The sequence below is a fragment of the Brassica napus genome, chromosome C2 (assembly GCF_020379485.1).
Source record: "Brassica napus cultivar Da-Ae chromosome C2, Da-Ae, whole genome shotgun sequence".
In the NCBI taxonomy this organism is placed as follows: Eukaryota; Viridiplantae; Streptophyta; class Magnoliopsida; order Brassicales; family Brassicaceae; genus Brassica; species Brassica napus.
In genome coordinates, this window is record NC_063445.1 from 47,997,925 (window position 1) to 48,135,363 (window position 137,439).

Here is a 137,439-nt window from a genome sequence, read left to right on the forward strand (position 1 = left end):
TTGTCATTGAATGTGTCCTCAAGGGAACTACCAACCAAACCGGCTGTAGTTAAACAAAGTAGCAAACAAATTGAAGAAAAAAGGATGCCAGTAGGCACCATAAAACCCAACAAAGGGACTAGGAAATAAAGCAGAATTTATCAAAACTCGAAGATTCTAATGCTGCTTCGAGATAACTGATAGAGGAGTCCTCAGACAGCGCCTGCTGCTTCCATTTTGATGCGAGTGTCAAGCCAGTCTGGACCATTCCTAGCCAAGTACTATTGCTGCCATTGAAAACATTTGATAATTTAAACAAGAAAGTGATATAAAGCCAGTAAAACGTAGAGTAAGGTTCCGCAAACCCCACTCTTCTTTCGTAGAAGCCCCACTACCACCTCCCTAAGCTCCCTTTTGACTTGCTATTTTTCATTAGTTTTTCCATACTGAACTTAACCATAACAATTTCTAAACCAATAATTAATATGAAACAACTTAGAAATGGTATAAGCCAGTATATAATTAAAAAATGGTAGGGCAGTGATGGTTATTTTCATAGATATGCTATACAAAAAAGTTTTGAAGAATATGTAGGCTTCTAAAGTTCAGCTTCTTACTGACTTTTGGAAAATTATAAGGGAGTGTTAGCAACAAAAAAAAAGCCACATGGAAAGTTTGTTTCGCATTCATATTTGTAAAAACAAGAATTTATAATGAAGATATGGTGGGCCAAAAATTCATTTAAAATTTAAAATGAAAACAATTAAAGAACGTTCACGAAGCAAATGAAAAACACGTAAATGTATTTATGACGAGTGAAATAGTGAGAATTCATAATACATATTATTATATTAGTGTTATAGGCCACCAATCAGAATTCTTTGGTCGGTTTAATGAATAATTTAACAAGAATATTCCAAAACTTAGTAGGAGTATTATTTTATTTTAATTTTCGAGACCTGACAACAGTGACATATTATCGTTTCTTATGACCCTAAGCACAAATCCACTTAGAAAAAAGTTAACAAAAGCTTAGATTCGGAGGAGAAAATGTATGGCGTTTGAACCAGAACTCCTCACAAATTAACTTTAGAAACAATGTTATTATGCATCTTTACGGTTATACCACTACGCACAATGAGAAGGCTTTGTTAATGTCTCTGCGTTTTAGATTCAATTGGATCAAAAACAATTAATAGGCTATTGCGTATAACTGGAATCTAACTACATAATCTTATGAATTTTATAGGGTCTTAATACTTACGTAAACGGAGCTAGTCAAGATTATATGATCTACCAAAAATGAATCATATACGTGCGTTTGTGTGGGATTAATTTCTTAAACACATCATTATACAAGACTTGATAAACTAATATTTGTGTTTTATGACAACAAAGAACTAGATATGGAGAGTGAGAGAAAGGTCAAAACTCCAAAGGCACGGCTAAGAAAACAAAACCGTGTACACCATGTCCTCAACTTGACAAGTCTTTGTCTCCTCCTTAACTCACTCTGTCTTATTCTAGTTAGGTCTCAACTTCCAGAAACGACGACGTTTCATTCCGATATAATCTTTTATCCTCCTCTTATCTCTACCCAACACCACTCAGTTTCATCTCTCTTATTTCCCTTCCCTTGTTTAGTATAAAAACCAGCAAACCCTTAATCTTTTTTTCATCTTCATCTTAATACATATGCATACACATATACATATAGTGTCTTTTTAGTTTTTACATATGGCAATTGTACCATCCACAACAAGCATCATCACCATGATGAGTAACCAAGTCAACAACAACAATGAAAAAGGTATAGAAGAAGATGATCACAGAGGCGGCCACGAGAGTCGTCTTCAAAATGATGATGAAGCTGATGATCATGATCAAGACATGGTTATGCCTGGATTCCGATTCCATCCCACCGAAGAAGAACTCATAGAGTTTTATCTTCGCCGTAAAGTTGAAGGCAAACGCTTCAATGTAGAGCTCATCACGTTCCTAGATCTTTATCGCTATGATCCTTGGGAACTTCCGGGTAAATATAACATTCCACATGTATATTATACACAGAAATACCGCTACTTGAAACTTTTATTGTATACACTAATACATACACATGATATACAATTTATTAAGATCTCTTAAACCTATATAGCCTTCTTATTAATATTATATATGTTGATCTGCGATATTGTCATTTTCTTTCAACACTTCCTTCTTTATATTTTCACTTTTCGGAATAACTGATCTGCTTTTTCTTTAACCCAAAAATGGTAGTGTGTTTATATATAACAATGAAATTCAGAAGAATCTACCATTTATTCATTTCTTAAGCCTATGAAAATCTTTATCTCAATCACAACTTCATAAGATATATATATATATATATATACTTTTTTTTCTTGACAACTTCATAAAATATTTATAATGGATGTCTTATTTTTGGTGTTATCATAAGATTATATATGTATATTTGATGATACATATGTGTAATAATATGCAGCTATGGCGGCTATAGGAGAGAAAGAGTGGTACTTCTATGTGCCAAGAGATCGGAAGTATAGAAATGGAGATAGACCAAACCGAGTAACGACTTCGGGGTATTGGAAAGCTACTGGAGCTGATCGGATGATCAGATCAGAGACTTATCGGCCGATCGGATTAAAGAAAACCCTAGTTTTCTACTCCGGTAAAGCTCCTAAAGGCACTCGTAGCAGTTGGATTATGAATGAGTATCGCCTCCCTCACCACGAAACTGAGAAATATCAAAAGGTATAAATTCATCAATCAATTCTTGGTAAACACATATATAGAACCCTAGCTAGGTATCAGCCTTACAAATTTGAAATGAAATCGATCACTAGATGGTTTGAATTTCATATCTTGATTTAATGAACTTTTATTGATTTTAGTGTCGAAATTGACTCATAAGATCCAAAACGCTCGTCACGGAACTAATTAAATGTAAGGCGGCGTTTGCGCTTAAATCCAGAAAAATGTTCATGCCATACGCATGAAGTCTTTAAATTACTAGTCATGGCCCATATGTATAGTAGAAGGCATTAATAAGATAGCTACATGCGTATACATACACACAAATATCACATTCAAAATTCATATATCTATCTAGATTTATTTATATATACCTTAATTCTTGCAGCGGCTTAGTTAGTGATCTTTAATTCATCACATTGTTCCTGCTTCTACATTCATGACTTCTATTTAAGTTGCCAGACAGTTTTTTGAAAAATCTAATGGCAGATATATAAACCTTTATATAAACTTATGAGTGATTACTTCTAAATAGTAATGTGTTTACTGGCGAATTGATAGATACATTATTTATTCGGTTTTGTTGCTATTAAATTTGTGTGTTCATTTAGTTCTTATAGATAGCTAAAACACCAAGCTTGATATAAGTTTACAAATCTAAATGAGTTTACGGAAAGCATGACTAAGGAACTAAACATATATAATCAATTATATTTGTCTTAAATCCCAGAATTGAAAAATGCGATCTGATTTATGTATCACAATCTGACATATGTATATATGTATACGTCAAATGAGAGTGCTCTACCAATGAATCTATAGTTGAAATCATATTCTCTAATATTCATATATAAACTTATAACTGATATGTATCTCAAGTCTCTGATCAATGTTTTCATGTATATATATAGGCTGAAACATCATTGTGCCGAGTGTACAAAAGGCCAGGAGTGGAAGATCATCCATCCTTGCCACGTTCTACATCCACAAGACATCATAACCATAACTCATCATCATCATCCCGCTTGGCCGTAAGACAACAACAACAACAACACCTTCCTTCCTCTTCTAATCATTCCGACAACAATCTTAACAACAACAATCTCGACAAGCTCTCAACCGAATATTCCGGCGACGGTAGCACCATAACCACTACAAACAGTAATTCTGACGTCACCATAGCTTTAGCCAACCAGAACATCTATCGTCCAATGCCTTTTGGTGCAAGCAACACACCAATAATATCTAATCAAGAAGATGATGAAACCGCAATAGTTGATGATCTTCAAAGACTCGTTAACTACGGCCAAATATCTGGTGGAGGTAACATCAATCACCAATACTATCAAATTGCTCAACAGTTTCATAATCAACAACTACTAAACGCAAATGCGTTGCAATCGGTGACGGCAGCGACTACAGCAGCGTTAACGCCTCAAACGCAGGCGACGTTAGCGATGAACATGATCCCTGCAGGGACGATTCCAAACAATGCTTTGTGGGAGATGTGGAATCCACTAGTACCTGATGGAAACAAAGATCATTATACTAATATTCCTTTTAGATAAATTAATCAGATTTTGAATATTACCAATTCCTTAAATAATGCTTCTTCATTATATATCTATATTATGTATACTCGTTATGTATTTTAAACAAGTTAGTAATAGCTAGACTACGATTGCTTACTGGCTGCAATTATGTAATGGAACTGATTTTTCTACGTGTATCCAATTTATGAGTTATTTAAATATGAACTACAATTTATTCTATCCGTTTTAACAACGTATGTAACCGAACGGAGGTAACGATAAACATTTTGATCCAAGAATCGAACAAAGCAAATAATAATGAAAGTTTATATACTCGATTATATTTTTTATATACGAAACAAATCAAACAACACAAAGTAGACTAATTTAAATCACAAATTTCTAGCTGTGTTTTGGCAATATATATGTGTCTATAGTTTTAGACTATATCCAAGTTGTCAAAGCGATTCTGCAGATAAATAATCTATTAACTCTTGCTAATTCAGTAACATGGTGACGAAAATATATGGAGACGCTGGCTAGTTTTGTCTGTACGTGTGTGTAAGAATTAGGGTATGTTTAGCAGAAAAAAAAACAAGAATTAGGGTTTGACGAAAATAAACCTCTAGGAAATGCAATGTGAAAAAACGTACGTTTTAAATAACATCTATGTTTAAATTTTCCACAAAGTTTGGATATCAACACGAATGTCAGTCCAAAATTTATAGTTAAACTTTTTTAGTTTGGTTAGCCCTTGTTCAAATATGTCATGTGTATTTTAATTAAGAAAAACGTTGATACAGTGGTTTTGTTCAAATAGTTGTGTTTAACAAATGTTTTAAAGTATATAATTAGATTTTTTTTTTGACATTTAAAGTATATATATATATATATATATATAGCAGGTAATTCATCCAAAAGCAGATAATACTAAATTTTAACTCCATCAAATAGCATTGAAACAAGGTTTTTTTTTTGTAACGCGAAACAAGATTAAGATTTCTTAATAAACGAAATACTGCTTGTCTGGTCGGGTGGTATAAAGAGAAAGTAAGAAACTCATCAACGCGCCTTCGCGGATGTTAATTTTTACTTTTTTTATAAATTGAAATTTGCTTTTATATTATATGTTTTGCATGTGTCCATATATAACTAATTGTATATTAATTACTTAAATATTTTCGAGGTTCATATAATCGAATCGGTAATATGGTTATTTTTGGTTATTTGGTTGTAGGTATTTTCAGTTTGGATTAAAAAAAATACCCGAATCGAGTATATGGGTTATTTTTGGTACAAATATCTAAATCCGTTTTAAATATATTGGTTATTTGGATATTTTTAGGCTCCTATATATAAAAACTTAATCCACCCGGAATTGGGAGGACCTGACTCGGAACCCACCTAAAAATTTATAATATTCGAGTGGAGCCTAATTTCAAACCCTAGAAAATCTCGATATCCGAAAGAAATGACTTGTAGTCGAACGGATACCCGAATACCCATGCCTCAATGATTTTGTAAACAAATAAAAAAACTCTTTGTTAACCATTTTAAATTTTTGTTACAGATGAAACAATTTCATTCAAACATGTCGAATTATTATGGTTAACATGTAAAATAAATATTATTGAATTATTATAGTAAAGACAATTAATGAAATATTTAAGAAGAGTGAAAAAAATGTAAAAATTTCATAAATTACTTAAAATAGGTAAGTTTTTGTAATGCCCCGACCGTCCATGACTGATGGATTTTCCACGTCCGCTCACCCGGCTCGTGGGACTCATTTCGTGCGAGGGGAGGTGAGTTAATTCATCAGATATTTGAAAGTCTTGTTTACCTTTTCAATCACCACATGACCTCTCTCCGTGCTTGGGCCTCACTCGCACGATATCGCGAATCACTTACTGATAGGTCACTCATCCTTCCACTACTCCAGTCCAAACACGCTTAATTCTAGAGTTCTAAATAGATATGTACCCGAAAAAGTAAGTGAAAATGACATAAATAATCAAATCAATTCTTTTAAACTTTTCTGCACATACTAGAAATCATGATGTTGCAGAAAGGCTCAGTCACAAGACTTCCATTGACACACTTGAACAAAGGTTCACCAAATCCGATGAAAGAATTAAAAATCCACATCAAAATCGGCTAAGTCTTGCAACCGCACACCAAAAAAAAAAATTCATATCGGGTCAAGTTCACCAAGCTAGGCTAGAAGGCGACGACGAACCCAGAGCACAACACATCGTCTTACACAACCATTAAGGTTCCTCTGCTCAGCTGATTAAGACAACAAAACAAGATAAAGACAGGGAAATCTCGGGAGAAATTATTCTTTTCTTTCTCTCTCCTCTTAAATTCTCTCCAACCTCTCTCTAGAGTTTTCGAAAAGAGATTGTTTCTCCGGTGCCGCCGCGTCTTTTTGGCGGTAGCCGGAGCCCCTTTGTTGTCTCTTTTACCTTTCCGCCTCTCATTGTCCATCTATGTTCTCTTTGCTCTTGTTTCACGGTTGAGGCGGTGCTCTATCGTAGATCTCCGGTTCAGATCTGGCGAGTTCCAGAGCAGATCTGGGTCGCGCATGGCGTCGTTGGTGAAGTTCGAGGACGGCTTTCCACTCGTCGTGCTCTTCTCCGGCTTTTGTTCTGGGCTTTCTGTCCGGAGGTTTTTCCCTCTTCTACGGTGGAGTTTTCGCGAGTCTGGTGGCGCGTGACGCGTCGGTTTGTGCTTCTTCGGCGGTGCTAGGTTTGGGGTTCGTGAATCTCAGATTTCCCTCTTTGCTTTGAGTTCGCCGGTGGTCTCCGGTGGTTGCGGGTGGAGTGTCTCCGTGAGTGGGTCTTGCGCCTGCTCTTGCGGTGGTCTCCAAAGGTGGCGCGTAGAAGATAGTCTTCAACGCGTGTTATTGTTGGCTTCTCCTCAAAGTTGTTGAGGTCCGACGTTGTGGCCCTCCTTTTCACCGTCTCTCTCTCCTTGTGAATCTACAAGCGACTTTGGCTTTTGTTGGAAGAGGGTTGGGTCTATGATGATGATTAAGCGTTAGTTTAGCAATCAGCTTTCTTGTTTGCTTGGTGGTTTCTCTCCGGAGGTGGTGTTCTAAATTGGTCTCATTGCTCTATATGAGCTCTCGGGTTAAAGGGGTGTACACGGTCACGGGTTGGATGGATGGAGGCAGCAATCTTCATCTCGCCTCTCCGAACGACGGCATCGTCGATTTTGGGATACTCCTCGTGCTGTCGGTTTGAGCTTCTTGGGTAAGTAAGCGAGTTCGTGGTTGTGATTCTTTGGACAGGTGGGGGCTTGTGGGTATTAAGGAAGCTGTAGGAACTTGCTGCATCAGGGTTTGAGCCGCCCATCTCTCCGGTCTCTCGCGGCAACCGGACGCTTGTTCTGCTCTCGCCTTTACTTTTGGTTCTTCCTCGCTGCGTCGGCGTTAGGATCAAAATCCGGTCCTCAGCTTTTTCAATTTGGTTATTGTTCGTTTCTAGGTCCTTTGTTTAGTTTCATTTTGCAATCTGCTACTACTCTCTGTGTATCTTCTGTAACAAATTCAAAAATTCTGGTATAATATTAACATTTTAACAAAAAAAAAAAACAAAACAAGATAAACACATTACTCATTCTTTCTTTCTTTCTTTCTTTTTTTATTTTTTCTCTCTCTGCGGCTATTATAGCATCCGCATTAGCGGTTGTAAAGGGGTTCATGGGCTCGGGTTCTTAGGCTCGAAACGAAAAAAAGAAAAGAGAAAATGGGTTAATTTCGGTGAACCGGCTCTTACAAGTGAACCCGTATGATACGGGTTCAAGCCACGTGTCAATCACCCATTGGCCACGCCTTTTCGGATAGACGAGGAAGAAACAAGGGTTGAGCGTGTTTCACTTCATTTTCTCTCCTCTCCGAAAAAGCTAGGGTTTCTCGCAGAGAGAGGCGATTTCTCTAGCGACGCCGACTGCCAGAGATTTTCTCCATCTAATCGACGACGGACTGTCTCCTCCACGAGCTCAGGTCAGTATAGAGTAGATTCACGGTTTAGGGAATTCGAAATCGAGTAGATTCACGTTCTCGGGGATTCGATTCGAAATCGATTTGGGGGTTTCGAGGTAGGGTTCTAAATCGATTTGGCGGTTTTGATTTTTGGTTGTAATTCGTCATGCGGGTTCGATTTAGGGTTCGTATATGGGGGTTTCTAAATCGATTTGGGGGTTTCGAGTAAGGTTTCTAAATCATTTTGGGGGTTTCGTTTTATGGTTGTAAATCGTCATGATGGTTCGATTTAGGGTTCGTTGCATGTTATTTGTTTCGTCCTTATGTTCTAATCATGTCGATTTCTGGTACAGATGGATCCCGCAGAAGAGAGAAGTGAGAGAAAGAGGCATAAGGAGTACATCAACATGCTACGATATGTGGCCGATTCACAATACGGGATTCCGACGAGGTGTCCGTGTGGTGGGAGAATCATTGACGAGGTTCGGGGGAAGGAGGACTACGACACTCTTCCTGGGAAGCGCTTCTTCACCTGCAAAAACTACGAGGTAAGTCTGAAGTGGCATACTTGTATAAGTTATGTTGCAACGCAATTCTGAGTTGTGTTTTTTTTGTAAACAAGGATGATGGGTTACATTATCGTCAGCCTTGGGTGATTGGTGTCCTGGAGGAGATCGAATGCCTGACTAAGCGGGTCGAGGAGGCTGAGAAGGTGATCAAGGGGGTGCCGAATCTCAATAAAAAGATTGAGATACTGGAGGTTAGTTAAGTATACTCAGCTAGTGTATCAATTATGTTCTTTAACATAGTTAAATATTTGCATAGTTAGTGTATCAATAGTTAAGTCACTAACACGGTTTCATTGTTGTTTCCATATCCAGGTACATGTTTAAAACCTCACTGTCCAGGTCGCTGACCTGGAGAGGCTCTGCTTCGAATGAAAACCAAAGGTAAACTCAACTGAACTAAATTGATGAACTACACCTGAATTGCTTGTGGTTGTTATGTTAAACGGTGCATGCTGTAGAACTAGACTGAACTAAACTGAACTAGAATGATGAACTAGAAGTAGAACACGTGTGAATGATGAACTAGAAGTAGAACTAGACTGAACAAAACTAAACTAAACTGAACTGAACTAGCTGAACTGAACTTAAAATGAAAACATATACGTTTTGAGGAAATATACTTAAAATGAACTAACGGAACTAATAGAACAGAACTAGAACAAGTAAATTGAACTTTAAATTTTCATTAACTCTGTGTTGGTTGGTTGTTGTGATGAATGTTCGAGTTTTTCAACTGATTTGATGTGTAATGAATGCTCTCTGTGAACTAGTTGTTGTGTAATTAAGTATAATCGTACTAAGTATAATGAATGTTTGGTAGTTAGAGTATGTTTAATTTTTCTCTCCTATCAACGCAAAAACTAGTTTAAAAACATAGGAAATTCACTTCTGAAAACACAAACCAACTTAAAAACACCAACCAAAACCAAAATGGATCATTTTTCCCTAAACTCTCCTAGGTTTGTTAACCTATTAACTTCCCAGAGCAGTCAAACAATAGACGTAGAGTCTTCTGAGGTTCCTAGGTTTAGTAGCCAGAGCTCTGAATCTCCCAAACCAGTGGAAAGGAGAAAGTGGACACAAAAAGAAGACATTGTGCTCATCAGTGCTTGGTTGAACACCAGCAAGGATCCCATAGTGAGTAATGAGCAGAAGGCAGTTGCTTTTTGGAAGAGAATAGAGGAGTATTTAAACTCAAGCCCTCAGCTCAGTGGCTTCCCTCCGAGAGAGGCAAGTCACTGTAAGCAGAGGTGGGGAAGAGTGAATGAGCAGGTGTGCAAGTTTGTCGGAAGCTATGAGGCCGCTTTGAAGGCGCAAGCTAGTGGCGAAAATGATAATGATGTCATGAAGACTGTCCATGACATCTTCGTCAATGACTACCAGGTCAAGTTCACCCTTGAACATGCGTGGAGGGAACTTAGGTTTGATCAAAAATGGAGATCAAACTGTGCTTGCAAAGATGGTGCAAAGGACAAAAGGAAGGAACCTGCGGAGATGGTGCCTGACTTGGAAGACGTTAGGCCTCCTGGTGTTAAGGCTTGCAAAGCAGCGAAACGCAAGAAGCATGGGAAAGAAGCAGTTTATGATTAATTACAGAGCATGCTAGCTGTGAAAGAGAACATATCCAAACAGAAACTCCTTGATCGTCTCCTTGCCAAAAAAGATACTCTATCTGATATAGAAGTGCCACTGAAAAACAAACTAGTTTCTCAAATGCTTTGATCTGGTCAGTGGCTTTATTTTTTTGAATTTACAACTTGTTTAACTTGTGCGAGACAATGTTTAGTTGCTTGTTAACTTGTTTTCTTGCTTCTTTTGGTTGTTAACTTGTTTAGTTGCTTCTTTACTTGTTTACTTGAGTACTTGTCTACTTGTTTACTGGTTTACTTGTGTTTGTTTCTACACTTTTTTACTAACATGAAATGCTTTGATTTGTTTTGTTTTGCAGGTCACGGGTTGTACTTGTCTACTGGTTGATTCTGCAGGTCACGGGTTCTACCTAGCTACTGTCTTTATGTTTCTGTCTACTTGTGTAATTGTTCATGGGTTGTTCTGTCCTCTTGTATTGTTCTGAACTTATGTTTCTGTATCTTTGTTTCACGGGCAAAGTGTAGAATTTTGTTTGTTTCTACACTTTGTTTTTTTTCATTCACGGCTATGTAATGGGATGCTCTATATAAACTATGTCTTTCTTTTATTGCCAAATGTGCAACAAACTCAACTTCTTCTCTTAAAAATTGCCTCTCTACTTCTTCAAATTGTCTCTCTACCTCTTCAAATTGTCTCTCTTGAGTCTACAAACTTGTTCTATCTCTACCTTTCTTTCCAAAACACTTAACCAAATTTCCAAACACTTTACCTTTTACACTTAACCAAATTTCCAAAACACTTAACCAAATTTCCAAATTGTGTCTCTATATATATAATTTTTTTTTCGTGAACAACATTCATTTCTCTTCTAAAAAAAAAATGTCTTCCTCATCGTCTGATGCCATAGATGAAATATTAAACGAAGCTTTAGAAGAAATGTTCGACCAACAATTTGATCATACCTTCAACTCAATAATTGATGGTCAAGCCAACAAACCGAAGAGACGATCTTATATCGAAAGACAGCGGGAACAAGGACACAATCTACTATGGAACGAGTATTTCGGAGAACATCCTACATATCCACCGCCAATGTTTAGGCGGCGTTTTTGAATGAACAAGCCATTGTTCCTTCGCATTGTCGATCGCCTAAGTAATGAAGTTTCATACTTTGAGCAAAGAAAAAATGCTCACGGAAGGTTAGGGCTATCTGCACTTCAAAAGTGTACAGCAGTTATACGTATTCTAGCATATGGTCAATCGGGAGATACGTATGACGAATATCTCCGACTTGGAGAAAGTACTGCACTTTTATGTTTAGAAAATTTCACTAATTGGATAATACAATTGTTTGGAGATGAATATCTAAGAAGACCTACACAGGAAGATCTTCAACGATTACTCGATGTTGGAGAGGTACGCGGGTTTCCAGGAATGATAGGCAGCATCGACTGTATGCATTGGGAGTGAAAAAACTGCCCAACGGCTTGGAGATGGTAGTACACACGTGGTTCAAGAAAGTCGACAATTGTCTTAGAGGCTGTGGCGTCACATGATCTTTGGATATGGCACGCATTTTTCGGAGCTCCAGGTATCCTCAACGATATTAAAGTTCTTGATCGGTCACCAGTTTTTTATGACATTTTACAAGGTTGAGCTCCTAAAGTTAAATTCAAGGTCAACGGCCACAATTATCGTATGGCGTACTACCTTACCGACAGAATTTATCCGAAATGGTCAACATTTATCCAATCCATCCCACTTCCTCAAGGTCCTAAAGCAGAGCTATTTGCTGAACGTCAAGAATCCGCCAGAAAAGATGTCGAACGTGCTTTTGGAGTATTGCAATCGAGGTTTGCAATAGTTAAAAACCCAGCGAAACTATGGGATAAGGAAAAGATATGAAGGATTATGAGAACTTGTGTCATAGTGCACAATATGGTAGTAGAGAACGAACGCGACGGATACACTCAGTATGATACATCTGACTTCGAAGCAGGAGAGTCAAGCAGAAGTTCGAAGGTGAAAATGAGAGAAAGTGTGAATATCCCTAATATGCTTGGGATTCAGAATCAAATTCGGGATCCACAAATACATGATCGTTTGAAAGCTGATTTAGTTGAAAATGTATGGGAAAAACATGGTAATCATGATGAATAATCTTTGTATGTTATTTGTTCAAAAAAAAAAAACTTTTTATGTTTTAATTTGTTCTAAAAAAAAATTCTAATTGTATGTTTGTATTTTTTAACTCTGAATATGTTATTTGCTCAAAAAATCAAAAAACATCTTTGTATGTTTTAACTCTGAATATGTTATTTGTTCCAAAAAAAATATAAAACTTTGTATGTTCATGAATTTTAATCGTATTGAATAAAAACTTTTTAAAAAATATATTTTATTTTGTTCCTATGAACTTTATCTTTAGGTTCACCAATGGAAAATGAAAATATATACAGATTTATCACTATTTATTGTCCCACCAAAAATATATTAAAAAATTTCTAACAACCCCAAGAGGGGATGCTCTCACGGACTAGTTTCTTAAACTAATTTAAGGTTTATTTATGAAATAACCAAAAATAAAATTAGTTTTGCAAAGAGAAGATAAGAATAGAAAAGAGGAGAGACTGTATGGTTTTGGTTAGATAGTGAATTATGGTTTGTTTTTGTTAGCCAGTGAGTGCAATTTCCAATTAACTAAACTCTCCGAGAAATTTATGAAATTCATCTCTTCGTATCCGAAACCCACAAGTAAAATGTGGTCCTTTTCGTTTCCTCTGCTTCTAAGCTTCGTTGAAGCATTTGACCCAGATTTTTATTTTCACCGGAAAAGTAGTCATCTTCGCCGGCGATTGTGAGGCTAATTCATTCTCCGGGGATCGAATGTTATGGAGGGATTCACTAATCCTACTCCTCGTACTGTTGAAGAGGTCTTTAGGGACTTCAGAGGTCGACAAGCTGGTCTCATTAAGGCTCTCACCTCTCTCTGTCTCTGTTCTTTCCTGTTTTGTCTGATTGTCCGAAAAAATTTACTATCTTTATGGGTTTTTTTGTCATTTCGTGAAATTTGACGTTTCTGGGTTTGGTTTACTTGTTCATGCAGATATGGTGAAGCTTTACCAAACGTGTGATCCTGGTGAGTTATGTCTTCCTCAGTGTTTCATTCATTTGTTGACAGGTCAATTGTTTCAGAGTGATATTGTTTATGATGAGTAAAAGTTTTCAGGAGCTTCATCTTGTTTAATTGTTTGGTAAATATGTAACTTTTTCTCATAGTGACTGTGTTTGTTTAGTTTATAGTTTTCTATCTTTCTCAGCCTTATGGAAGAGTTGATTTGTTGATTTTGAGTGTCTACATGTTAGTCCTCTCCTCTTTGTGGTTTCTGTTAAGGTGTGTTTGCTTTTTTTTGTTTATTTAGAGAAGGATAACTTGTGTGTCTCTTTGGACTTCCAAATGATTCTCTTGTGTTATCCCTGTGCCTGGTTTTAACAATATCTGTGAGAATTTATATTAACTCACTTGCTGCTGTTCAGTGCATCACTCTTTTTTATAATTTCGGTTTTCTACTTTCCATCTCTTGATTCATGAGACATAGTTGAAGCCCACAAGTCTTATGAATCCCACCAAAGTGAACCAATGTTAGTTGAGTAACATACATGATTCATGTCATTAGAGTTGATACGCCTAGGTAGTTTGCACTGGAATGTAGCTATTGTTGGCAGCTGGGAAACAATATATGTATCTGTAGTAACCACTTGCCTTCTTGATTCTTTTTGCAGGAAGAGGCTCTTTCAGATGATAAACGACCTCCCAACAATTTTTGAGGTTGTGAGGACGATGATGAGCATGGTGGCCCTTGTGGCGCTTGCGGAGACAACTTCGGTACAGATGAGTTTTGGATTTGCTGCGACGAGTGTGAGAAATGGTTCCATGGAAGATGTGTGAAGATAACACCTGAAAAAGCAGAACGTATCGTAGTACATTACAAATGCCCTAGTCCCTAGATGCAGTTACAAGAGAGCCAAACCTTGTTGATGTTAAAATAAAACAACCAAAAGAAGAAGAGAAAATAGTTAAAGGAGGAAACTGTGAAAGAAGGAGAAGAGGTTCCCCAGTTTATTGAACAAAAAGGTTTTAGAAATCGTAAGAGCATCTCCAAAAGATACTCTATAACTTCAAATATGAAGTTTTTTGCTCTCCAAAAAGAAACGTCGAAACTTCAAATTTGAAGTTTTGAAGAGTGAAACTCTATATTTGAAGTTTTGCTATTCAAAATTTCAAATTTGAAGTTTTATATTTTTATTTACATTTTGGTCTTTACAATCACACATCATATTTATGATTCATAAATATTTTTTCGTTTATTGTTTTAATTCTTTAAAAAATGATATCTCATAAATATTTTAAATTTTGTTTACAGATTTTAAATTTTACACATAAAATTAAATAAAACCTTAAAACAAGATTTAAAATATTTTAAGCTAGATTTAGACAACAATAATATACAAAAAAACTTAACAAAAAAATTAAAAAAAATTACAGGAAGACATAACTATTACACAAATTTAAATATTACAACAACACTAATAGTCAGGTAAGTTTGATCTGGAACCTTCAAAATTTTCAAATATTGTTCAAATTTTTTTGTGTAACTGAAAATGGTTTTGTTGTTGTTTTTGATGTCCTTTTCGTACAATTTTTTTTTGTTGATATCAAATATATTCACAAGTATTAATATCATCAAAAAGAAATTAGTCTTTTAGCAATATTTTATGTTTCTCTTTTACTTTCTTGTTCCGATCTCTTGTATTTACAAGTATCAATATTACCCGATTTCAACAACTTTTAGCTCGTAATCTACAAAGTAAAAATGAGGAGAGCCATTTTTATTTCGAAATGCACTAATAGATCATATATGCATTACAAAAATCATTTTATGAAATAATATGGTAATTTGTTTGAAGTTTAATATTAATTAAGTTATTTTTATTTAAATTTTTATATTTTAATAGAATATTTTATTAATTAATATTGTTGTAATATGTTTATTTATGTGCTAGTTATTTACAAAAGTTTTATGAATTCAAATTAGTTATGACAAAATATAATTACCATATTATAAAATATAAATAGTTTTGAAGTTGAGTTTGAAGTTTCACTTTTGGATGAAGTTTTACTTTTGGAGAAGACCATCTTTAAACTTCAAATATAGATTTTTGAAAACTTTAAAATAGAGTTTTTTTTTGGAGATTCTCCGAGAAAGATAAAAAATACGCTATTTTCAATTGGGTGATGTCTTTTCTCTTTTGGGATTTTTTCTTGTAGTTAATGTCAATGCTACTTACTAATTTGTCTGCCTATTTTTTTTTTAGTTGGAAATATGCTGGAGTATATATTATTTAGAGAAATTATGATCAATATACACGAAGAATCCAGTTATTAGGAAACTAACTAAAACATTTCAAAATTAAGCGAACGGACAACTGAGACATGTGAAATGTCGATCTTCTCCTGAGCGTCTGTAGAATAGGCAATTGGAGGCGCGTGAAATGACAGAAATTACAGGAATTTTACGGGGCAGAGTGAGACAGATTCGGCTTGTCTGCTTACGTCTGGCATCATGATATCTACAATTGCAAGTCGTAGCCGGCTAAACATTAATGGCGATGAGACATATAGTTTTTGCATATTTATACATTTAGTTCGGAAATATATTTTGCACACCAAGACATTTTGCTATATATAGAAGCATCCGGCGAGACAGATGACACGAGAACAATATCGGATCTATCCGGTTTGTACCAAACATCACGGAAAAGGTTCGTCTTTACTTTTCAATCTATTAGGGCTACAAAACACCGACAAACGGTCGGTAGGACAACATTTATGGATCGTTTTATTATTTTCTATATATAACTACATCTATGATTCCTTAAAAAAAAATTCGAAGTCGTTTATTTAACGGATCAAAATTCATTTGTCGTTAATATGGGTTATTGTTTTAGGGTTTGATCGTTTACCAATGTTCTCTTTAATTTGTTCTGCAGATGAACTCTAGACAAGTTCTGAGGGTCATTCATGGGGATTGGAATCTTCATCAAAATGGAGAGTGGAGCTTTGAAAGGAAGACAAACGATCTTGGTTTTCCAGCTATCGTGCGAACGTCTGAAACCTTCGATTCGCTTGAACGAATTGTCTGAAGCCTATACAACCTCGCAATCGAAACACCAATTTCGATGACTTATAGGCTTCCCGAGTGGATGCTTATTCCCGATGGCAACAACACTCCTCCGATAACAATACTCGAAACACCTGATGTTCAAGTTATGATGGCTGTGAGAGCTTGGTTCGCCGATCTCACTCTTTGCATAACAATCGGAGCCGAAGATGTTGCGAGTTATCAGTTCTTTTGCCGATCTGACTTTAATATTGGGTCCTCTTCTTATAAATTCGGAAACGGAAGCGAGGATCCGTCTTTTGAAGGTAAACCGTAGTTTCGCAATATTTCTCTTTTTGTTTCTTCTAAATTTGGTGTTGTGTTATAATAATAAGAGAATCTAATTTGTATATCACATTTAATTTTATCAATTATTTTGTTAAAATATTTAAATTATTTGCAATTGTTTTAGGCTTTTTAGGAGAGGCAGTGGTTGCAAGCCAAGCGGTGCTAGAGGAATACTTCAATGACCAAGAGATGATGGTTATTCATAGGGTTCACCTCGAAATGGAAAAAGCTAAACTGGATTTGGAGGATCAACAATGTTACCAACTTGTTCATGGCAACGAAATAATTGTCATAGATGATACTGACTCCGACAGCGACGGAACCGAACCATTAGGATCAAACAAACTCTCTATAACCGTGTTTAACACAGGTAATAAAAATACATGTTTATATATCACTATAAACATTCTAATTATGGAGTTTCTTATATAGGTTCATCGTCAAATCAAGAATCTCCTTTCCCAACAAACAGACTCATCATTTCGGACGAGATAAACAGTTAGTATAAAATATAATTTATTACTTCAAGATATAAATATACAAAACTATAGCAAGATGTCGAAATGTTAATTAGTTTGTCATCTCACATATTATTATAATAAATGTTGATTACATTTAATAACTATGATCTAACCATATCTTTCATTGATTTAAATCACCAGATGTTGCATTAGACTCCGAGTACATTCCTCAAACCAACGTGTCTAACGGTAAGATATAATTTATGTTTTCTATTTCCGGTTTTCCTTTATATTTTCCGGCTATAGATAACATATTTTAAATTGTTTGGTAGATTCACCAATGAAATACTATGAAGGGATTCCCGTCCAATTTGCTGTGGATGAAGATTTGGTTGTTCTCGAGCTAAGTTACCGTCTAGTTGATGATGGCATTAGTTTTTGGGAAGGAGTTATTGCATCAGAAAATGAAAACGATGTAAAGGACGAAGAACATTCCGACGAGATGGATCTCGATATTCCCATTTCTCAAAATATTACGCAGTTCCAGTAAAATAGCACTACCAACGTTGATCATGCCAACTCGTCGACCGACTCGACTCCTGATCTAAACGAAGTAAACAATGTCGTTCCTAGTTGGGAAAATGTTTCAGACAATCTTTCGAACACCCAACCCATATATGATAATCCAGTTGTTTCAGAAGGTATGTATTATTGTTATATGTATTTATTCAAATAAGAAATAATATTTCGATGTATCATAAAACCTATTTTATGATATAGGCGTTCTTGACGATGGTCTCGTTACCTCCGATGGCCAAACTATGCCTCAGAACTCCGCAAGCGTCGACCTTATTCCCGCAACTAATAATTCCCCGTCCATCTCAGCAACCGTGGGGCTTATTCCAAATCCGGCTAATGCAGATGACAATCTGGTGATCAATCTTGATGATTCTTCATTAGAGGACTCCATGGACAGTGGTGTGTTCTAGGTTACCTATTGCTATGTTTTAAGTTTTCTCATGGTTTCGGGGAAGGAGGTATGGTTTTGACTAAGTTTATCGTGTGTCGGGGATGTTTATTTTGTTTTGGTTTGTAAAAGGATGATCGGGTTTAATCTTTGGTAATGTGTAAACGTCAACTGATATGTTTAATAATTTTTGTTAATGTTTAATATCAACAGGTATGTTTAATCTAATCCTCAATGTAACATATATTAGTTTACATTCTGAGCTTTGCAATATTAATTCCCTAATATCTGAACGTGCTAATTAATGTAGGAGTCACAACAAACCAGCACAACGAACTCTATGTTGGAATGGTATTTACAAACCGGAATGAATTTAAATTGCATATGGCATTATATGCAATTAATAAGAAGTTCCGGTTTCGTAACATCAGATCAGCACCAAATGGAATGGTTTTAAGATGTTTTAGCTCCAACTGTCAGTGGAGGGTATACGCCACAAAGTTAAAAGACTCGGACGTCTACAAGATAAGAAAACTCGATCCCATACACACCTGCTCTGTGGACGATAGATCCAGTTATCAGTCTCAAGTTACACATCATGTTGTTGGAGAGATAATGAAAGCTCGTTTCAATGGTAGTGCCAGTGGTCCAAAGCCTGGAGAGATACGTCAAGTCATGCAAGGAGACCACGATGTCCGTATATCCTACTGGAAGGCTTGGCGTTCAAGGTAAATTGCTTTGGAATATGCCAAAGGAAACTCAAGAGGCTCTTACAATCTACTTCCTGATTACCTCCGTAAACTAGCACAAGCAAACCCTGGAACCTTAGATGAGATAGAAACTGAATACAAGGACAATATAGGAAACATGTTTAAATACTTGTTTCTAGCTATGGGTGCTTCTATTATGGGATTTGAGTACATGAAAAAAGTTGTAGTTGTCGATGGAACCCATTTGAGAGGAAAATATGCTGGGTTTCTTCTAACTACTTCTGCCCAAGACGACAATTACCAAGTGTTTCCACTAGCCATTGCTATCGTCGACGGAGAAAACGATAACTCGTGGGAGTGGTTCTTCAAGAAGTTACAAGCATTCGTTCAAAATTCAAACGATATAGTGTTTGTATCTGATAGACATGCATCCATCTATTACGGATTGGCCAAGGTAAGTAAAGGCTTAACAATATTGCGTAATTGTTGTTATATCCAGAATGTGTCAATGATTAAGGATAATATCTTTATATCCGGCAACCTAATGTTAATCCGGATAATTGTAACAGGTTTATCCTGAAGCGAGACACTGTGCATGCATTCTTCATTTAAAGAGACATATCATGACTTATTACAAGGATAAGAATCTAGGATTCTTGGTTGCAAAGGCTGGAAGGGCATATAGGTTGGCTGACTTCTACAAGATTTTCAATGAGATAAAACGTGTCAATGCCTCTTGTGTAGATTATCTAATTGGAATTGGATTTGAGCATTGGGCGCGTTCCCATTTCCCCGGACGTCGTTACAATATTATGACGAGTAACGTTGCGGAATCATGGAATGCAGTGCTTCGTGAAGCCAGAGAATACCCTATATTTGCTCTTGTAGAATTTATCAGAGCAAAGCTAATGTCTTGGTTTTCTGCTAGGGGTTCAACAATCTCAGCAAATTTGGACAAATTCACACCGAAAGTAATGGAAATTCTCGCTGTTAATTTCGAGTCTTCGGCAGGTTTTGAAGTGAAGAAGATAAAACACTTGGAGTGTGAAGTACGGAACAAGGAAGGTTATTCATTCCACGTCGACATTTCCAAACGTTTTTGTAGTTGTTTTTGAGTTTCAACTCCTCGAAATTACTTGTCAACATGCAATAGCAGCAGTCATCGTAGCCAAGATAAAAGTCGATTCATTGGTAGCTGAAGAGTACACGAAGAATGCAACGTTTGCTGCGGATGTGGGTAGTGTCGCTCCAGTGATTGATACCGATGATATCATAGAACTCAGTGGTCAATTGTCCGAATTAGATATGCTTCCTCCATCTACCAAGCGTCCCCCTGGCCGTCCACGCAAGAAACGTTTTCTATTTCGCGGGGAAGTTCGTGTAAGTACTTTATAATTATTTATAATGTCTAATGATATTATGGTTAATATGTTTTCATTGAATTAGTTATTTATTTTGTATTGTTCAATAGATGAAGACACCACGAAGACGAACTGTATGTAGTCGTTGCAAAGGTTGTGGTCACAATCGTGCTACGTGCAAAACTCCTATCAGTTAAGATATCTTACTACTAAGAAAGGGATATTCCCGGTGATGGAGTTGTACGGAAAGAGGATGGATAAAGAATCAAGTTTGTTAAAACAAACAACTACTATCTGTTTAATATCTAATATGTGATTACTTATATGGCGTGAGAGCTGAAGTTGTGATGGAACACCGGTTGTTAAATAAATTAATGAAATCCCTTTCTTTATAGGCTTGCAATTCATATATCCATAACGAGTGAATGTTATATATATCCGGTTATGCATAGTAACATATTATGCATGGTTTTGTGGGTTGTTTGGGCCTCCATACGTCTAATACGTTTGGAATTCATATTTCGTATATCCTAACTAAAACCTCTCTTAGATTTTATGCAATTTTGTTCGTGTATGCTGTCAACATTATCAGATAATTGCAACATTTAGTATATGATCCGAGGATATCTATCTAACCATACATATATAAAACAATTATAGGGACTTCAATTGGTGATGACACCCGTTAATAATAAATTAACTATAGTGTAGGAAATAATAATTTGTATTTGGAACTAAACGTGATTAAAGGTTCTTTAATGTCTAACCTAATATGACAATATGACAAAACGTAGATCATATAATTAGACTACTCAATAGAGGTCTTTCCAAGTCAGGCGTGTGTATGACTAATAACATATGCTTTTGTTTCGTTTGCATGTGATGGAATAGTTTTGTCATATGGGTTAAAATTCAAATCTCATCATGATATCTATACTAGAGTAGCCAGCTAAGATGTTTATTATATTTGCACATATGGAAAATTTTGATCTTATCTGCATACTTGTTTACTTTCCTTGCCTATATATCCAGGATAACACAAAAATATTTCCTCACACACCTCACCAACTAAAATCTCTCTTTTAAGATGTCAACACCTCTGCGTGTAAGCTTATATCACGGAGCATGGCAGCGTAACGACGAAGGTTATTGGATTTTCCAGAGAAAGCCGAGCGATCTCGGGTATACGGTGTTGGTCAAACCAAAGGAGAGTTTCGAGAAGTTGGAAACTATTATCCGAGATCTTTATAAACTAAAGCCTGAAACACCCTTGGCGATGGCTTACCACCCCCCCAGAATGGATGCATGAACCAGATGGGACTCGGAGGCCACCGATTACTGTGAGTACAACCTCCGAGGTAGAAGCTATGATGCATCTTCGCTCATGGTTCACAGATCTCAAACTTTGCATTTCATCTGGATACGAAGATGTTGCCCATTTCCAGTTTCTTAACAAGACCACGTTTACCGTCGGCGGTGCAACATTTGTGTTCAATGGTTAGTAACCAAATTTTTAAAAAATTTCCTAGGGTTTAGTTTAAAAAAATAATTTAATGCGTACAATGTTTTTGTAGGTTACAATGATCGCGAACTCGTCGCCTCCAAGGATGTTCTTGAAGAGATATTTACCGAACATGAGATGGTTTCAATCTACAGTGCCCATCTGGAAATTATAAACGCTAGGCAAAACCAACAAGAAAACGCTGCTGAACCAAGTGTATCATCAAGCCAATTAACCAAAGAAGGTTAGTTAAAAATAATCATACAGTTTTGTAGAATGATTAATCTAGATTATTAATTAATTATTATTATTTTAGAAGCATCTGGATCATCTCCGTCACTCCCTAGAGACTTCCTGGAGAGTAAAGCAATCGATGGCCACGTTTGTGGGCAGAAGCAGTAAAAAATAACATCAGTCGAAGTTGTTTTCTTAAATCGTATTGTCTAATGTTCCGTTTTAATTTCTGAATAATGAAAGGCTGTGAGATCTTTATCTAAGGTTTCCTCTGTTCCGTTTGCTATGTTTGTTTTCCTGTTTTGTGTCGTGTATGTATGTCCCAAACTTATCTTTTCATATGTAATATAACCGTTTCGAACTAGTTACAATTGTCGGTGAATGTGGTTTTTGCCAAGATATCAAACCACTACATCTTACTTTGGGATTTAAAATACAATACTCTATTACCTTTATGTTTAAAAATGTCCCAAATCTAGTTATATTGCTCGAGAAATATATAGAGAATGGTCACCACTCTATTATCTGATAATCGATTCAGTAGATGGATTTCGTGGTTTATTATACAAGGTGCAAAATACCTATTCTCATTAACATAGATCGTATCATATTGTGTAAATTCCAATCACTCAAATTTAAGCCAAATAATTGTCAATTATTGACACTTATGGCGATAACAATTCTTCTAGTACACAAATCAGTACAACAGCAAAATAAAGGGGAAATTTGTTGTTTGATTTTCACCATACATGAAACCACCAAAATTGACTTTTGTAAGAAGAAATAAGTTAACAATTGGTTAAATTAAAGAGAAATTATATCCAAATAAACATCAATCATATCAACGAAGATGTCCGTTATCATTATACATGACCCCTTAGTTTGCTCCAATTATCCTATTTTGATTTCGATTAAATATCCGGATAACAATCATAATACCGGAACCAGCGATAATATCCAGCTTAATCAACAGAAAAAACTCAATGTGTTTCATTCGTAAATTGTTTCACTTTTCATACCTATAATTTGCATAGGCGGAACACGATTAATTAATTATATTAGACTGATGCATATACGGCATACAATCTTAAATCCTTACGATAGGAAAACAAAATAGTCAGCTTTCAAACATCACATTCGTCTAAAATCTTTGCTTGGACAACAGAGTCTAATGTTAAAATTCTACAAATTCAATGCATAAACAGCAAACTAGAGTTTCATGTGGTACTCATAGAGCAGAACAGCAACCCTTTGCGCCTCAGAAGCTAAGATATGGGGTGTGATACAACGACATGCTTCAATCCCAGAGAGAGCATATGTCTGCATAAGCAAAACCGACGTCAACGAAGAATCTGCTGATATGATGTTCTGCGGAATGATTTTTGCTGTTTCAACGACCATTGGCACCAGTTGAGAGTTTGAAATTCGCCACCCAGCTTGTTTCATCAGGTAAGGAAATATCTCTGAAATTGGTTTAAGTTCTGAACTCATCGAAGCTTCGCTCCTTAGCGAGGTGTTGCAATCAAAAACTGTAATGATCCAAGAGGAAGCATCCACACACAAACCGACCATGTGTTTTTTATCCAGATTAAAAGGGACATAGAAAACATAGTGATCAGAACAATGGTCCACCATCTCTCCAAACACTTCTACCAGACCCTTTGTGAACACATGTGTTTCCTTAGCCTGTATTTTGGACAATTTGGAGTAGTTCCTAGACAAAGAGGCAACGAAATTGGAATCCAAAAATACCGACTTCTTGCTCTCTTCACTAAGAGACTGATTAGCATATGACAAGCTAAGATGCTTCATGAGTACATCCATCACCTATATTGAAATATATTAATAGGTGGAGTAATTTTAAACGATAACAAAGAAGATCCTACTACCTTTGAAGAGTATGGCTTGGCCCTTTCGACAATGTCAATAATGTCTTTGTTTGAAACTTGACACCCTCCAAGATGAATAACACTAGTATAGATATTAATAGATTAATAGACGAAAAATAGATCTTCTTAATATATCAGGATAGACATAAAATAATCGAATAACTTACAAATGTGATTTCAGCTTCTGGGCCAGTTTGGTATACTTTTGAGTATATTCCCAAGAATCAGCTTTGCCATACACAGCCAATTGGGATTCCCTTGCTCTATTTAATATATCTGGACTATACTGGAAAACATCAACGAGGCCATGGGTAACTGTTTTTTGTCTTTTGCCTCTCCTGCATTCTTGTAAATCAAAAGGATTATCCTTTTCTACTGCGACTTGTTCAGCAGCCAACCCGTTCACCAGGTCATCATTATTATCTTCATGGGACAAACTAAGGGAGAACGACGGAATCTCAATAACAGGGAACAATTCCATCTCAGAAATCTAAAACGATAAGTCCTAGTGTTATAATTTATCCACCAAACTAACAACGTTTAATAGTACTATGGATTTCATATTTTGTACCTGTTCGACCGAAGTCGACTGAGGCAAAGTTGAATTCAGAAAATTTCGTAGCCGCAAACTCTTTCTACGTTGTGGGAGCTTATCATGACTGTCTTCTTCGACACTTTCTGGCTCTTGGGAGGATCTACCGTCAGTGTGATCCTGTTTTTCTTCCTGAGACAAACCAAGCGCGAATGATGGATTCTCAATAAATGAGAACGGATCTCTCAGTGACATCTAAATAATAAAAGTTTTAATGTGAAGAAATACTATTCGTTCTAGGATAAAGTTAAGTTTAACAATAGAGAATTCAGATATTTTACCTCTAACCTTTCGGTTCGGAGACATTGGGGAGCTACCTGGAAAATAGGCACTATATTAATATCCAAAGCTATATTACCATAACCTTTATGAAACGGCTATTATCATTAACTGGGGCAAGAAACTTTACTGTTTTTGATGGTGGAGGATGTTCCATTTGATTTTCCAAAGATGTGACATTGGGAGATGGAGTTAATCCAGATATATGTGGGGACAAACCTCTGGTTGGAGAATCCTGTTACTCAAACATATTGCATTAATATAGAAATTGGTCTCAAATTTTGAACATATGAATACTCATACGATTAAATATATAGTAAATTTAAAGAGTGGATTGTATCATTCATGCAAAAAGGTTTGCTTACATTTATATCACCCTCTGGAATATGTGATGGTTCATCCTCAACATATGTGTTCTCAGTTGGTTGAACCTATATATTACAAGATATTTAGTAGGGAAATAATGGCATTAATAAAAATAAGCTGTGTATACCCGGATAACTACGTTATTAACTACTATATCAAACATTTTAGGGATATGAATCAAAAATTTGGAAACAATGCCAATGTTTGTATTTATTTGGGTACCAAATGTTGTAACGTCGACTATTACTGCTGAAATATATATATCTCTAACACAATGCATGAGCATTAATCATTTGCTATGAAATTATTTTTTGGATGGTTTTAGAGAACTTACATTTTCGGTATCGTTAGACGTCGGATCAGAGTTGTAATGGTCCTGCACCGATGATGGTTGTGACTTTGAATTGATAATGGGATCCTGATGTTGATTCGTAATCATGGTTTCAATACTTTGGATGATATCTCCTTTCATCTGAAACAGTTCCTGTTCTATCATTGGAACCATGACTGACTCTATCATCGATTTGATCTTACTCTCTACAAGCGTTCCAACTAGAGACTCCATGGAGGCGAATTCCTCAGTAGCAGCCTTGACAGTTGCATCTAGATTCTTTGTTGTTTCATGAAATCGTGAAATTTCAGGTTTCATTTTGTCATACAGAAGCGTAGCAACCTTCGAGTCCGAGATAGTTTCAGGAGACGCTGATTTCTTACCAGTCTTTTTATCTTTCTTCTTACCCTTTCTCTTACCACCCAGCCATGGTTAAACCTCCCTTGAACATCGAATTGTTGAAATCATGTTTTTCAGAGTGTAAACGCAAAACATTTTCAATCTTTTGGTCGGTTTTCTCGTCGGAGTAATCCTCATATTCATTATCCACAGGATGGATAGAATCATCTCCGATGATACATTTCACAGGTACCTAAGTCCATTATTAACATCAACGTTTCAAAACACATTTCTTAAAATTGTATAAACTGATATATATATAAAGAATTATCCGGATAGTTTTTATTGTACCTCGCATTTATGATCAACATCTCTAGCATGTCCTGGACTCAGTTTCAGTCGCTTATTACGCTTTTCATGAAGATCACCGTCTTCCCTATCTGAGTCTGACTCGGAAGAAGAAGAACCAGCTTCTTGCACAACCTCGGTTAGAGCCGGCACCGCCTCCACCATTACTAATTGCATAGCGTGTACAAAACCTTTAAGGGCAAAGGTGTTCTGACAAAGCGTTACCTCATCTCTTTCTTTGATGCTAGTCATTAGCATATCAAACGCAAGTCGTCCCCAAGGAAACGATAAGAATTGGTTCAAATCTTTTATCATCTCTACATACTCTTTTGGAATCTTAGACTTCAAATTTGTAGGCATCAAAACAGAAGAAACCAGAGCAAGAAGAGCATACTTAATCCTAATCTCTTTGTCGACGACTGTTTTCTTTCGTAACATCCTAATCACCGACAAAACAGTAACAACGTCAGTACCACCAAACAGAGTAGGCTAATATGGAGTTTCTGCCATTCGCTCTTTCTTGTTTTTCCGTGATTTTTTTGGGAATTTCCTACATGGTAAGCCAGTGACAATAGCAAATTCTCTTAAAGAAAATCTTATCGGATTTCCGGCAAAACGAAACCAAACTTGGTACTTCTTGTTTACCTTTAGTTGTCTTGAAAGAATATATCTAGCAAACCTCCCGGAGAGTGCAGGTTTATCCGCGAGATCGATAAATTTCCCAAAGGTAGAATTTTTGATGAAATGGATTTCCTTGTCGGACAAAACTCTTAGGATTGACCGGATTCCACTTGAACGATGATAAGCAAGAACTCGTACGCCAACTGGTTCTTCACCATCGGCAAACATGCGGTCAGGAACTTCGATCATCTCGACCATATCGTCTGACTCGGAAGAAACAGGTGAGTCGACCAGGCAAACTCGAACCATGATGATTTGAGTGGAGGAAACTGAATATTGTCCGGTTAATTGAGAATTCGGAAACTTAGAAATATGTTTCTAAAAGCTGCAATTAATCCGGTCGATTGGTGAGGAGAACAGTTACAATAATTCAGACACGCAAATTCTTTGCTTCGATGGAATATATTTTCGAAAATATAGTTATTTGTAATATTGTTTATCTTTAATCTAGGCATGCAGGAGACATCAAATCTCTATATGTATCAAGTTGTCAGATACAAAACAGGTAATAGGCTTAGGGATCGATATGGCAATACGATATATAAATATTAATGAACAATACATATAGTTATTTTCCTAAATAGATGAAAGATGGTGTATATGGGAACCAAATTCTCTATTATTTATCAACTATTACTATGTCTTCCATAAGGCCTACATATATCAGCCTATGTGATTTTGCGTGGTTTTTTTATCATCACGTAAACTATATCCTCCAATTTGACCCCAAAAAAAATTAAAAGATTGTAATCAGTATTAGTAATCTTTTTAATTTATGTCATATATTTCTCTAATCAAAATTTTACCGAAAAGGTTGTTTTCTCAATGATTTTTCCATCAGTTCAACCTACTTTTTCAGTTTTTTTTTTATCAAACAACCTACTTTTTCAAGTAATTTACGACTCTTACTCCACATGATAATGATAGGTTTGTGACAGATTCAGACAGACTAGTTTAATCTATGAGTGGTAATTCAGTTTTAGTTTGAAAGTTATCTGAATATACGTTTATACAAAAAAACAATAGGTTGCATATTTTAATTTCCTAAATACCTTTTGTAAAACCAAATGCAATTCAAATAGTGATACAATGATAATGACATAAATGACTAAGAGCATGTTCATTGGTAAAACCAAATGTCTCTTAATGATTTTTTAACTATTAAAATTAAGATAAGGGACTTTGTTAAGAGACACTTAATTATGGTGGTTTCTTAATTAAGGTTCTTAACAATAAAAAAAGATTAAACTTTTTTTAAACATAAAATTTTAAACAAAGATTAAATTTATTTATTAAATAAAACAAAGTCAAACATAACATTTTAAACATAGATTTTAAAATAGAAACATGAAAACATAAAAACAAATAGTAGTAAAATAAACGATAATAATTTCAAAGAGGCATCGAAGCTCAGTTGTTGTCTTGATCACATCTAAATTTACGCCATATATGTTCAACCAAATTGTCTTTCAGTTGTTGATGCGCTTGTCTATCACGAATTCTTGTTCGAACACCCATCTGATTGGCGATATTATTTGGGATATCTGTATAATAGATGGGATCGACATGTGAACTTCCGCTCCCTTCTCCTTGTTGGAAATCTGAGATATCATATTGAGTGTATTCATCTCTTTCGTCTTTTACTATCATATTATGGAGTATGATACATGCTCTCATAATCTTTCCAATCTTGACTTTATCCCAAGAAATGGCGGGATTTTTGACAATGGCAAATCGAGCTTGCAAAACTCCGAAAGCACGCTCGACATCTTTTCGGACAGCTTTTTGACGTTGCGCAAATAAAACTGCTTTCGGCCCTTGGGAAATTGGAATAGATTGGATAAAAGTTGCCCATTTTGAATAAATACCATCGGTGAGATAGTAAGCCAAATGGTACTCTCTTCCGTTGACCGAGAAATTCACTTGCGGGGCTCGATCATTTATTATGTCATCAAAAACAGGTGAGCGATCAAGAACACTAATATCATTTAAGGTACCTGGAGGTCCAAAAAAACGCATGCCATATCCAGAGATCATATGAAGCAACCGCCTCTAAAACGATGGTGGGTTTTCCCGAACCACGAGAATATTGGCCTTTCCAAGCGGTGGGACAATTCTTCCACTCCCAATGCATACAATCGATGCTTCCTATCATTCCGGGAAATCCACAAAGCTCTCCAATATGAAGTAGACGTTGAAGATCAGCCGGTGTTGGTCTTCTTAGGTACTCATCGCCGAACAAATTTATTATTGCTTCCACAAAATTTTCCACACATAACCGAGCAGTGGTTGCACCGAGCCGGAGGTATTCGTCGACCGCATCAAGCGCAGAACCATATGCCAACACACAAATAGCTGCTGTACACTTTTGAAGTGCAGAGAGACCAAGTCTTCCGGTAACGTCTTGCTTTTTGACGAAAGAATTGAACTTCATTGGAGAGGCGATCAACAATACGCATGAACAATGGTTTGTTCATTCTAAATCGTCGTCTGAATAGATTTTCAGGATATGTGGGAGTGTCACTGAAATAGTCGTTCCATAACCGGAGATGTCCTTCTTCACGGTTTCGTTCTATAAAAACTCGTTTTTTTCTTGTCCTTCTTTCATCTTCTTGATCACCTTGAGCATTTAACAGATTCTGAAATGTTTGATCAAAATGTTGATCAAAATATTGATCGAAAGCTTCATCAATTGACTCTTCAAAAGTGTTTTGAGAAGAAGATGCCATGAGATGATAATATATAATTTTTTTTTTGTGAAAGAAGCGATGGAAATTTTTTGATAAGATGGAAAACTTGGGTAACAAGAGATGGAAGGTTGGGTTACAAGATTGGGTTGGGTTGGGTAACAAGAGATGGAAGGTTGGGTTACAAGATTCAATCCGGGAAAGAAGAGATGGAAGGTTGGGTTACAAGATTGATTTTTTCTTACGAAAGATGAGATTGTTGGTTACAAGATAGAATTCGTTTTGAATGAGAATGGTGAGAATGAAAATGGAGAGAAGAACATGAGATTATAGTGAACTCGTATTGAATGAGAATGGTGAGAATGCAAACCAATTTATAAGTGTTCTTTACACACTCTTGTGACCTCTAAAGACATCAAAACCATGAAACAAGAATACAAAACAATAAAGACAACAACTCAGTGTACTTTACAAACTCTCGTGACCACCCATGAACTCTTTACAACAACTCTCACCTGTGACCACAACGACAACAAACAACAAACACCAACAACTCTCACCTGTGACCTCTGTCTCCTATGCTCTCATCTCACATGGTCTCATCTCACATGGCCTCACAACGTCAACTCTCAGCTGTGACCTGAAAGATGAAGAAGAACATTTAACCATGAGAAAACAGATCAAACATAACAGATCAAACATAACAAGATTAACCAAGAAAAACATTTTACTTAAAGTCTTAAACAAGCACATTGTACCATGAACATAATACCATAACCACGAACATTTAAAGTACATTAACACCATGCATTTTCATCTCAAACATAACAAGAGGAACTTCAGACAGAACAAGATACTAATAAAAAGAGAACAAAAGATGAAACTTCAAGAACACAGATCAAAGGAACTTAAGACAACAACAACTCATCATCCAGCTTCTTCTTGAAGGCTTCTTCGTACTCGGCAAGGGGATATTTTTTGGCTATCAGACTTTCCAGTAGCCTCATCTTAGACAAGCGGTCTTTCATGGCGAGATCATGTTGTTTTATTGACCACATGGTGTGAGACTCCTTCATCGCATTCTCCTCAGCCACTGTCTTCTTGCCACTGGCCTTGGCGGCTTTAACACCCGGTGGACGCTTCATTTCAGTTGCTTGAGAGCTTGAAGAATTAGCACCATCCTCACACTTTCTTTTTTTGAAGCTTCCTTCGGTTTTAGCAGACGCTTGCTCACACCACATCTGGTCCAACCTCAGCTCTTTCCAATCATGTTCAAGGAGGAATTTCTTCTTATGGTTGGTGTAGAATATTTGATGTGCTTGTTTCAGCACATCATTCTCATTTTGCCCGCTCGTCTTCTCCCTGCTTGCAGCTTCGTTGGCTCCACAGAACTTGCACACGAGATCATTGATCATGTGCCAACGTTGCTTGCAATGCCTAGCTTCTCTCTGTTCGTAGCCACTATCCTGACGACTTGCCACAAAGTAAGCCGCTATTCTTGTCCAGAAAGCGTCTGACCGTTGTTCATTGCTCACCACTGGATTTTTACTTGTGTTAAGCCATGAGCTAATGAGCACAATGTCATCCTTAGGCGTCCACTTCCGCCGTTCTCTATGCTCTGTACCAGTCTCTCCACCATCTTCGGTTCCAAGATTGCCTAGATACGGAGATTGTGATGAAGACAGTGAGACACTGTTGTCATTGTTGCCAAAGAAGATGCTTTCTTGACTATTTAATAGCTCAACAAATTTAGAGATCTGTGAAGATGGATAAGAATCCATTTCGGAAGCAACCTAAAGGAAGAGAGAAAGAAAATAACAGAGATGAGAAAGTGGGAAGAGAAGAAAGAAGAGAAGGAAAGATTTCTATGCATTCAAGAAAGAGGAGAAGACAGCTTTTTATAGAGAAAACGGAAGCTAGAATCGCATTGATCACACCCAACCAAACCGAGAAGACGTTTATCCAACCCATTCATCACACAAGACTTTTCATATCTATCTAACCATAAGCATGTATTTATTACCCAAGACAACCATAATCTCATTTCTACCTAACCAAACACTAACCCACGATTCAATTCATTTCAAACAAGGATAATCACCAACAACAAACGCAACATTAATCACAAACCACCAGAAATATAAACAATGCTATGCTTTATCCAATTCAACAGAGTAAAGGTTTTATCCAATTCAACAGAGTAAAGGTTTTACCTGTACGAAGAATCTCGGGGGTTTTATCCGACGAACCTGGATCATGCTTCTTCTTCTTCTATCCATCTCATTCTCCTCAGACATCTCAAGACAAAAACACAGAAAAAAATCAACACAAATCAAAGGATTCAACTTCTTAATTACCGATGACGAAACACAATGAAAGACAAGCATAATTGAAATATTGAAACTTGATTCTACTTCTTCAGATTAACGTTGAAGGAACACAATCAAAGACATGCATCATGGTTCTTATTATCGATCAAGAAACGCAATGAAAGACAAGCTTAATTGAAATATTCAAACATGATTCTACTTCTTAAGATAAACGATCAAGGAACACAATCAAAGACATGCATCATGCTTCTTTACCTTCCGATTCGCCGGCGAAGCAACATTAATCGTTTTCCTTCGTTTCCGACAGCCACCACGACAGAGAGATCTCGCAGTTTTCCTATCCTGACGAGAGCAACAGATAGAGAGGACACCGTCTTCCTGCGTCAATAGGACCCACCCGCACACACACCGTTTCGTTGAGGAGATCCACCGAAGAGGAGAAAAATCGCCATATCGCCGAAGAGGAGGAGAGAACACGGGAGAATAAAAGAGAAGGAGATAGAGGAAACGCAATCGACACCCAAACCTCTCTCCTTCTGTCTGTTATTTAAGCTACGCGTCTTGTATTAATCCCAATTAATCCTTTTTTTTTAAACCTAATTTCCCTAAGCTACGATGTTAAGATACACCAATGTACATGCTCTAAGATAGTGTTTTTAAGTCTGTTGGTTTTTCTTTAATACTCCCATGTTTTTAAAAAAAAAATCATTTACAAACTTAGTTTTTTAATGTTTTCTATAAAAACTATATTAGTTGATAATAAAAATTAGAAATTTTTAAAATAATTGATTTTATTGAATTTTTATTAGTCTAAAATTATTGAAAGTTTGTAATCGTAAAAATGATTCATTTAGGATACATTAAATGTCTTTTTAATATTGTATGTGAAAACATTGAAAACATATCTTAAAGGAATGGATGTAGCATTATTTGTTTTGTTTCTTTTGCATATAGTTTAACATTATTTTTATAAGTTGGGACCCTTCAAAAGACATGAAGTCAATGAACTACAACTAAAACTCATTCGAATTAATTATAAGAAACTAGCTTATCGAGGAACCAAACAAAAAAATCACTATCAAATATATGGGGCATACCATATTGATAGGGGCCTGCCGACGCTGCCGATATCTAACAAAACAGTTGCATGTGTTTTTTTGGCCTTTTGTGTTTTATGCAACAATAAGCTTTGATTTGATGCAATTCAGAAATAACTCAAATATGTCATCTTCCTAAATACTTCTACAGCGCTGTTTTTTTCTTTTGAAAAAGGGTTACGGTGGAACCAAGAGTTTCGACTAGTTTCCACCATATCCAACCTTATATCTAAATATCTTAAGGTTAATTTATGTTTCGGATAATTCGAATACCCGTTTGGTTTTCGGTTCGGTTCGGATTCGGTTTTTCGGTTTTAGATGTTTAGAACCCATTCGGGTATTTTAGAAAATCTGGTTCGGTACGGTTCGGGTAATTTTGAGTCGGGTTCGGATCGGTTGTTCGGTTTCGGATATTTTGCCCACCCTTATTTTTAACTAAAACACACGTAAAATAAAAAATCATCTTTTGAAAAAAGCTCGACTAGCTTCCACCATATCCAATAAATAAAGTCATCTACAAATATATATAAACATTCATTAACTCGACCCAAAACAAAACATTCATTAAAATTAAACTTTGGTGTTTTGATTTTTAAGATAATATGTTCACTTCAACAGGGAATGCATTAAAACCATAGTACATTCAGATGTTTGGACTTCTCCATGCATGTCCAGAGATAGAAACAAGTACTTTGTGACGTTTATAGACGAAAAATCCAACTAAATTATTATTTTTAGATCAAATTATTAATAATAATTTAGATTGAAAAAGGCTCCGTGATATAGTCCTGTGATATAGTCGACTATATGTCTCAACTACACTGTGATGTAGTCGACTACACGCCTCAACTACACTGTGATATAGTCAATACTCCTGAAGTCTGGCTGCATAATTTCTGAAGTCTGGCAGCCATATTCTGAAGTCTTGCCATTAGATAATCTTGATCAATATTTAGAATCAGAGTAGTTGAAGACAAGAGCCGATTCGGCTGTGGCGGAGGAAGTTTCTATTGTTATGTCGTTTATAAATAAAAAAAAAATATATATATATATATATATATAAATATATATATATATATATATATCATGAAAATTTTATAGTATTTTGTAAACATAATCAAAATAAATCATGAAAGTTTCACTGTTCAATTGCATTTTTATAAGCTTATCATGGCGCAAAAAATGTACTGTTTTTGTTTTAAAAATTTTAATTAAATACTTAATTAATTAACCATTTAAAAGCAATGCATAACTGTTGAGAACCCCCTCTTGATATACGGCGATGTGATGGGTGATAATAAAACGGTAAAAATGTGGGTGTTATAGTGTTGTTTATAAGTATCTAATGAATAAACCACATTTTTTGAACACCCAAATTCTCTTCTTTGAGCTCTCTTCAAGATCTATCCATGGAGGATACTGTTCACACAAACACATGCCTAAAACAACGGTGATTAGTGTCACTCTTGAGGGAAGCAACTATACTCTTTAGTCAAGAACAACTAAAGCTTCGATTTGTGGAAGGGGTCTTTGGGCTCACATCTTGGAAGAAAGGGAGTTTCAAGAGGATGCAAAGGGAAAGAAGGATCAAGCTACCATTGAAGCAGAAGCCAAGTGGTTCCAAGAAGACAAATTAGTGCTTGGGTTTCTATTCAACTCATTGTAGCCATCCATCCTTGAAGCATATTCGTATTGTGAGAGTGCTATGCAACTTTGGGATACTCTCAAGAGGGTGTATGGTAATGTCTCTAACCTTACACGTGTGTTTGAGTTGAAGAAAGCCATCAATGACCTCAATCAAGAGGATTTAGAGTTCAAGCAATATCTCGGGAAGTTTCAATCTTTGTGGAGTGAACTTGATGCTCTTAGGCCAAGTACTTTGGACCCAATCTTGATTAGCCTTTCCCGGATGATAGGCAATGTCTATATGTAATCCGCGACTAACTCCATCCACCTTCTTTGTCTTAGGTTCAATTCCGGCTGGGTGGGACTGAGAAATTTTATTAATTTTTAGAGAGGTATTAATTAATCATTATAAATTAATAAATATTAATTTATAATGATAAATTAACAAATTATCAATTTATAGAGATAAATTAATAAATTATTAATTTATAGAGATAAATTAATAATTTTATAATTTATAAAGATAAAAATTTCAGTGTGTAATTTTTAAATTTAATTAAATTTTTAATCTTTATTGTTTTTCCTTTATGTATATTATTAATATTCCATTTTTCAAAGTATTTTATTTATTACTTTGCCTATTTTATTTGAAGTAATTCTACTTCCAGGAATTCTATCCTTTAAAAGCGATTCTAACTTATAGAAGTCTATAAATCATGTAGTATTTGTAAACAATGTTCCTCAAGCTTGGCTTGGCTAAGTTCCTATAATATTAAGCTGTTGACAAAAAAAAAATTATAGAAGTCTATAAAATTTTGAATACAAGATAATAGATATAAATATGTATACATAAGATTTATAATTATTAATTTATAATTTTATTGGGACCGTATATTTACATAGAAATTTCAAAAAAACTATTATCTTATTAATTTATTGAATTCTATCATTTTTTAAACCGGCCCGACTCAGGATCGGAAAAATTTATTAATTTATAGAGATTATTAATTTATAGAGGTTTTAGTGTATATGCATATATGGTTGTTTGTATTATATGCGAGTACAAAATCTATAGAATCATAAAAAAAAATACTAAAAAAAACCTATTAAACATACTATCAAAAAAAGAAATAGACAAGGATACCAGTAATTCATATTGTTTGTTTATTCACTGTTATTCATCTAAGTAATATAATTTATTGTAATTCATATTGTTTGTTTATTCACTTATTCATTTAATTAATATAAATTTTAAAAGTAATAAAAAAAGCTTTTAGAACTGAAGGTGCGCTAATTAAATTACTCTTTTAGAACTGAATGGTCATTTACAGAAGAGGATTACCGATTACCGTCGTCTTAGGATTACCGATTTCCGTCGTGAGAATTAGTTTACTTCGCCAAATATAATCCCCCATCGTCTTAGGATTACCGATTACCGTCGTGAGAATTAGTTTTGTTCGCCGAATATAATCCTTTCCCCATTCCAGATTTTCTTCTGTCCTTTTCCTGGGTTACTAATCGGCTAATCGCAGTCGCAGCGATAGCACAAAGAACAGGCCCTTGATACGATCCGAGATCAAGGAAATGGGCCTAGTTGGGCTTATGATATTATTATCTTTAGATACGTATTAGGCCCTTTAGCATTTATATATATGTAACCGAGACTTCATTGTAGAAAGGAATCATTTAACAATTAATCAAAATTAAAGTTCTTCTTCTTCCTTCGTCTTCTCCTTCTTCCTCTATTATCTTCTCTTCTCATCTCCATTTCTTCTGTTTCTCATCTTTTAATTCTTCTGCTTCTCTTCCCTTTCTGTTATTTCCTTGATAGGCCTATCCAGGATCTATCAGCCCTTTATATCATAACCATGTCGAATCTCCCTCTACCTCAGAGGATGTTCTGTAAGGGTGGTGAACCCGACCAAAGGAAGAAACTAAACTTCTATTTCGTCTTGAAATATCTGGGCACGGTGAAGAAAGCGTTGGAGAAGCACAAGAAAGAATGGTCACAGCTTTGGAATTCTCAGTTCTGGTATCTGCTTGAGCACGGTGGTGACGTAGCTTTTTCGGTCCAGTTCGCTCATTTTATGCTATCGCGCCAGTTAGTGACGGAGAAGAAGCACGAAATCTGGATGCAATTCGGTGGAGCGCCTATCAGATTCTCAATTCAGGAGTTCTCGGCTGCTACGGGCCTAAATTGTTCCAGACTTCCTGAGATTCCTCAGAAACTTACGGATGTGGAGAATTTTGACGAGCATGAGAGTATTTATTGGGACGACTTGATCGGAAATGATTTAGGGGAGATAGATGATGAATGGTAGGAAAGAAGCTGAATTCGAAGAATTTCAAAGACCCTCGGAAAAAACTGCAGCTTTGTTGCTTGCTCCTTGTCGATGCTCTTCTGTGTCCCAGGTCACACGTAGCATCCTATATAACTCATTTATATAGTTTCTATATTACTCAATCACATAGTCACTATGTAGTTGGTTTTTATTGTTTGCGTATGCAATTATATATAGGAATCTAGACAGAAAGATTTCTGAAGTCCATGTTGAACTCGTTCGTGATGTCGAGAAATTCCTCAATTATCCGTGGGGAAGAGAGGCATTCTCACTGGCCATGAAAAGTATTAAAACAAGAGGGGCTGAGGGTTTGTGCCAGAAGACGCTTGCTATACAGGGGTTCCTTCATGGAATGCAACTAGCAATGCTGAAATACATTCCACATATCAAAACTCGTGCCACTTATACGCCCGGAGCAAAGAAGAAGAAGAAAGGTTCCACATATGCAACCACCTCGGGCGAGGAGGTTGAGGTTGATGATAACACCAGTCTGAAGCCATTAACCATAAAAATGTCTAAAATCCACGACATGGACAGCAAAGGGAAGGTAATCCGGCTTTGAACACCATATATATGATAGATATAGTTGTCTGTATAGATAAGAAATATATATACTATATCAAACAACTATTTTTGTTTATGTCAGTCCTCTGTGACCGTGACACTGCCTGTAGTGGAAGGGAGTTAGGATGATTTTAAGTTTGATGATGAAGTAGTTGATACAAAGGTGAATAATCTGCTGGAACGCATTGTCAATGGCCCCGCTTTCACAATCCGATGCTGGTCAGGAGGCAAGCATTTCAATGATGTACCTCCTTCTGTTCGACAGGCTAAACGGAAGAGTGCCACTGCTTCTGGTACGGGAACTACTGATGAAACGCATGTAGTTGCTGAAGAAATAGCGGGTACACATAGTCATTTATATCTGCAGTTTATACTATTAGTTTTTAGCATTACTAATAATCTACCACACACAGGTTCTTACCACAAGCAGGCAATGGAGGCCTTGCAACAGGTGGAACTTAGGTTTTTGAAACAGATCGAAGATCTTAAAGCTGAGCTTGCTAAAAGTAAGTCCACTGCCACCGAAAAGGTACTACTCTCCACATCATGTACATAGTTTACTTACATAGTTGACTATGCGTATGATTTATAATATTAAACATATGCAGGCACATGTGATGGATGTTGATAAGGATGCACACCCAAACACCGAAAAAGGAGAGAATGATAAGGAAAGAGATCTTTCTTCTAATGATAAAGAGGGTGAAGAAGACCAAGCCTCTCCAACAGATAAGGTACTAGTATCGAACTCATTACACATAGTTTTCAAACATAGTTGACTATGCGTCTGATTTATAGGATTAAACCTTTGCAGAACATAGAAAAAGGAGAGAATGATAAGAAAAGAGATTTATCTTCTAATGATAAAGAGGGTGAAGAATACCAAGCCTCTCCAACAGATAAGGTACTAGTATCGAACTCATTACACATAGTTTTCATACATAGTTGACTATGCGTCTGATTTATAGGATTAAACCTTTGCACACCAGAGCTTGAGGATGTTGAAACTTTAAAGTCATCTTTTTCAAGCCATATACATCATTTCAATGATAAACTTAAAGAAGCTAAGAAGTTTGTCCATCACACTGTAAGTTTATATATATGGGCTAACCCTTTCTTATGTAAACAATATTTTTGTTGACATTTTTTATTTTGGCAGAGAAAAAAGAGAGAGGAGCTAAAAGCCATGATAAATTGTGTCCACATGTTGCAATATACATTTCATTATGCCTTACATAATAACTGTGGCCATGGCAAAGCAAAAGCAGAAGCAAATGCTCATGACTCGAAGGATTATTGCAAGACTAGGCTTCGTGCAGATGCTTTAACGCTCTTGAAGGTGTTAGAGACTGGGGTTTATAAGAAGTTTCTGAATGAATTTTGTTTCCAATGCTTCTTCCTCTACAGATTGGGAATTTCTCGCTGATGTTGATGGAATTTTGCGAAAAAATACTGATATACTACATGCAGTCATGTATGACGGGTTTGACTGTAGGCGAGAGTTATCTGATGATGATCATTCGATGTAATCCTTTAGGTTGTTGTCACTCTTCTAGAGTTAAAAACTTAAAATGTCAATGTCGTCAACTTCTTTTTCTTATTTTGGAAGTTTCTATTTATTTCGCAACATTCGTCATCCAATGTCTTTTTCTTATTTTGGAAGTTTCTATTTGTTTCGCAACATTCGTCATCCAATTTTTTCTTATCTTCCCCTTTGTTTTATTCATCGATAGCTTGAGAGTTTATCAGGATTATTGAATAGTATTAATCAGGCATTGTAACACTGGTAATACTATGAAATACTAGAATTGTAATACTGAAAATACTTATCATTGTAACGCTGGAAATAGAAGGAATACGAAACAATTATAGAGTATAAAAATAAATGGATGAATGTTAAATTTTTAAGTTGAAGAGAAAGAAAATGATGTGAAAAAACAAAAACATATAACAAAACAAAAATATGAAAATAAAATAGTAGGTAAACGTGTTAAATTTTATACTCTATAACAGTAAAATACAAAGAATACAAAACCATATTTTCTTGGACTGTTCACTCCTTAGCATCTCACTCTTTTTCACTGTTTTTTCAAGCATAGACGCTCCTCATCTAGATCGCTTGGCCCTGTTCACGTCTCCATCTCGATTCCTCGCACCCAGTTTCTCGCTATCTATTCTACAAGGGAATCACATCAGCTCTGAGCTTTTAAAGGTTTTTTTTCCAACGCTTTTAAGTTGTTTTCATATATTTCTTTAGCAGTGTAGTAGTTTGTGCGATTCGATGAAGAGTTTTATGAAAGAGAGAGAAAATGATGTGAAAAAAAGAGAAGACGATGTGAAAAAAACAAAAACATATAACAAAATAAAAATATGAAAATAAAATAGTAGGTAAGCGTGTTAAATTTTATTAAACAAACTATTGTAGAGTATAATAATGAATGTGTGTTGAATTATTATGTGTAAGAGAGAGAAAATGATGTGGAAGAAAAAGAAGCTTGTGAAGGGTGTTGTGTGCTGAATTTTATTAAACAAACAATTATAGAGTATAAAAATAAATGGATGGATGAATAAATAAATGGATAAACAAACCATAATAATAAAAAATTATTAAACAATCTATTTTATTAAAAAAATAATTAAATGGAAATATTTTGACATGTCCAATTCACAATGAATGTAACTTTTCTGCTCTTTCAGAAGCTGTCTGGTTCCCCATGCGGTGGTATAGAGTTCATGTGACCCAAACCAGAACATATTAATTTCTGTAATCTTTTATTTACCCCATAAATATTATAATTTAAGTTTAACCAATGATTAATATTAATATGTAATCACAAATACAAAAACATATAACAAAATAAAAATATAAAAATAAAATAGTAGGCAAAGATGTTAAATTTTATTAAACAAACCATTGTAGAGTATAAAAAATGAAAGAGTGTTAAATTATTGAGTGAAAGAGAGAGAGAGAAAATGATGTGGAAGAAAGAGAAGATAATATGGAGGGTGTTGTATGTTAAATTTTATAAAACAAGAGTATAAAAATGAATAGATGTTGAATTATTAAATTGAAGAGAGAGAAAATGATGTTAAAGAAAGAGAAGATGATGTGGAGTCTTTTGTGTGTTGAAACCATTTTACATAGTCTAATAGAACTCATGAATGCATAGATAAAATTCTTCATCGAGCCGCACGATTCAAGTAGTAACAAGTCGTATCATTATTGATTTGATGTGTCATAATCATAATTTTTGTTTCTCAATTCAACTACTGCACCGCTAACCTCTTCCACTAATGGATGACATTAAATTTGTTTTCTCTAAATACACATATTACATTACAAAAAGTATATCTAATATATAAAAATATCTAAAACTTATGTGATGTGCTGATATGTTCCATCAAACTGATGTGGAGGTATTTGTTGAATAAAATAGTAGGTAATGGAGTTAAATTTTATTAAGCAAACCATTGTAGAGTATAAAAATGAATGAGTATTGAACTGTTATGTGAAAGAGAGAAACAATGATTTGGAAGAAAGAGAAGATGATGTAAATTTTACTAAACAAACCATTTCAATCATAATGTTTGATGAAGAAGAGAGGACTGCCTGATCTTATTTGATCTTATTTTGTTTTTGATAGATGAATTTGTGTAGATGTGGTTTGCCTGCAAAGATTGTCACATCGTGGACCGATAACAATCCGGGAAGAAGGTTCTTCGGTTGTCCGTTGTATAAGGTATTGGTAGAGTCGATTGCTTTTACAATCCGAGACTCTGATGGCTTCTTGATACATTTGTATTATTTGTGTCATTAGAAGGGTAGGACTGATCACTGCAACTATTTTGACTGGTTCGATGAAGGAGTGGTGGATGGATGGCCAAAAGAAGCATTGATTCGAGCTCGAGATGAAATTCGTGAGAAAGATAAATTCATCAATCAACTAACTACCCAATTAATGGAACTTCGTTTGGAATTGGAGAAGCATAAAGTGGAGATCTCATCGGAAGGTAGTGAGGATGAGAACAATTCTGTGAAATCCGACCATAAGGTTGGATGGATGCAAAAGATTTTGGGAAAAATGTCTATCTCCAATGCATAAAAGCAAGTGTGAAATGCATTTGTTATGTCTATCTCCAATGCATAAGCAGGCGTAAAATGCATTGGTTCAGTTTGTGTTTTTTCACATTTTAAATTTGTATTCCTCTTATGTTAGACAAAACTTAATTTAGTTTGTGCTTTTTCACATTTTAGAGATGTCTTTCTAAAGATTATTGAGGTGTGTAGCAAAACAAAAGTTTTTTCTTTTGACTTACCATTAAGTATGCAAATTTTGTGTGTACCAAAACAAAAGAATTAAAGGATTTTTCAAAAATGAGAAATCACGAAGTTTTTTATATGAGATTTTGGTTTATATATAATAATTTTCCTTTGTCAAATTAAAATATAACATTTTCAGTCAAAAGTTTTATAATTTTATTTCATAAATAATTTCAAAATCAAAATAACAAGTACTGATCTTTCTATTTGCTAGAGTTATTATTATACTAATATTACTATTATTTCAAGTAAAATATTTTTTTTTGTCTCAGGCACAGCATTCAAACTTATCCTACATCAGTAGGATAAGTTTAAAGAATTAAACATGATTTCTCTTAAAAGAATTAAACACAATATCATCATGTCTTTTCTCCGATCAAAACAACATTTAGATTTAGAATACATACCAAAACAATTATATTGTGTTATATCATTGTTTCTAGAAACTTTAACTTATAATAGAAATGGTAGTATATTTATATAAATATCGATCTAAGTAGCTTCAATTGTATCCAACTGTTTTTCAATTTCTCCAATTGTTATCATCATGTCTTTTCTCCGATCAAATCAACATTTGGATTTAGAATACATACCAACACAATTATTTGTGTTATATCATTGTTTCTAGGAACTTTAACTTATAATAGAAATGGTAGTATATTTATATAAATATCGGTCTAAGTATATTCACTTGTTCCAACTGTTTTTCAATTTCTCCAATTGTAAAACTAAATTTCTCAAAGAAAAATTAAGAAAAAAATATATCTGTTGTGGGTGTTAAAGTGTTGTTTATAAGAAGCTTTTTACATTACAAAAATTGTGGTATATCGGTCTTAGTACATCCAATTGTATCCTACTGTATAGAAACGTACAACTTCACCAAAAGTCAACATCTAAAGCAGCACCAAACAAAGTTCTGCCTAATTTTTTGTGTATACTAGTCTAAATTCATTACATGGATCTAAACTAGCACAGACCAGACCGTTAACTCAACTATGTAAGTAACTTGCTTTTCTCCAACTACCCCTTAAACCAGAGTTATGTACTCATCTCACCTTTAGCTTCTTTAAATCGTCCCTGAAAATACAACAATAGAAGAAAAACGCTTAGATGTGAATCCAATATGTATATCTCTTGTAAAAATCCTTAATCTATCCAAAAAGAGAAAACAACTTACTTTCCTGCTGTGTTTAAGAACCTGAGATACTCTCCAACAGCAGACTTCTGCAACATTTCCAGAAAAAAAAAACATATCATTAGGCAACTCTTCATCATTAGCTAATAGAACAAGAGAAACAAAGATAGCAGTCTTTTGCTTAGCCAAAACCTTAATCAAATGAATCAATCACAGTGTAGTTACTAAGGTAAGGTCAAAGATAGCACAAACAATAACCAAAAAGCAACTAAGACAAACTTTAAAGCACCCAAATTTTGAAAATCCAGAATCTATGGTTAATCGATTTACTACGTAGAATCTCTTAGACATCATCGGACTATGGTTAGACGATGGATCAAACAATGACCCGAGACTCGAATATTGCAAAGAATAACCCAACCCAGAATCAAAAAACAAAAAATCCAAGTATTCACTCAAAATCTCAAATATTGCAAAGAATAACCGAACCCAGAATCAAAACGACATATCCACAGTATTCACTCAAAATCTCAAAGAACAGATTTCAGATCAGAAACACAGAACCCATATTCGACACTCAAAGTCAAAGAACATTGGTAATACTGATATGAACTCACCTCGTGCTCAAGTTTGTCGTAGTCTCGAATTGAAAGTGAAAACCTAGAATCGTCGGAGAAGACAAAGAAACATTTTGTTTTCTTTTTTTTATTTAAATCGTGAAAATGCAAAATTACCATAAAACCTTTGAAGATAATGGTAATTACAGTAGATACCCGGATCTATCCATATAATGGTAATTACAGTAGATAAATACATATATTTATGAAATATGTGTTTATGATTTCTTTGCAATAATGTGATTGTTACTTTCTTGTCTTATGAAATAAACTAATGTACTGTTAGGTTTGATGAGCGGTTAAATGCGACTAACATTTGTCTCATTCTTAAAGTTGTGCCCAAGCAAGACACGATTTAAATTCCTCTAAACTCATATTTCCGCACTCCGAAAACTCATTCTTCTTACATGAAATGGTTTTATAAATTAAAAATTTATACCCCATAACTAACTCGCACCTGTGTGTCACACATCTCGCAGCATGTGTAATTCAAAGCCTGCTACGGAATCTCCATGGATCAGTATGTCACACAGCATTCGGAAAAAAGAGCTTACAGGTATAACTATGATTATTTAGAATAAAATTTGAACATTATTTTTAAGATGTTTTGTGATTTTTAAATATTTATAAATGATATGTAGACTCTTATAAATGATTTATATGAGATTTTATAAAAGATTTATCAGATTTTATAAAAGGTTTATAAACCGTAATAAGATTTTTTGTCAAGTTTATATACTTTTTATCAAGTTTCGGTTCTTTATTTTCGAGTCGGTTCCGGTTCGGATCTTCGGGTCCGGGTATAATACCCAGACCTAACTTAGTGATGTAGACTCTTATAAATGATTTATATAAGATTTTATAAAAAGTTTATAAACCGTAATAAGCTTTTTTATCAGGTTTATAAACTTTTTATCAAGTTTCGGTTCTTTATTTTTGAGTCGGTTCCGGTTCGGGTCTTCGGGTCCAGGTATAATACCCAGGCCTAACTTAGTAGGGGTTATTGGTTGTGGACTGGACCAGAGATGTTTTGGGATGATTATGTATTGTATGGATTCTTTTTGGTATGTTTTTAGGGAAACATGTGATGTTTCCCTCATAAACATGTGATGGATTGGAACTTTGTTTGTTTCCCGATTCAAAGATACTGATGTAGGCTAATGTAACCTCTTTTTGTTATGAAAGGGTTTGTTCCCTTGATCACCGTGAAGTTCATCTATTCAAAAGACGTAATTGAACGCAAGAACAAGCTAGATCCACATATAAAGGATTTAACCAACAAGAGTGTCAACGATCCTTTAGACATGTTTCTCGTGTAATCTTTCTGGCGTCTTTCTCACTGCAGCATTAGTACGAGGAATCTGTGAGAACCGGAAGGGTGATTTTGGACTGGACCAGAGATGTTTTGGGATGATTATGTATTGTATGGATTCTTTTTGGTATGTTTTTAGGGAAACATGTGATGTTTCCCTCATAAACATGTGATGGATTGGAACTTTGTTTGTTTCCCGATTCAAAGATACTGATGTAGGCTAATGTAACCTCTCTTTGTTATGAAAGGGTTTGTTCCCTTGATCACCGTGAAGTTCATCTACCACAAGTATGTAAGCTGTTTCCATTTCTTATTAGTCATCTTCTTGAATCTTGATTATCACATTACTTTGTAAACGTATATGTTCGTTTATGTTGTAAGGTTATCTCCGAGACTTAGGCATTCGAGAAGTTTCGGTTTCCGACTCTTTACAACATAAACGTACATGTTTATTTATGATACTACGTGAACGTATATGTACGTTTATGACCATGACATTTAAAAAATGTCTTACCTTTAGACATGTTTCTCGTGTAATCTTTCTAGCGTCTTTCTCACTGCAGCATTAGTACGAGGAATCTGTGGGAACCGGAAGGGTGATTTTGGACTGGACCAGAGATGTTTTGGGATGATTATGTATTGTATGGATTCTTTTTGGTATGTTTTTAGGGAAACATGTGATGTTTCCCTCATAAACATGTGATGGATTGGAACTTTGTTTGTTTCCCGATTCAAAGATACTGATGTAGGCTAATGTAACCTCTTTTTGTTATGAAAGGGTTTGTTCCCTTGATCACCGTGAAGTCTACCACAAGTATGAAACCCCTTTCTCATTAGTCATCTTCTTGAATCTTGATTATCACATTACTTTGTAAACGTATATGTTCGTTTATGTTGTAAGGTTATCTCCGAGACTTTGGCATTCAAGAAGTTTCGGTTTCTGACTCTTTACAACATAAACGTACATGTTTGTTTATGATACTACGTAAACGTATATGTACGTTTATGACCATGACATTTAAAAAATGTCTTACCTTTAGACATGTTTCTCGTGTAATCTTTCTGGCGTCTTTCTCACTGCAGCATTAGTACGAGGAATCTGTGGGAACCGGAAGGGTGATTTTGGACTGGACCAGAGATGTTTTGGGATGATTATGTATTGTATGGATTCTTTTTGGTATGTTTTTAGGGAAACATCACATGTTTCCCTCATAAACATGTGATGGATTGGAACTTTGTTTGTTTCCCGATTCAAAGATACTGATGTAGGCTAATGTAACCTCTTTTTGTTATGAAAGGGTTTGTTCCCTTGATCACCGTGAAGTTCATCTACCACAAGTATGAAACCCCTTTCTCATTAGTCATCTTCTTGAATCTTGATTATCACATTACTTTGTAAACGTATATGTTCGTTTATGTTGTAAGGTTATCTCTGAGACTTTGGCATTCGAGAAGTTTCGGTTCCCGACTCTTTACAACATAAACGTACATGTTTGTTTATGATACTACGTAAACGTATATGTACGTTTATGACCATGACATTTAAAAAATGTCTTACCTTTAGACATGTTTCTCGTGTATTCTTTCTGGCGTCTTTCTCACTGCAGCATTAGTACGAGGAATCTGTGGGAACCGGAAGGGTTGATTTTGGACTGGACCAGAGATGTTTTGGGATGATTATGTATTGTATGGATTCTTTTTGGTATGTTTTTAGGGAAACATGTGATGGATTGGAACTTTGTTTGTTTCCCGATTCAAAGATACTGATGTAGGCTAATGTAACCTCATTTTGTTATGAAAGGGTTTGTTCCCTTGATCACCGTGAAGTTCATCTACCACAAGTATGTAAGCTGTTTCCCTTTCTCATTAGTCATCTTCTTGAATCTTGATTATCACATTACTTTGTAAACGTATATGTTCGTTTATGTTGTAAGGTTATCTCCAAGACTTTGGCATTCGAGAAGTTTCGGTTTCCGACTCTTTACAACATGTTTGTTTCATGCAATGGATTTAGCTATACCATTTCTACTTCTTCCTAAACTATGTAAATCATATAGTACATGTCCTATACTATGTAAATCATATAGTACATGTCCTATACTATTATTACATTGAAGTACTACTACATGTCCTATACTATGTACATTCATATAATAAAGAACAACTAGACGTTTATAATTTGTCCAATGCCAGAAATCACTATACTATTTCTACTTCTTCCTATGGTGGAGTGATGCTGTGATGTCTGCTACTTATCTGATCAATAGAACTCCAACTAAAGTCCTCAACGACATGTCTCCTTTTGAGGGTCTAAATAAGACCAAACCATCTTTGGACCATTTGCGTGTGTTTGGATGCCTCCGTTTTGTGATGATACCTGGGGAGCTGAGGAACAAGCTTGATGCTAAAAGCTCAAAAGCTATGTTCATTGGTTACTCTCCAACTCAGAAGGGGTATAAGTGCTATGATCCAGAGTCAAGAAGGGTTCTTGTCTCGAGGGATGTGAAGTTTGCAGAATCTAGAGGCTATTATGATGGAAAGAGTTGGGATGAGCTCAAAGATCTTTCTCAATCAGCCTCAGATAGAGCAAATAACCTTAGGGGAGTAATGGAGAGCCTGAGAATCAGTATGCCCTCTTTACCAAGTGTGGAACCTGTCCCTGAAAATTTATCATCTACTGCAGCTGATAGTGTTGAGAGCACTCATCCTAATCATGAGGGGGGCAGTAGAAATGTTGAGCAGTCTACACAAGCTCAACCTGAAGAGAGCTCTGTAGCTCATGATCAAGATGAGATGCCATCAGAATCAGATGTTGAGACTCAAGTAGAGGCGCCAAGTGAAGGAAATGAAGCAGAATCTGAGCAGATACAACTTTTGAGAAGGAGTACAAGGATCAGGAAACCCTCATTGTGGATCAACACAGAAGTTTACTTCAATGCTGAAGCTGTAGCTCACCCAATAAGTGCAGTATGCTCCCTTGCTCAATATCCAGAAGATCATCAAGTCTTCATCAGTGAATTGGATCAGGAATACATTCCAAGAACATATGAAGAAGCTATGCAACACAAGGAGTGGAGAGAATCTGTTGGAGATGAGATGGGAGCCATGATCAAGAATGATACATGGTTTAAGCTGCCAGACTTGAGAAGTAAACTGACAGACTTGAGAATTAAGCTAGAGACATAAGGTTTTATAAAGCTTTTATAAGGCTTTATAAGGTTTTATAAGGCTTTATAAGATTTTTATAAGCTCGAATTTTTATTGAAGAGAAGAAGAGAGAAGAAGACTGTTGAAGATATTTTAAAACAATGAATATTTTACTATATTGTGTACTGAGACAACTTGCCTTTAAATACTTGTACCCAGAACCAAAATTAAAATCAAGGAAACTATTCTCTTCAATAAAAATTCGAGCTTATAAAAACCTTATAAATCCTTATAAAACCTTATAAAGCCTTATAAAAGCTTTATAAAACCTTACGTCTCAAGCTTAATTCTCAAGTCTAGCAGTTTACTTCTCAAGTCTGACAGCTTAATTCTCAAGTCTGGCAGCTTACTTCTCAAGTCTGGCATCTTAATTCTCAAGTCTGGCAGCTTACTTCTCAAGTCTTGCAGCTTACTTCTCAAGTCTGGCAGTTTACTTCTGCTTCATGTCAACACTTCCCCACAAGCTTGACCATATGGAACAAGTCAAGCTTGGAAGCCATGAAGTATTCCCTCATTAAAACCTCAACCTGGTAAAATCCATTGGGAGAAAATCCAAGTCAAGGAAAAAGAGTAGAACACTTCATGAAGCAGATATCAGTGACATGAGAGGTCTGTGAGTCCCAATTTTGGATGAATGAACTCACAGACTTTAGTGCTTGCTGCCTTGGTGAAGATATCAGCTAACTGATCTTCACTTCTAGTATAGCAGGGTAAAATGATCTTCTACTCCACAGCTTGTCTCACCTTGTGACAGTCAACTTCAATGTGTTTAGTCCTTTCATGGAATACTGAGTTTGATGCTATGTGGATAGCTGTCAGGTTATCACAATGCATTGTGATTGATGTTGTTGCTTCTATGCCCAAGTCTCAGCAGGTTTCTGATCCAAATGAGTTCACTAGTTAGCTTTCTCATTGCACTATACTCTGCCTCTGCACTTGAACATGATACCACCTTTTGCAACCTTTTATAAAATCTTATAAATCTTTTATAAAATCTTATAAATCACTTATAAAACACTTATACATCGTTATAAAACACCTTATAATTTTTATAAAAATGAGCTTTTTATAATATTTTATATATCATAATACAGAAAAGTTTGGTTCAATTAAGGCAAGAAAATATAGAATCCGAAATAACCAAAGAATTATTTTCCGAGACTTTGGCATTCGAGAAGTTTCGGTTTCCGACTCTTTACAACATAAACATACATGTTTTTTTATGATACTACGTAAACGTATATGTACGTTTATGACCATGACATTTAAAAAATGTCTTACCTTTAGACATGTTTCTCGTGTAATCTTTCTGGCGTCTTTCTCACTGCAGCTTTAGTACGAGGAATCTGTGGGAACCGGAAGGGTGATTTTGGACTGGACCAGAGATGTTTTGGGATGATTATGTATTGTATGGATTCTTTTTGGTATGTTTTTAGGGAAACATGTGATGTTTCCCTCATAAACATGTGATGGATTGGAACTTTGTTTGTTTCCCTATTCAAAGATACTGATGTAGGCTAATGTAACCTCTTTTTGTTATGAAAGGGTTTGTTCCCTTGATCACCGTGAAGTTCATCTACCACAAGTATGAAACCCCTTTCTCATTAGTCATCTTCTTCAATCTTGATTATCACATTACTTTGTAAACGTATAGGTTCGTTTATGTTGTAAGGTTATCTCCGAGACTTTGGCATTCGAGAAGTTTCGGTTTCCGACTCTTTACAACATAAACGTACATGTTTGTTTATGATACTACGTAAATGTATATGTACGTTTATGACCATGACATTTAAAAAATGTCTTACCTTTAGACATGTTTCTCGTGTAATCTTTCTGACGTCTTTCTCACTGCAGCATTAGTACGAGGAATCTGTGGGAACCGGAAGGGTGATTTTGGACTGGACCAAAGATGTTTTGGGATGATTATGTATTGTATGGATTCTTTTTGGTATGTTTTTAGGGAAACATGTGATGTACATGTCCTATACTATTATTACATTGAAGTACAATAGCATGTTGTTGACCTCATGTCTACTCTAGAAGTGAGGCTATTGTACTTTCATTGGAGGTAACCTAGTCACATGGAAGAACAAGAAGCAAAAGGTGGTATCATGTTCAAGTGCAGAGGCAGAGTATAGGGCAATGAGAAAGCTAACTAGTGAACTCATTTGGATCAGGGACCTGCTAAGTGACTTGGGCATAGAAGCAACAACACCAATCACAATGCATTGTGATAACCAGGCAGCTATCCACATAGCATCAAACTCAGTATTCCATGAAAGGACTAAACACATTGAAGTTGATTGTCACAAGGTGAGACAAGCTGTGGAGCAGAAGATCATTTTACCCTGCTATACTAGAAGTGAAGATCAGTTAGCTGATATCTTCACCAAGGCAGCAAGCACTAAAGTCTGTGAGTTCATTCATCCAAAATTGGGACTCACAAACCTCTCATGTCACTGATATCTCCTTCATGAAGTGTTTTACTCTTTTTCCTTGACTTGGGTTTTCTCCCAATGGGTTTTACCTAGTTGAGGTTTTAATGAGGGAATACTTCATGGCTTACAAGCTTGACTTGTTCCATATGATCAAGCTTGAGGGGGAGTGTTGACATGAAGCAGAAGTAAGCTGCCAGACTTGAGAAGTAAGCTGCAAGACTTGAGAAGTAAACTGCCAGACTTGAGAATTAAGCTATAGACTTATAAGGTTTTATAAAGATTTTATAAGGATGTATAAGGTTTTATAATGCTTTATAAGGTTTTTATAAGCACGAATTTTTATTGAAGAGAAGAAGACTGTTGAAGATATTTTAAAACAATAAATATTTTATAAGTTCTGATACCAATAGAGTAGACAGGAGGTCAACAACAGGCTATTGTACTTTCATTGGAGGTAACCTAGTCACATGGAAGAGGGGGAAATGGATAAGATTGATGAAAAAGAAGCATCTAAACAGGACGTTTTATCTCAAGAAGAAATGGATAAGATTGATGATAAATTCGAAGATTTGACGTCCAGTGACATTCAATGTGTTCTAGGCCGGCTACACATGGTATTTTACATAACTTGCTTTTCTTCTTCAGTTCAATATCTATTTTAGATCTTTATTTCAGTATTTATTTGGGATTTTCAGTTAGTTATGTCTTTGGATCTTTATTTTACAGTTTTTGTGGCCCGGCAGCAAGTGGCAGCAACCAGATTTGAAGCAACTGTTCGGAGGAGACAAAACGCAGATAAAAAGGATTTACCCCAAGGCATTGCTTTATCTTCATCCAGACAAACATGCTGGTGCTTCTGCAGAACAAAAATACTGGACACAACAGATATTCAAAATAGTTCAGGTTAGTATAAACATATCCACAGTAAATCCTATTTTTAAAACACAAGAGATGTATCTTTAAAAAAAATCTTATTGATTTCATTCAAAATTTTCAGGGGAAATGAGAGGAGTACGACAACGAAAAATGAATTTGGATGATGCTGAACTGTATCTTTTCATTTGAATATTTTGACTCACTTCTCTATTGCTTTATATTGTCTTTAAGGATTTGTGGTTTTGTGCTAAATGGATTGACTGGACTATGTTTTGTGTGTCATCGATCACCTATTTTGTGTTTCTAAATGGTCAACAGTTTGGTTTCACAATCCACTAACCGTGGTCAACACTCTACTTCATTTCTAGAGAGTTTATCTTGATTCTCTTAATTTCTCTTTATTTATCCATCCAGCCAGAATACAATTCAAAAAAATTCTGGAGCCAATCTATTGACCAGTGGATAACAATTCTGGAGCCAATCTATTTATCCACTCTTCTTCTTCTCTTCAATAAATTACTCCAGTATAGTAATCCTTATAAAGCTTTATAAAACTTTATAAAGCTTTATAAAACTTTATAAAGCTTTATAAAACCTTATAAGTCTCTAGCTTAATTCTCAAGTCTGGAAGCTTACTTCTCAAGTCTGGCAGCTTATTTCTGCTTCATGTCAACAGTTTTCAGAGAAACAGAGATACAAAAAAGAAATGATTTATAAATCTGGTGGCTGAAACATGAAGAAAGACCTAGATTATAAATAATTATATGTGTTTTATAAATTTTATAGATTGTTGATACAAGGTTTCGTAAGCTCTTATAAAATTTATAAATGGTTCGTAAATGGTTTTATAAACCTTTATAATTAGTGATATAAATATTTATATGGTTTTATAAACTTTATAGTTTTTTTATTAGTATTATTAATTTTAATCGATTATGTAATCAAATAAATTAAAATTTCGTTTTTATTTTTTAGTTTAGTTATTCATTTTATTCGTTAAGGGTATAAACATTATTAACCACTATAACTTTTAACGTGAGAACTCGATTCCAAAAATTTACTTCGCAAATAATAGTATAGATGATTTGTAGACTTTTTTACAAACATATATATTATTTATTTCTATAAATTTTCTAAACCTTATAAATTTCTATAAATGATTAACAGATATTTATAAAGTCCTATAATCTTTGGAATAAAATCTTATAAATAGAATTATAAACCTTGTAAATTAATTTAAGAACTCTTATAAACGTTATTAACCACTCTAACTTTTAACATGAGAACTCGATTCCAAAAATTTACTTTGCAAATAATAGTAAAGATGATTTGTAGACTTTTTTACAAACATATATATTAATGGTCAACAGTTTGGTTTCACAATCCACTAACCGTGTTCAACATTCGAGTCTAGGTTAATAATTTTTTTTTTCATTTTATAATAATTTTAAATAAATTTGATTTATATGTATGTTAGTATTAATGAAAATGTCTTTGATATTGATATCAATATTTATTTCCTACAAATATGGTAAGTTTCAGGTTTTATAAGGATTACTATACTAGAATATTTTATGTTTTGTGAAACATTTAGAAAATACTTAAATTTAGTTGATATTGTTATAAATCATTTAGTGATCGACCCATTTATCAGCCCGTGTAGCAAGACGGGCCAAGCCCATCCGCAGGATCATACTGGCGTCTATCTACTCTTGTGTTTATCTACATTATAGTTGGTGTTTATCTTACGTATTGCTAGTCATTATCTAGTTAAGGATAAGTACGATCTCATGTCGATTCAGTACTTAGACCGTCATTACCATATGTATATAAAGACCAGTTGGTCGACCTAATAATATACACAAGTTCCCTTCTTCATTCACAACACGTTATCAGCACGACATTGTCTCTAAACCCTTCCAAAAATCCACCACCCATAAATCAGAAACCAAACGATCTCTTGCTATTTTCCGGCGACTCCTAAAGCTCTTCCAGTCGCCTCATTTTCTCTCTGTTAGCAACCAGCAGCAGCTCTCTCTCCTCACAGACCGTTCAACTCATCACAAAAGGTTTAACTTTACCTTCCTGCATATCACATGAAATCATCTGATTAGGATAGATCATTCATACTGATTAGTTTACTTTCATGTCGAAAATTGATAAAACTGATCAGATTTCATGCAATGGATTTAACTTTATCCTATATGTATAGGTTTAATGTAATAATAGATGAGATTAGGGTAGAGTTTCATGGATGGAAGAGCAATGAAAAGTTTATAGGATGATATTAGATATATGTTGGTTTGGTACATACATTAGATTTTGGTTATCAATGCAAAGTTTATAGGATGATATTAGATATATGTTGGTTTTACCTCTTGGGCATGGGAAAATGAGACTGATTTGTTAATGTAGTATTTGGTGTTTGTTGGGTAAAAAGCCAAAACAATCAAGTGGTATATTTTGTATTTTTTTTTTTGATTAAACACAGTTTCTCCAACGGCTTTCCAGGCCCAAGAGACTAATTTGTGTCGCTGCGAAACGAATGTTAAATCCGCAGTGGCCGGAAATCGAACCCAGGTGGCGGTGCTCACAACTGTGAGTCCTTTACCACCAGAGCTAGACGCCCCGGTTGTATATTTTGTATTAGTTAGGGAGTGTATGTCTGAGCTTAGATGAGGAATGGTCGGTGAGAATGAAGCAAATGGTCCGTACTTATAGCGATCAGTTTTTGTCTTCTCTGTTTCTAAATTATTCGGATTTCGTGGAGTCACATTTGGTTTTGTTAAAAATTGTCGTATATTTTCGAAAATTTTAATTATTATTTTTAAAAATTGTCGTACTTTTTAGAAAATTATATACTTTTCTAAAAAAAATAAACAAACTAAAAAAAAATTTGCGGGTTGGCGGATACCCGCAATGCAAAATCCACCAACCCACACCCACCCCGCATAAAATACTCATAACCCGCATCCGCAGCCATAAATCGATTTTTCCAAATTGTTCGACCGCACCCACCCCGCGGCGGGTCAAACGGGGCGGGACCCGCGGGCTAAGACTCAAATCCCCAGGCCTAGTTGTAGACTCAAATCCCTAAAGCTTCGATCTTTCTGTGTTCATCTCTGTCTCTCTCTCTCATCCCTTGTTGCAGATAGTGCTGGGTTGCAGGCCAAACCCGCCCCGCATGACCCGCGACCCGCGGGTTTAAAATTATTTTTGTAACCGCTCGGACCATCCGTACTGGTCCGGACCCGAACACTCGGCCAAGGTGAGATGAGCTTCCCCCTAGCTGTCCCAGCTGACCTAGCTAGTCCATCAGCTCCGGTGAGCTGGTGGAAGTATTGAAAATACTAGGAAATACTAGGAAATACTTGAGATCTTTAACGCTGGAAGTATTTTGATTGTAATACTAGAAAAACAAAGTAAGACTTCAAACTTTACTGATGCCAAGGTCGTACTTACAATCTGAGACCCGAGAAGCAAACAAAAAAATACGAAACCCTTAGCATTGTAATATTGGAAATACAAAGATTATACTAAAAATACTAGGAAAAACGTATCATTGTAACACTGGAAATACAAAGATTATACTAAAAATACTAGGAAAAACGTATCATTGTAACACTGGAAATACTACGAAGTAGTGTGAAGTGTATCACTGGTAATACTACGAAATACGAACATACTGGGTATACTTTGCATCGTAACACTGGAAATCCTATGAAATACTTTCTAGAGTAACTGTACATACTACGAAATACTAGTATTGTAACATTGGTAATACTTTAAATACTATCAATATAATACTGGAAAATACGTAGCATTGTAACACTGCGTAACACTAAAAATACAAAGATTATACTAAAAATACTGGGTAATACGTAGCATTGTAACACTGGCAATATTAGGAAAATACTTTACAGAGTAAAACTGGCAATACTACGAAATACTTTGGTAGTGTAACACTGACAATACTACGAAATACTTTGATATTGGGAAGTACTTATAATAAATCTGAAATATTAAATATGATTGGTTGTGTCAGTCAAAGCTTTCCATACTTCATAAGCAACAGCTAGTTCAGGACTCTCGGAGAGAACATCCACTTTTCATTTTAAAGAAAGGGTTAGAAAATATATTTATTCTGACATGTTAACAAGATTAGTCAACATTTCGATTATATCTAGATATAAATCAACAACGTTCATTTAAGATTAACAACTCAGTAAATGATCACATCATCTTTAAATTTCTAAAAGTAATGATGAAATTGTTTCAATTTTTGTCAACAAGATTTAACAAGTTAGATATGATCGGTTGTCACAAATAGAGATATAAGTTTTAGTCCAAAAAAAAACTCTCACTTGAGATGATAGGTTCACTTCCCACCCTTTCTCCGAATATATATATATATTTTTTTTTGCAGGTGAGGTTAATAAATTGCTGCCTTTGGTGAACACATATGTGGTTTTAACTATGTAGAGCAGGGGGTTGAGAAGGCCGAAACATTGCTTACAAGGTTATGAGATTAAGTTCTTCTGCCTCAGAATTCTCCCTTGTTAGTAGAACAGACTTCAAAAGCCGAAGATGGAATTATACTGTGCACCCTACTTCAGAAACTGTGCACCCGACTTCAGAAACTCGCCATTTCATTGCCTTTAACTTCTCTCTTTTTTCTCCCCTGTTTACAATGGTCAAGTTATATAACAAGCCCGAGTTCAGAAAAACAACAAGCAAGACTTCGGCTTTTGAAGTTAAAAATTTTATCCAAAAAAAAAATCTGGTTCATTGCCTACTAGTATACTTTTATGTGAAATTGAGCAAACATTATAAAAAGAGAAGAAAAGCAAGCTGCAGTTGTACCCGAATCAACAAGTATCGCGCCAGCTAAAGATTCCATTACATCTCCAAGAACCTAACCAATGACAGAAAAAAGACATCAATATCCGAATTACCCAAACGTTTCATGAGTATCACAGAATTCAAAAGCCGAAGTCTGGCTTCTTGCTTACCAGGTTATGAGATTGAGTTCTTCTGCCTCAGAATTCTCCCTTGTTAGTAGAACATGTGACTCTTCTATTTATATATCCTTCTTGCTCAGATATTCTCATTTAGCTAGCTCTCCTTGATTCCAAATGACAAAACTCTTGTTGCTTTTGCCCCATGAGATGATTGAATCCGTTGCAGGATCATCCAATAAGGGAATACTTCATGGCTTCCAAGCTTGACTTGTTCCATATGGTCAAGCTTGAGGGGGGGTGTTGACATGAAGCAGAAATAAGCTGCCAGACTTGAGAAGTAAGCTGCTAGACTTGAGAATTAAGATGCCAGACTTGAGAAGTAAACTGCCAGACTTGAGAAGTGAACTGCTAGACTTGAGAATTAAGCTAGAGACGTAAGGTTTTATAAAGCTTTTAAAAGGCTTTATAAGGTTTTATAAGGATTTATAAGGTTCTTATAAGCTCGAATTTTTATTGAAGAGAAGAAGAGAATAGTTTCCTAGATTTTAATTGTGGATATGGGTACAAGTATTTAAAGGCAAGTTGCCTCAGTACACAATATAATAAAATATTCATTGTTTTAAAATATCTTCAAGAGTCTTCTTCTCTCTTCTTCTCTTCAATAAAAATTCGAGCACATAAAAACCTTATAAAGCCTTATAAAACCTTATAAAGCCTTATAAAAGCTTTATAAAACCTTATGTCTCAAGCTTAATTCTCAAGTCTGGCAGTTTACTTCTCAAGTCTGGCAGCTTAATTCTCAAGTCTGGCAGCTTACTTCTCAAGTCTGGCAGCTTACTTCTCAAGTCTGGCAGCTTACTTCTGCTTCATGTCAACACTCCCCCTCAAGCTTGACCATATGGAACAAGTCAAGCTTGGAAGCCATGAAGTATTCCCTCATTAAAACCTCAACTAGATAAAACCCATTGGGAGAAAACCCAAGTCAAACATCAAATGTCTTTGGTTGAATAATATGAAAGCAATCATTACTAACAAGTCTATTAGCTATTTTAGCACCTTTAACAACAAATGTCTTTGGCAAAGTATACTAAAAGCCTAGGAGAGTTGTCTCAGGCATTTCATTAAACATCTTTTGGGTGGGAAATGCCTATTGATCAACTTTTGAGTGGCCAACTCAGAAGATGCATTATGAATACTCTACTAGCAAGGAACAAGAATGATCTACACTAAAACATCCTAGAACTAACCTAATCACCCTTAATCTCCCTAACCCATGAATTCAAAAGGTGATTACTCACTAATCTCCATGATTCCTCTTAAACCCATATTGGATTTCAGATTAATCATGTAGAGAAATAGATAAGAAATCAACAAGAACACAAGAACATAACAATCAAAATCCAAGAGATAAACTTTTCAAGAGAGTTTTTGTGTATTTCTCAATAGATCAAAAGATAATCTGCCTGCCGGCCACAAAAGATGTTTAAAACATAGGTTTTAGAAATGTAAAACGTGCATAATGAAATGACCAAAAGGCCCTTAAGTAAATAGAAGTCGACCCAACAATAGACGCGGAGCGACCTCGGCATGTCGCTCCGACAAGTTGCTCTGGCCTCCGGGAGCGACCTCAGTGGGTAGCTCTGAGAGGTCGCTCCGGGCTTCGCTTCGTGTTGTCTCGCCATAGAGACGCGAGCGACCTCGGGGGGTCGCTCTGGGCAAGTCGCTCTGGGCTTCCAACGGGATGAATATGGCGAGCGACTTCACGGGGTCGCTCCAGCTAGGTCGCTCTGAGAGGTGCTTTGGAGCGACCTCATGACGTCGCTGCAGAGCCTCGCTCCCCTGCTCTGCTCGTCCAATGATCACATATTTCACCTCCTTTGAGCTCCAAATGCATCCAAATGTCTCCAAGAACTCCATGTGGCACTCCAACACCTGATAAGGACTCATGTATGCAAAATGTAACCCAAACATGGCTAAATCCTAGTCTATATGATCAAAATACACATGGATGAATGGATAAGATAATGGAAATATGCAAGATATCAACTCCCCCAAACTTGTTCTTTTACTTGTCCACAAGTGAACTTTCTAGAACTCATAGGGAGAGAGGTTTGAAGGTGGGAGCTCATAGCCAAAAAAAACACAACTAGCACTCAATTCAACATCTAATCCAGCATGAGCACACTCTCTTATTACACTCTAGCTTCTCTACGCCTATCTCAACTCTTTTTGCTCTTACACTCATCATCAAGCATCCACACATTCAAATCAACCAACTCTCACATTCATTAAGCACAAAACATCAGGTGAATTCTTGCAACTGGTCAGTTGGTCCAAGTCATTTAGTTGGGTAAGGGAAGACTTTTATTCAGGTGAGTCAAGAGATTCAAAATATATGATCTTTAAGGTGGTTTACTCTCGAAACAAGTAGCCTTAAAATTGCACATAATATGTCTAAGAAAGGGATCAACTCATGTATACAATGCTCAATCTCCATTGTTCTAACCTTTTCCCAAACATACAAGTTACACAATCACTTCCCAATGTCAAACCCAACTCCCATCTCTCACCAAAAGATCCCAAGAATACTTTACACATAAAACTCTTTTTCTTTGAAATCTATAAAGGATTTTCTCAACTTCTAAACAAATCTTAGCTCTAAACAACTTTGCTAGCCCCCTTTTCTTTCTTTTTCTCTTTTTTTTTCTTTTTATTATTTTTTTTTATTTTTTTATTTTTTTTCGGGGGCCAAGACTTTTCATAAACTCGAGCTAGACGTTTATCTATTAATTCCAATAAGATTATCCATTTAAACACAAAAAGTCTATTCTTTTCCTTCGAACTTTTCATGCTTCCAAACCATAGTCACAACACTCACCCCCACCTATAGCTAGACAATAGAGTGCCTAATCTAGCAAGAATGAAGACCAAGCATTGTCGTTCCCGATACTCTCAACATTATGCACATGTAAGGCTTTCCGAAAAAGGCCTCACTCATCAAATAATGAAAGCTCAAAAGGAGGGAAGAGTTTTGGGAATGGTGTACCACTCGAGTTTGTCAAAAAGATTGGCATAAAGGATGTGACAACTCAAGTGTGTATATCCATGACTCAGTACACAAGGGACTATGAGCAAGATGCATTTAGTTCGTTCAGTTCAAATAAGGTTGTAGTTGGCTTCAAAGACTGAGTTTCAGCAATCAACAAGTTTTAAGAAGAGTCTTCAAGGCTCGAAGCATAAAAGTGTTTTTGAGAGGTGCATAAGCTACTCAGGTGCAAAGTAATGTTCTTTACAAGGCATTTCAAATCATTGCTCCCAATGCAAGTAAATGCAACCTATATGCTCTAGACTCTCCTAGAAATGCAAATGATGCAAACTAAATGAATATATTTTTTATGCAAATATATATGTATAATGCAATGCATGAGACTCAAAATCATCAAAGCAAACGTGATCAAATACTTGGTACCTCCCCCAAACTTAAATGACACAGTCTCTGTGTTGTCAAGGAGAGAGAGATATCCAAAAAGAGAAAACTAATATGCAAAAACGAAATGGTATATACAAGGAAAAGTAGTGGGTTACCTTCTATGGAGAATGAGTAGAGGGAGATGCTCCCTCCTCGTCGTCCTCAGGTGGTAACTCTTCAAGGTGCTCATCAGCAAGAGTGCCCATCTCTTCAATGTAGAAGGCTTGCCCGAACACAGTTGGTTTCTTCATTTTCTCCTTGATGTCAAAGTGGAGAACATGCCCTTTACCCAAATAGAGATCAATCGTGCCCTCTTTCACCTTAACAATTGCTCCTGCTGTAGCTAAGAATGGCCTTCCAAGAATCAATGGGTCTTGAGCCTCCTCACCCATCTCAAGGCCAATGGTGGTGCAAGGATTTGCAGTAGTTACGGTGGAACCAAGAGTTTCACGGTGGTTCTTTTGCACAAGAAAGTAGATCCAAAAAGAAAAGAGAGAAATATTGGGAAGAAGGAAAAGAAAGATATAAAATTAAAGAGATAGTGCTGATAACTCTTCTCCACCATCCATTTGATATATAGACAAAATTAAAGACGATTAATAAAAAATAGTTTTATTCTAAAGCACAACCATTTTGTCCATAATCTTTATTCCATTACACGTTTCAGTTTGATCAAATTAAAACAAAAAAATTATATATATATATATATATATATTGCCGATTGCAAAACTGTAAATATAGTTATATTGAAATCTATTTAATCACTAAACTAAAAAAAAACTATTTATATGTCTGTTTGTTTTTAAGATTGGAGATGATAATTTAATTATTCTAAAGCTCATTTAAAAAAAAAAAAGCAGTTGTAAATTAAATTAATTGTTACATAAAAATTTGAATGAACAAGATAAAAGACTATTTTGATCATATCTAACGTTTAATTAACTTTTATTCGTGTAACTTGCTTTCTTGAATATAATTTTTCAGTTATGGAAATTAAATAATATTAGTACAAATAATATATTTGTGTAACCGGTTCGTTGTATTTTTAAGGTATATTTAAATTCATATGAAACTAAAACTTAATTTAAAATTATAGAAAATAACATAACCTCCATTAGTGCACTTTAATATAGATTCATTTTTTTGTAAAATGAAACAACATAAAAACTATTTAAAGCCTCATAGTATATCAATACCACAACTTTATAGCATAGAGACAAAAAAAAAAAAATTTGGACAACATAAACAAGTACTGTGAACAAGAAAAATATATTTTATTACATATAATTTTTTTTGGCGTAAAGCTTTCTAAAAGATAAAAAAAATTATTATCATACACATTTCTTGCAAATGAAATCCTAAAACACAAACCACAAAATTATACAAAAAATAATAATTTAAATCATAAGTAAAATATATCCCTAGGGCGGTTATTTCTATTATGCCATGTTATTTATTGATTATGGCCAAAACTGTTCACATTCATCTTGTTTTATTTTCTCCTTCCTATTTTTTTTGTTTAATCACGCTATGTCCCACTATTCATCTAACTCAGCCTATCGATCCATCTTGTTTTCAGCTGCAAAATTATTACTGACACCTTATTTTACAAAGAAATAAAAATATTATAAAAAGAAATTTAAAAAGTCAGAAAACACTGGACGGGGAAGAACGAGACCCGACCAAAAGATGAATCCGACACTTTTCCTTTGGTAGTTAGACCAAAAAAAAATCTTCATTTCCACTTTCTCTTCCAAAAAAGACATTTAGAAATAAAATATTTAATAATAGAAAATCATAGAATTTTTAAATTTAAAATCTTTCTGTGTCGCAGACGCAGGCAACAATATCTGTATTCAGAACTCGTGATTCATCATTTCTTTTTGAGTTCAAGCTCCGGCGATGCATAGCCCCTAGGCGGCGTAGCTCCGGCAAAAAAAGTAGAACTATATATATATATATATTAAAAAAAAATTATTTATCGTTTCGTACTGTTTCTTCGTTAATTCATGGATCTACAGTGTTGCTGCTTCTTCTGATTTGTACACTTTCATTGTATCCATCGTGATGTTCTTATATAGCGTCCGCTTGTGAGCACACGAACCAGTTATGTAATGCCACTGAAAACAGAGAGGAGGGAAGCACTTTGTGTTTTCGAAATGTCTGGCTCGAGAGTATCGGATCTGAGCAAGTTGCATCTCAAGAGAGAGCTGACTCAAATCAAGAAAGCTTCCCGAGTTCTACGCGATCCAGGCACCTCTTCCTCATGGAAATCCCCTCTCAACTCCTCCAGATCCGTCGCCGCGACTGTGCCTGCGGTTGTGGAGCCTCCGGTGTGCAGAAACAATGCTCAAAAAGGGAAGGAGAAGAAAGTGTTCTTACACAACTGGAAAACTCACAAATCCTCCAGCGAGAAAAGCGGCTTAGCTAACAATGAATCTTCATGGACACAACAAGCTAGTCTCAACGACGGTGATGTGAGTGATGCAAGGAAGGGTGGCGATTCGATGACTTTCAGGTGCAGAGACACCAATCTAGCGTCAAAGAGGAGGAAGAAGAGTAAGAGAAACAACATAGTGGCTAGAAGTAGATGTGACTCTGCTGGACTATCAGACGAAACAGAGGATCCAAGGCACATCACTGGTGCATCTCCTTTGCTTTTGAAGCAGCTTAATCGCAAGAACTGGTCACGTTCTTTGATAACCAGTAGGAAAGAGGATTCTTCCTGTGCACATAACAGCCCACCAAGCTCGTTCAACATCTACGCTCTTCCTAATCCAAGCAACGTTGGATCTTGGGATGGTACCACCACAACTTGCGACGGCGATGATGATGTGTTGGGTGATAACTTGGATTCACCAGGGAGACAACAAGGCTGTGGGATTTGGACCAAGAAGGCTACGACGAAAGGTGGGTGCAGAAGCTGTTGCTCTCCTTCCTTGTCTGATACTTTGAGAAGTAGCATTTTATGTGGGAGTGGACCGGTGTATCGTAGACATAATAAACACAAGATTGGTTCAAGAAGTGCTCTAGGTGTTTTGCCTTTGCTCACTTATGGTGGCAGTGATGATGATGAGCTTTATTTAGAGGCTCAGAGTAGATTAGATTGGAGGAGGTGGTCTACTATTTGTAGGAGTCAAGATGGTTCAGATGTTGCAGCGATAGATGGAAGTACACAAAGCTTCAGCCAAAAGTACAGACCGATGTTTTTCGATGAACTGATCGGGCAGAGTATAGTTGTTCAGTCACTAATGAACGCTGTGAAAAGGTGTAGGATCGCTCCTGTGTATCTCTTCCATGGTCCTAGAGGAACTGGGAAGACATCGACCGCAAGGATTTTTTCAGCAGCTTTGAACTGTGTGGCAACTGAAGAGATGAAGCCTTGTGGGTACTGTAAAGAATGCCATGAGTTCATGTCTGGGAAGAGTAAGGACTTTTGTGAAGTTGATGGAGTTAATAAGGTTAGGTACCTTTTGAGAAACCTTCCAAAGAAGTCCTCAACATACAAGGTATTTGTGATAGATGAGTGTCATCTGTTGCCATCTAAGACGTGGCTGTCTTTTCTCAAGTTCCTTGAGAACCCTTTGAAGAAATTTGTCTTCATATTTATAACGACGGATCTTGATAATGTTCCTCGGACCATTCAGTCAAGGTGCCAAAAGTTTCTCTTTGACAAAGTTAAAGATGGAGAGATAGTTGTGAGACTAAAGAAGATTGCTTCAGAGGAGAATCTTGATGTGGAATCTCACGCGTTGGATCTGATTGCTGTGAACGCGGATGGTTCACTTCGAGATGCTGAAACTATGTTGGAGCAGCTGAGTTTGTTGGGAAAACGTATCACCACTGGTCTAGTAAACGAGCTAGTAAGCTTTTTGTAATTCGTCTATATTGAAACCTAATATTACATGTTGTGGTTTCGGCCCCGAGGGGATTACGGGTTTCAGCTCCGAACTTTCTGGCATTCAAAAAAAAGGTAAACCTATAATGTAAAAAATGTGGAACTTGTGTTTGTGCAGGTGGGTGTTGTTTCAGATGAGAAGTTGCTGGAACTTTTGGAATTAGCATTGTCATCTGATACGGCAGAGACAGTGAAGAGGGCTAGAGATTTATTGGACCTTGGAGCTGACCCAATAGTCTTGATGTCTCAACTTGCTAGTCTTATAATGGACATCATTGCTGGTTCATACAAGGTTGTAGACGAAAAGTACAGCGAAGCCTTCCTTGATGGACAAAACTGTGAGTTATAAGCAAAGTATTTGGAATCTTTTATGACTAGAAATTAGCTTATAGTTATGTTCTTGTTTCGTTTTTGTAGTGAGTGAAACAGATATGGAGGGACTAAAACACGCTTTGAAGCTTCTCTCTGAGGCAGAGAAGCAGCTTAGAGTTTCTAATGACCGTTCAACCTGGTTCACAGCGACTTTGCTTCAGCTTGGGTCAATGCCTTCTCCTGGAACCACACGTACAGGATGTAGCAGTAGAAGGCAAAGCTCTAGAGCCACTGATGACGACCCGTCAAGCGTTTCAAGGGAGGTGATGGCTTACAAACAGAGTATAGGAGGGCTTCACTTTAGTAAGTCGGCATCGCCAAAAAGAAGCGGAAAGCATACCCATGAAGCGAGTTCTTTCTCCAGGGTTATCGATAATACATGCTATAAAGCCTCCTCGTCTAGCCAAACTCCAGAGAGAGAAGCCTCCAATGCCTCACATGGCAAATTGGCAATAGTACTGCAAACACCATGATGCTTACTCAAAGAAGTTCAGAGAAACTAAACGAGATATGGAGAAAATGTGTAGAAATATGCCATTCCAGAACATTGAGGCAGCTGCTCTATACTCATGGGAAACTTATATCTATTAGTGAAGTTGAAGGTATAAAAATCCTTAATGTTTCTCTAATTTAAAAGTAATGTTCAATAAATCATTAAGCGGTAATTTGCTTAGCGATTAGACGGGTTATTCAGAGCCTAGGCGAAAACTATGGATTAACGAATTATTGATTTATTTTTATACTTTCTACATTTATATTAGATATTTTTGTTTATGAGTTTAATTATAAAACAGTTTTGATGAATTATAAAAATTAGATATACAAAAAGAAGAAATTCATACGAATTGGATTTTCACTAACATTATTGCTTAATTTAATATATTTCGACCAGTACAGATAATTTTATATCGATTTATATAATGGTTTAAACCGTATTGAGTCATATAAACCGGATTGTAAGAAAATCATTTCGTTTATGACCGATTTTTAGAACATTGTTTAACAGCTTTGCAGTGTTGAAAGGTTGTATATGATTTGCAGGTATTCTAGTTGATTATATAGCGTTTGGAGAAACCGAGATCAAAACAAGAGCTGAAAGGTTTCTAAGCAGTATCACAAACTCGATGGAAATGGTACTAAGGAGAAGCTTAGAGGTCAGGATACTACTCTTGCCTGAAACCGAGCCACTCGTAGTCCCTTACCAAACCGGGAAACCAGATATGACAAACAAAGTTGGAGATCTACATGCTGCACCAGACATTGGAATTGGTAGCAGTGAAGAAGGCAGATCAAAGATCCCAATGCAAAGGATAGAATCAATCATCCGAGAACAAAGATTAGAAACAGCATGGTTACAAACCGCTGATAAAGACACGCCTGGATCACTAACACGGATAAAACCTGAAAGGAATCAGATTCTACCTCAAGAAGACACTTATCGCCAACCTTCTGCTGTTTCTCCTTCCGGATTAAATTCTCACCATTGGGCAGATGAATTAAATAATGACGTTAAGCTTTTGAGAATTGGCGAAAATGGTGAGCTTCAAGAGAATCTAACTGGGAGCTCTCCTCTTTCCCCGAGCTTACTTCATGATTCTAAGTTTGGACACAAGAAAGACAATATGTAAGTCCCTCATTGTCCTTGTTGATTCATGCCTATTGCCTAAGTTGGTTGTGTGTGAACATTTTGGCTTTGGTTGTGTAGAGGAGGATACGAATCAGGAACAAGGAGAGTTGGTTGTAATATGTTACTTTGTTGGAACACAAACAAGACTCGAAGAAGTAGCAAGGTATGTGCTAATCAAATCCAAACTGGTATTTCTTTTTAATATTTTGATTCTGTTTATTTTCTAATTTTTTTCTTTTGCGGATTTGGTTTATCCTAAACAGGGTAAGGGAACTCCTGTTCGTCCCCGAAGAAGTGGGAAGAGAGGGTTCTCTCTGTTTAATGGATGTGCTAAGCCAAGGAAACCAGCAGGTAAATTAAGAAGATGAAACTTTTAGTTTAAAAGTCATGAAAACAAAATTGTTTCACTCAAGCTCTAATTTATCATATGTTCTTCCACTTCTATATAGTTTTCCGTAAATCTATTTGATCAATGATATGTCAAAGGATAGCTTTAGTTAATTCACTGTAAAGTTCCTACCACATTGAGTTTAATAGACTCCATTTTTGTTTTCATTTAATGAAACTTCAGAAATGTTACTATGGAATTTAATAAAATGTCAGAGGGTAATTCAATCTTTAGCAATGGTTTTTAACTTTTTTATGTACTAATGTTTTTATTTGAAACAACAAATCAAATGTTAAAAAACTTACCCTTTTCTCCTTGGTAGCGTAAGGATGTAGATAGTTCCTCCATGGAGCCGAAGGAGTTTATAGTAATTAGGAGAAAAGCGTGTTGTTTAAATGTTTAGTCAATGCGTAATAGTCATATCATGCAGCTAAATAGTGACACTTGGTACGGTAGAGACTGGAAACTTTCAGTCGATTTGTTCTTGTATATTCTATAAAACGTCGACCTGCAAAATTTCACAACAAAAAATAAGGGATAGTTTCGTAGCTAATCTGATAGATCCTTGTTGCTGACGTGGAAGGAACTAGAGAAAAGTGAAGATTTGGATTGGTTTAGAGGCTTTGCAGTTAGAGCTTTGGAGGTAGCTTCGTGAAGAAAGATGCCGAAGTATAAATACCGAGCACAGATGAAGAGAAGAGTTATGCTTTGTTGTTGTTGTAGATTGACGCCATGAGTCATCTTAACCCGATCGCCATGAGATCGGTGACGAAGGTGAAGCTCGCCATGAGAGCCTAGCCGGAGTCAAGCTCAAAGTTGTTCGTTTATCATCTTTGTAATCATGTTTCTATTCAATAAAGGAGTTTGAGATTTGTAAACTCTATCATAATCATTCTCAAATAGTTATTTCTTAAATAATCATTCCCTAAGAGATTGCATGACTCACACTGGAGCGAGGAATACAAGGAAGGATATTGCGTTGTAAAAAAATGATACTTCCACTCAAAATAATAGTATAGATATTATACTGTTTCTTTTCTGGGTCACAAGATCCCAACAATATAAATCAACAAGCTAGGAACACTTTGCAATATAAATTACAAAGATGGTTAAGATGCATAAAGCACTTTGCAATAACAACTCTGATTACTTGCTAGGAACGAGCGCTTCAAACATACTCTAAATCAGCCTGGTTTCCACCTAAGTCAATCTCTCATTCACCTAACCAAGTTGTGAAGGTCTCAGTGGAGCATCCCAATCCCAATAATTTGTTTATCGGTAAGTCTTAAAACTACAATTATAATACATGAAAATATGTTTTCTCTTATCGTGCTTTCCATCATAAATCTTTTGTAATATATTGTGTTCTCACTCTTTGATTTTAGTGTTCAGATTTTACTTTGTTCACGAAGCAGAACATAATTTGTGTACAAGATTCAAATACAGTAAGGCTGACTAAATCAACCCGAACCATAAACGAATTGTCCAGACTGAAACTGAATCGAAAGCCCTTCTGCACACATAGAAACAAAACAGTATTGACAATCTGGAAGATGCTATGAACATTTTCATGTCATAAAGTTGACTAAAAGAAAAAGGAAAAACTAGTAATGATACCTCATGAGTCCATGCTCAAGATTCTCTCAGCAAGCAGTAAATCATCAGGTGTTGTAACCTTCAAAAGAAAAATACAATGTTAGCAACCAAGAGATGTAAAAAATAAAATAAAAAGTTTGATTCTGTCACCATGGTAAAAAGGCTGAAGTTAATGTTATATTTACCTTGATGTTTGTGTAAGATCCTTGAGTGACATAAACAGGATGCTTGAGGTATTCAACAATCGAAACATCATCTGTTACCTCTAGACCTTCTCTGTTTCAGACATGTACACATAACAACAATCAGTCTTGTTTGATTTTTTTAATCACCATCTCATTATTTTCAAGGTTCACAAACCTTTTCACAAGCTCGAATCCTCTCTTCAACAGCTCGGGTTTGATCACCTATAAAGAGAAAGCATACACTGAAGTTGTTCGAAACCATAAATCTAACAAAACATTTCATCTTAAGTGAACCATGAAAATGATTTAAAAAAAAAAAACCTGTGGTGTCTGCATTTCCCAAAGGGTTTTCCTGTCGAGAGTCTTCACCACGAGTGAATCAGCATTGACCTGCATAGAGCAATGAAAAAAGTCTATTACCAATTTTTACGCTTTTGCCAAATAATCTAAAGAGTTTGTACCTCTTTGATTGTAGCTTTAGCAGGAACACCAAGCACGGCTGCTCCAACCGTCCATCCATCTTTAAGTACCTTAAGAAAACAAAACCATGAAACGAAACTCTTAATGTCTTACTACTTAGAGAAGTTTTGCTACTTGGCATAAGACAACCGGAGTATACCTTCTCGACGTCTTCAGTGTCAACCAAGGGTCTTGCTGAGTCGTGGATGCAAACAAGTTCAGCGTTCGCATCAATTTCCTGTGAAAATTAAACTATAAGCTTCACATGAACTAGAGGAATGAACACAGTATTTAGAATAGTTTATTCTGCTCTCAGGAAAAAAAAAAGAGGTATAAACCTGAAGTCCACTGTGAACAGAGTCTTGCCTTTCTTTACCAGGGACAGCGAATTTAAGATCAACATCAATCGATTCTTCATATTCTATAAGAAGACCACAACCAAATGCTAAGTAACATCTTTGAGAGAGAGATCTCAACCAGAAGTATAAATAGTAAAAGAGAGAGACAAAACCTTCAAAAATATCTCGGAAAAATGGATCACAAACAACTACAATCTCCTTCACTTCAGACATACGTGAAAAGGTGAAAAAGCTGCAAATAATAAGGCATTAAAAAATTCAACAATTACAAAGCTAAAAGTTAGATACCTTTGACATAGATTCAATAAGATAACTAGTTTTAAAGTTTTGATACCTGTACAAAGCAATAGGCTGACCAAGGAGTGGTATATACTGTTTTGGCATGGTCATCTGATTCACATAAAAAAACGCAGATAAACAACCAGCTCAAGCTTGAAGAAACTCAACAGAACAAACAATCAAAGTTTGAAATCTAGCCTACTTTCATTCTCTTCCCTTGACCACCAGCTAAGAGAATCACTGAGACACTCTTCTCCTTCACAACTGCATTGCTCTGATGAATAACAAAAAAGTAAATAGATTAAAATCAAAACTACAGAAAATAGCTTCAAGATTGAGTTGATTCCAAGTTTGAAACTTACATTATCAAACTCGGACGACGAAGAACATCTGACTGAATGTATAAAAGCATCTCTTCTGTAGCTTCTACTGACCCTTTTCGAAAAATCAAGTATTTGAACTGAAACAACATTCGAAACAATCAACAACCCACATATTCTGTTTGGTCTGAAAACAAAACAAAAGCGCATAAGAGAGATTTACCTGAGGGACGGCAGCTGAAGCCCAGACAGAGGGAGGTCGACTTGACGGAAAGATTCGGACAAAAATAAGAGGAAGAAAACGAAAATGTCGGAGAATTAAGGAAGCCAAGAGTCGTTTGAAGCATCGCCATTAACTCGCCGGAGATAAAATTAACGAGTGAGAGAAAAAGAGATACTCCCTCCGTTCACCGGAGAAATTTTATATATTTAGGGCCAGCTCAAAAGGCCCAGTAGCTTAATGGGCTTTAAATGAGGCCCATAAAGACAACTCATACAAAGCAGCTCATCATAAGGGCCCAGCTAAGTAGGCCCATCTTTGAGGCTAATGGGCTTATCATAAAGTCAATACAACAACAGAGGCTAAAACTAGGTGGCGGAGATCGATCGAGGAAGAAGAAGGGTGAAAATGGCGAAACCGTTGGGAACTACGGGAGAGTTTTTCAGGAGAAGGGATGAGTGGAGGAAGCACCCGATGCTTTCCAATCAGATGAGACACGCGCTCCCTGGTCTCGGGATCGGCGTTGGAGCCTTCTGCGTTTACCTCGTGGGTGAGCAGATCTATAGCAAACTCATGGCTCCTTCTCCATCGTCTCACCAGAAACAACCAGCCCCGTCTCACTGAGTGGTAAGATCGTGTTCAAAGTTTGATCCTTTCTAATCGAGATATGTATGACTTCTCTGTTAAGAATGTTGAACTAAGTATAGGGTTAAAGTGGATTACATGTTTTTTCAGTTTCAGTAGTGATTATCTTTATGAAAAAGTGTGGAAGTCAATATCTTTTAATGTGCAATTGCTATTTGGGATTGGTCTGAAAGATGGATCCGTTTCTTGGAGAATGTAGTGTGTAATAAACAAAGCTGAGTAAACACTTTCATACAGCAAGTGGTTATAGGAATAATACTGTAGTGTATGGCTCTTATATTGGAATTAAATCGATCAGCTAACTTGTCCAAAGTTTCAGCACCTTCTTTAAGTGATTTTCTTATTTAAAGACTCAAACTCAACAGTTGACAGCTCCAAAACAGTTATATTAGCAGTTGTTACTTTGTTATTGATCAAGAGATATATTGATTCTTTTGAAGCATTTATCTATTTCATGACTTTAGTTTTTGCGTGTATTATCAAATCTGAGCAACACTTTCAGAATTCAGATCAATACAAGTATCTGTGTTAATTGTTGTATGTAGTTTTTTTTTCCAGTGTCTGCGTTTGTCTTTTGAGCCATTCACATGTCACTTCGCTTTATACTAAGTGGCATTTGATCTCATCTTCTTCTGTAATGACATTTTGTGTTTGGCTCTGAATCTTTTGAGTAAAAAGGATTGTAAACTAAAGGAGATTTGCTCATCTTGTTGCAGATTGTTTCGATCATGATGAAACCGCAGCAGATAAAGAGCTGAGGGATTCAAAATTTGCCATTTTTCTTGGTTTATCTCAATAAGATGTTGATGAAAGACAAAACTTGTATGACATTCTGCTATGTGATCTTGTTATGTGTTGTCGTTTTGATTAATAAGAGTTCTAAATCAAATCTATACTATATAAAAGTTGAGGCTATAAACCTTCCACATTTAAACGATCAGTCATATTATGAAACATCATATTTTTAATTTGCTATACTAAAACTGTCAATATTACCAAAAAAATCAAATTATAAAAATGTCAATATCCAAAAAATTGTTTATTTCAAATTATAATATAAATCAATATCAAATAAAGTAAATTTACAAAAATATAATACTGTATTAAGTTAACATAATGTTTAATAGTTTTTTCAAAAATTAAAAAAAAAAAAATAACCAAAAAAATAATTAATTTAAAAATACAAGACTTTCAAACAGTTATAATTATATAAATCTAAATTTAAACTCATAATTTTCAAAGTTTAGGTTACATACTATTGAAAATATTCAGAAATAACATATAATATATATAAGTTGATATTATAAATCATTGAGAATATCCACATATTATTTTAAAGCACCAAAAATCTACCAATTCATTTTTTAAATCTGCTATTTCCAAAAATGTTAATATTACAAAAGAAAATTATTTCAAAAATAAAATCTATATCTATACTATATAAAATTTGAGGTCATAAGCCATTGGGAGTGTCCACATAGGATTTATATTATCTTGCAAAGATTATTTAATATTAATTAAAGTTCATCAAAATATTTGTTGCGATTAAATTTTAAATCTAAATATTATACTATTACATATATATATATAACAATCACACATTAATTATAAAGTTTTTCTGAATATAAAGCAAAATTAGATATTATACAGATAGCTTAATCGTTTATGTTATTCAAATAAAATATGTATAAATTTTTGATAAAAATATTATAATTTATTAACGGTTTACATAAATTGAATAATCTACATAATATTTTTAAATATAATTTAATATTTCAAAAACTATGAATGTGTTTATAAACATAATTATTTCATCTATAAATACAAATAACTAAATAGCTAACAACATGATATAATTATAAATAAATATAAATATTAAAATCAATAAATCATATTTTAAATAAAAAAGTTATATAAATCAGTTAAATTGTTAGCTTCAAAGTTATTACAAAACTAAACAAAACTAAACAAACCACGCCTCTTTTCGATCGAAATTGGAGTTGTCTATGAAAATTGGCCTAACAGGATCAGCCATCATACTTGATTATTTGGGCCGGAGTAATATTTTTTTAATAACAATACTAAATAAACAAAAATCTATTCACTAAAGAAACTTTGAGATTAATACTTTTCGTGGAGTGTTTTGTTTTTTCTTTGTGAAAGGTTGGTATATGTAAAGTTTCGATAAGTATATAACTTATTACTATCAAAAATCACATGTAAACTGAGTGATGGATGGATCATTGCCGTATAACCAAAAATACAATATTTTTTATAAAAGTAATATTTTATATATTAAAACAGAAATCATAGCCTTGATTGATGTGTGATTTTTTTAAAAAATGGACCTACTGAACCTAGTTATATAAAGTCATGTTACATTTAATCTCTAATCTTTTCATTGAAATTTTTGACCTACCAAAAATTTATATTGGACTATCAATAATTGGATTTAAACAATAAATGATTCATTGGATTTATAGATAGTATAAATTAAATAGATATAATTTAATGTTCCAATACTATATATTCATATGTTAAATATTTAAATATTTGTCAATGTTAACTTTTAAAATTTTAAAAAAAATTTAGATGACAAAAATCATATTATCTAACAATGATTAATCTTTACTACCTTAAACCAATGAAAACGAATTGTAAACTATATGATTTATTTTTTTAATTAAACAAAAACTAAATGTTTAATTATTTACTCGATAATATAAATCTATGAAGCGAAATGTTTAATTTCTTAAAAACTTTCTAAATTTGTGAAATGTTACAACATCTTTGAATATGACAATATAACAATATTTTACTAATTTTTTTATATATAGTTAACATTTTAATAATGGAATAATAATCCAAAAATATATATAAAGAAGAAGATACAAATACATGTGAAAGTTAGAAACAATCTATTCAATGAAAAAAATATACCGTAAACTTATTATGTTTTAAAAATTGATAGACACATATATATTATAATATATATCAATTTAGAATTGAAAACAAAATATTTATATAAAAATAAATGAAAACAAAAATCTGCGTGGTTGCACGGATCGAGATCTAGTTTTGACTCTTACATTACGATTTTTTTTGCCGACCCATTTTGTTTTGGCTCTTAGTTTATGGAAATATATAAAAAAGTACCGATTGTATTTTCTTACACGCTACGTCCGTCCATCCACTGCCGTATTTTCATTTTATTTTTTTAATTTCCACTCTGCCATATGATTGTACTTTTTAATATTATTTACACATTATATGAGTGATTTTATATTATTGTAACCTATAAGAAGTGAGAGGAAACTGCTGTCAGTAAATTGATTTGCACATAAAATCAATTATTGTAAGAAATCGGAGCTCGGAATTTTTGTCGTGGATCAAAAAACTAAGAATGTACGTACTCTATTAAGGTTGTAAAAGTTCAAAAAAAAACATTAAAAGGCTGTAAGAAAAAAAAGTGGGAAATTAAACAATAACTTTTAGAACAATAATATCGAAGCATGCACGAACAACGATTGTATTAATATTTGCACCCAAAAGAAAAAACAACGACTGTATTAAACCTTTCACAAAACAAATTAAACTTAAAAAAACAAATTAAACTTTGAAGAAACAATATTGGCTTTAGCTTAAGCATGCGCCATCTAGCTTTTATCGTTCAAGTGGTCACTAAAAGGCAAAAAAATTCCTTTACTTTCTTTGCAAATGCAACCTCAAATGCACATGGTTCCCTTTGTCTAGTTATTTGTTTGGTAAATATAATCATTTTCTTATATATCTTATATATTAAAACAGAAATCAGAATTTTGATTGATGTGTGATTTTTTTTTTAAATGGATCTACTGGACATATTCCTATAAAGTCATGTTACATTTAATCTCTAATTTTATCATTTAAATTTTTGGCCTACAAAAAAAATTTATTGGGCTATCAATAATTAGATTTAAACAATAAATAATACATTGGATTTATAGATAGTATAAATTAAATAGATATAATTTAATGTTGCAATACTATACATTCATATGTTAAATATTTAAATATTTGTTGATGTTAACTTTTAAAATTTTAAAAAAAATTTAGATAACAAAAATCATATTATTTAACAATGATTAATCTTTACTACCTTAAACCAATGAAAACGAATTTTAAACTATATAATTTATTTTTTTAATTAAACAAAAACTAAATGTTTAATTATTTACTCGATAATATAAATATATGAAGCGAAAATTTTAATTTTTTAAAAACTTTCTAAATTTGTGAAATGTTACAACATCTTTGAATATGACATTATAACAATATTTTACTAATCTTTTTATATATAGTTACGATTTTAATAATGAAAATAATAATCTGAAAATATAAGAAGATGATACAAATATATGTGAAAGTTTGAAACAATCTATTCAATGAAAAAAATATACCATAAACTTATTATGTTTTAAAAATTGATAGACACATATTATAATATATATTAATTTAGAATTGAAAACAAAATATTTATATATAAACAAATGAAAACAAAAATCCGCGCGGTTGCGGATAGAGATCTCGTTTTGACTCTTACATTACGATTTTTTTTTGCCGACCCATTTTGTTTTGGCTCTTAGTTTATGGAAATATATAAAAAAGTACCGATTGTATTTTCTTACACGCTACGTCCGTCCATCCACTGCCGCATTTTCATTTTATTTTTTTTCATTTCCACTCTGCCATATTATTGTACTTTTTAATATTATTTACACATTATATGAGTGATTTTATATTATTGTAACCTATAAGAAGTGAGAGGAAACTGCTGTCAGTAAATTGATTTGCACATAAAATCAATTATTGTAAGAAATCGGAGCTCGGAATTTTTGTCGTTGATCAAAAAATTAAGAATGTACGTACTCTATTAAGGTTGTAAAAGTTAAAAAAAATAAACATTAAAAGGCTGTAAGAAAAAAAAGTGGGAAATTAAACAATAACTTTTAGAACAATAATATCGAAGCATGCACGAACAACGATTGTATTAATATTTGCACCCAAAAGAAAAAACAACGACTGTATTAAACCTTTCATAAAACAAATTAAACTTTGAAGAAACAATATTGGCTTTAGCTTAAGCATGCGCCATTTAGCTTTTATCGTTCAAGTGGTCACTAAAAGGCAAAATTTTTCCTTTACTTTCTTTGCAAATGCAACCTCAAATGCACATCGTTCCCTTTGTCTAGTTATTTGTTTGGTAAATATAATCATTTTCTTATATATTAATGTTTAATTGCCTTGTTCCACAAACAGTTTTAGAATGAAAGTTTGTGTGATACACTGTAACACTTAGGAGTGGGCAAAATATAGTAAATTTTGATTCGATCTGTTATTCATTTTGATTCGATCCGAAAATTTTGGATATCCGTAACTTAACGAATCAAAGCAAATACTAAAATTCAATATCCGTCGAACACGAAGCAAATCACAAATACTAATATTTTTAAAAATGGATATCCGATCTGATCTGTTATATACATATATATGTTTACATTTTTATAAAATTATATAATATATATACTTTTATATTTGTATATAAATTTTATAATGTTTTTATTCACTATTAAAAATTTTAAAAATATGTAATTTTTAAAAAAATGTAATGAATATTATTATTTTATATCAGATTTTCTTCTTTTTTCTTTGCAAATGCAACCTCAAATGCACATCGTTCCCTTTGTCTAGTTGTTTGTTTGGTAAATATAATCAGTTTCTTATATATTAATGTCTAATTTCCTTGTCCCACTAACAGTTTTAGAATGAAAGTTTGTGTGATACATTGTAACACTTATGGGTGGGCAAAATATCTGTAAATTTTGATCCGATCCGTTATTCATTTTGATTCGATCCGAAAAATTTGGATATCCGTAACTTAACGAATCAAAACAAATACTAAAATTCAATATCCGTCGAACACGAAGGAAATCTTAAATACTAATATTTTTAAAAATAGATATCTGATCCGATCTGTTATATACAAATATATTTATACATGTTTATAAAATTATGTAATATATATATACTTTTATATCTCTATATAAAATTTATAATGTTTTTATTCACTAAATTAATTATTTAGTTATTAAAAAATTTAAAAGTATGTAATTTTTTTTAAAAAAATGTAATGAATATTATTATTTTATATCAGATTTTCTTCTTTTTCTTTTATTTTTTATGGATCGAATCAGATATCCGGTAAAAATTAAAATTTTTGCGGATATCCAAAACACTGGACATCCAAAAAATTACGGATCGAATCGTATTGAAAAATCGATTATTCGTAAGAAACGGAGCGGAACACGAATATCCGAAAAATTCCGGATAAACGTTCTGTGCCCACCTTAGTAACACTGATATTGTAGTGCATGCACCCAACGCAACCATAACCATACAGTATTACACAAACTATTAAGAGTATGATTTGGTGATTAGAAAATAACGAGATTGTATATTTTTGGACTCCAATTTTATGTTCATTCATTTTACACTGAAGCACGTTGGAAATAAGTTTTATCATATTCAGAATGTTCCCATTAATGACATTTTTCTCTTATATTGTAGGAGAAAACGGCTTATTCATGCCCGCACTATGAAGCCAGGGAAAATACATACCCAAAGAATATTAATGTGCCAAAACATTCCTAAACTAAATATGAATTTGAATTGCATACCTAAACTCATAATAAATAGCTAAAAACATGCCTCATAACTGATACGTGTCAGTCCATTTTAAAATATATGTTCATTCTCTTTTTTTTTTTTCTTTGGTCAAACTCATACTTCTTTCATAAAACATCAACTACCAGAGTTTACAGTCCCATTGGGAGAGTTTGAAATTAAAAACAGAGCCTCCTTTGCTAAACAGTCAGCAGCAACATTATCACTACGAGGCAAAAACACAAAAGAGATAGATGATAATGATCTACTCAACACATCAATGTCATGGAGGATCCCTTGAAGGGGAATCACAGACTTGTTTCCTGTGATTAAATTGATTAGACTTTTTGAATCTGAATAACAGATCAAGTCCTTTGTTTGACGTTCAACAGCATCCGTGATTGCCGCTTTGAGAGCCAGCGCTTCTGCAGTCAGGGCCGATGCCACCACTTCTCGAGCAGTTGTGCCTTTAAAGAGCATGGTACCATCTGGCGCTGTGCATAGCCATCCTATTCCACCAGCACCAGACGTCTTGTTCCAGGCTGCATCCGAGAAACATCGGGTGGCCCTAGATTGGCCGAGATTTTGACTCACACTCAAGGTGCAGTCTTTCTTTGAAACAGACTATGTGATTGAGTTCCCGTTGGCATCTTGCCATTCCTTTGCACATTTAACCGCTCTTCGGATCACCTCAGTTTCAGAGAAAGACTTGTCTTCAAATAACAGTTGATTTCTACTTGTCCATAGTAGCCACAAGATCCAAGGATAGAGAGGCACATTCAATCCCACAGGTGGGAGATTTACCATTCTGGGGCAGTCTTGGAGTAGTTTTCCCACCGAGGAACCTGAGCTTTCAGATGGGACAAATAACGATGGAGCTAGATCCCAGACTTTCCTAGCGAAAGGGCAAAGTAGCATAACATGGGTGACTGTTTCACGCTCACCACAGCGCTTACACTTCCCGTCAACTTGAATCTCCCGTTTAACGAGAGAGTCCCCAACAGCTAGAGCATTGTTTTTGAGTTTCCAGAGAAATTGTTTGAGCTTAGTTGAACACTTGACATTCCAAATACATTTGTGCCATCTGAACTCCTCTCGATCTCCTTCACTGTTTAACTTAGCTATAGCATAACCAGTTTTTGTCGAGTATGTACCTGAATGCTCTGGTAACCAAACCATTTCATCTTCCATAGCCAGGGAACTATGAACCAACTTTCGAATGAGACCCTCATACTGAGGAAGATGGTGTTTGATCATTGTCAGATTCCACTCTCCGGTGGTAGGAGTGATCAGATCATGTACCATCATATTTTGAGCTTCTAGCGTGGGGGGGCCAATAGAACATAGTTGTTGTTCTGTTGATAACCAGTTGTCACTCCAAACCCGAATGGACTTGCCATCACCTACCGCCCACCCCAATCCTTTCTTTATGATCTCACGGCCTGCGAGTATTCCCCTCCACCCATGGAATGCTGCATTTGGCGCGGAGCAATCCAAAACATTGTCATATCTGCAGTACTTATTCAGTAGAGTTCTTCCCAGCAGCGAGTCGGGATTTTTCAACAACCGCCAGGTGTGTTTTGCCAACAAAGCATCGTTGAATATCTCTATTTCTTTGAACCCCAGGCCGCCAGCCCCTTTAGGGAGTGTGAGCTTATCCCAGGACACCCAACAAATCTTTCTAAGTTCCGGTTTCGCGTCCCACCAGAACCGGGTAAGCACCGATTGTATTTGTTTGCACAAGGATTTGGGGAGCTTGAAACACGACATCACGTACGTGGGCATAGCTGATAGGACTGTTTTCAGGAGAACCATTTTCCCCGCTCCCGAGAGGTATCTTGTCGTCCAACCATGAGCCTTTTGTCTAATTCTCTCCACTATACTTGCAAAGATGTCTCGCTTCCGTCTACCGAAATGTTCCGGTAGGCCTAGGTATTTCCCAATCCCACCTTCAGTGGAGATACAAAGATCATCTTTCACCCTTCTCTTCACAGTTTGGGGAGTTTTGGAGGAGAAAGTGATGGACGATTTAGCACGGTTAATACACTATCCAGACACTAATTCATACCTGCTGATGATAGAACCCAGAGTTGCGCAGCTTGTAGAGTTAGACTTTCCGAAGAACATCGTATCGTCCGCGAAGAGTAGATGATTTATCGGAGGACAGCTTCGGCCTACTTTGACTCCTGGTAAAGTCCCGTTTAGCATCGCCCGATGACACAGACCCGAGAGGACCTCAGTGCATAATATGAAGAGGTATGGCGATAGCGGATCTCCCTGGCGTAGCCCTCTAGACGGTTGAACCCGACCTTGAGGTCCTCCATTAATCAGAAAAGAGTATGAAACCGAAGAGACGCATTCCATCAGCCAGGCTATCCAGGTTGGGTGAAAGCCCAGACGGGTTAGAACCTCCCGGAGAAAACTCCATTCAATTCGGTCGTATGCTTTACTCATGTCCGTTTTCACCGCCATCGAGACATGTTTTTTTGCTCCTGACTTCCTCAGATAATGTAAGATCTCAAGGGTTATTAGAACATTATCTGATATCGCTCTACCCGAGACAAACGCTGCTTGAGACGGAGAGATAATCGATTGCAGCAGCGGTTGCAGCCTCTTCGACAAGATTTTTGCAATTATTTTGTAGTGAGTGTTGCACAGTGCGATAGATCTATAATCAGATACTCTCTTAGCTCCTTTAGTTGGGTTATGGCTTACAATCGAGTCTATGTTCCCCTATTCTCTAGTTGCACAGTTTTCTAGTGAATTGAATTATACATTTTCTTATCTAAGTCACTATTGGTGGTGAAGAATCAATATTTGGTGAAAATCGATCTTTATTACCAGCGGACATTGACAAAAAAAAAAAGCATACATATAAAAAGTGAATCGCATATTTTTATACATGAAATAAATTTCACTTTTTTATAAACATGTGTTACCTAGAAGTTTTGATCAATTTTCATAAAAATAAATTTAATATGTTAGAAATAATAAATTTGGATTTCGTTTTACGTTATTGGCAAAAAGGTTTCATTTTACATATACACAACATTGTTAGTGTAATGTTGATACACACAGGGGCTGATCTAGAAGAGGAATTAATCAGGGACATCAAGCTAAGGTTTGAGTTAGTAGGAGGCACCTTTATACATATTGAGCTTGCTTTAATACAATTGCTTAAAGAAAATCAAAATTTAGTAGGGGGCACGTGACTCCGTTGGTCGTACCATACATCCGCCCCTGGATACACATATTAAATTACTGATACATATCACTTTATCCAAGTTAATTCTTTCCATGGTATAAAACACTTAGGTTATGAAGGTATGTCACTTCTAGAGTAAATATTAAAAGTGAAAAATCTGTTACTCTCATTTACTCTGAAATTTCTCCAATCAGGTAAAAAAGCATTTCCACATATTTCCTCTGGTTACTGTTATAGGAGAATAAAACACACAAATAAATTTACTTCATCTTAAGCAAGAGTAAATATGTTTACTCTACTTTACTCTCTCTCCCATTTTCATTTTCCACTTATTTTCACCTTTTTATTTTCCTCTCATTTACTCCATTTTTTCTAATCATACTCTTAAAATTAGTAGGTATATTACATGCTCTTTGGTGTCTAGTGTCTAATGATTAATGAACATCAATTAATATATGTCTCAAATTGTATCCCAATATTCAAACCACTTTTTCAGACCGAGAATTATTTTTTAAATCGGAATATTTATGTAATGACACTAAATCCAGAAGACAATACAAACCTAAGATCTGCATTAACGGGGAGAGGAAGAATCCAAAGGTCCTTATCTAACAACTTTTGAAGACCTATTAAAGCATCATTATCTCAGGTGTTTACTGCATTTCTTAACGTGGTTACAAAAGCTACCAAATAAGAAACGACTTTGCAGTGTTTTTTAAGAAACCTGTTTTAGGTTTTTGCGATAAAAATGCTCTTATATATTCTAAAAGACAGATGTTATTCACACAATCTTTCAACAGGTTTTAGAAAACTAAAATATTAACCTTTTTTTTTAGAAACCTCTCCAGATTCTAACCGTTAATGCTGCTCTAAGATTCAAAACTACCATTATTAACAAAAGAAAATTCGGCATTATAAAAAAAAAAAAATTAATTTGACAATAAACAAAACTTAGTAATAGAAAGACAAAAGGTATTTACAAATAAGCTATCTGGAAACTGAAAATCACACAAGAACAACGATATGTTCTTAAGAGATTACTCTCAGATGTTCTTGGGAGTATACTTAGATTCCGAGGAATCTCAAGTAATATTGTTTGGAAGCGCTGCTATAAACACCAAACTTTATATTTTTAAAGTCTAAACTTTAAATCATAAAAAAAAATTGTTTGCTTTAACCTTTCTAAAACTAAATCGCTATAACATTTCATACATACATTTTCTTTAAAAGAAATTGTCCTCCATATAATATATAGAGAAAAAGACAAAAATAGCACTAAATCAAGTTTTTGTTCCCAAACTAGCACTCAAGGTCAAAAGTCACAAAAATAGCACTTAATGTTTTATCAAAAGTCACAAACTTAAGGTTTAGGGTTAAAGGGTGGGGTTTAGGATTTAGGGTTTAGGGTTTAGAGTTTAGGATTTAGGGTTTAGCGTTTAGAGTTTAGGGTTTAGGGTTTAGAGTTGAGAAATGAGGTTTTGGGGATAAGATTTCAAATTTTGAAAAATAAAAAAATTAAAATTTTCAAAGGATAAACTTAGAAAGGTGCCATTTTGGTCATTTTAGTTTTTGAATGCTATTTTTGTGATATAAACTTAGAAATGTGCTATTTTGGAGATTTGCCCAAATATATAAACTAAAACAAAATAAACTTTAATTAATAATCCCTCTCCTCTTTTCTTATTGGTTGAAACAAAGCATCACACGGATCACGTTTATAACCATCCGATGCGTCATCTCCTTCCCTTACACGTGTCTTCATCTCATCTCATCTCCTCTTCTTTATCTCTTTTTTCTTCTTTCTTTGTCTCACGAGAATCCACAATCTCTTTCAATCTCATCATCTCTGATCTCTTCTTCTGTATTCATCATTCTTCTTCGCTGACAAACCGACGACCTTACGAAGAAGCTCATGAAGCCCACGACAGCGACGACGACCGCCTACTCTCCGCCTCGACTCCGTGACCCCTCTATTCCTCTCCTCTGCTCCGTCACGTCTCTCTTATCTGCTCCATGACACGTCCTCTCCTCCTCTGCTCGATCACGCCCCCTCTCCTCGTCTGCTCCGTAATGGCTCCTCTCGTCCGCGAAGTTCCTTGCTCGCGTGGCGGCTGGAGAAACAAATGAAGTTTATGTTAGGTTTAGCTCCCGTATGCTAACAACAGCGGCTTAGATTTAAGTTTTGATTTATTTTCTTGACCAAATAGTTTGTCTTTGATTTAGTTTTTCTTTTTGTATTTATGTAATTATGTATAGCCGTCTGTCTTTTAATTTAAACCAGTTTATTATATAAAAATCATTTTAAATTTTAATAAATTTATTAATTTATCTATTTTAATTTTAAATTTTTTTTAAAAAAAATTTTCGTTTTGCGACTAATTAGCAACGTTGATTCTAAAATCTGTAGTAGTAAATTAGTCGCTAAATATTGCGACCAAATAGCGATTACAATCCGTTCTCGCAAAACAGACGTAATTCAGCCGTAACATTTAGTGACTAAACTGCGACGGTTTTATGACCAATAACATTAGTCGCGTATTAGTCGCAAACCAGTCGTAAACTTGCGACTGATTTGCTACCGATAGTTTTTCCAACACGTTGATTTGTGACTACCTGATCAGTCGCAAATCAGTCGTAAACATACGTTTTGCGACTGATTAGCTACTGATTTCGCAGTCGGAAAATGCATGTTTTCTTGTAGTGACATTATTATCACTAAAACAGCTATACAGTCACAGCCTAAGTAGGTGCACAAAAAAAAAAAAAAAAAAAGTCACAGCCTAAGCGTAACCTAAGCGTAATTATAATTTCCAATATCGAAAACTGTAAAATTTGCGAATAAGAATCTAATCTATTAAACTAAAGTATATTTGGAAAATTATCTTTACTTCACCTTAATATTTACCACCTATGCCATTGATTAATTTTTTCTACCTTTACTAATTATTATTAGGTCTTCACGTAAAAACAATCACATTCAAATAAAAAAACCCATTAAAATAGGCTTTACTCAATCATTATATTTTTATCACGGGTCGAAATGGTAAAGCTGGGGGCAACCATCTTATTTTATATCTACTTTAAAAACCAAATAAAATATATTTTCTAATAATCATTATTATTAATAGAGACATCTTAATATCATTACTCATATATTCCAAAAAATTAAACTAATAACAAAACTTAATTTGACAAAATACTAAGTTTTAATTTATAAAATAAAATACATGGAAAATGTAACATAAACAATTTTTTTTAAAAAAAATTTAATACTTAGAAATGTATAAATTATGGTTTAAATATATAACTAATAAAATTTATAAAATAGTTCATTCATATAATAAAGTTATGTGCAATTTTCTCATTTTTAGGATGCTCGTCTATCTTATTATTCAAAATAAAGAAGTTTATGCATCAAATGTTGTTAAAGTAAATTCTATTGATTAATATCGGATGAAAAATACATATCAAAAATATTAAAACATTGTGTAATAATGGAGTCGAATACACATAAACAATAATGTTATGAAATTATGTAATATATATAAAATTATATATCCGCACTATCCGCACGGACGTGCGAGTCAAGCTCTAGTATATTATTAAGTTTCATTATTTTGTTGCATCTTAATGAATTTATTTGTATTATTATATTGTATGCGGACAAGCTGACACTAGGTGCTAGAAATTTATCTTCTGCTATGGTTTATGTTGATTCAGTTTCTCTGAGGTGGTTCTTGGATCATGAATCTGTTTAGTTTTGTTTTGCCTTTAGTTGTAAAATATATATATATATATTGTATTTTTGGGTTCTATTTTGATTAATTATTAATTATATGAAAGGTAATCTATACACAATACTTAAACATATTTCAATTAGAAATATACCTAATATAAAATCTTATTATACATATCTAATTAGCTAATCATTATCACAATAATATTTGTATAATATTTTCTGTTTGGGTTTCAAATACTTCACGGACTTCATTTCTAATCAGATTTTAACAATTTATAGCATGATATATAGACATTTGACTCCATTAATTATCTCCAATAGGAACTCTAAATCCCACACTGCTTGGTTATTTAAGAGACCAGAAAAGTCTCTACTATGGAGTAGCAGAAAGCCAAGGATCAACATGTTCTGCATTACTAAAATCAGAATTACAAGCTCTAATTATGGTTATGCAACACATGGATAATAAATATTGTAACATAATCTTTGAGGGAGATAATAAAGAGATTCCAAGACCTTTAAGCAGTGTTTTGAAACTCGACCCGGACCCGCAGTTGAACCGGTAAACCCGATGACCCAAAAAAATTCGGTTTGGGTTTTATGAAAAGCCCAATATTTAGAAACCCGCAAAAACCCGCAAAAATTCCACTAAAACCCGGAATTCGATATCGGTTGAACCACCGGTTGAACCAATAAATAACTTTTGTTTTTTTTAATTATGTCTTATATTCTAAATTTCCAATTAAGAAGTTGGGTGCTGACAAAAAAAAAGAAGTTTAAGTTTTCCCTTTTCAGTTTTATATTTGTGATTTTTAGATTTTGATGAAGATTTCACTATGCCACCTGAAGAAAATGAAATGAACGACGGTAGAGATAACCATTTTTTTTTTGACATCAACTGAACCAAAATTAGTTGATGTGATATGTTGTTAGTTTATTTCCGTTATTGACTATTTATTACAATGATTTTTTATTTTTGGTTTATTTTGGATTTGAAGTTTTAATTTATTATTCAAATTAGACATTTAAGTATTTATGAATTTTATGTCTTGTTTTTTAAATGTCATAACTATTATCTTGTTACATAAAATTTTAAATAGTCTAAACTATTTTTTGATATCTTGTATGACAAATGAAAATAAAAATATAGAAACTAAGGTTAAGTATTTTTTAAATATTTTTAAACATAAAATATATACATATCCAAACTATTATTTTATGTTTTGCAAAATAATAAAATTTAGTTTCTATATTTTTTTCATAGCTAATATATTATTATATAATAAAACTAATTCATTTATTAACCTACGGTTCATCCGCAGTCGATCCAGTGATCCAATGATCCAGTAAGTAGTCCGATTCAGTGTCTGGATCGGGTTTAAAAACATTGCCTTTTAAGTGGTCAGAAATCCATTTTGGATTACATAACAAAATCTACGTGTTGCCATCTCTTCTTCTTAAACACTCCACGTCAAGAGATTCATGCACCACTGCCGCTTCTCCTAACAACGTCTCCACAGAGGAAGAGTAAAGGCGATTAAATTCAAGCTTGACAGAATAATCGAATTTGGGACTTGACAGAGAAAGAAGGAAGAAACAAGTAATAAAGGAGCAAATGTTGATTCCAGAGAAGAAAGAGAAACAAGAGAAAAAACATCTGCTCTATTTTAAAAAACATGTGCTCTATTAAAATAGAGTCACTATTTTTTATCTACTATAAAGAAAGTTATATAGGTCCATTTTATTAGGATTCATAAAAATACCAATTCATTTCCTAACCATATCATTTACAAACATATCAATTAAAAACATTTATCTCTATCTTATTTAATCAAAAACGTGCCTCAAGTTCTTTTATATAATTAGATTTAACTTAATAATAATCTAATTTTACCATGAATTACATGAAGATGAGAAAAAGTGCATCTTACTTACACGTTAAAGAGTAAGGAGACTTTTTTTACGGCAAACAAAGTATCATTCTTGGTTGATTTCATCAAACATTATCCACAGTAACAAAGAAACTCTAGATTGATCTTATCATCAGAGACAAGCCTAGCTCTAAAAAGGTTGACATATTATAATTTTAGGTCTTGCTGCAAATATTCCATCTCACATTAATTCTCATCATAATATTGAGATTCACTGATTCCAGGCTATTTAGGGTTTCAAAATTTTTTCCCTCCGTCAAGAGCTTATTCAAGTTTTTATTTCGCTAAACAATGTAAAAGACGGTCTCTCTTACTTTTTAATTTCAGATTAATTACTTGGTTTGTTTTCCAATCCAACTTTTACGAATCAAAAAAAAATGGTTCCACTTCAAATTAATATACTTTTGAAAAGAAATATCTAAATTATTTATATTTTAAAATACTCGAATTTTAGTAAAGAGCTTTGATCCGTGATATTTTACTTGGTTACTAAGATATATCATAACAATTATGACATATGTTTAAATTTCAAGCATTCCTTGATATTATGTATTTATCATCCAATATTTTAACAACAGAATATTTGTTATGAAAATTATCTTTCATTGGAGTTTTAGGGAGAAAGAATATTCTTTAAGGACCATAACTATTGCGTGCAAATAAACTTATTTTCATAACTTAATATAAAATGTATATTTTCATAACTTATTTTATATTCAAAATGTTTTTCTTCTAAAATAAAAATATCCGCACGTCCACATTTCTAGTAAAAAGTTAAATCTGATCCTTAAACTAAAACTTATCAACAGTTAACATTGTGATCCACACACTTACATATTATAGGCTCACATTTTCAATCCACACACTTATTATAACCAGTGAGGATTTTTTTATTGTTTTATTGTTTTTGTTGTTTATTATTTAATGGTTTAATTTTCCTTTTTATTTTAAACCACATACTTGTCTTTTTTTATTAGTTATTTTTAATTTTATTTTAGCGTTAATGTATATGGAAGATAAATAATATTTTAATTTTAATTTTATATATAAGTTTGAAGTATTAGAGATTAATCTGATATATATGATTTAAGTCTGAGATTTGAGGGTTTAAGGGATAGGAAAAAAAAATATAGCCATAGAAATTATGTGGCAAATTCGTGGTTTTTTAACATAGTTATCAAATTAATGTGTCGAAGTAGTGGATAATCAATAGCCATGAAAGTAAACATGACAAAAGTGTAGCTAGATGTGTAGCCACTATTTGTTCGTGACTAAATCGTGGCTGGTGTAGCTATGTTTTATTTGTTAGCCAAATCGTGGTTAAATCATAAATGTTTGTAGTATTAGTTAGATCGTAATTAAACCGTGTATTTTTGTGTAAGAAGTGTGTATTCTTTCTTTAAATAAAACCTACAGAATTACATAATATAATTTACATATATATGACAATTAATGATTATGAATAATAAAGATTTGATAACAATTTTTGCATCGTTCTTCATTTTTGTTTAATTTTATATTATTAAAAAAATAAACAATCACATTAACCATATAATAAAAAATTAGATTTTTTCTTATATGTTATATTTTGAATTTTTTAAAATGACTTTAAATTACAAAAATGAGGAAACCTTATATGTTATTTTTTTTTAAAAAACGACTTTAAAATACAAAAATGAGGACACCTTATATATTAGATTTTTTCTTATATGTTATATTTAGAATTTTTTAAAACAACTTTAAATTACAAAAATGTAAGTTTTTCTTAAGTATACGACTAAAAACATTAAAATGACATGTATCAATTCGATGGTTGATTTGAAAGCTTTTATAACCTTATGTAAGTTAAAAGTCAAAATAATTCAACTGTGAAAACAATACTATTCACTTTTTCAAAATTGTGTTCGATGAAAAAAATAAGGTTTTTATGTCATAATTTGTTTAATGTCCACTAGAGAACATTATATTAACCTAAAATATAAGAAGTGTGTATTTGTTTCTTAAATAGAAGCTACGAAATTACCTAATATGATTTACATATATATGACAATTAATGATTATGAATAATAAAGATTTGATAACAATTTTTGCATCCTCCTTCATTTTGTTTAATTTTATATTATTAAAAAATAAACAATCACATTAACCATATAATAAAAAATTAGATTTTTTCTTATATGTAATATTTTGAATTTTTTAAAATGACTTTAAATTACAAAAATGAGGAAACCTTATATGTTTTTTTTAAACGACTTTGAAATACAAAAATGAGGACACCTTATATGTTATATTTTTCTTATATGTTAGATTTTTTCTTAGATGTTATATTTTGAATTTTTTAAAAAGACTTTAAATTACAAAAATGTAAGTTTTCCTTAAGTATACGAATAAAAACATTAAAATGACATGTATCAATTCGATGGTTGATTTGAAAGCTTTCAAAACCATATGAAAGATAAAAGTCAAAATAATTCAACTGTGAAAACAATACTATTCACTTTTTTTCCAGAATGTGTTCGATGAAAAAAATAAGGTTTTTATGTCATAATTTGTTTAATGTCCAATCCGATCAACCTATGATGTATTAATTATAGTTTTGTTCCAGTATTTTTAATAAAAATTGATTCGATCCATCGGAAGGAAATTATATAATAACAACGAAAAATATTTTATATATATAAATAAAATGATCACATATATAAAAAAAACTATCGATAATATATACAATTCGTAATTCGTAAGCAATAAATCGGCTGATAGATTGGTTAAATGATCAATTCGTAATTCGAGTTTTTACATATTTTTACGTTCCAACGCGTATTGAAACTCTTCTGCAGGATTACTTATGTCATCTTGTAATAAATGGAAGTTGTTAAAAAACTCTGTGGTCTTCTCGTATCTCTCTTATTTTTTTTTTCTGAAGAACCGCTTCTTCTCGTAAATATAGATAAAAAGAAAATATAAAGTAATTTGCAAGAGCTTACCGTACACATATCATTCTAGATACCACACGTTTATTACGCATACATTCATTCTATAAAACAAATGAAACTATATCAATATAGAGAGAACCATTAAATTAATTCTTAGCAGGAATGATATATAATTAAAGCAACCCCATATCCCCCCCTGGATTAAACAAATATACAAATATATATATATATATTCTTAAAAAGTATATATAGATACTTAATGTATAGGTCAATTTTTTCAAATAGCATTTTTAAGTTTTTATTACAAAATAGTCCTCAAAAAATAAAATGACCAAAATAATATTTTTTTGTTTTAAAAATTTTAATATTTATTTTTTATATTTTGAAATTTGAAACTCATCGCCAAAACCTACCTCTTAACTCTAAACCTTAAGTCAAAATTAGTTAATTTAAAGGTATAAATTCATATTTTACCTTTTAATAAAACTATTTTTGGTCATATTATTTTTTGATAGGCTATTTTTGTAAAAATAAACTAAAAAAATTTATACAAAGGGAATTTTTCTAATACACTGTATATAAAAAAAGTCAAGTAAATACGAATTGCCTGAGTCTGACCATCTTGAAAATTGTGTTCCAATTTCTGGACCAAACCTAACGTCATTTATTCGTGTGGCCCCTTATATTTTTATTTATTTTCTTGCCTCGAAGGCTCGAATCAAAATCATCTAACCCATTTTACGTAAAAACTCGAATTCGTTTAAAGTTAAAAAAGAAACGAGGTAGCTGAAAACCTCTCTCTAACTTTCTCCCACTACACCTTCTCTCTCGAACAAAGCAACTGATTTCTTCCTCCGGCTAGACTTTGCCGGTGCCGAAACTTCCCCCTTCAACCTTTCCTCTTTTCTTTTTGCCTTCCTCTTTACCTGATCTAAACCTAGTCGATATGCAAGCTGTTTCTGGGTGTCTGTTCTCCACCTGAGACCGTAACAGGCGAAGGTGACTGTGGACGTGGATCCTGAAGGAGCGGCGAGACTACGGGGAGGCGGTTAAAAGGAAGGTCGGCTTTTAGGACTGAAGGGAGCGACGACGGATCTGGTTTTCCGTTTTCAGATCTCCGGAGATCGCCTCACGATGACGGCGCGTGACCCAGTGGGAAACCTCCTCTGGCTTCAGATCTACTTTCCTGAGCGACGGTGAGATGAACGGAGGTGAGACGAGACGGCCGGTGGAAAATGGTCTTGTCCTCTGGTTCTCAGAGACGGCGCGTGGCGAGGCGTCATCACTTCAGAGTAGTCAACCGGAGGAGTGGAACTCGCAACAGACACGCGGTGGTGCTCTACATCTCGGCGCCGGCGGTGGCGTATATGCCCTTCCGGTGGTATGAGTATCACACCTTTTGAATCTGGATTGTTGTACCTGTTGCGTTGCTGTCATCGAAGTTTGTTTTTCAGTCCGAAACTCTTCCGGTTTTTCTGGCTTAGGAGAGAAGCATTTGGTCCATCAGTGATGGATGGAGACAAGTTATGCACCTTTTGGTGTTGAAGCGTTGATCTGGTCTATCATTCTTATCTTTAGGAGATTAACGCTTGTGGGTTTGTTTGTTCTTGTTTCGATTTGGTCATTTGCTGGCTATAAAATGCTTTCGTCTCACGGGGTCAATTTAGGTGGTTAAGAACCGGCTTCTTCTGGGTCGTAGGAGAAGTTTGTGTTCATTGGGATGAAAATCACAACAAAGATATAGATTGGATAGTGTAGGATCCAAGTAGTGATCCTGGGTGTTACTAAATCTCTTTGTTGTAAGTGTGGCTTAAGCACTCTTGTGGTGTTAAATCTTGTATCCCTTGTTGGTTAATATCAAGTTTATGCTGTGTTAAAAAAAAAACCCATTTAACGTATGGATAAATACATGTAGAGATGACAATCCCGTAAAGGACTCTAGTGGAACGGTATTGGGACGAGGTTTTTAGGCCCGCAAATTCGCGGGCCTCGTGGGACGGGTCTTTGCGGGACTGAGCTTTTTCCGGGATGGGCCAAAACGGGTCATGCGGTATTACATGGACCCGCATTTTTTTTTTCATTTCTTATTTTACCTGAAAAAATGAGAGAGAGAGAGTGTGAGAAAAAAGCGATTCTTGTGACTTTTCCCCATAAAACATAAGGAGTTCCGGCGATGATGATTCTAGCTCCGGTGATGATGATTCGAGATCTGGCAATGACGACTCCAGCTCCGGCGATGACGATTCAAGCTCTGGTGGTGTTTTGATTTGGTTTTCTCATTTTATTACACACAACTATGAATTGCTTTATTACAATGTGGATTTCTTGTTTAAGTTGATTGGTTTTGTTTTCAGTACTGTGAAATTGTGTTTTTCTTAAATTAAATTTGGTTACAATGATATTGTTTAGGAGAAAAGTTAGTTGTATATCATGTCACTTGTATCATTTGACGAAGTGATTCATGATTTTTTTGAAATCCAAAGAAGTACAAAGAGAGATGGTTTTATGAAGACATACAACACTTGAGCCAAGTTATTACAAAGACAACAACTCAATCAGATTTAAACTTAATAAAATCTTATGCTGAGAACAAAAAAAAGCTTTTAACTCAAGAACGCAAACACAAACAGAGGTTTATGACATTGATTTTGATAAGACTTTAGTAAATCTTAATGAGCTCTCTTCAGCTCTCTTACACAACTATTCAACTTGAACATTCATGAAGGAAGCTGCAGTAGGCGGTTTGATAAGGAGGCATCTCACGGGACGGTCCGCGAAGGCCTATATGTTTTGCGGTACGGGTTTGGGCTGGCATTCTGAGGACCGCAGTCCGTGCGGGACAGGCCCGCTGTGACCCGCTCGATGACTAACACGCCGCGGTTCGGGACGGGACGGGATGGGTAAACATGTTTGACATCTTTAAATACATGGTATGGACGTCAGTAAAATAGTAATAACATGTTTTTCAAAAATGTTAACCACGACACTAGTGTGACGTTACAAAGGTAAAAAAAAAATAAAAAATAAAGAAAATAATAAAAGCTGCCATAATGGAAGGAATTTACCAGAAGAATAGAATACACGTAGAGACAAGAAGGAAACAAAAGAGAGAAGATATAAGTTTCTCAATTTCAATTTTGCAGCATAGCATAAAAGCTTACACGTGGATGATAAAAGAAGAAAGTGAACTGCACCAATTTCGCAAAACTTGAATTGTCACCAGCTTTAAAACTTAATTTTATGGAACAAAATAATTGTATCCAAAAAAAGAAACATATTTTATGAGTTAACAAATTAAATTATTTGTTTCCATGATATATGAGTTCTCGAATTCAATACAAATAGAATCATAATTTGATGTAAGCATGCTACTAGCTAGTCTTTTGGTTAACCTATAAACCCAAGAGATTTCACATACCAATGAATATATGTTCCATATATTGTTGGGATCGTGAAATCTCATGTCCAACTCACTATTATCCGATTAGTACGATATTGTCCACTTTGGTCTAATTGGCAAGTCCGCATGAATTTACTTTTGGACTCCTTCCCAAAAGGCTTCGTACTATTAGAGTTGAACATCTCTTTATATATTAGACACTTCTTATTAAATTCTCCAATGTGGGACTTAGTTTGTTTATCTCACATTCTCCCCCTCAAACTAAGGATCACATTCATCTCGTGTCCCACAATTGACTTCCAGGATCTTTTTGACTTGATCTCTGGCACACACACCTTCCAATCCTAACTCGATGGATCATGTTCCTACTCAAAGGGTATTTTGGTTTTTTTTGCAGATTTTTCGTCAACCGCTCTGATACCAATTGTTGGGATCGTGAAATCCCATGTCCAACTCACTATTATCCGATCAGTACCAAGGAGAAGATCATATATTTTGTAGGACCATAATTAATGGTAACTTCAAGTGAATAATATGAATTCACATGCATGACATGACAACCTCTGCAAGCTAATATTATACGTGACGTATTTAATGTTCCAAATATAATGGTGATATGAATTTGTGTAAAGGAAAAATATATGGTTTTCACTACCTCAACAACCTCTCACTTGAACTACGACTTTAATTTAACCTAACAATATATACGTGACGTATTTAATGTCTAAACAAGGAAGGGACACAATATATGGTTTTCACTACAAATTTATTTTAAGAAATGAGTAGTCTCAAGTTATAATGCCATACATTTAATTAGCTCTCTAAAATACGCATTTTTACGCCACTTATTGGTGGTTAAATGTGCAATTATCGAATTACCACCATGTTTTAACTTTTTCGATTAACTTAGTTTACCTATTACTAACACTAAACTATGAAAGATCTATGAGGTTATTACTGATTTTGGATTCGAAAATGCCAGATTGCATACGTTTTTTTTTCTGGTCCGAGTTAAAATCGCGGCAGCGGAGTTCCGCCAAACGCTTTTCCGGCGCGGAATCGGCCACTCCGGCGCGTTTTCTAACGGAGGTATTGATATATGATACCAACATTTAGTAGGTAATTTGAAAACAATATTATATACTATTGTAATTTATTGTGATTTTCTGTTTGTCTATCGGATTTAATACTCTTCCCACTAAGTATCTGACATGTTTCTATACTGTTGTAAATTTGATGTCTGATAGTTCAAGCCAAGCAATCTCCCATAATCTTCAATTCTCTCATCTTTTTTCTTCCCCTATCTAACTCTTTGATATTTTTTCCTTGAGAGAATTTGAAGGTTCATTTATTAACTATATAGGTGTAATATTTTAATCTTTAACTATATATATATATATTAATTGTTGACAACAACCGACGAAAAAAATTGCTGACAACAAATTATTTTAATCGAATATTTGTACGTAGTGTTAACTTTAGAAATAAGTGATTGCAATATTTTATATTGTAAATACTGCATTCACCAGAAAAATGCAAACAAATAATGCACTAACTTTTAAATCTTGTTAAAAAAAAAGCTTATTGTTCGCCTCCCTATACCTTTTAATAAATTGAAACTTGGTCAAAATGATGCAAGTAAGGTTATGACTGGTTTCTCCGTTACCACCCGCAAACGCAGTTTTTGCAGTTGGTAACAGTTATTAGACTTTTGCAACTATCACTCAAACCGTTCTAAACCGTTTCAACCTGCTCTAAACCTCATAAATTCAAAAGCTGGTTGCAGCTAGAGTTTGTGGTTACGACCGGTTGCGGGAGGATAATTTTTTTTTCTTTTTAAAAAAAATTTAAATACAAATATAAAAATAAAAATAAAAATTTTAAATTGGAATTATAAAAATACTAAAATATATCTATAATATTTTAGTTTAGTTAATATTATAAAATTTTAAAATAAAAATATATTCTATAATTTTTAAAAATTTAAAACTATAAATTATTATTATACTATGATTTTTGATATTCTTATAATATATAAAATGTAAATATTGTTAATTTAATATTTAACTGTAGCTACATTTGGTAGTTAACCAGTCATAAGTATCCCGCAAACGCACCAATTTCTAACCGCAGAACCAGTCGTACAAATCTCTTAAAACCGCTAGAAACCACAACCACCCGCATCCGCAAACTTCCGCAACCGCTGCGTTTAAACCAGTAAGACCCTAAGTAACGATGTTTTTCCTCTTTTCTGTAGAAAACGAGAAGTAGTCTCTCTCTCTAGGCTTTCACTACTAATACTCCTAAAATCCCTTAGTTTTTTTTAAGGCTGATTTATTATGACATTACAATTATGATATGGGAAAAACTACATAGACGATTCGGCAACCGACAATACTACTTGCCTTATGAGAACCTATGTCTAACTGCATCACCTGAGCCATCCTATGAAGATCCACGCCTGGCCAGATTTACTTGCACCATGTTGAAGATTTCTTGTAAGCCTCTCCCGTAGTCTTCATAATTGTTTAATAAATAGTTTTTTCCAGGAATTGAAACCTGAATTTCCTGTAATCTGTAATAAATTATATAGTCTGAGATTCGAACCTCAGATAAGTGTAGAAACCTTTAAACCTTAACCAATATGCTACGGTTCCACAGAATCCCTTAGTTTAAGAAGTGCCTTCACATCGAAAACAATTGTCTCTTTCGCTCACTCTCTTCACTCTCTTCACTCTCTTTAGTTCCTTCTTCGTTTTTGGAAGTCTTTCACTTTACAAAACCATAATAAAACTTTAATACTTCTCAATCTCCCTATAACTCTCAGATCACTATGGTCTAGATACTTTTTCCTGAAGACCAGATTTAATTTGTTGCTCCAAAGCATAGTAATTAAAAGCAAGTTGCGCTGCTTTTGCTGGTTGCGAGGGTATGTGTTCTTCAGTCTCTTAATCTCAAACTGTCGTTAGATTTGAAGAGAATATATGTGTGTTTGATGATACATTTTTTTTGTTAGGTTCAATTGTCTTCTTGATTATCATCAACCTCCTACTTGAACTGACTTTTTTTAAAGTTGGTTTGTCAGCTTTTGCTTAAGCATGCTTGCAATAAAGGTTTTCTCTTTTGTATATTTGTTCTCTATCTTTTTGAAACTTCCAAATTAGTTTTCAAAGTATTTTAAAATGGGTTTAATGAGTAGTGAAGAAAGCTTTTGCCTTTTTGTAGCTTAATCATTTGGTCTTACTCATTAATTATCTTTACTCTTTGGTTTTTTCTTCCTAACTATAGTGTCTTTGTCCCTAAACAAAGAAACACTTTTGCAAACCCAAATAAGACTATTAATTAACTTGACTATCTTCTGCAGAGAAAGATCAAAATAATGGAAGTTGCGAGTCAAGAAGAACATGACATGCCTATTCCAATTAACACTACTCATGGTGGGCATGGACACATGATACACCGTCATCATGATCATCGCCATCATAATCCTGCCAATTCTACTCATCCAAACCCACTAATAGTCCTCTCAAATGGTAATGGTTTTAGGCAAAACCATGACGATCCTGATCATCACAATGTGGGCTACAACATCATGATCAGCAACAACAAGGAGAAGCATGTGGTTAACAAGTACAAGGAATGTTTGAAGAACCATGCAGCTTCCACGGGAGGCCATGCTATTGATGGTTGTGGAGAGTTTATGCCAAGTGGTGAAGAAGGTTCCATAGAAGCTCTCACTTGCTCAGCTTGTCACTGCCATAGAAACTTCCATAGAAGAGAAATAGAAGGCGAAGATAAGACCTACTTTTCCCCTTACCACCACAACCAACCACAGAGAAATCCCATGTTCCATCACCACCACAAGATGACCAGATCACCGCTACCACAGCAAATGATCATGCCACTTGGCGTTGCAACAACAACTGTATCAAACTCAGAGTCAGAAGAAGACATACCATTTCAGCAGCCACCACCGCCGTACAATCACGGTGGACATAATCAAAAGAAGAGGCTTAGGACAAAGTTTACTCAGGAGCAGAAAGAGAAGATGCTGAGTTTTGCGGAGAGGATTGGTTGGAAGATGCAGAGACAAGAGGAATCTGTTGTTCAGAAGTTTTGTCAAGAGATTGGAGTTAGGAGAAGAGTTCTTAAAGTCTGGATTCATAACAACAAACACAATCTATCCAAGAAGAGCAATAATAACAATGTCGAGATTTCTGCTGGTAACAACGACATCAATAAAGCTCTTACTGGAAATCGTGCTTCTAGTTCTTAATTAGTTTACCTTGAGATGATTGTTATTATCTATGTTTTCTTAATGTAAGCACCTTATGGTTAATATTTTAACTCTATTGTTCGCTGTTAATCATTAGACTTTGTAGCTTATGATCATTTGTCTCATTTATTCATTCCAGTAATATATGCATGCTATCATATATATATATATATATATATATATATGTATGTTTAGTTTTGAACAATAGACTGTATACGTATGATATCATGATTATCATCATCACATGATCAAAAATATATTGCACGGAAAAAAAAGGAAGCAATAAATTAGCTCTATTTGTGGGAGAGTTGAAGATTGTCCTGGTGAGTGAAGTCAAGTCCTATTATGTGTGACGTATTTAGGTTGAGTAAATGCTTGGTTGGTGTCAAAAGTGAGTATAAGTCAAGTCCTATTATGTGTGACGTATTTAGGTTGAGTAAATGCTTGGCTGGTGTCAAAAGTGAACTCATTTATTTATTTATTACTCCCTCCTTTTTTAATATAAGTCGTTTTAGAGTAATTTTTATATTCTAAATTATATGATATTTTCGGTTTTTTATGTAAAATTTATTAACACTTAATGTTTTATGACCAATGATAATATATATTTTTTTTTTATTTTTCTAATTTGTGGAGACACACCTGATGACTTCAGAATTGAAGTTTATGTCTGAATGAAACTATAAAAGAGGGAATACATTTCTATATTTTTATTTACTGGTGAATGTCTTTTATCTGCCACCATTCTTTAGGCTATGTGAATCTTTTGAATGATTTAACACTTATTATCTCACTGATGCATGTTTTCAGCTACCTTAAATTTAACTTGCATTCTCTCAAAGAAACAAGAAGACATTCGTGTTCCAAAAAAAAAACAAGAAGACATTCATACTGAAGCATAGAATTTGTTTTTGACCGGTACCAGAGACGCTCCAAGAAGATCTGCTCTCTAAACTGAGTGCACCGCCAAGGAGTGATGCTCCACTTATCACCCCCAGCGACCTTGCGGAGGCTGATGGATTTGTCTTTGGCTTCCCAACAAGGTTCAGTATGATGGCTTCTCAGTTCTAGGCATTCTTAGATGCAACTGGTGGCCTCTGGAGGACTCAACAACTTGCTGGTAAGCCAGCCGGAATCTTCTACAGCACCAGGTCTCAAGGTGGTCGTCAAGAAACCACCGCGTACGTTTCTTTTCCAAACTAACACTTAACGACACTTGCTTCGGTTTTAACGTTTGGGAGTGTTTACTTGTGTTGTCATTGTTTCTAACACAATTTTCTTGTAATCTTTGTAAGCATGAGTCAAAAACTATATTTAGGACTAACTCTATTTTTTTTTAAATCTTGATCTCATGCCAGTTAAGCAAAACATAAGAATTTTTTGTCAATTTATTTATTTGTAAACATAAGAATCAAGTTATATGTTTACAACTACATGTTTGGTTGCTAATGACATTTATAGCATATGGGGTAAGTTGGATTTTCGTCACTTTTAACTCATTTTAGTTTAGGATGAAGAACAAGAAAACAAATCCACAAAGATCAAAGTTTAACTTATTTGTCTGAGCAAGATAATAACACTATCATTCAAATTCTACTAACCCTTTTGTTGAGCCCGACAAAACATAAAAAAAATACAAAACCAAATATTGCCCATATAAGTGTGTAAATATTTTTTTCAAACTATTGAAAATATAGATACTTAAATCAAAATCAATTTCGAAAATTCCATATAGCTATTCAGATTCACACGCTGATATCTTGCATATTTACATTGTTTTAATTATCCTTTCTTGTGCACATTGGTCTTTTGGAATAGTATTTACACATGTTTAGGTTGCATTTCCATGCATTAGTCCTTAACAGGTATTGGAGAGAGTTTCATGATGAACTCTGTGCCTAAAGGAGTGTTTTGATGCCCAAAGAATGTAGATGAGTCGTTGAAGGATCCTAGCGGCCAGGCGTAGCAGCAAAGGCTGGTCGCTACAGAAGATAGAGCTGAAAACCTGAGGCACCCAAGTATCCTAGCGGCCACACGTAGCGGGCTGGAGAGACCGCTAGAATTGAAGCGCCTTCTACAGCGGCCAGACATAGCGATTTCACGAGGTCCCTATGCGTTCAAGTATCCTAGCGGCCACACGTAGCGGGCAAGACAAGTTGCTATAGTCGTAGCAACCTCCGGTAGAGAACTTTTCTAGTCACTACGGAGAAAAATATCTATGTTTTTGTGGGTCAAACCAGGCTTGTTGTGTTGGCCCAACTCGAGTTTTAGTCTTCTATAAATACTTTTTAGACCAAAATTTGGGAGGATCTTGTTTTTTATCTAATCAAAAGCCACTTTTGGGATAAAGATCTAATCTTGATCATAATTTCTTATCTTTGCTTGATTATCTTGCTCTCTAATCATGTTTAACCTTGAATCATCCATGATTTTGGGGTTATTCATGTCTATTAGTGAGTAGACTAATCTTGGATTCATGGGCTAGGGTGATTAAGGATGATTAGAGAAGATCTAGGGTGTTTAGTGTTAGATTTACTAGTTTCCTTGCTTGTTGAGGGTTCTTAATGCTATTTTAGTCTTGATCATACTAAAATAGATCTCTAGGCATTTTCTGCCCACAAGGTGTATGATGAAATGTCTGAACCAACTCTTCAATGCTTTTAGCTTGCTTTACCTAAGAGATTAGTTGCTAAAGGAGTTAAGATTGCTATTGGACTTGTTCTCCGTGTTTGCTTTAGTAACATTCAACCTAAGAGATTAGATGCTTGAGTTGCTTTATCAAAAGAACATTCATCTAGAGATAGAGCTTGTTTAGCTTAGTGTCTAGGCATAAGGAAAGCGTTTGATTGATACCTTGCCACCCTTAGATTGGATCTACATCACCCGAGATCAAATGCCTAGCCCCATGAGTCCTCTTGCTTCATATTGAGAAAGAAAGATCATTACTTTATTGCATTAGCTTATTAGTTCTTAGTTCATACCATCTTTAAAACCGGATTGCACTTAGCTTAAGCATGAACTTGCATTCCCTTTGCTTTAGAATCACCTAGGATTAGTTCGACAATCTTTTATACTACATTGATTTGATCTTGGACCCTTGAAAAGTCCTGCATCAAATTGGCGTTGTTGCCACGTTCTAGGTTGATTCTGAAGATGCATTCAAGTTGAAGCTGTTCCCTTTTTCTTTGGGAGACAAAGCACATCAATGGAAGAAGGCTCTTCCAAGTGACTCTATCACAACTTGGACTGAGTGCAAGAGGGCATTCCTAGAGAAGTTCTTCTCTACCTCAAGGACATCCAAAATCAGGAATGAGATCTCTAGCTTTCAGTAGAAGAACCTAGAGGGATTTAGTGAAGCATGGGAGAGGTTCAAGGGCTATTGGTCTCAATGCCCACATCATGGCTTCACCAAGGAGAGTTTGCTTAGAGTAGCTCTACCACAGTGCAGAAACAAGCTTGATACTGCCAGCAATGGTTTCTTTTTGGGAAGAACTGAGGAAGAGGCAGAAGAACTGGTAGAGAACATGACCAAGAGTGACTCAGTCTACAGTGAGGAGCATGATAGGGTCAACAGAAGTGATGATCAACAGACAAAGAAAGAGATCAAGTCCTTACAAGACAAGATGAATTTGCTTCTTTCCAACCAAGCTAAAAAGGAGCAGATGAACTTTGTGGGTGGTCCTAGTCAAGAGGTTCCTCCTAAGGTCAATGAGGTTGATGGTTTAGAAGGCCAAGAGGAGTTGTGCTTCATCAATGCTAATGGCACATGGTACAGGAAAGAGCCCAATTTTCAGTACCAAAACAACTATCAGCAAAGGCCTTACTACAACAATCAACAAGGAGGTTACCAAGCCAAACAGAACTATCCTCAAGCCAACCAGTCTCCTCAGACTCAAGGAAGCTATTCTAAAGCTCAAGCTCCATATTCAAGTGTGGATTCTATGTTCAAGCAACTCTTGGAATTTCAGGCCAGAAATGAGAAGACCATGATTTATGAGTTCAAGAACATCCATGCAAAGATTGATGGGAACTATTCTGACCTCAACAACAAGTACATGCGACTTGCCTCTCATCTCAAGGCTTTGGAGAGTCAAGTTGCTTCTATGCCTTCATCCTCCAAGCAGCCAATGAGGTCTCTACCAGGGAAACCAGAAAAGAACCCTAAGGAGTCTTGCAATGTTGTCTTCTCCACTACTTCTCCAGAGATTGAGCTGAGTGATCATGAGAAAGAGGAGGATGAGATTGAAAGACTGGTATTTGGAACTGAGTTTGGGGAAGTTGAGAGATTTGTTGTGGCCACAACCGAAGCACAGATTGTGAAGGACGCTGCCAGGAAGGTTGAAGCAACGAATCTGCAAAGAGCTGAGCACAAGGCTAAGAATCAAGTTGAGAAGAGAGCTGACAACAAGCTGAACAAGGTTAAGCTAGAGGAAGCCACTGAGGTTGAGCTATCACCCTATGATAAGCTCCCTTTCCCCCAAAGAGTTTTCACCAAAGCTCAGAAGAAGGTGCTCTCCAAGTTCAGGAAAGATCTTAGTGATGTTGGGGCCAGACTTCCAAAAATCTCGGGTATGCGTGAAGCTCATGTCCAGATGATGCTCATCAAGGACATTCTAGACCACCAAGCTGAAGTGGTCGAGCTTTTGGACATCTCCATTCTGAAGATTGATCCACCAATCCCTCCAAAATCCCTCCCTAAGCTTGAGTTTCAAGGGATGTTCACCTTGCCTTGCTACCTTGGTAAGCTCACTTTTGATGATGGTCTTGTTGATTCTGGTGCAAGTGTGAATGTGATCTCAAAGGAGATGATGAAGAGTCTAGGGATTGAGAGCATGGAGCCAAACACATCTTCCCTACAGTTTGGAGATTCCTCTTCTACAACCCCTATTGGTCTCATCAAGGACTTCCTTTTGAAGATTGGAGCATGCACCATTCCTATAGACCTCACTGTTCTGAAGATGGCTACTGAGAAGAGAGTCTCATTGATCCTTGGCACTCCATTCCTCACAACAGTGGGAGCTTGCATAGACTTTGCCAACAAGAAGGTCACACTCCTAAATGTGAACAAAGATGTCTCCTATCCACTACAACCCCCAAAGATGAAAGCTGAGTATTGTGGAACAATCACTTGTGGAGCATCCTCCATTGAGAAGACCAATGCTGAAGGGGTTGGTATTGAGAAAGAAGGTCTTGCTGGAAAGTCCTCTAAAGAGCTGTGTGATGAGCACTTGGAAAGTGCTAAAAGGGAGGAGGTGAGTAGAGCGACAAAGGCTGCTCATGACAAGAAGAAGATTGTGAAAGAACCTCATCCTCCACCTCTTGATAAGACTCCTCACACTCTCACTCTCCACCCAATGAAGCTTAAGGATGGGGCCATTGAGTACAAAATCAAGTGCAAGGGAAGGTCTAAGCCATTTGCAAGTGCAAGGGTCATCATCACTCCTCAGCTCCAGAATGATCCAATCAAGCTTCAAGAGCTTCTCTCTCATATCCTCACCATCACTCTTGAAAGCGGGAAGGATCCTCCTCCTCCTCTCCGCTTGAGGTACCACTCAAACCTTTCCATTGTATATACCAGTTTATCTTTGCATATTGCTTTCCTTTGGGTATCTTTCCCTTACTCACACAAAGACTGTGTGATTTAAGTATGTGGAAGGTACCAAGTATTTGATCATGTTTGCTTTGATTAATTTGAGTCTCATGCATTGTGAATACATATATGCATAGAAAAACCAAAAAAAAAAATTTGAAATTTTTGAATCATGTAGTTGCATCACTTGTATTCTTAGGATTGAGTCTATAGCATATAGGATGCATTCACTTGCATATGGAGCAGCTGATTGATATTGCCTTGTATAGAACACTGGTTTTCACTGAATTTGACACCCTAGTTAAACATATCAAGTAGCTTAAGCATCTTTTGAAAGACTTGCATGCTTCGAGCCTTGAAAACTCTTCTTGAAACTTGTTTGCTTGCTTGATATTGACATTGTTCTTAAGATCAGCTCCAACCTGAACTTGGCTTGAATGAACTTAATCTCTCTTGCATATGGGCATTTGCATACTTGATCATGGGTCTCATACACATTTGGGTTATCTTTCCCCATTGTACCACTCTTTGTTAACCCAAATGACACTTTCTTACCCTTGAACCCTGGCCATTCTTTGAAGCCTACATTGAATTGCATGAGTGAGGCCTCTTTTGATAGCTTTTCATGTGCAAAATCTTGAGAGTATTGGAGGCGACATAGATTTATTCTCATCTCTTGCTAGCATAATGAGCTAGCATTTGGGGATGGTGAGAGGGGTTTATGTGTTCTAAATGTCAATATCTTGGGTTTGGGGAGTGAGAAAGTGATATTCCGTGTTTTTAACGGTTTTAAACTCGTTTTGTAGCAATTAAATGGTCGGTTTTAATTAATGTTTTGGTCTATTTGATGCGTTTTGGTGTTCTTAAGTGTAATATGCAGGTTACTAGATAGCTTGAAAGAAAAGAACGCATTCGGGATTTATTCAGAAGCAAGATGGACCGAACAATGGACCGAATGAAGTATTGATCGCACAGAGCACGAGATCGACCGATCCGGGCTACCTGGATCGACCGATCCCAGGCTTTCATACACGAGATCGACCGATCCGAGTCATGTGGATCGACCGATCTCAGGCGCTACGGGCTCCACACGCACAAACGAGCCTTTCACTCCTTTTTACCCACTCCCCTCAATAATAGAGAGAAGAACTCGACCTTTGAGACTCAGAAAAGACCAGGGGCGACCAAGGAGGAGATTTACAAGTTCTAGAGAGAAGATTTGAGTGTTTTGTACTTGTTTTGGTGTGATTTGTGAAGATTTGTAAAGGAGTTCATCTCAAAACCATTTGGAGAAGATCTTCTGAACCTTTACTCTGTTTTTATACAATCTTATCATGTTTTCTTCATCAAAATCGTTTTGTTCTTGCTTAGTTATGTGTGAGTAGTCATCTAGTTGGGTTTAGGGGTTCTCATAGGGGATTTCTTGATGTTTTGATCCATAAAACGTGTGTAGACTAAGGGATTACGTTTTGGTTCTTCATCTAATGGATTTCTTACTGCTTGAACTGAATTGATCACTTAGTTCATGATTTCAGATTGTTTGATGCACCGAAAGTGATTGTTTGAACTTCCGAAAATACTTTAGATGAGCAAAGTGTCCTTAACCCTCGGAAGTTGATGTTATTGCGCTTTGTGAACATATTGAACCTGTTCTTAATGCTTGTTTAGAAATTGAAACTCAGCGGAAGTTAGTGTGGAGATTTCTATAACATAGAGAATTAGCGCTACGGAAGTAGGTTAATTCTAATATCGTGTTTGAGTTCTAGACGGTTCTTAATATATCCCTGTGTCTTCCATTAATTGTATCTTGATTAAAAAGAAATCCCTGAGAATTCCCAATGCCCAACGTTTGTTTTAAAATAGTTTTCAAATCGTTTAAATCATCTTTTTACATGCTTGTTTATGCTTTGTGACACTAGAGAAAATTAAATAAAAACCATCAAAAATATATTTTGATTCGCTGTAGCTATTAACTTGTCTGCAACTCTACGTGTGATCATCGGTCCCTGTGGATTCGATCCCGTATTACTACTGCGTACTTTACTGTGCACTTGCAGTTAGATAATCGGGTTAAAACTCGAGACATCAAGTTTTTGGCGCCGTTGCCGGGGACCATTTGGTCACCCTAGAGTTAATGATCAGTTTAAGACTATAGCATTTTTTTTATTTTGTCTAATGTTTCTGTCTTTCTCTTTCTGTTTGTGTTTTCAGGTGAATGAGCGGATTTCATACTAGAAGCAAAGGATCATCGAATTTAATACCTTTGGAGTTAGAGCTCGGCCGCCTAGAGAGACAAGTGAAAAAGAAAAGACTTGAGTCCGCTGAAGAGGTTGAAATGGCTGAACACCAAGAAGACCAATTTCAGGACAACCCGCAAAATCCAATTCCTGTAAATGAACGAGAAGGCAACAATGCTGGTGATAATCAGCAGGCTGGTGTAGCTGCAAGACAACAGGCTGGAGACTATGGCATGCCTAGGATGACGCTTGCACATTATGATACACCAGATGCATTCTATGCCGATCGTTCTGGGATTCGCCCACCTCCCATTGAGAGAAGAGACTTTGAGATCAAGACTGGTCTCATTAATTTGGTGGAGAAAAATCCGTTTCATGGAAACCCGTCTGAGGACCCGATGTATCACTTGGAGCATTTTGAGCGAGTCTGTGACACCAGCAGACATAATGGAGTTCCTCAAGGCGCTTTGAAATGCAGGTTGTTCCCGTTTTCCTTAGCTGATAAAGCTATCAGATGGTTAAAGTCCATCCCTCCAGGATCTCTTACTACATGGGAAGAGACAAGAGCTGCTTTTCTACAGCATTTCTTCACCAAGTCAAGGTCCACATATCTGAGAAGCAGAATTGGAAGCTTTCAGCAGCTTGATTCAGAAAGCTTTCATGAGGCTTGGGAGCGTTTCAAGGAGTACACACAGGACTGCCCTCACCATGGCTACACTGATGTGAGTTTGCTGAACATTTTCTATAATGGAGTTCATGAAGAGAGTCAAGATGCCATGGACACAGCAAGTAATGGTGATTTCATGACCAAGACTGTTGAAGAAGCTTACACCTTGTTGAACAACCTGTCATCCAGCAAAGCAAACCGCAAGTCAAGGTTTGATACCAGCCAGAAGGGTGTTGGTTATGAATCCAAGAAGATAGATGAGTTGAATGCCAAGATTGAGATGCTTCTCAAGAGAGATCAGAAATCTGTGAAATTTGTGGAGGAGCAAGGCTATCGTTCCTCACAAGAAGCTGTTGGTGATGATTCAAGTGATATGCAGGCTGATGTGAACTACATTGGTGGTCAAGGAAACTACAACAGAGGCTACAATCAGAACCTTGGGTGGAATCAAAATCAGCAAAATAATCTGTCTTACCGGAGCAACAATGTGGAGAATCCACAACATCAGTCCTACCCTCAGGCAGGAAACAGGCAGAACCAGAATCAGAACCAGAGTGTGTTCAACCAAGGATTTCAGAACAGAAATCAATATCAGGGGAACAACTCGGGCAACTCAGGATTTCAGCAAAGGCAGCAGTACAACAACTATCAGAATCAAGGAAATGCCTCTTCGTCACAGCCTTCTCAGGATAACGAAATTAAGAAGATGCTGCAAATGGTGCTAGAAGGTCAGAAGAATAGCACTGCAGAGATAAACACCAAGGTGGATAACATGTATGGAGAGCTTAATGGGAAGTTCGAAGCTTTGAACACCCATTTGAAAGTTTTGGAAAAGCAAGTTGCTCAAACCGCCTCCAGCAGCAGAACAGCACCTGGATTTCTACCAGGGAAGTCAGAGACGAATCCAAAGGAGTTTGTGAATGCTATAACACTTAGGAGTGGAAAAACGATTGAGGAATCGAAAGAGAAAGAGATCGACCGATCTCAAGAACAGATCGACCGATCCAAGGGGAAGGAGATCGACCGATCCGGTCCATCTGGATCGACCGATCCCGTGTCGACAAAGCCAAATTCCTCTGAACCTGAAGAGGTGTATGTGGCGCCTCCTGCTTATGTTCCTAAGGCTCCATACCCATCCAGACCAAGGCAGAAGATCAAAGAACGTGAGTACGAGAAGCTAAAGAACCTTGTTGGGGAGTTACATGTGAGATTGCCATTTGTTGAAGCGGTGAAGATGGTACCTTCTCTTAAAAGGTACATGAAGGAGATTCTTACCGATAAGATGAGCCTAGAGCGGGGTGTGTTGATGCTCAATGAGGAGTGTAGCGCAGTTCTACAAAATGTCATGCCTAAAAAGCGTGAAGATCCCGGAGCATTTGTTCTACCATGCCGCATTGGATCACTTACTTTTGAGAAGAGTCTCTGCGATCTGGGTTCAGGAGTGAGCCTAATGCCTTTCTCTGTCTCTGAGAGGCTAGGCATGACGAACTACAAACCTACAAGGATCTCCTTGGTCCTTGCTGACCGATCAGTGCGAAGACCAGTCGGTGTACTAGAGAACATCCCTGTTGGTGTTGGAAAGGGATACGTGCTTACCGATTTTGTAGTTCTGGAGCTGGAAGAGGAACCTAAAGATCCTCTCATTTTGGGCAGACCGTTTTTAGCTACTGCTGGAGCCATGATTGATGTACAGAATGGGCATATAGACTTACGTCTAGGAGACATGGCGATGAGATACAATGTGGAGAAGGTGCTGAAAAATCCGACTATTGATGGACAGACTTTCTGGGTTGATACATTGACTGAACTGGTGGAGGAAATGGATGAAGAGTTGCACACTGATGATCCTCTACAAGTCGCATTGACCCAAAGGGAGAGTGAGTTCGGGTTCATGAACCAAGAAGTGGTTGGATTTTCTGAGATTTTGGATTCAGCCTCACCGATTGAGAAGCATGTCGCCTATGTCAGCCTTGAAGACTCAGGCACCGATAAAACCGTCAAACCGTCATCCTCCCAACCAGATTGGAGTGAGGAGAATGCTCCAAAGGTGGAACTTAAAGCCCTCCCAGCTGGGCTGAGGTATGCATTCTTGGGACCGAATTCCACATATCCTGTTATTATTTGTGCTAACCTGAATAATGTGGAGACCGCTTTGCTTCTTTCAAAATTGCGAAAGTATAGAAAAGCATTGGGGTACTCTTTGGATGATATTACAGGTATTTCTCCAGATCTTTGCATGCACAAGATTCACTTGGAGGATGAGTCAAAGACGTCCATAGAGCACCAGCGAAGACTGAATCCCAAACTGATGGAAGTTGTGAAAAAGGAGATTCTAAAGCTGTTGAGTGCAGGGGTGATCTACCCAATTTCAGACAGCACTTGGGTGAGCCCGGTTCATGTGGTTCCTAAGAAGGGTGGCATCACTGTCATCACAAATGAGAAGGATGAGCTGATTCCTACCAGAACAGTCACAGGGCATAGGATGTGCATTGACTACAGGAAGCTAAACTCAGCCACAAGGAAGGACCACTTCCCACTTCCTTTCATTGACCAGATGCTGGAAAGACTAGCCAACCACCCCTACTACTGTTTTCTCGATGGCTACTCCGGGTTCTTTCAGATACCCATTCATCCAGACGACCAAGAGAAGACAACATTCACCTGCCCATACGGTACTTTTGCCTACAGGAGAATGCCTTTCGGATTGTGCAATGCTCCTGCCACTTTCCAGAGATGCATGATGTCGATCTTTACTGATCTTATTGAGGACATTATGGAGGTTTTTATGGACGATTTCTCAGTCTACGGTTCTTCATTTAGCGACTGCCTTGCTAATCTGTGCAAGGTGCTGGAAAGATGTGAGGAGAAGAACTTGGTGTTAAATTGGGAGAAGTGTCATTTCATGGTGAAAGATGGCATTGTTTTGGGTCACAGGATATCAGAGCAGGGTATCGAGGTTGACAAAGCAAAGATTGAAGTTATGACCAGCCTACAGCCTCCCAGGACAGTGAGGGATATTCGGAGTTTTCTGGGACATGCCGGTTTCTACAGGAGGTTTATCAAAGACTTCTCTATGATAGCGAGGCCACTCACCCGTCTGCTGTGCAAAGAAGCGAAGTTTGTTTTTGATGCTGACTGCCTCGCTGCGTTTCAGATTCTCAAGAAGTCTCTAGTCAGTGCTCCCATTGTGCAGCCACCAGATTGGGACTTGCCATTTGAAATAATGTGTGACGCAAGTGATTACGCGATTGGAGCTGTTTTGGGGCAGAGAAAAGACAAGAAACTCCATGTGATCTATTATGCCAGCCGAACGCTTGATGATGCTCAAATCAAGTATGCTACCACTGAGAAGGAGTTGCTGGCAGTAGTTTATGCTTTCGAGAAGTTCAGGTCCTATTTGGTGGGCTCGAAAGTAATTGTGCACACAGATCATGCAGCCTTGAAGTACCTGATGACGAAAAAAGATGCTAAACCGAGACTCTTAAGGTGGATCTTACTCCTACAGGAGTTTGATATTGAGATCAGAGACAAGAGAGGAGCAGAAAATGGAGTGGCAGATCATCTTTCCCGAATGAGAGTGGAAGCTGAAACACCACTGGATGATACATTACCCGAGGAGAATGTCTATGTGATCACCTTGCTGGAGGATGAGTATTTGGATCAGGCTGATTGCTGTGCCATGAGACAAATTCAGGATGATCTCCCATGGTTTGCAGACTTTGCAAACTACCTATGTGCTGGAATTGAACCACCGAACCTGAAGGGATATGAGAGGAAGAAGTTCATGAGAGATGTGAACCACTACTACTGGGATGATCCCTTCCTCTACAAGAGATGCTCAGATGGTTTATTCAGGAGATGTGTTCTGGAGAATGAGATGCAAGGGATTCTTTTCCACTGCCACAGTTCAGAATACGCAGGCCATTTTGCAACATTCAAGACGGTTTCTAAGGTCCTGCAGGCTGGTTACTGGTGGCCTACACTTTTCAGAGACGCCCATGAGTTTGTCTCAAAGTGTGATGCATGTCAGCGGAAGGGCAACATCAGTAAGAGAAATGAGATGCCCCAAAATTTCATCCTTGAAGTTGAAGTTTTTGATGTATGGGGAATTGATTTTATGGGCCCTTTCCCATCTTCTTATGGAAATGAGTACATCCTGGTTGCGGTTGATTATGTCTCCAAGTGGGTGGAAGCAGTAGCCAGCAAGACAAATGACTCTAGTGTTGTCAAGAAAATGTTCAAGACAGTCATTTTTCCAAGATTCGGGATCCCGAGAGTGGTTATTAGTGATGGAGGCTCTCACTTCATCAACAAGACGTTCGATAAACTGCTGAAGAAACATGGAGTAAAGCATAAGGTAGCTACACCTTATCATCCTCAGACAAGTGGGCAGGTTGAAATATCGAACCGAGAAATCAAAGGGATTTTGGAGAAGGCTGTAGGCAAAACAAGGAAAGACTGGGCTGTGAAGCTTGATGACGCCTTATGGGCGTATAGAACCGCCTACAAGACTCCCTTGGGCACCACTCCTTTTAATCTGGTCTATGGAAAGTCTTGTCACCTACCTGTGGAATTGGAGTACAGTGGTTTTTGGGCAACGAAGTTGATGAACTTCGACATTAAAACCGCAGCAGAAAGGAGGATGGTTCAGTTGAACGAGCTGGACGAGATTCGGTTGAACGCCTATGAGAACACCAAAATCTACAAGGAAAGAACTAAGGCATGGCATGACAGAAAGATAATCCCGAGAGACTTCGCTGCTGGAGACAAAGTCCTTCTGTTCAACTCTAGACTCAAGCTATTTCCTGGAAAGCTTAAGTCTCGTTGGTCCGGACCTTTCACCATCACAGAGGTTAGACCTTATGGAGCTGTTGTCTTGGAAGACAATGGGAGGAAATTCACCGTCAATGGGCAGAGGCTAAAACCTTACTTCACAGATGCAAAACCCGAAGAAGGAACCAACATTCCTTTATCGGAACCCGATCTCGCCTAAGGACAACAAAATAGTCAGGCTCGCGACTTTAAACAAGCGCTGACTGGGAGGCAACCCACATGGTTTGATTTTCTTTCTCTTTTGTGATTATGTTTTCTTGTGTGAATTGATTTTTGGTTGTGTTTTTAGATGATTTTCAGGCATGTATCACGATCAGGCAGAGATCGATCGATCCAAAGAAACAGAACGGGCGATCCATGTAAGAGATCGGTCGATCCGACACGTATGGATCGGTCGATCTAAGGCGATGACGACTCAAGCGCTCACGACACCGCTGCTGGACCTGAGGCAGCGGAGGACTCTGATGATGATGGAGCCTTGGAGAGGCGCTCCAAGAGGCGTACTGACCGCAACGCCTGATCGGTAATCTCTCTTGGAATTATTTTTCACACCGAGACGGTGTGAAGTAAGTCTGGGGGAGGATGCTACTTATGTACCATATTGCTTTTATTTCTTTTATTTTCTTTGTGTTTTAAAAAAAAAAAAAAACTCTCTCCGTATTTTTCTCGGACCCTGTGATGATTATTAGACTATTTCCTTGTGTGTTGTGCATTACATTTCATATTGACCATTTTTCAGGACTGTTAGCGCAGACAAACCGAGGAACCACTTGACCAAGCAACCTCTCTTTAAATCTTTTATCAAGTCTCGGTGAATTGTAATCGATTCAACTATTTTTGACCATTAATGAATTTAATTTCTTTTGACCAGGAATCAACATCAGGAAACGGTACACCATATACACATTCAGGATTTTCTTTACCACATTTTACCATTCTTTACTAATCCTGAATGGCCAGACTCATCAATAGTTTGGTACCTCACCTACACCTTACCCTTTTATTTCATCTCCATGCATTCTTACACACTGATCATATGTGCATACATGTGCAAAAACAATGGAGAGATTAGGGTAGACATGGTTCATCCGACTGCTTAGGTAGGATCGGAACATTTAGGTGGTTAGACACGGACCTGTGTGTCTAGAGGTGTAAATAGAAAAATTGGGTTTGTAAGTGTGTGATTGCATCGCAGTGTATATATTCGATTTCGGTTTGTATAATTGTTTTCAAAAAAAAAAAAAAAAAAAAAAAAAAAAAAAAAAATGATTCGATCGATTACCACAAACATTTGCAAGTAATCGGTCCAAAAAAAAAAAAAAAAAAAAAAAAAAAAAAAAAAAAAGTTCATGTTTATATCTCATTCAGTATATTTGATTTAGACATTTTATTTTTATTTTGTGTACTAGAGATGATGCTTTGTTTAAATTTGGGGTTAGAGTTTGAGATTTGTTGGGTTTTGATCATTTGAGACTTGAGCAGTTCGAAAACATGGTTATCAATATACTCGGTCTCTCCAGCGATTTTGCATAATGTTTTGCATTTTTTTTTGATATCGCTGATACCCACAAACACTTGAGCCTCACCTAATTAAACACTAAAACAGCCTCCCAAACACCGAGCCCGTTATACCTGATGGAGATATCTTTGGTGGAAAGGTCACGCCCTTTTTAATGAATGTAAAGAGTTGATTACTTGAAACTGAGACTTGCAGGTCTGAAATATGGAAAGGTTTGCGCGGTCTTGGTGGGGATTTGGAATGAATGCCTTGACAGTCTCTGATTTAAGTGGTTAGCGAAATCACAAGGTAAGGTCTACTGAGGGTTAGTGAGCTCCCAAATTTTAATCCTCTTTACTTGAGGACAAGCAAAGATTCAAGTCTGGGGGAGTTGATATTCCGTGTTTTTAACGGTTTTAAACTCGTTTTGTAGCAATTAAATGGTCGGTTTTAATTAATGTTTTGGTCTATTTGATGCGTTTTGGTGTTCTTAAGTGTAATATGCAGGTTACTAGATAGCTTGAAAGAAAAGAACGCATTCGGGATTTATTCAGAAGCAAGATGGACCGAACAATGGACCGAATGAAGTATTGATCGCACAGAGCACGAGATCGACCGATCCGGGCTACCTGGATCGACCGATCCCAGGCTTTCATACACGAGATCGACCGATCCGAGTCATGTGGATCGACCGATCTCAGGCGCTACGGGCTCCACACGCACAAACGAGCTTTTCACTCCTTTTTACCCACTCCCCTCAATAATTCAGAGAAGAACTCGACCTTTGAGACTCAGAAAAGACCAGGGGCGACCAAGGAGGAGATTTACAAGTTCTAGAGAGAAGATTTGAGTGTTTTGTACTTGTTTTGGTGTGATTTGTGAAGATTTGTAAAGGAGTTCATCTCAAAACCATTTGGAGAAGATCTTCTGAACCTTTACTCTGTTTTAATACAATCTTATCATGTTTTCTTCATCAAAATCGTTTTGTTCTTGCTTAGTTATGTGTGAGTAGTCATCTAGTTGGGTTTAGGGGTTCTCATAGGGGATTTCTTGATGTTTTGATCCATAAAACGTGTGTAGACTAAGGGATTACGTTTTGGTTCTTCATCTAATGGATTTCTTACTGCTTGAACTGAATTGATCACTTAGTTCATGATTTCAGATTGTTTGATGCACCGAAAGTGATTGTTTGAACTTCCGAAAATACTTTAGATGAGCAAAGTGTCCTTAACCCTCGGAAGTTGATGTTATTGCGCTTTGTGAACATATTGAACCTGTTCTTAATGCTTGTTTAGAAATTGAAACTCAGCGGAAGTTAGTGTGGAGATTTCTATAACATAGAGAATTAGCGCTACGGAAGTAGGTTAATTCTAATATCGTGTTTGAGTTCTAGACGGTTCTTAATATATCCCTGTGTCTTCCATTAATTGTATCTTGATTAAAAAGAAATTCCTGAGAATTCCCAATGCCCAACGTTTGTTTTAAAATAGTTTTCAAATCGTTTAAATCATCTTTTTATATGCTTGTTTATGCTTTGTGACACTAGAGAAAATTAAATAAAAATCATCAAAAATATATTTTGATTCGCTGTAGCTATTAACTTGTCTGCAACTCTACGTGTGATCATCGGTCCCTGTGGATTCGATCCCGTATTACTACTGCGTACTTTACTGTGCACTTGCAGTTAGATAATCGGGTTAAAACTCGAGACATCAGAAAGATGAGAGAGATGAGCAAAAAGGGTATCAATAGTAAAGGAAACTCTAGGGACAAAAAGGAAGTATGAAGCTCTAGATTATGCAACAAAGAACCTTCCCCCTTATAAAAATAAAAAATAAAATAAAAAAAAAGAAAGAAAAAGGAAAAGAATCAAAGAAAAGTTGGGGAAGGAAATGAAAAAGAGTTAGAGCTTGTAAAAAGTGAATAAAAGTCCCTAGTTAGTTGAGTCCAAAGAAAAAGAGAGTTGTCCATTGGGTGAGTGATGTGAGGGGTTTATTTTGCTTTTGAGATGATGATAAAAGGGTAGAACTTGTTGTCACTTATAAAAGGGGTAGAATGATGAGAATGAATCTATATATACATGAGTTGCTTCTAATCTTAGATAAATTTTGCATAATGATCAAGCTCCTTGTTTCGAGTGATAACCACCTTTAAATGAAAACATTTGAACCCCTCTCTTCATTCATATTAGACCATGCTTAACTAGCCAAATGATTGAGATCATGTGTTTATTTGTGAGAATTCACCTTGTGTGTGTGTGTGTGTGAATCAATGTGAGAGCTGGTTGAAAGAACTTGTTGGCGATGAGTATTGCAACTTGAGTAGAGGCAAAAGAGTATGGATAGACCTCGAGAAGCTAGAGTATAATAAAGAAGATGCTCATGCTATTTGCTATGTTTGTTTAGGATTTTAAGTTGAGTGCTAGGAAGTGTTATTTTTGGCTATGAGTTCCCACCTTCAAACATCTTTTCCTTATGAGTTCTTGCAAAGTCACTTGAGGACAAGTAAAGAACAAGTTTGGGGGAGTTGATATCTTGCATATTTACATTGTTTTAATTATCTTTTCTTGTGCACATTGGTCTTTTGGAATAGCATTTACACATGTTTAGGTTGCATTTCCATGCATTAGTCCTTATCAGGTGTTGGAGAGAGTTTCATGATGAACTCTGTGCCCAAAGGAGTGTTTTGATGCCCAAAAAATGTAGATGAGTCGTTGAAGGATCCTAGCGGCTAGGCGTAGCGGCAAAGGCTGGTCGTTACAGAAGATAGAGCTGAAAACCTGAGGCACCCAAGTATCCTAGCGGCCACACGTAGCGGGCTGGAGAGACCGCTAGAATTGAAGTGCCTTCTACATCGGCCAGACATAGCGATTTCACGAGGTCCCTATGCGTTCAAGTATCCTAGCGGCCACACGTAGCGGGCAAGACAAGTTGCTATAGTCGTAGCAACCTCCGGTAGCGACCTTTTCTAGTCACTACGGAGAAAAATATCTATGTTTTTGTGGGTCAAACCAGGCTTGTTGGGTTGACCCAGCTCGAGTTTTAGTCTTCTATAAATACTTTTTAGACCAAAATTTGGGAGGATCTTGTTTTTTATCTAACCAAAAGCCACTTTTGGGATAAAGATCTAATCTTGATCATAATTTCTTATCTTTGCTTGATTATTTTGCTCTCTAATCATGTTTAACCTTGAATCATCCATGGTTTTGGGGTTATTCATGTCTATTAGTGAGTAGACTAATCTTGGATTCATGGGCTAGGGTGATTAAGGGTGATTAGGGAAGATCTAGGGTGTTTAGTGTTAGATTTACTTGTTTCCTTGCTTGTTGAGAGTTCTCAATGCTATTTTAGTCGTGATCATACTAAAATAGATCTCTAGGCATTTCCTGCCCACAAGGTGTATGATGAAATGCCTGAACCAACTCTTCAATGCTTTTAGCTTGCTTTACCTAAGAGATTAGTTGCTAAAGGAATTAAGATTGCTATTGGACTTGTTCTCCGTGTTTGCTTTAGTAACATTCAACCTAAGAGATTAGATGCTTGAGTTGCTTTACCAAAAGAACATTCATCTAGAGATAGAGCTTGTTTAGCTTAGTGTCTAGGCATAAGGAAAGTGTTTGATTGATACCTTGCCACCCTTAGATTGGATCTACATCACCCTAGATCAAATTCCTAGCCCCATGAGTCCTCTTGCTTCATATTGAGAAAGAAAGATCATTACTTTATTGCATTAGCTTATTAGTTCTTAGTTCATACCATCTTTAAAACCGGATTGCACTTAGCTTAAGCATGAACTTGCATTCCCTTTGCTTTAGAATCACCTAGGATTGGTTCGACAATCTTTTATACTACATTGATTTGATCTTGGACCCTTGAAAAGTCCTGCATCACACGCTCGAATTGAACTTAAAAATTTATCGGGTTTCTCACATTGTTATTTGAACGGTTCCTATATTTTTTGAACCGAAATCAAAAATCATAACCAAACCGGAACTAAACTGAATTAACTAAAAAAAATACAATTTGGACGCCTAAACATTAGTGAACAAACAGACATATGTTAATAACATATGTCAAAAAAAAATAAGAGGCCCATATTATATTTTTTTTACCCCTTGTAGTATATTCTAGCATTTGTTCTAAAAGAACCTATGTTTTTTGCTTCAACCGGACACATCAGATAAGATAAATATATTCGCAAATCCTTTGTTATATATTTAAAGTATTCTACTAACCTTTAAACTAGTCTGGTGAATGAAATTTAAAAAAAAAAAAGAGGAAAGGAAATTTTCCTTTTTGTTTTCCAAATTTATATCAGCAGACGAGACGACGAGAGATATACAAAAGATGTTCCCGTTCAAAACAAGAAGAACATTGAAAAGACATGGCGAAGAATTGCTGCGTCTCCCAGAGGATGTTGTAGAGCTGATACTTGAGAGACTTCCGGTAAAATCTCTGCTGAGATTCAGGACGGTGTCCAAGAAGCTGAAATCTGCAATCGATTCCTGACGTTTCCAGGAAAGACAACAGTTGATCCATATGTCACGAGGCGGTCCAGACGTCCTTTTCGTGTCCACTAATGTTTATGATGATGATGGTCGTCTCGTCAAAAGAGTTAATGATTTAGATGCTCGAAGATTTGCGTTTGGATCATCATCTGCTTATACGGTCCATGTGCCTACTAATTGGGGGGGCACTTCGGTCTGTCATAGTAATTGCGACGGTCTATTATGCCTCTACTCTATCTACAACCCGAGTGTCTGCGTCGTGATGAATCCCGCCACTAGATGGCGTCAAACTTTCCCTCTCTCCAACATTCAAAACCTCATACTCCACAGGTTGAACAAAGACACCCCAACTCCTAAGCTTGGTTTCAGTAAAAACAAACTCACCGGCACTTACAAGCCTGTTTTTCTAACCAACTCATCCGGTTTTGGCCTAGACAACGTCACCACTTGCGAAGTTTTCGATTTTACCACTCAACTCTGGAGGTACGTTCACCCTGCTTCTCCCTTCACCCCTAATCCTCACACCGATCCCGTTTATTTAGATGGCTCCCTTTACTGGCTCACCGATTGTGAAGAAGAACCCAAGGTTTTGTCTTTTGATCTTCACACTGAAACTTTTCATGTCATCTGTGATGCTCCCTTTGCCCATGTTCTTGACCCTTGGTCCGTCACCATCTGCATCCTCGACAATCGCCTTTGCGTTTCCAAGAAACACTGGCCTACCCAAGACATATGGTCCTTCCAATATTCCAACAAGACATGGACTAAAATGTGTTCCATTGATCTCACCCAAACTTTTTCATTCCAAATATGGATTTTTAGCTTCATGTTTATATAAATCTGGATTTTCTTTTTTGAATATTTCTTCTTCTTTTTTTTACATGTAATTCTTTTTCTATGATTTATAAGTAATAATTGAAATAATGTGTTTTAATGAACTAACCAAGATTTAGGAAACATATTTTTTCTTTCTAACAAAAAAGTAGAAGAAATTCATAAAATTAAAGATTATAATTTGTATTTTGTAACTAAAATATTTGTTACCATAGTTAAAGAGTAACCAAATCGTAGCTAGGATTATAAATTATATACAGTTTTCCTTAAGTTACCAATATATTTTTACCAAAAAAGAGTTACCAATAGATTCGGAAAATGAAATATTACAATCTATAGATTCTATACAAGGGGTTAAAATGTAACTAGAAATATGAGATTGCAAGCATATATCTCGAGTAACTTTTTAAATGTATTAATGATATAATTCTTATATCTTCCTCAAAAATTCTTATATTTTGCTGTGTTTTATTTTGTGTGTGAAAAAATATTGAATTTAATTAGATGTTCTTTTAGCTTTTTGTGATATATAACTTCTTATTAAAAATATTCTTTATTTTCATTTTAAATAACTATAAATTTCAATAATAAATCTTTAATAAATAATTAATTAAAAAAATTGTAATAAACAACTTTTTTTATTTGTAATCAAGAGGTAGTTTAATCTTTTGGGATCGCCGACTACCATATATTGAGTTGTGATTACTATATAAAAGTTAAGGCTATAAGTTATTGAAAGCGTCCACATAGGATTTAAAACGACCAATTAGAATATGATAAATCATATTTTTAATTTCCTTTTTCAAAAAAGTCGATATTTCCAAAAAAAAAATAAAACAAAATGAATATTATATAAATAACTTAAACTAACACACTACAAGAAAACACAGTTTTAGCAAGGAAATTTAACGAGGAAAACTATTCCTCGTGAAATTACGATGACTTAACGATGAAATTGCGAGGAAATAAAGTTTCCTCGTAATGGCCTTGTAAAATACCGAGTAAAGCTTTTCCTCGTAGAATCGTCGTAAGTTGACGTGGTTTTTCCGAGAAAAATGTGTTTCGTCGCAAATTCGTCGTAATTTTAGCATGATTTTTACGAGGAAATAACTTACGAGGAAAGAACGAGAAATCCACAAACTTAACACGTTTTTTTTGCCACCAACCTAATTTTTCGTCGTAAATTCCTAGCAAAATTCAACTACCAGATTCGAAAATTTTCTATATATATGGAGGTTTGAACATAATTTTAAGCACACCAACAAGAAAAAAAACGTGAAAAAAATGTCGGGCTTGGGAAATATTTTCGAGTTGCGGAGGTGGATGTATATGCATAGAGATGCTAACGGGAGAGTGACGAAAGAATATCTTGCTGGGTTGGAGCGTTTTATGCATCAAGCAGATTCTACACCGCTCGCCCAAGAAAGCGGTAAAATATTCTGTCCTTGTAGGAAATGTAACAATTCAAAGTTGGCAAATCGTGAAAATGTTTGGAAGCATTTAGTAAATAGAGGTTTCACGCCAAATTATTATATCTGGTTTCAACATGGAGAAGGTTATAGTTATGATCAGAATGAAGCTAGTAGTAGTAATAGCAACTTTCAAGAAGAACCGGTTGATCATCAATTGCATAATGCACATAGTTACCATCAGGAGGATCAGCCGATGGTAGATTATGATAGGGTTCATGATATGGTAACTGATGCATTCGTAGCTCATGATGATGAAGATGAAGAACCTAACATAGATTCAAAAAAGTTTTATGAAATGTTAGATGCGGCAAATCAACCACTTTACAGTGGTTGTAGAGAAGGTCTCTCTAAATTGTCATTGGCTGCTAGAATGATGAATATTAAAACTGATCACAATCTACCTGAAAGTTGCATGAACGAATGGGCAGATTTATTTAAAGAGTATTTGCCGGAAGACAATGAGTCTGCTGATTCTTATTATGAGATTCAGAAACTGGTTTATAGTCTTGGGTTGCCTTCGGAGATGATAGATGTTTGCATCGACAACTGCATGATCTACTGGGGAGATGATGAGAAGTTGGAAGAATGTCGATTCTGCAAGAAACCACGATTCAAGCCGCAAGGAAGGGGACGTAATAGGGTACCGTACCAAAGGATGTGGTACCTACCAATTACAGATAGATTGAAAAGATTGTACCAATCGGAGCAGACTGCTGGAAAGATGAGGTGGCATGCCGAGCATACTCAGACGGATGGTGAGATGACTCATCCATCAGATGCAAGAGCCTGGAAACATTTTAACAAAGTACATCCGAATTTCGCTAGCAATAGCCGGAATGTGTACCTCGGATTATGCACAGATGGATTTAGTCCATTTGGAATGTCAGGGAGACAATATTCATTGTGGCCTGTCTTTCTTACGCCATACAACCTGCCACCGGAGATGTGCATGCAACAGGAGTTTTTATTCTTGACCATATTAATACCCGGTCCGAAGCATCCAAAAAGGTCACTTGATGTTTTCCTACAACCACTGATAAAAGAGTTGAAGGATTTGTGGTCAACAGGGGTGAGGACGTATGACTGCTCAACGAAGAAGAATTTTACGATGCGAGCTATGCTTTTGTGGACCATAAGTGACTTTCCTGCCTATGGGATGTTGTCTGGATGGACTACACATGGGAGATTAGCTTGTCCATATTGTAATGGAACGACAGATGCATTTCAACTGAAGAATGGTAGAAAGACAAGTTGGTTCGATTGTCACCGTCGATTTCTTCCAGTTGGCCATCCGTACCGAAGAAACAAGAATTTGTTTAGGCACAAAAAGGTTGTGAGAGACACTCCTCCTCCATATCTAACTGGAGAACAAATTGAAGCGCAAATCGACTACTACGGAGCTAACGAAACAGTTCGCTGGGGTGGTAATTGGCATGTCCCTCGTAATATGCCTGATTCTTACGGTGTTCATCACAACTGGCACAAGAAGAGTATATTTTGGGAGTTACCATATTGGAAGGATCTTCTTCTGCGCCACAACCTTGATGTGATGCATATAGAGAAGAATTTCTTTGAGAACATCATGAATACAATATTGAATGTCCCAGGGAAGACAAAAGACAACATAAAATCGAGGTTGGACTTGCCGGATATTTGCTCAAGAAGTGAGTTACATATAAAAAGCAATGGCCAAGTTCCCGTTCCAATTTTTAGATTGTCTTCAGAAAAAAAGTCGGTTTTGTTCAATTGGGTGGCATCAGAAGTGAAGTTCCCTGATGGGTATGTTTCAAATCTTTCAAGATGTGTTGAAAAGGGTCAAAAGTTCTCCGGGATGAAGAGTCATGATTGTCATGTCTTTATGCAACGACTTCTGCCATTTGCATTTGCGGAGCTACTTGCAACAAACGTACATGAAGCACTTGCAGGTAGTTTACAATAGGACAATAATATTAAATTGGTTTAGTTTACAATAATAGTATTTGACTAACAATGTGTTTAATTGTTTTTGGAATAGGCATTGGAGCATTTTTCAGGGATTTGAGCACACGCACTCTTAAAGAAGAAGTCGTAGAACAGCTTCAGGAGAACATTCCTATCTTATTGTGCAACTTGGAGAAGATATTTCCTCCAGGCTTTTTTGACGTGATGGAGCATCTAGCTATCCACCTCCCATATGAGGCATTGCTTCGTGGACCGGTACATTACGGATGGATGTATCAGTACGAGCGAGCCATGAAATATTTGAAGGGAAAAGCAAAGAACCTCGCCAAAGTTGAAGGTTCTATAATTGCTGGAAGTTTGACAGAAGAAGTTTCTCACTTCACATCGTACTACTTTGCGTCAAAAGTACGTACCCGAAGAAGAGCTCCAAGAAGATATGATGATGGTGGCGTTGCGCCCACATATGCAGTTGTTGGTGTTCCAGAAATCTTTAGCCAGATTGGACGACTTGGTGGGAAATCAAAACAGGTTTGGTGGTCGAGTGAAGAAGACGCTCATAGTGCACACACCTATATTCTACTCAATTGCGAGGATCCATTGATGCGTTATTTTGAAAGGTAACTTAAATTGAGTATACATTATATAATTGAGAGAGATTAATTCATGTAAAATGTGAATTTACAGCATGTTTGTTTCACAAGTCAAAGAAACATTTCCTGGTATATCCACAAGTGACGTAGACAAAAGAAAAGATCAACACTTTGTTAAGTGGTTGAAGAATCAGGTATTAATCAAATACTTTTAAAATTTTCATACATGAATGATTTGTATTTCAACGTTCTTTTTATTTTTAAATAGGTTGATTATGACGACGATGCAGATTATCCTAAGTGGTTACACGAAGTAATTCAATCTCCACTTGTAAAGGTCACCACATCACAGATGTATTTCACACGAGGCTATACTTTTCACACATATGAGTATGGTAAACAGCGGGCAACCAGTAACTATGGAATTTGTGTGAAAGGAGAAACAGATTTCTACGGAATCTTGACGGAGATTATTGAAGTCGAATTCCCAGGGATATTGAAGCTAAAATGCGTCCTCTTCAAGTGTGAATGGTTCGACCCCGTCGTCAATAGAGGTGTTCGGTTGAACAAATTCGGTGTAGTAGATGTCAACGGTGGCCGGAGGTACAACAAATTCGAGCCCTTCATCTTAGCTTCACAAGCAGACCAAGTTAGCTTCCTTCCATACCCACGGATGAGAGAGTCGGGTATAAATTGGTTAGCCGTGATCAAAGTTACACCTCGAGGACGAATCATCGTAGGAGAAGAACCACCATTGCAAGAAGAACAAATAAATGAAGTTCATGAACCTGAACAAGAAATTGATGACATCCTTCTCATTGATCCGCATAATCACGAGTATGAAGATCTTACCGAAGATCCCACGGAGGAAGCTGTTGAAGACGAGTTTCATGTAAATGATGATGTTTCAAGTGATGACGAGAATGTCGATGAATCCGATTAATGTATTTCATATTTGTATGAGTTTGATTTATTATATATAATTAAAGATAATGGGAGTTTATTTATAAATAAGATATCGACATTAATTATAAGTAAAGGAATTGTGTTTTTATAATTTTCGGTTTGGATTAGAATGAATTGCTTGAGGTTAAAGGATAGAAGTGTTTGATATATGAAGTAGAAGATAAAGAAGATGTGGTTTGGGATTTGGGGTTTCGTTTTAGGGGTTTAGAGACAGTCGTCGTACTTTCCACGTTATCTCACGGGAATTTTACGACGATTTATAATACATTACCTCGCATATTCCACGGTAACAGTAAACGTCGTAAGAGCCTCGTAACTTACGTGGACTAAGCGACGATTTATAATTAAAAAAGCGGACCTCGCTTATTCCACGTAAGACCAAAACGTCGTAAGAGCCTCGTTAACTTACGTGGAATGAGCGAGGTTAGCTTTTTTATTTTACTTTTCGTCGTTAATTCGTCGGTAAATATAAACCCTAAACTAAAATGAAACCCAAATCCCTAAACCCCAAATGTGCAAACCCTAAAACTCCCCATCCTACTTCATATAAACTAAAAAAAAATTAATTTTCAATTTTATATAAACTTAAAAAAAAAAAGAAGAAAGATATTGGAAACACATATGACGAGATACGTAAGTGTAGCCCACATAAATCTACATCATTTGTATTCAAATATCTTCTTCTCTTTTTTTTTTTGTTTTTAAACCTTTCATATATGATTTGTAGCGTGTGTTTGATTTGTTGTGTGATACGTCAAATTCAAAATTTGTAAAATTGTTTTCCAACGTATTAAACCTTTCAAATTCAAAAAAATATATATATTGAAGTTAAAGGGTTAGAAATATATGAAGTATTAGATAAGAAATATAAGAAAGATAGGGTTTGAGGTTTGGAGATAAGAAAGATAGGGTTTGAGGTTTGGGGTTTAAGATTTTAGGGGTTAGCAAAAAAAGCCTCGCTATTTGCACGTAAAATCGATGATAAAAACAAAAATCGTCGCAAGAACGACGTTAAATAAAACACGGGCCTCTGTATATCCTCGTTAATTTGCTTGGGCCTTGCGACGAAACGAAAGACGGGCCCACGTAAAATCGATGATAAAACAAAAATCATCGCAAGAACGACGTTAAATAAAAGACGGGCCTCTGTATATCCTCGTTAATTTGCTTGGGCCTTGCGACAAAACGAAAGACGGGCCTCTGTCTTTCCTCGTTATTTTGCGACGAATTTTCGACGAACACTAATCCTATATATAGGCGAAACCGCAGCCCTCTTCATTTCCTCTCTAATTCCTCTCTACAGCCTCTCCATTTCCTCTCAACATGGTAACTCTCTTTCCTCTCTAAGTAGTTTAGGGAATTTAGATTAGGTGGTTAGTTTAGGGAATTTAGTTTACGAAATTAGTTTACAAAATTTAGGTTTCCTCATTTTATTAATTACGTAGTTAATACTGTTCATAATTTTTTATTTACTCTTGACTTTAATTTAGAAATTTAAATTTTGCAGACTATTCGTAGACACCAGCGTAGTGCTCACTACTCGCAGATGTTCGGTCCACCGGGTAGTCGGTTAGACCCGCCTTCACTTCCCGGTTCTTCTTCAGCTCCCGGTTCTTCGGGTCAGCAGGAGACCGTCCCCGAGACTCAATCTTCTCAGAGAGTCTCGCCTTCTTCTACGGCATCGCCATCAGTTCCTCATGTGCCTCCTCCGGTAGCTCCTCCTCCGATGCCAGCTCCTCATGTGCCTCCTCAGATGCCCGCCCATCAGGTTCATGCTGATTTGATGGTGCCAGCGAGTTGTCCTTACTCTCAGTACACTGTTGAGGACATTCTCGGTTTGCCAGGCAGAGAAGGCTTACCGATCATAGACCCCGACCGACCTGAAGGAACACTTTGGTATGTATGTTACATTTATTTTTTAAAATTCATTTGTGACTTTAATAAATATTTAAAACTTTGAATTTGTTTTTTTTTTCCAGGTTTGGGGTTGATAACTGCCTTGCAACAGAAGTAACCGAGACGATTAAAGGTTACTTCTCCATGGCACATCCCAACTGGAAATCCACTCCGATCTACATCAGAAGGACGTGGTTCAAGATTTACGCTGTAAGTTTTTACAATTTATTCCTGATTTATATTTTTTTAAATTTTATTTTTCTAAACTAATTATTAATATTTTTTTTTTTTGCAGCAAAAATTTAATTGGTCCATGGGGGTCACTGAGAAGGTGCGGAAAGAGTTTATCGACAAGGCGAAGAAACGTTTGTTGGACACGGTCTCCAACTGGAAGGGTGACTGGATCGTGAAGGGCTATGAGCGGGGCAAACCCACAACCATCACCACGGACGTGTGGGATGGCCTCATCCGTTACTGGAGGGATCCTGATGCCATGAGAGTCGCCCAGTCTTGCTCCGCCTCCCGTAACTCGGTAGATGAGCACGGCCACAGGGCGATGCAACATAGTACGGGCCAAAAGCCACACGCCCGCGTCCGTTTGGAAATGGTACGTAATTTAAATATTTAACTTTTTGATTTTTAATATATATATATATATATATATATATAATAAAAACTTTCTTAACTATTTTTAGGCCAAGGAGTTGGGACGTTTACCGACTCTTATGGAACTTTTCGATCGGACCCACAAGAACAAGGCGGGCGCATTTGTAGATGAGAAGTCTGAGAAGATCTACAATGATGTGGCAGCTCGTATTGACGAGCGTGAGACCCAGCTGGCGCAGGAGTCCGCCGACGGATCACCCGTCGTCTTATCCACAATAGAAGTGGATAGAATTTACGAGGAGGTAAATTTTATATAAATTTTTTATTAATTCCATTTTACTTTAAAATTTAAATTTTAATATATATTTTATTGTTTTTTAAGGTCGCTCCCAAGAAAAAGGGACGTGTGTTGGGGATTGGTTCCGTCAACGATGTTCCGAGAGCGACTTCCTCTTATGGCCAGAGACGGGATGATGAAGTCTCTCAGCTGCGCGACGTGTTGGAGACGACACAACATCAGCTGTCGTCGACACAAAACGAGTTGGCCTCGACAAAATCGTCGTTCACAGCTCGTATGACTGGTCTCGAGAACTTCTTGGACGTCATAGCGGCCACAAATCCGGAATGGGAGGCCATGTTCAGGACCATGAGACAACAAAACCCCATTCCAGGCGAGACATCCGTGCAAGTCAACGAGGAAGATCTCTCGAGAAGGAGCGAGGAATTCTACGACGCGGCAATGCAGCATTAGTTTTTTTTTTTGTTATTGTATTTTAAAATTCAAAACTTATTTATATATTATATAATTTCATTTTAATTCGGCCAAAAAAAAATTTTCTATTCGATTTAATTTCAATTAAAATTTTATTAATAAATTAAATAAATATAATTTTTATTTATAAATTCAGTAAATAGAAAACAAAGTAATTGCGTCGCTAATTCCCGATGTATTAACGAGGAAAATTAACGACGAAATATCGAGGAACAATTAACGAGGATTTTACGTGGATTTAGTTACGATTCTATTACGACGAATTGTTTTCGTGTTCCTTACGTTTTTATTACGACGAATTTATTTAGAGGTTTTTGCGGGTCTTTTACGACGAATCATTTACGAGTTTCTTACGAGGAAGCACAACGACCGCGTTACGTGGAAACCCCACGTGGTCTTTACGACGAAAACTTAATTCTTCTTTACGAGGAAAATATAACCTCGCTAATTAACGAGGAAATGGCGACGAATCTTCTCTTACGACAATCATATAACGACGAAACGCCTTTCATCGCCATTTCCTCGTAAGCCTTCTTTTCCGGGGAAATAACGACGATTTTGGCCGTCGTTAAATTTGTGTTTTCTTGTAGTGAACAAAATAAATATTAACATTCAACAACTTACTTAAAAACGGTAATTATTATAGTAAAATAGAAATTCAAAAGTAGAATAGTAATATTAACAAACAAAAATTTATTTTTCTTAGTTATAATAAATCTTAAAGTACATTTTATAAAAAAATAAAATGTTGAATTTATTTTAAAATATTTAAAGTTAAAAAAATATTATTTTATTAATATATTTTTAAATGTCAATGTTTCCAAAACAAATAAAATAAAACGAAATTAATATCATTTATATAACTTAAACTAATAAAATAAATATTAATATTTGAAAAATTACTTAAAATGGTAACATTATAGTGAAACTGGAAATCAAAGAAGAATAGTAATATTAACAAAACAATTACGTCTTCTTAGGTATAATAAATATAAAGTGCATTTTATACCAAAATAAAATGACAAATCATTGTCAAAATTATTAGAGTAAGAAAAACAATATTTAAAAATTTACAATTTATAAAATAAGATATTTTCTAATATCATTAAATAATTAATATCATATAAAATAATCTAATCTATGTCTTATTAGGTATAATAAATCTAAAGTACATTTCATACTAAAACAATATGACAAATTAAAGTTAAAATAGTTAAACTAACAAAAATAATCTAAAAACATTTAAATGTATAATTTTTTTTTCTAATATCATTAAAGAATTAATGAAAATAAAATAAACTAATCAATAAAAAATTATTAAAAGCAATGTAAATATTTTAAAAAAATTAAGCCACTAAAAGTGTCCATATAGGATTTAAGACCACCAAATATATTATATGAAATCAATTTTTAAATTTTACTATTTCTAAAACTGTCAATATTTTCAAAATCGTTTATTCAAAATAAAATATAAATCAATATCTTATATGTAAACTTCCAGAGACTGTTTCAGTTTCTTATTTTATGTATTAAATGAATTTATTTAATACTTTTAATACATAAAATAAGAAACTCTAAGAGGGAGATATACTGAATATAGAAATTTAAATAATGATTGTTTCAGTTTCTTCCCTGATTTTAATAACATTAGAAAATGTATAAATAAGAATTATCCAGATATGATTTTAAACCACCAATAAAAATATGTCAAATAACTATTTTAATTTTCTAATTGTCTGATTTTAAATGATTTATTGAATTTCACCAAAAAATGATTTATTGAAATTTGTCCATATGATTTTAAATCACCATTTTTTTTCTGTCATCAATCACCAATCAAAATATGTCAAGTAACTATTTTTATTTATTTTTTCAAAAATAATTTTTCTTTCAAAATAAAATGAAAATCAACGTTAATAGTTGCAGAAAGAAAAATATTAAAACATAATTAACTTTTCATATCTAAACTACCTTTTGAAAATAGCATAAGAATTAAATAAAAATAAAATTGCATGATCTTTAAATAAAATTTGCATAAATTTAAACACATAAAAATTTGAAGTTGAGCCTAAATAAAATTTATAGTGTTTATATAAATTAAATCACCAATTTATTTTTTAATTTTATAATTTTAAAATATTAATGTTTCTAGAAAATATTTGTATCAAAACAAAATGAAAATAAATATCAGATAAAATAAAAAAAACAAAGAAAAATAATTGAAATTAACTTGACATATATATTAGCTGTTAAAAATTCAACATATAAAATTTACTAAAAAAGAAAATTGTCATACAGAATGCAAGACTTAAAAAATGTAATCTTTCAAAAAAATTATATATGTAAAAGTAAAGTAACCATCATTAAAGTTAACTAATAATAGTAAAGATAATCTTATAAAATAACTTGATATTTAAATTAAATCGTTAAAAACTACATTCAAAGGAGTTTAAAAGGAAAACCTTGTCCAAAAAATTATTTTACGGTAAGTGCTATATGCTATTGACAATATTTCATAATTAGAAAACACCGATAAAAATATGTAAAAGCATGCCAAACAACAATAAAAATATATCAAAATGATAAGAACTATATGCAATCGCAAATTTTCATATATAATAGGATACATGCTTATGCCAAGTTCAATAAAGTGATCGATTTAACATATAAAATAAAGATCTTAGACAAATTCTATTATATATGTAGAGAAAAAAGTTTTATAAAAAAATGAATAAAGAGTTTCAAGGTATTCACCAATAAGTTAATTGAGATTTTCAGAATTTTTTTTTAAAAAAAATTTGAAAATATATTATAGTGTGGATAACAATAGAAAATTATAATATGAAGAGTACTCAACATGAATTCATGAATAGGCGAATATACTATCAATTAAAACAATGTAATTTTGACAGATTTCTAATAGTTACAGAAATAAAATAAATTACAAATGAATAGGATATATAAGAGATCTATTAAATTTTGAATCAACACCGCAAAGATCTGAACCAAACAAAAACCAAAATTTTGAATCCCAAAAGCTTTAAAACCGAATAGACATGTGAACCCAACCTAAACAACCACCCTTAATATTTAATGTAAAATCTCAGAATCAAAAAATTACTTCACAAATAATTGTGGTATACTTATATAGACAAAAATAAGTATAAAAACAGAAAATAAATTTTAATATAGTTTCATAACGATACATTTTATGTAAATAAATTATATTTTATATTTTAAAATTAAATTATTATTACAGACTCTTAGCGCGACTGAAAAATCTAGTATATCTAATATTTAAGTTTGAAAAGAATCTGTTATGTTACTTGGATTTATAATATAAATTAATTTTGGATTTTAAACAAAATTAATTTGTATTAAATGTAATATATCACTTAATAAAGTTAGGGTTCTAATCAAAATATATCTCTAAATTCAGATAATTTGAAGAAACTTTAAAATACATATATATAGATGATCTCATTGAAAATAATCAAAATTGCCTAAAATTATGGAGAACATGATACATAAGCAAATTCACTTCTCAAATAATAGTATATATATGGAATCAAATGCATGAAAGTTCTTTCATAAAAACACGTTTTTTAAAGAATATCTAAAAGTTTGATTAGTTTAAAAATAATATAAAACTAAATTATTATTTGTTTTATTTGATAACAACAGTTTTTAAATAGTATTATAAATATGAGAAATCTAATATGATGATGTCTATGGAAGCAAATACACACTAAAGATCTTTGATAAAAGCATGTTTGACAAAAGCTTATCTAAAACTTTGGTTAGGCTAAGAATAATAGAATAACAAGTTATAATACATAAATTTAATTATTTATTATGGGTAATATATTATTAAAGATATCAATGATTTTAGTCGTTTCTAAATTTTAACATAATCTATAAATAATTTTAGTTATTCATTAAAGTAACAACGACTAAAACCATTCTAACTTTTAACATTCAGTAGACGAAAAATTACTTTGCAAATAATAATAATAATTTATAGCTTATTTAGTTTATTCAATCTATAATGTAACTCTATAATATTATTGTTTATATTTCTTATTCGGCATAATTAATATATAGTGATTTGTTTAATATTTTTTACTTTGTTACTATTTTTATTACTTACGAATATATTTTAGAGTTAGATACAATAAAGTAACAATTTGAAATAATCAAATAGAGAATCTTCTCCAAAAAAAAAAGCTTCGTCACGGAAGAACTGATGTCGTCCATCTTTGCTTGGAACATGCGTCGATTCAACCAGTCATGCAGACAAAAGGCAATTAGGTATTGGGTCAAAGTTGTGAAGTTGTCTATTGGGTGTTTACTTGTGACTAGAGTGCAGGAGGATAGTTTCAAGAAAAAATTTGATGTTACTTTTCCAGGTTGGAGTTGTCTCCACAAATACTCTAAGTCTCTAACCATAGACTGGGAATAATTTGGGTATGTTGGTCGAATGAGGTGGAGGTTTGTCCGGTTTCTACTAGTTCACAGATGATCACCGTGTGGGTGAGAAACAAGGCATCTGCTGACACTTTTCTCTGTTCTTTCATCTATGCGTCCAATTGTATGATTGAGAGACGGGAGCTATGGATTGAATTGGAGTTTATAGCAGGATCAGTGGCAGGTCCAACAAACTCAAGGTGATTTCAATGTTGCCCTCTCAGCTCTTGAGTATTCTCAACTTCGGGAGACTGCGATGGACAGAAATTCTATTCGAGAGTTTCAGAACGCGGTTCACAATTGTGATATGATGGATTTGGCACAAGTTGGTCCTTCCTTTACGTGGTCAAACTGTCAGGATGCTAACCTGATCAGTAAGAATCTGGATCGGGTAATGGTCAACACTTGCTGGATTAATGAATTCCCAAACTCTTTTGCCACATTCGAGTCTGGTGGGGTTTCAGATCACATGCGCCTGCATATTCAGCTTAGAGCTGCTACTCCGAGGAATTCAAAACCATTTAAGTTCTTCATTCACACAGCTACGCACCCGCGGTATCTTGAAGTGGTAGCTAACGTGTGGAATGAATCTGATCTCATGTTTCATTCGCGATCAGCCCTTAAGATGTTCCAAGAAAAAGATAAGGCTCTCAAGTCAGAGATGAGAGCGCTAAATCAAGATGTGTTTGGTGATCTGTCGAGGCGAGTCAAGCAGGCCTATGACGATCTTTGTGCTAAGCAAACCGAAGCAATGCAGAATCCGCAGACTTCTACTTTTGAGGCCGCATCTGATGCTTGGGAACACTGGCACCACATTTCAGGAATTGAGGAGAAATTTTACTACCAGAAATCTAGAGTGCAATGGTTGGGTTTGGGTGATAGAAACTCTCGGTTTTTTCATAAGGTCACACAGAGTAGGAATGTACGAAACTCTATCAGGAAAATTGTCACGATGGATGGAAGAATTCTCACATCACCAAGTGAAATCAAGCAGGAAGCAGCTGCTCATTTTCAGATTTTCCTCAATGAACTGAATCCACCCTCTCCTGAGGTACCAGTAAACCTCTCTGAGTTGATAGACTATCGCTGCTCTAGCGAGGATGCAGCTTCTCTTATGAAAACGGTGGAAGCAGCGGAGATTACTGAAGTGATATTCTCTATGCCTTCTAACAAGGCTCTGGGGCCTGATGGGTTTCCAGTGGAGTTTTATAAAGCAGCTTGGTCAATAATAGGAAAGGATTTCATCACAGCAGTCCAATCTTTCTTCCTGTTTGGTTTCATGCCTCATAGTATTAATGCCACCTTGCTAGCCCTCATTCCTAAGACTACAAATGCTGAAAAGATGACTGACTTCAGACTGATTGCCTGCTGCAACATAATCTATAAGGTCATCTCTAAGGTTATTGCAAGAAGGCTTAAGGCTACTCTTCCGGAGGCTATAAAGTTGAATCAATGTGCTTTTGTAGAGGGTAGGCTTCTCTTGGAAAATGTCTTTTTGGCCAAAGAACTCGTTAAGGACTATCACAGGCTCTCGGTTACAACTAGATCAGCTATAAAAATTGGATATTTCGAAGGCTTTCGTACTGTGCGATGGTCTTTCATTGAGGACACACTGCGTGCCATGAACTACCATGATCTGTTCGTTACCTGGATAATGAAATGCATATGGACTGCAGCTTTTATATAGTCGTCCTGATGTTTCATCCTTGACCTAGCTTACGCAGTCTTGATGGGCCTCCCCTGCTGGGCCGAAAGGCCCATATGCGTCCGAGCAGCCACCGAGCCGAATACACTTTACTTGACGATGATAGACTAAAAGTACACTAGAGACAAGCTGAGAGGCCTGACTCTTGAGCCGACTGACCGAGCCATCGCTTTACCTAATCCGGGCCAGGTCTTCTATTCTTTGGGCCTTGTGGGGTGGTTAAATCCACCCCCTACACTTACGGCGAGATAAATGGGAAAAGGCTTTGATACCAGTTTTTCTTTAATTTCTTTGTATTAATTTGTTTACAAAGTTCTTAATTTATTTTGATTTTATTTATTTGCTGGATTAAAAACAAACTTATGATGACAAGATTGTGATTAATACTTACTTTTATTGATCTTGGTGTTACAAACTTTGATTACAGAGTTGTTTGCAGAATGTAAAATTTTACAGAATTTCTAGAGAGAAGGGAGAGTGTTTTAGAGTGAGAAAGAGCTTGGCGAAAATTGCCCGTGCTTCGTTCTTCATCATGGGTTCCTTTTATAGACGAAACTTGCGTACTGATTGGTTGCCACGTGTCGTCCTCTGATTGTGCCGACACTCTGCTTGTTACGTGTCGAGTCTTGGTTGGCTGATGGAGACCTTTGTCGTGTTGCTTCAAAGTCTCCAGGTGGGTCTCATGCTTGTCTCATGTGGGTCCCTTGATGATTATGTCTTGGATGTTTATACAGATATACTCTGTATAATTATTTTGTACCTGTTACAAATATAGAAAGTCGAAAAGAAAATAATTTACAGAGTCTACTAGGATTTTTTAGAACAAAATTCAAAATTTAGGCTATGGACATATTATTAGATTTTTTTTTTTAATCTTCGAAAGGGTCTTGTGCTAGAGGTCCGCCGAACGGGTCGTTGGTATCGTTGTTAAGGTCTTCTTCTTCTGAGCTTGAGGCCATCAATTGATCGATGAGTTTGCCAGTTTTTCTTTCTTTGATTGCTTAGATCTTTTTTGGCTTGAAGAAGATGTAGTTGAAGTAGCAGGACTTGATTTCTTCTGAGAAGTTTGCTGTATTTGACTTGGTAAGAGTAGGGGAACTGTTTTTGAAACCGATTGGACAGCTTGTTTTGCTTGCTTGATGGTGTCAAAGTATTTCTGGATGTTTGAATAGCTACATCGGTCTTGATTATATTTTTCCCACCATTTTACCCTAAATTCTTACCCTAAATTCTCTGACAAGAGAGTAGGGCATATCTTGAAGATGTAAGGCTAGTTGGAAGTGCCATGAGCAAATCCATGGAATGCCCATATCGATGTGAAAGTAAATCTTGTTTAAGGGTCCGATTGGTTGATCTGAAACATGCATCTTGTAAAACTCGAAAGAGGTCTTGAGTAAGTTGGTTGGGTAAATTGCGTCTGATGGTCCGAACCAGTACCACCATTCTGCAAACCATCCGGGTATCGCTTTTGAACAATTTTGGTCGAAGCTGAAGAACCAGGAGTGGTCATAGGGTCTGATGAAGAATGCCCTGAAAAAGGCATTTTGATAGTCGGTATAGGTATATCCTTGAATATGAAATCCTGGGGTAACAAAGGGTTTTGTTGTGTGATGGTGTATAAACCCTAGGTCTTTGGATTGGTGAATGTTGAGGATTTTACATGTTGAGTAGGCAATGGTATTTTTGTCTTTTTGGTCTGGGTAATGGGTTACTTCGATAGATCTAGAGTATACTAGGATAAACTCATAGAAGGTGTGGTTTTTGGTTATATTATCGGTTGGATGAGGGCAGCCTGGGTAAAAGGCTCTGTTTACAAAGGCTTTTAGTTGGGGTAAGGTTATGGGTTTGGTGAATTGGGTAGTCATCTGGTGCTGTTTTTGGGGTTTGACATAGTAGGTTGATTTGGTAGGAGTTTCGGGCTCTTTGGATGTTGGGACAGTCTCTTTTGAGGTAGATCCTTCCGGGGCTGCCTTTGCATAAGATAGCGGTGGATATTCCGCTAATGCTGAATATGGATTTGGTGTAAGAACTCGTCCTTGCAAATGCTGTTGATTTTTGACATAATCCGATGCCGTCATTGGTTTTTTGCTTTTTTGTTCAGCCATCTTGATTAGTTTTTCCCTGCAAGTATTCTCTTGTTAAGAAATCGGGTAAAGAGTTGTTTTCACCTTTGATATATTGTATATCAAAGTCAAATGCAGATAATATAGCTTGCCATCTTGCGAAGATTTGTTTGGATACGAGATTCTTTACATCTTTTTGTAATATTTCTTTTGCCGATTTGCAATCGACTCTTAGCAAGAATTTTTTATTAATTAAATCGTCTTGGAATTTAGATATACAATTGACTATTGCGAGGACTTCTTTTTTAACAGTTGAATAATGTTTTTGAGGTCCTAGCCAGATTCCTGAATGGAATCGGATTATTGATTCTGTATTAGCTGTTGGTAATTTTTGCTTGAGTATTCCTCCATATCCTATTTCTGATGCGTCAGTTTCGACGATCATATCTGCCTCAGGATTTGGAAGTGTCAAACAAGGAAGAGTTTTGACTTTTTCTTTTACTTGTTTTACTAGTAAAGTATGTTGATTAGTCCAAGGTTTTGGATTCTTTTGCAATCTTTGGAATAAGGGTTGAATAGATTTTCTTAAGTCTGGTAGGAAGTCTGAAACATATTTTAGACATCCTAAAAAACTTTGTAGTTGAGTTTTTTCCCTTAATTCGTCAGGGAATTTATTTGCAAATTCAATTGATCTTGCTATTGGTGTAATAGTTCCTTGGTATATAGTATGTCCTAAAAATCTTATTTTTGTTTGGAATAATGACATTTTCTTAGCAGATACTACTAATCCATGTTTTTTTATTATGTTAAGGAACGTGTTGATATGGCTTATGTGTTGGTCTATTGATGTTGAATATACTAAAACATCATCTATATATACTATTGTGAACTTAGAATAATCATTGAATATGTTATTCATTATGTTTTGGAATTCACTTGGTGCATTTTTAAGACCAAATGGCATTACGTTCCATTCGTAATGACCAAAGGGTACAGTGAATGCTGTTTTATATTTATCTTTTACTGAAATTTGGATTTGCCAGAATCCACTTTTCATATCGAATTTTGAATAGATTTTTGCATTATATAATCTTTTTAATAAATCTCTTTTATTAGGTATTGGATATCTTATCCATTGTAGTACATCGTTTAGCGGTTTATAATTGATTACTAATCGTGGTACTCCACGTTCTATTTCTGCTTGGTTGTTTACATAAAAGACTGCACAACTCCAAGGGGATTTAGAAGGCCTTATCAGTTTTTTATCTAATAATTCTTTTATTTCCTTTTTACATGTTTCTAATAAATATTTTTTCATCTGGATAGGTCTTGCTTTTGTTGGTATATTTCTTTCGTTGAATTCTTTTATATACGGTAGTTCTACCATGTGTTGTTTTCTTTGCCAAAAGGCATTTGGTAGCTCAGAACATACTTGTTTTATCAAGTTGTTTTCTATTTCTTTTATTTTACTTATTGTGTATGGCGTTTTGATTTGTTCCTCTATTTTTTTGTACGTTATTTCTTCTTGTAAGTATTGAATATGATTTTTTTATCTTTGATTAAATTGATCGTTTTTCCTATTGTATTTTGTTGTAGGTTTAATATTTCTTTTGTTTTCATAGGTGATAAAAATTCGAACGTTAATTTCGTTCCCATTATTTTTGTTGTTACTCCTATCTCATTTACTTTAAATGGATATATTTGCGTAAAAAATGGAGTTCCTAGAATTAATTCTTGTGATAAATTTTTAACCATTATGAATTGATTTTTAAAACAATAGCCTTGATTACATATTTTAGCGTTTGGTAATTTATATTGAACCTTTAAGTTGGTGTCGTTGGCTCCACTTAAACGTTCAGTTGTTTTTTTTATAATATTTAGTTGGTATAATTCCCTCTCGGATGCAGTTATAGTCTGCTCCTGTGTCCATTAAAGCTATTACATTTATTTTGAAATTGTTACCGATATGTAAAGTTATTTTTGTATACCATTTTTGGTAATTTATTTTGTTGATCATTTGTATATATTCTGTGTCATCTTCGTTTGGTTTGCTAATTACTATTCCCTTTAGTTTGTCTAAAGACGTATTTTGATTACTTGTGGATGGTTCAGTATTATTAGTGCCGTTTGGTATATTGTAGTTATTTTCTATTATTGCCAGTCTTGCATCCATATGGAATTGACTTAATTCTTGTCGGTTGACTATTATTTGTAATTCCTTTATTTGACTTTTTATTTGTTTAACCTCGGTTTGTAATTCTCCTGTTGTTACTTGTCTAAACAAACTTTGGGTTGGATATTTTTCGAATATCTTATTTAAACTAAAAGTGTCCAGGGTTAGTAATTCGCTTTCTCTACTAATTATTTCTTTTAGTTTTATTAAATAATCTCTTTTGATATCAGGGTTGTCCATTTTATCGATTATTTCCAATAAGAATTGTTTATCGTTGTCCTTTGTAATGACATTAATTAATTTGCAGTTGCATAGGCTGTCAGATAACTCTTGTGGTTCTTCTGAAGAATTGCTTATATTGTCTATCTCATTTTCTGAGGTTTCGTTACTTGATTCGTTGGACGATTCCGATTCTGATACTAATAATTTTATTAATTTTTCTTGAATATCAGGTTGGTCCTGAAATATTTCGTTGATTTTTGTTTTCATTTTGCATTCCGAGGACTTATGTCCTGGTCTTTTACAATTCCAGCATACAATTTTTTGTTTATTGTTTGGTTTATAAGATTTTTTGTTTTTTGAATAATATTAATCATTAGATTTTTTATTGAATTTTTTATTTTGATTATTATATTTTTGATAATGTCTTCTAAATTTTCCTTGATTATTTTTATATTTAATTCTTTTAATTCCTGATGGGGGATTGAGGTGATTATATCCATATTGTTCACAAAATGATCCCATATTTGTTTTAAATTGGAATTTTTCATTTCTCTTTTTATCTTTGTGGTCTTGGCATATCGCTAATCCTTCTTTTTTGATAAATGCGAATAATTGACCATAGGTTATTGAATTCCAGGGGATTGGCTGTCCTCCTGAGTATTATTTTAATTTGTTTGTTACTCTTTCTGCGAAATACGTTGGTAATCCTGCTATAAATCTTTTTTTCCAAAAGGCTTGAGTACAATCATTTCTTTGAAATATGTTTGTTACAAATACATCTTTATACCATTTGAAGTCTCCTAATGTCGGACACCTTAAATTGGTTAAGATTATTTTCTTACTTTCTAACTCTTCTTTTGGATTCCCTATAAAGTGCATAGTTATTGTATGAATTAATACTTCTACTGCGTTTTGTGTTTCCACTTGTTCTAATTCTCCTTCAGCATTTTCCATTGTTCTTGTTTCAGTATGGTTGATAATTGATTCTCGGGTAACATTGTCTAGTGAGTTATCCCACCAGTATCGCAATGCTCCATTGAATCCTACTATTAATAGAACACATGATTGCTTATCATCGTTTCCCTTTGCTTTATAGGCCATAGCGGCCATTCCCATTTCTTGTAATAAATTCATTATTTCGTATTCTGATCTTCCATCAATGTTCCATTCATATATTCCGTCTCCGGAATACATATTTGCGGAATATTTATGGTGTTCTTCAAATAATAAATCCGGTGGAGTATGTCTCTTGTAATATGGTTTTGTTGATTTATTATTTTTTATTCGGTTGATTATTGGTTCGTCTTCGGATATTATGGCTGAAGTTGACTCGCTGTCTTCCTCATCTATAATGTTTATATTTTTGCCTCTGTCTAATTTGTCTAGTCTGGATGCGATTGATGTTAAAATAGGGTTATCTAGTAATTTTACTTGCATGTTCATCGGTTTAAATATTGGTGGAGTTATTGATGAAAAGGGATGTTGTTCTTGTTTATTAATCTCGTTATTATTGATTTTTATATCTATTTCGTTTATTTGTCTAGATATTGTGTGTAATATCTGGCTTTGATAATTATTTTGTTGATATATGGACTTTATATCTTGCATATGGATTGGGTCTTTATCATCTTTATTAGCTCCGGTTTTGAATGAGGTTGCAATAACTTGTCTATTTGCAGTATTTATCTTTATATCTTTCAGAGGTCGATGGATTGATCTTATTTTATTTCCATCCGTTTGTTCCCAAACTTGGCTTAATGTCGAATTTACATTAATTGATTTGAATGGGTAATTTATATTGTTGTCGTTTGCATAACTTTCAAACCATTTGAAAAATGGAATGTCTGTTTCTTTGGATATCATGAAATTATACCAATTTTCTCGGT

The 137,439-nt window shown here is 35.3% G+C and overlaps 10 protein-coding genes, 1 long non-coding RNA gene, 2 other non-coding genes and 1 pseudogene across 16 annotated transcripts; 8 read left to right on the forward strand and 6 right to left on the reverse strand.

The window, feature by feature from the left end:
• The first annotated feature begins 1,583 nt into the window (after window positions 1-1,583).
• Window positions 1,584-4,523, forward strand: LOC106380671 (NAC domain-containing protein 35). 2 transcript variants are annotated; one of them, XM_013820475.2, is made up of 4 exons: window positions 1,584-2,014; window positions 2,483-2,751; window positions 3,663-4,074; window positions 4,165-4,523. In XM_013820475.2, the coding sequence occupies exons 1-4, from the start codon at window positions 1,717-1,719 to the stop codon at window positions 4,317-4,319; spliced, it is 1,134 nt and encodes a 377-aa protein (XP_013675929.1). In that variant the 5' UTR covers window positions 1,584-1,716; the 3' UTR covers window positions 4,320-4,523. The 2 variants fall into 2 exon arrangements, with proteins under 2 accessions (XP_013675929.1, XP_013675927.1); XM_013820473.3 differs by having other exon boundaries at window positions 3,663-4,523.
• A 4,813-nt stretch (window positions 4,524-9,336) lies between these two features.
• LOC111203331 (glutathione S-transferase T3-like) lies at window positions 9,337-14,848 on the forward strand. The gene is made up of 2 exons (XM_048746874.1): window positions 9,337-13,569; window positions 14,214-14,848. Exon 1 carries the CDS (start codon window positions 9,771-9,773, stop codon window positions 10,428-10,430), a length of 660 nt encoding a protein of 219 aa, XP_048602831.1. The 5' UTR covers window positions 9,337-9,770; the 3' UTR covers window positions 10,431-13,569; window positions 14,214-14,848.
• An 8,534-nt stretch (window positions 14,849-23,382) lies between these two features.
• LOC106377754 lies at window positions 23,383-27,247 on the reverse strand. The gene is made up of 11 exons (XM_048749170.1): window positions 26,997-27,247; window positions 26,321-26,756; window positions 26,124-26,222; window positions 25,634-26,044; window positions 25,299-25,364; window positions 25,013-25,168; window positions 24,936-24,971; window positions 24,634-24,849; window positions 24,230-24,552; window positions 24,063-24,144; window positions 23,383-24,000 (listed from the first exon to the last, which is right to left on the reverse strand). Exons 1-11 carry the CDS (start codon window positions 27,245-27,247, stop codon window positions 23,383-23,385), a joined length of 2,694 nt encoding a protein of 897 aa, XP_048605127.1.
• A 3,346-nt stretch (window positions 27,248-30,593) lies between these two features.
• LOC125582451 (glutathione S-transferase T3-like) lies at window positions 30,594-31,466 on the reverse strand. The gene has a single exon (XM_048749171.1). It carries the CDS (start codon window positions 31,464-31,466, stop codon window positions 30,594-30,596), a length of 873 nt encoding a protein of 290 aa, XP_048605128.1.
• A 5,690-nt stretch (window positions 31,467-37,156) lies between these two features.
• LOC106379189 lies at window positions 37,157-39,298 on the forward strand. Of its 2 annotated transcripts, none has more exons than XM_048746876.1 (7): window positions 37,157-37,627; window positions 37,727-37,985; window positions 38,058-38,173; window positions 38,253-38,378; window positions 38,459-38,548; window positions 38,613-38,731; window positions 38,804-39,298. In XM_048746876.1, exons 3-6 carry the CDS (start codon window positions 38,078-38,080, stop codon window positions 38,616-38,618), a joined length of 318 nt encoding a protein of 105 aa, XP_048602833.1. In that variant the 5' UTR covers window positions 37,157-37,627; window positions 37,727-37,985; window positions 38,058-38,077; the 3' UTR covers window positions 38,619-38,731; window positions 38,804-39,298. The 2 variants fall into 2 exon arrangements, with proteins under 2 accessions (XP_048602833.1, XP_022551272.1); XM_022695551.2 differs by having other exon boundaries at window positions 38,634-38,731.
• Window positions 39,299-42,738: 3,440 nt separating this feature from the next.
• Window positions 42,739-43,896, reverse strand: LOC106379190. The gene is made up of 3 exons (XR_001275924.3): window positions 43,718-43,896; window positions 43,143-43,189; window positions 42,739-43,042 (listed from the first exon to the last, which is right to left on the reverse strand). It is a non-coding gene; the product is annotated as an uncharacterized LOC106379190 (long non-coding RNA).
• A 7,260-nt stretch (window positions 43,897-51,156) lies between these two features.
• LOC125581440 (J domain-containing protein required for chloroplast accumulation response 1-like) lies at window positions 51,157-51,917 on the forward strand. Its single transcript, XM_048746877.1, has 3 exons — window positions 51,157-51,288; window positions 51,401-51,577; window positions 51,672-51,917. The coding sequence occupies exons 1-3, from the start codon at window positions 51,157-51,159 to the stop codon at window positions 51,678-51,680; spliced, it is 318 nt and encodes a 105-aa protein (XP_048602834.1). The 3' UTR covers window positions 51,681-51,917.
• A 9,338-nt stretch (window positions 51,918-61,255) lies between these two features.
• LOC106377756 lies at window positions 61,256-67,137 on the forward strand (annotated as a pseudogene).
• Window positions 67,138-67,568: 431 nt separating this feature from the next.
• LOC106380674 (2-C-methyl-D-erythritol 4-phosphate cytidylyltransferase, chloroplastic-like) lies at window positions 67,569-69,911 on the reverse strand. 2 transcript variants are annotated; one of them, XM_048746879.1, is made up of 13 exons: window positions 69,687-69,911; window positions 69,506-69,603; window positions 69,346-69,417; window positions 69,199-69,254; window positions 69,017-69,096; window positions 68,844-68,926; window positions 68,666-68,743; window positions 68,508-68,576; window positions 68,368-68,436; window positions 68,222-68,268; window positions 68,047-68,137; window positions 67,883-67,940; window positions 67,569-67,775 (listed from the first exon to the last, which is right to left on the reverse strand). In XM_048746879.1, the coding sequence occupies exons 1-12, from the start codon at window positions 69,814-69,816 to the stop codon at window positions 67,884-67,886; spliced, it is 930 nt and encodes a 309-aa protein (XP_048602836.1). In that variant the 5' UTR covers window positions 69,817-69,911; the 3' UTR covers window positions 67,569-67,775; window position 67,883. The 2 variants fall into 2 exon arrangements, with proteins under 2 accessions (XP_048602836.1, XP_048602835.1); XM_048746878.1 differs by having other exon boundaries at window positions 67,569-67,778.
• A 122-nt stretch (window positions 69,912-70,033) lies between these two features.
• LOC106380673 (NADH dehydrogenase [ubiquinone] 1 beta subcomplex subunit 3-A) lies at window positions 70,034-71,226 on the forward strand. The gene is made up of 2 exons (XM_022697011.2): window positions 70,034-70,310; window positions 71,045-71,226. Exon 1 carries the CDS (start codon window positions 70,092-70,094, stop codon window positions 70,305-70,307), a length of 216 nt encoding a protein of 71 aa, XP_022552732.1. The 5' UTR covers window positions 70,034-70,091; the 3' UTR covers window positions 70,308-70,310; window positions 71,045-71,226.
• A 23,613-nt stretch (window positions 71,227-94,839) lies between these two features.
• LOC106379191 (zinc-finger homeodomain protein 3) lies at window positions 94,840-96,604 on the forward strand. Its single transcript, XM_013819198.3, has 2 exons — window positions 94,840-95,167; window positions 95,603-96,604. The coding sequence occupies exon 2, from the start codon at window positions 95,618-95,620 to the stop codon at window positions 96,512-96,514; it is 897 nt and encodes a 298-aa protein (XP_013674652.1). The 5' UTR covers window positions 94,840-95,167; window positions 95,603-95,617; the 3' UTR covers window positions 96,515-96,604.
• A 3,209-nt stretch (window positions 96,605-99,813) lies between these two features.
• On the reverse strand, window positions 99,814-99,920 carry LOC125582590. Its single transcript, XR_007320047.1, has one exon. It is a non-coding gene; the product is annotated as a small nucleolar RNA R71 (small nucleolar RNA).
• A 5,029-nt stretch (window positions 99,921-104,949) lies between these two features.
• Window positions 104,950-105,056, reverse strand: LOC125582721. The gene has a single exon (XR_007320177.1). It is a non-coding gene; the product is annotated as a small nucleolar RNA R71 (small nucleolar RNA).
• Window positions 105,057-115,665: 10,609 nt separating this feature from the next.
• LOC106442192 (F-box protein At1g11270-like) lies at window positions 115,666-116,856 on the forward strand. Its single transcript, XM_048748193.1, has one exon. The coding sequence runs from the start codon at window positions 115,878-115,880 to the stop codon at window positions 116,682-116,684; it is 807 nt and encodes a 268-aa protein (XP_048604150.1). The 5' UTR covers window positions 115,666-115,877; the 3' UTR covers window positions 116,685-116,856.
• Window positions 116,857-137,439: the final 20,583 nt, after the last annotated feature.

Excerpts from the sequence above, each read along its gene's own strand:
- LOC106380671 (XM_013820473.3), top strand. The coding sequence starts at position 1,717 with ATGGCAATTGTACCATCCACAACAAGCATCATCACCATGATGAGTAAC. Across the intron at positions 2,015-2,482 it reads TGATCCTTGGGAACTTCCGG|CTATGGCGGCTATAGGAGAG; the intron begins GTAAATATAACA and ends AATAATATGCAG. Across the intron at positions 2,752-3,662 it reads AAACTGAGAAATATCAAAAG|GCTGAAACATCATTGTGCCG; the intron begins GTATAAATTCAT and ends GTATATATATAG.
- LOC111203331 (XM_048746874.1), top strand. The coding sequence starts at position 9,771 with ATGGATCATTTTTCCCTAAACTCTCCTAGGTTTGTTAACCTATTAACT.
- LOC106377754 (XM_048749170.1), bottom strand. The coding sequence starts at position 27,247 with ATGGTTCGAGTTTGCCTGGTCGACTCACCTGTTTCTTCCGAGTCAGAC. Across the intron at positions 24,553-24,633 it reads AGTCGACTTCGGTCGAACAG|ATTTCTGAGATGGAATTGTT; the intron begins GTACAAAATATG and ends TTATCGTTTTAG. Across the intron at positions 24,001-24,062 it reads CCAAGCCATACTCTTCAAAG|GTGATGGATGTACTCATGAA; the intron begins GTAGTAGGATCT and ends ATTTCAATATAG.
- LOC125582451 (XM_048749171.1), bottom strand. The coding sequence starts at position 31,466 with ATGGATTCTTATCCATCTTCACAGATCTCTAAATTTGTTGAGCTATTA.
- LOC106379189 (XM_022695551.2), top strand. The coding sequence starts at position 38,078 with ATGGAGGCCTTGCAACAGGTGGAACTTAGGTTTTTGAAACAGATCGAA. Across the intron at positions 38,379-38,458 it reads AAGCCTCTCCAACAGATAAG|AACATAGAAAAAGGAGAGAA; the intron begins GTACTAGTATCG and ends AAACCTTTGCAG. Across the intron at positions 38,549-38,633 it reads AAGCCTCTCCAACAGATAAG|AGCTTGAGGATGTTGAAACT; the intron begins GTACTAGTATCG and ends TTTGCACACCAG.
- LOC125581440 (XM_048746877.1), top strand. The coding sequence starts at position 51,157 with ATGGATAAGATTGATGAAAAAGAAGCATCTAAACAGGACGTTTTATCT. Across the intron at positions 51,289-51,400 it reads TTCTAGGCCGGCTACACATG|TTTTTGTGGCCCGGCAGCAA; the intron begins GTATTTTACATA and ends TTTATTTTACAG.
- LOC106380674 (XM_048746879.1), bottom strand. The coding sequence starts at position 69,816 with ATGGCGATGCTTCAAACGACTCTTGGCTTCCTTAATTCTCCGACATTT. Across the intron at positions 68,577-68,665 it reads ACACTGAAGACGTCGAGAAG|GTACTTAAAGATGGATGGAC; the intron begins GTATACTCCGGT and ends TGTTTTCTTAAG. Across the intron at positions 67,941-68,046 it reads GATCTTACACAAACATCAAG|GTTACAACACCTGATGATTT; the intron begins GTAAATATAACA and ends TTTCTTTTGAAG.
- LOC106380673 (XM_022697011.2), top strand. The coding sequence starts at position 70,092 with ATGGCGAAACCGTTGGGAACTACGGGAGAGTTTTTCAGGAGAAGGGAT.
- LOC106379191 (XM_013819198.3), top strand. The coding sequence starts at position 95,618 with ATGGAAGTTGCGAGTCAAGAAGAACATGACATGCCTATTCCAATTAAC.
- LOC106442192 (XM_048748193.1), top strand. The coding sequence starts at position 115,878 with ATGTCACGAGGCGGTCCAGACGTCCTTTTCGTGTCCACTAATGTTTAT.